This window comes from Ursus americanus, chromosome 1 (genome assembly GCF_024610735.1).
Source record: "Ursus americanus isolate L20-20 chromosome 1, mUrsAme1.1.p, whole genome shotgun sequence".
Lineage (NCBI taxonomy): Eukaryota > Metazoa > Chordata > Mammalia > Carnivora > Ursidae > Ursus > Ursus americanus.
The window spans coordinates 40570821-40714999 of record NC_142127.1 but is presented as its reverse complement, the minus strand read 5'-3'; the positions used below and the strand labels follow the sequence as shown (position 1 = coordinate 40714999).

The 144179-nt window shown below is 36.7% G+C and overlaps 2 protein-coding genes across 2 annotated transcripts; both read right to left on the bottom strand.

Moving 5' to 3' along the window:
* Window positions 1-30391: 30391 nt before the first annotated feature.
* Window positions 30392-38373, bottom strand: TBR1 (T-box brain transcription factor 1). The gene is made up of 6 exons (XM_045783498.2): window positions 37682-38373; window positions 36941-37095; window positions 36453-36574; window positions 35734-35892; window positions 34532-34593; window positions 30392-31250 (listed from the first exon to the last, which is right to left on the bottom strand). The coding sequence occupies exons 1-6, from the start codon at window positions 38371-38373 to the stop codon at window positions 30392-30394; spliced, it is 2049 nt and encodes a 682-aa protein (XP_045639454.1).
* Window positions 38374-43545: 5172 nt separating this feature from the next.
* Window positions 43546-142564, bottom strand: PSMD14 (proteasome 26S subunit, non-ATPase 14). The gene is made up of 12 exons (XM_045780828.2): window positions 142428-142564; window positions 135918-136046; window positions 133583-133634; window positions 85439-85510; window positions 85099-85218; window positions 82127-82197; window positions 81000-81150; window positions 67489-67596; window positions 60147-60221; window positions 56946-57071; window positions 46137-46199; window positions 43546-43670 (listed from the first exon to the last, which is right to left on the bottom strand). Exons 3-12 carry the CDS (start codon window positions 133628-133630, stop codon window positions 43572-43574), a joined length of 933 nt encoding a protein of 310 aa, XP_045636784.1. The 5' UTR covers window positions 133631-133634; window positions 135918-136046; window positions 142428-142564; the 3' UTR covers window positions 43546-43571.
* Window positions 142565-144179: the final 1615 nt, after the last annotated feature.

Sequence of the window (144179 nt, the reverse complement as noted above, 5' to 3'; positions counted from 1 at the left end):
TTTCTATTATTTGTAATGCTAATATTCATGGTTGTGACTGTTTCTTCCTGTATCCCATATGTTGGAACAGAGAAGACAGGTTCTTGGATTGTTCCTGATTTGAAGCCGTGAAGATTGGATACAGTGGAATGACAAATGGTAGGAAAGCTGAGAGTACTGACAAGAGAGTGGTTGAATTTATATACCCTGATGTCTGGGCTGGACAATAATACAACCAGAAGGGTGTTGATACTTTGAAAGAAGAAAGAGTTTCAGGGACTCTTAAGTGTCCATGAGCACCAGGGGAAAAAAAAAAATAATAATATGTAGAGATATGTTAAGAACTAGTAAGGTAGAAAAGTATTATAAAAGAATAATAAGATTGGAAGTTTAAGATGTCATCTAGGCAGTTCAAGTTTCACATAAGACCACAGGAAATGTTTTTTGATCTGGAGGGCAGATGAACATCACTGAAGTTAAGAATATCTGGATGGGTCTTTGGCACTGAAGTTTCTAGAATGATGACAAGACGTGGAATGCAGAGAAAACTCTGAGTCTGGTATCAAAATCATGAGTTGTATGTGAGGTGGGGAACTAGAACTGTAGGAAGAACCATGTCTTTCTCTTCCACATTCCTGCCTTGACCCATGAAGTGTAACTTCTGGCCTCTCAGAAGTATTGGGCAAAAAGCTTCTGCCCTTTCTCTAGTTCCCATTAGCACTTATTTGGAAATATAAGATACTTATATTCCAGGGTCTGTATTTCTCTTTGGGGCACAATCTACAATGCACATAGGTAGCACAGACACTATTTGGCTATCTACTTCAGAATTACTGCCCAAAGGGTGTTCTCTCTAATCCTGCCTCACCAATGTGATCAGCCCATTAGGGCAATGCCCAACTCCCCTTGAGGTAAAAGGCCTACTCAGCTGAATCTCAAAGTATGAATAAGAAAGAATATACTGGGAATATAAAAGTATACGAGGTATGAGAGATAGTAGTTACAAAAGCTCAAATGCTTAAGAAAATGGGTTGTATGTAAAATCCCAAGTAGAACGTCTTGAACAAAGGATGCATTTGGAAGATGACAAGAGGAGTCAGTGAAATGACAGGGACATTAAATGCTATGCTAAAAATGTATCTTGGCAGAACAAAAGTCTGGCAGATTATCAGTTGATACATCAATAACCGACAAGAGGAAACACTGTTGTCCCAGCTTCTACACATGAGTTTGCTACTACTAGTCAAGGTACCCCAAAAGCTGTGAGTCCTGACAGTGGACCGCAGTAAATTTTTTTAAATGTATTTCAGGGAACTCAAACACCTCATGAAAACTCACAAAAAATTTAAGAAAAAGAAGCTGCTACTGAAATAGAAATACTGAAGAAGATAAATAACAACTTTAACACAAAAATAAAAAGAATACATGAGATTCAATTACAGCATAAAGAGAACTTTGTAGAATTAAGCATGATTTTCTGATTCTAAAATTCAGTAGCTGAATTGAAAAGGATGATCACTACTGCAAATCAAATGAGAAGCCCAAGAAGAAATACCTCAAAGCACAGAGCAAAGCGTAAAGAGATGGACTTCTGCTTCCATCCACAAAAGAGTAACTGCTCGAGGACTTACCCTCCTTCTATAAAGAAGTAGAAGAAAGGACAAAATATATACAAGAATGAATTTCAGGCATCAGTCAATAGGCAGTGTAAGACTATAACCCCCCAGAGAAGAGCAACAACTGAAGAGACCCCTGGGGGCCATTTCTGTGATTCAGGGAGGCAGAACCAAAACTGGCCCAGCATTGCCACTGAGTGAAGGACGCAGAGACCGCAGTTAGGGAGAGATGAATGTAAACTGTGGGATTATACCACAGAGGAGGAAGCTACACAAGAAAGAGCTCCAGAAACCTTTCCAGAGTCCCTTTGAGTTTCTGGCTGAATATGAATTTGTGTGCCCCAAGGGTGGAACTCCACAATATCAGGGAAAGAACAACTGCCCAAAAGAGAACAATTCCCAGATAACTGTGATTCAGAGTTCACCCAGGGCTGGAAACATTTCAAGTTCCCATCAACCAGAGAGGAGAGAGGGTGCTGAAAACAGGGCACTCAGTAAAAATGCTGAGAAGGTTATGCCTTAGTATGGGGCTACCCAAGACCAACCCCAAAAAGACTTAAAAACAAACCCTCCAAATTCAAGATGATCCCTAAATAATTTAATGGCCTTCCCAAACAAGGTCCAACACTTTTTCAATATAAAATCCGCCACTCAAACATGAAATTCACAATTGAAAATTGTTAGTTGTGGTTCTGCTTATCTCTCTCACTGATTACAACTAAAAAAAAACTAGACAGGGATGTCTGAGTGGCTCAGTGGGTTAAGCTTCTGCCTTTGGCTCAGGTCATGATCCCAGGGTCCTGGGATCAAGTCCCACATTGGGCTCCTTTCTCAGCGGGGAGCCTGTTTCTCCCTCTGCCTGCTGCTCCCTCTGCTTGTGCTCTCTCTGACAAATAAATAAAATCTTTTTAAAAATTAAATAATAAAAAAATTTAAAAACTAGACAAAATAATAATAATAATCTGTCAACTATGCAAAGTGAACAAAATTAGGCATACTGTCATTAGGGAAATGCAAAACCAAAACTACAATGAGATATCACCTCACACACATTAGGATGGCTACTATCTAAAAACATAACAAATATTGGTGAGGACATAGAAAAATTGGAATACTTGTACACTGTTAATAGGAATATAAAATGGTGTAGTCACTATGAAAAATAGTATGGTGGTTTCTCAAAAAATAAAAATAAAAATAGAATTACCATCTGATCCAGCAATTCCACTTCTGTGTATGTGTGTACATATATACATATAAAATATTTAACATGTATATGTTCAAAACAATTAAAAGCATGATCTCAAAGAGACATTTGCACACTTACATTTATAGCAGCACTCACTATTCACAACAGCCAAGAGACAGAAGCAACCCCAGTATCCATCAGTGGGCAAATGGATAAACAAAACATTGTATATACATACAAGGGAATTATTCAGCCTTAGAAAGGAAGGAAATCATGATACATGTTACAACATGGATGAAACAGGGCATTATGCTAAGTGAAATAAGCCATGACACTGAATGATTCCACTGAGATGAAGTACCTAAAGTAGTCACATTCATAGAAACAAAAAGTGGAATGGTAGCTGACAGGGGATGGGGCGATGGCAATATGGAGAGTTGTTTCCTGGGTATAGAGCTTCAGTTTTCCAACTGAAAAAGTTCTAGAGCTTGGTTACACAGCAATGTGAATATATTTAACATTACTAAACTGTACATTTAGAAATAGTTAAGATGGTAAATTTGTGTTAAGCATTTTTTTAACACAGCAAAAATTGTTTTTAATTTTTAAAAAGTAGGAAGATTGTAAAAAGTGATGAAAACTGGGACAAGCAACCTGCAAGAAGGTGAGCTTCCTGACCACAGCTCCAAAATAAATTCCATCTTCTGACCAGAATTACAAGGAGCAGGGACTCCTCTGGAGCAGAGAGAGTGAGGAGACTCCCAGAGAAGATAGAGCTAAAGAAGGTGATCCTCAAATACAGGAACCCACAAAATCATAGGTTTACCTTTAAGGTGTACATGTTTGGGAGAGAACCAAAGGCAGCCTAGCAAAGGCTTTGAGAACTAACTATGACTTAAACCACCACGCAAATCTCCGATGAATCCACAGAGGATGCATATGAAAGATAAATCAGCATATGAAAATCTTTGAAAACTGAACCTAAATTGGAAAATATACCTTGCTCAGTAAAAGAAGCCAGACACTGTCATTTTATTAACAGGAAGTTCTAGTGTATGCAAAACTAATCTAAGGGAAGGAAATCAGAAGACTGCTTGCCTGGTCAGAGGCTTGGAAATATCTAGGATATTTCTGGAATGGTAAAGAAATTCTGTATCTTGATAAGGTATGGGTTATGTGGGCGTATACATTTGTCAAAACTTACAAATCTGTACACTTAAAATCTGTACATTTCACTGTATATAAATTATGTCTCAACTTATTTTAAAAAATTATTCAAGAGTTTATTGTTTGGCTGGGGGGTGGGAGGGAGAATACAAAAAGGCAGAAATCATGAGGGAAAAGTTTAGAAACTTGGAGAACAGATCCAAGAGACCTAAAGTATAAATAATAGAAACTCCAGAAGAAGAAATTGGAGCATGTAGGAGGGGTAATAACTCAAGAAAAAAAAAGAAGGAACATTCCCTGGAATTAGGAAAGATTCAAACCTACAATTAAAAGAGTTCACTGATTAAGGAAGGAGAAGAGGGAGTGAGGGAATATACCAAGGTAAATCCTAGTAAAAATCTCAAGCTTCAAGGATAAAAAGAACTATATAACAAGCTTCAGAGCTAAAGAAGTTATTTATAAAGGAAAAAATCCAGATTGGCATCAGCAACATTGGGAAATAGAAAGAATACAACATTGACAGAATACTGAGAGAGAATGCAATTCAAAAATCCTATACCTAGCCAAGATATCATTCAAAAACAAGTTATTTACAATGGAAAAAAATTATATCATTCACTTGCCAAGCATAATAAAGATGCTTGCAGATATATAAGAATACAGAGAATATATCATCAACATAAGCCATCCAAGGAAAAATTATATGCAAGATAAGTACTCTAACAAAACAACACATGCATCAGAATAACGACCTTAAGATATGAGAAAACGAAGAGGAGAGGAACAGAGGTAAGCAATGAATCTTGTCATATGTACAGCTCAGGGTTTCTCAACTTTGGCATACAGACCAGATCGTTATTTGTTCAGCAGGCAAGAATGACCTGCCCGTTGTGGAATGTTTAACATAACTCTGGCTTCTACCCACTAGACGTCAGTAGCATTTCCTCTCCCTAGTCCTGAAAAATCAAAAATGTCTCCAGCCATTACCAATGTTCCCTAGGGGGGCAAAACTGGTCCCAAGTTGAGAACCACCAATATAGTTTATAATTATTCCTTTAGATAACAAATTGACACAAATTTATAATATATGTGTAAAATAAAGAGTTTTTGAAATAGAGGAGACAAATAACTAAAATCTTTGAATGAATGAATGAATGAATGAATGAATGAATGAATAATATTTTTTTAAAAAGAAAGAAATGGAAATGGAAAAAAAGCTACGTATAATTATAACAATAAAACATAAGATATTTAAAAGCACATTTAGGGGCACCTGGGTGGCGCAGTCGTTAAGTGTCTGCCTTCGGCTCGGGGCGTTATCCCAGCATTCTGGGATCGAGCCCCGCATCAGGCTCCTCGGCTGGGAGCCTGCTTCTTCCTCTCCCACTCCCCCTGCTTGTGTTCCCTCTCTCACTGGCTATCTCTCTCTCTGTCAAATAAATAAATAAAATCTTAAAAAAATAAAAATAAAAATAAAAGCACATTTAACAAGGACCATGTAAGACCTACATAAAGAAAACTTTAGTCTTGCTAAAGGACAAAAGCAGATTTATCATGAAACTAAACTATGCAGCCACCTGTGGTAGGCTGAATAATGCCCCCCCCAAAGATGTCCACTGTCCTAATCCCCAGAACCTATGACTATGTTATTTTACATAGTAAAAGGGACTTTGCAGCTGTGATTAAATTAAGGGTCTTGAGATGGTGGGTTATCTTGGGGCCTGATGTAATTACAAGGACCCTTTTATAAAAGGGAGGCAGGAGGATGTGTGTCAGAAAGACTTGAAGATGCTATCTTGATTGCTTTGAAGATGGAAGAACGGGACCAGGAGTCAAGAATGTAGACAGCCTCTAGAAGCTGAAAAAGGAAAAGAAATAGATTCTCCCATAAAGCCTCCAAAAGAAATGGAATCCCATTGACACCTTGGTTCTAGACCATGAAACCCATTTCGACTTCTTTTTTGTTTGTTTTGCCATTCTGGACCTCTGACCTCCAGAACTGTTAAGATAATAAAGTTGTGCTGGTTTAAGCAACCAAGTTTGCGGTAATTTGTTACTATAAGGAAATTAATACAAATCCCTTCCAAATTCCTGGAAGAGGTTTTAGCAATGCATTCACATGGTAATACGATTTTGTAAAAATTGCAAAAGTAGTATGTTTTAACCACAATCAGTTACGACCTCTGTCTCTTTCCATTCCAACTTTTCCACCACTCTCCTCACATTGGGTAGTGTTGGAGTGGTTATAGGAATATTGAGGACTGGGATCCTGCTAAGGGTAAGTTGTGTTGAGGACACATTTACTATTGGTTTAGTGGGATATGTATGTGGTCATATTCATGGCTATTGCTAGCCACCTCCACTCTAGGAATGACTTTCAAAAATACTTCTACCCTGCACTATTCTGACTCACCCAATGAAGGCACAGAGGCAGAGGTCATACTGCATGATGAATATGGCCCAAAGCAGCCACATGGAAATATTTGGGGGACTAGAGTAAGAAAATTTTAAAGCTATATATAAAGATATAGATATAGATATCTATATCTATATATATCTGAAGCTAATCCAATGGAAAATCCCTCTCATTGTCAAATATATAAGACTTCAAGAGAAGAAATCAGTACCCATTGATTACCAGTCAACACTATCAATTTTTTTAAATGTCCAATTAACCATGGTAAAAGTGAAGGGTCAAGTGCCTTCTTCTGAACCATTTCACCTTGTACCAAATCCTGGAATTATAAATATGATCAAGTAAAAAAATTGCAAATGGATCATTACATTGTCTAACAAGCCTCAGAGTCTGAGGAGTTTGAGCCCCACATTTGGTGTAAATATTACTAAAACAAAAAAACAAAAACAACAACAAAAAATATATATATACATATATGTATTTATATATAAATATATATAAAGCTTTTTAAAATTTTTTAATACTTTTTTTAAAAAAAGAAGAAGAGGGCAAAAGTAAAACATTTCATGATCAAATAATATGTAATTCTTTCCTTTTTAAACCTTTGGGACAGTTTAAAATATTTATTTATTTATTTATTTATTTATTTATTTATTTATTTATTTATACCATATGAGAAGAGTTCCCATAAAGTCTCCAACATAAGCACTGCCACACAGAATCAAAACAGTATAGCCATACCAGATGGAGTACTGGAGCAGCTTCCCTGTCTGCCAGAAAATCACATGAGTTGAAAGCAGGACCTTTGTTTTCAGCTCACCATTATGATTCTCATACTATATCTATCTTCAGGATCAGAAAAGAACACTGTGTATTTCAGGAGGTAAACAAGGAAATGGAGCTGATTATAGTTAAAGAAGTCACGGAGTAGACATGGGAGAATACTTAAAACTTTCTTTCTAGTTTCTAGCCCTTTCCTATAACAACTCAAATAAATGAGAACTAGGGTATCTAGCTCTTCGGATACAATGTCTGGACAAAAGTCGTCCTCCATCCTTAGGTTTCTGCAGTGCTGCTTTAATTTTACAAAAAGGATAAGATGGTATAACAGAAAAGGAATGAAATAATGATGAACTCTCTAGAGTTTCTTAAATACATAAGAGGTAAGCAGCTAAGATGCAATGAAAGGATATGAGTGGGAAGTTTGTGACCCATGAAGTTGATACTGCTGGAAGCTTGAATGAAAAGTTGAAAGGCTTTATGATTAGGCCAGACTAGATAGATAGTGAGGCAATTAGAATCATTCATTGCTGCCAAGGCATCAGGCCAACGTGAATTACAACCCAAACTGAATGAAGCAGAATAGAAAATAGAAAAGCCTTTAATGAAAATGTTGGAGAACTCACAAGGGATGGGGAAAGTGCCAAATAACTGGAAGATGGCTAAGTAAACTAAAAGGTCTATTCTCCCATCAATGCATAAGGGATTTACAAGTTTAACTCTCATTGCTGTTAATAGGAATTCTATGTGTGATCCAAGGGTGTACTCATGGAGAAAATGCATCTATTAGTGTCTCGATTGGCCTCTCTTGAGCCAACACTGGCAAATGCTCCATATTGTGTGGTAGTTTGGTGACAGGGACTAACAGAGGCTAGAATGAAAACCACCAGCTTAGCTTCACCTTGTAATCCTCTGATAGTACAAGATCCCTTAGGAGCAAAGAATAAAATATATCCTATGCAATCTTTCATAATGTTTAATTTGGAAATTAACTTGCAGCAACTTAAAGTAAAGGAAAAAGTAAAAAGGCAGAAATTTCTATTCAATTGAAAAGTCTATCTTTGAAAAAGAAAAGCACATTTTTAAATAATTTTCTACCTGAAAAGAATCCTTTTGCTAATTTACCTAAAAATATCAGCTATCACAGCCCCTAATATGTCCAGACATTGTATCAGATGCTTTACTAAAGATTCTACTTAATCTTTACAACTAGTCTATGAAATAAGTACTATTATCCCTATTTCACAGATAAGGAAATTGAAACTGAGACATTAAGGAATTTCCCCAAGTCACCCATCTTGAAAGCAGCAGATTCAAATTCAGGTCAGTTTAGCTACAAAGCCCATGATCCTTCCTCCACACCTCACTGCTTACCCCTTATAAAACAGCAAATGCAGTGCCCTGCTATATCACTCTAGCTTAATATAATTCACTTTCCAATCCAATTCTAATTCTCGAAAGCACTAAATCTCCCCTTAAACATATTTTGCATACTTTCAGAGACAGTAAAATTATCTTGCCTAATAGTATTCCAAAAAAAAAAGAAAAAAAGTGAAATATTGATTTTAAAGTAAGTAACATTTTCATCCCAGATACATTTAAAAAAAATCTCTTTGAGCAAACATGTATTGACTGTTATACGCCAAGGTCTATATTCGACTAAATACAAAGATATACAGTCCCTTGCTCTCAAGACCAGTTAAACCTAAAAGGAGAAATAGACATTCTCAACTCATTACAATATAATCTGACACATGATACAGAAAAGGTAAGTACATACTCCTGTGGGAACACATTATGCCATTTGTAACTGTTGATTTGTTAATAATATTAGCAATTGTATTGACCTAATTCACTGTTTAATAAAACATTTTATTCAAAGATTCCAACAAAGCTTTACTAAAGGCTCGACAGTAAATCTTCCTGCTCCAAATCCCTCTGAAGTATGCACAGGGCAATCATTATTATATCCAAATTGTTGGTAGAGAAATAGTGGCTCAACAAAATTAAGTGGCTGACAGAATTCAGAAGTAACGCCCAGTGACACACTCTACTCCTCCCAATATAAAATTCATTTCTCTACAAAAATCTTAACTCAAAATAATACTGACTTTAAAGACTCCTCAAATGAGCCAATTCCTCAAGAACCAGTTTGAACAAATTCCATCAAATAGTCTGAACAATCTTAGTTCAACCAAACAGCAAAACCACTTCCAAAACCATAGGTAGGTGCTGGATACTGCTTTCATTTGAGTTAATTAAAAGTATTTGATCCACTATGGTGCATCTCAGTGTAAGCTCTTTAAAGAAAAGAATCAATTAATCTATACAAGTTTCAGATAACACCCAATCTAAATGCCAGAGCTTGTGACCGATTTAATCAAGCTCTGGACATTATTTATTGACTTATCCAAAATAAGGTTGTGGGGTTTTTTTTTATTTTATTTTCTTCTATGAAGGTACTTGAATAATAAATAAGCTACCAAAACCACCAGCAATTCCCATTACTGATGTACTGAAATTCTTGTGAATACTAGGTAAAAACAATCTAAGTCAGAATAATTTATTATTCAAAATGCCAAACATTAAGAGAATTAGCAATTCAGGTTCTTTGGGGAGGGGATGAATAAATTTTACCTCTTGCTTTCTTTTTTTTTTTTTAATTTATTTACTTATTTTAGAGAGAGTTTGTGGGGCAGGGAGCTCCATGCCCAGCACAGAGTCCCATGTGGGGCTCAATCATCATGACCCTGAGATCATGACCTGAACCAATAATCAAGAGGTCGCTTAACCAACTGAGCTGCCCAGGAGCCCCTACCTTTTGTTTTCTTAATGCCGACTACTTGGAGATGATAAACAACAATAAAGCAAATTCTACAGGCTTTTAATAGATACACCCACCTACTCAAGCTCTCCTCTCTGGTTTACCAGCAATACCAGGCTAGCCTTATGAATAAGCTAAGGAGGCATTATCTATGTAATGTGAGCTTAAGGATACCAGAAAGGCTCGAGGCCCAAACTATCTTCTTCTTACCCTGTCTGCTGATTCTGGAAGCAAGCATTTCATTCTTTAACTCAGTGGTTTACAGCACTGGCTAATCACTAGAATTATCTGGGGCACTTCTTTAAAACATTGATGCCAAAGCTTCAGCCACAGAGATTCTTATTTTAGCCTGTGCATCTGTATTTTTTTTCTTTTTTTTTTCTTTTTTTTTTTAAGAATGACAGGTGAGGGGCTCCTGGATGGCTCAGTCAGGTAAGGGGCCAACTCTTGATTTCAGCTCAGGTCATGATCACAGGGTCATGAGATCAAGCCCCGTGCGGGGCTCCCTGCTGGGCGTGGAGCCTGCTTAAGATTCTCTCTCTTCTCTCTCTCCCCAACACGATCGTGCTCTCTCTCTAAAAAATAAAATAAATAAAATAAAAAGGAATGACAAGGGATTCTAATGGGTAGCCGTGACTGAAAGCCACTGGTAGGATATTTGAGCAAATCTGAATAGATACAGAAGAAAGCAAGAGGATGTGAGGTAACTCAGAAAGGAGAGAAGCAATATATAAAATAGAGACACAGTATGGGGAGAGTAAGGCAGTCAAAAACAAAGGTTCCAATTTTGCCTTTGACCAACCATGTAAACCTAGGACCCATTCAGAGGGACACTGTTGGAACAGGAGGAGGAGGAGCAATGCTGCTGGGAAAAAAATGCATGAAGATCTAGTTTCAGATCATTTTACCACTATGGACGTAGAAACGAGTTCAGCTTAATTTAGACCACAAAATAAATGCCATTCATAAAAATACACAAGTAAACATTTTTAATGTATGGGAAAAAGAAAATTTCTCAATTTTCACATAGATATATTTAATTGAAACTCAAAATAAGCCACATAAGTAAAAAAGAAATACTACCATTATGATTTTTCTTTATACATGTCCTGTTTCTTTTTTTGTAGAAACTGCTCCATTTTAAGAAAAAGACAAGTAGATTAACATTTTGAAGTTAATAATAATAGAAAGCATTTAAAATAGAGACTTTCCAACTTTAGAACAAAAATTTTTACAAAAAAGAAAAAAATTATCTCTAAGTTTAAATACTCAATGTGTTTAGTGGGTCCTGTGCAAGATTTTAGTAGGTCTTGTGTTTCAGTAAAACATCTAAGTAGTATTGAAACTTTTCATTTTAGTAATCTCATTCAAAATTCTGACCTTTACTTTACTATTGGCCAAATGAGGGACTGATGAGTCTGCATGAATTTAACAAACTTTTGATTAATTCTACAAATACTGTCTTATCTTTAAAAATGTGCAATTTTAGGGGCACCTGGGTGGCTCAGTCAGTTAAGTGTCTGCCTTCGGCTCAGGTCATTATCCCAGGGTCCTGGGATCAAGCCCCATGTAGGGATCCCTGCTCAATGGGAAGCCTGCTTCTCCCTCTACCTCTGCCCCTCCTCCCTGCTTGTGCTTGCTCTCATGCTCTCTGTCTCTCTCACAAATAAATAAATAAAATCTTTAAAATTAAATAAATAAATAAAAATTAAAATGTGCAATTATATTAGTGAAAATGCGTTTTGCTAATTCAAAATAATAACTTTATTTTACCACATACATGTTTATTCTGTTGTACAAAGGAAGTTATATAACAAAAATATCACTGATACTTTTGAACAAAGTTGAAACACGTTCAGTTCATGATATATAAAACAAGTTCACATAGCTTAAACTGTTTTTAATTCTACGTACTAGAAACTGTAGGGGCACCTGGCTGGCTCAGTTGGTAGAGCATGGGATTCTTGATCTCTGGGTCATGAGTTCGAGTCCCATGTTAGGTGTAGAGATTACTTAAAAATAAAATCTTAAAAAAATAAGTAAACTATAAAGAATCATTAGAGATCAATAGAGAGGAAAATTTTGGCAGACTCACAACCAACACACTCTCCTATTATTCCATTTGGAAGAAATAATGACTATTATATTCATTAATGAAATAAAACCCTAACTCTTTTTTGAAAAATGCAAACAATCCATTTGTTTGCTCATATTTATACCCTTAAATAAACTAAAGTACCAAAGGATCCATTGCAGATTTATTTCTTTCTTGACTTAACTCCTATTTGAGTCAATGTTTTTCTTCATACTGCTTTCTGTAGTAATAGTCTATAAAGAGATCAGTTAACATTTCATTTATCTTAATACCTTTGCTACTAATAGTCATTACTCTGAAATCAGGTTGCCTGAGTTCAAATCCTGATTCCACTACTATTTACTGTGTTCTTACACAAGTTACTTAACATCTCTATCCTTCATCTTTAAAATGGAAATAATAGTATCTATCTCACAGGATTGTTATGAGAATTAAATTAGTTAATATACATTTAAAAATGTCTTAGAAAATTGTCATAAAGCATTCAATAAATATTTGTAATCATTATTATCAGTTCAACACTTGTGGTATTTCCAAAAAAAATCAGCTTTCTTCCGGAGTTGCCATGGTGTCTGAGATACTATTTTTGCTTGTTTAAAAAAAAAAAAAAGCAACGGAATATTAGTTGATTCTTAAATACTTGATTTGAATTTCTAAGCCACTTTACAACAAACTAAATCCAAGTACATTAGTTTGAGGTAAGGGGTGGAGGCATATAACAATAATTTGAAAAGAAACAGACTTTAAAGAAACAGACTTTAGAACGATAAATTCAAAGCGCTGAGTGGATACTAGAAGGTCATCTCCACTTCTTCCCTCTCTTCCCCATCTCCACACCTACCATCTCACACCTGTATCAAGAAGCTTCATCCTTCCAAGACTAAACGACACTGTGGCTGACTTTCAATTACTTCAATAAAAGTGGATTCCATGTCCTCCTGATTAAAACTTGAGGCAATAATGTATTAAAGAGAGCATGGGTCTCAGGCAAAGCAGATCTGGGGTTAAATTCTTTCTCTAACATTTACTAATTATACACCCATTGGAAAGATAACTTAAAACATTTTGTGCAATTTCTTTCTCTATAAAAGGAAGCCAGTGTTTACACTGCAGGGTTGTTGTAGAGAATAGGTTATAAGACTTATAAAGCATCAGGAACATCACAGCTGTAGATAAAGATATACACAGACAATATTTCTCAGAATTATGTTATATAATCATAACAGTGAGATATGCATTTTGTGAGGAAACAAATGATAAGGACAACTAATTTAAATTTAAAATGCTATTTAGAATAAATTAGAAAGTAATTGGTGATATGATACATTTACAAAAATATTTTTTAAGATACACCTGTACTTTGATTTCTAAATCTAATAGAAAAAAATATATGGCTTTGAGGTTTATTTTGACTTCAAATTAAAGATTTTGTGATGAGGAATATATTTGTTAAAGCCAATATTTGCAATTTGTTTATCAAACCTCTTCATTATAGATGGGCAGATGGCAATTAATATGTAGAGGTAGTCCATGAAATTCTACAAAGATTCTAAGGTTATTACCAGCTAAGAAAGAGTGCATTAAAACAAAACTAAATAGGGAATTATCTATTTGCTTGTTTTGTGTTAAGTCCCTGAGATTTATTCCAGTGAGAACAATAAGCAGAGAGAATGAAATAAAAAAGGCAGAAGGCCAAAGTGTCATAAATGCTGTTAAAGTATTCGATAAAAGCTATCCACTTGAGGTTCATTGCAACACATTGGGAAAAAAAATGATCTTCCCATATTTAGACACATGCGAGAGCAAGCCAAACACTCTGAGAAGATGTGATACTGTTATACAACACACAGAACCATATTTATCTTATTACCGCTACCTATGTGGCCCATAGTGTTCGTAGGAAACCTGATTTGATGTACATGATATAATGTTTGGAAGCCGCTCTGATTATTCTACCCTAATTAGCAGGATGTCTGGTAAAAGTCAGCAAACAACGCAATGCCTGAGTTTGGTACTAAAAACTAAGTCTTAAATCTCCATAATATTTTTAAAACAAACAAACTAGGACATGAATGGTGTTTTTTTTTCCTGGATTCATCTTTTTAAAAATTTTCCAAGATCCTTCCAGTCGATACATAAGATAGGGCACATATTGTCAAGGATAAGTTGTTAAAGTGAATATGAAATGTGCTTCTCAAAATATCGTTTACACATTTACCAGATGGTAAAATAAACATGTAAATTGTTATCAAGTATACACTAAGTTTGTATTAAAATTTTACGCTCTGTGGAAAGAGTGTAAAAATTATCACATATTGTATTACTTGTTCACTTAATAGTTTATTAGCATTCTATAAATATTTTCTTTTTAGAAAAATGATATTTAAATGGTCAGAGGACTCACGTGATGCTAATCAGAACTAAAGAAGTCAGGAACATCATTACAAAAGGCAGAATAATCCATTTTCCCTTATCCATTCATTAGTCAAAGGTGAAAAGAATGTTTCCTTAAAACTCCAATTAAATCCATAAGTTAATACAGTTAACTTAATACCTTTGCAAGATATGACATTAAGTAAGAAAGCTGATTTCATGGACATGTCCACTATTATACTGAGGATTATCCAGAACATTCCGCTTGTACAGCCCTCTGTTCATCATTGTTAACTACTACAATAATTTAAAGCATTTACTAAAAAGCACTGACGAAAAAGAAAATTAAATATCTATGAAGTTACTATCTTTTCAATTCAATCTAGGTTCATACTTCATGAATAAAATTTCTGCATGTCCACAGGAGCATTTTATGGCACCTCCAATCTCCTTTCGGATTTAATCACAAATTTTAATCCACAGCACTGACATTAGTGACTTCAGTTATTTGCCACATGTCATCGATCTCCCGCTCTGTGGCCAGTTTATATGCAGCATGTTGATAAAAGTGTGGTATTATTATTATAGTGCAATCTTTAAGGCAGAATTTCTAGAGGAAATCTACCTTTAGACTGAATCAAGAAGCCAATCATCAAAGCTTACTTAACATACCTCAGAAACACATAATTATTATAAAGGAAATGTTATCACAAAATTTAATGGTAACATTAACTTTTCCACCAGAGTAACTATCTTGGTTTTAGGAGATCCTGGAAGTCAGGAGCAGACCCCAAAGCATCTAGCCCAAGTACAAACTTTGCCTGAAGACTCGTGTTTTAAAAGAAATCCAGAGAGAATCAATGAATCACAATGGGGAAGTTCTTTGTGATCACAGAAGTAGCCTGATTTATTATTAAACTTGCCCGCTCATGGTAATCAATAAACAACAAGAAAAACTGAAGTTCAAAGACCTGTCTTCTTCAGCCAAGAAACCTGGAACCTAAATCTTCAGGCCATAAGAATTTCATATATCAAATTCTGGACGTCATGTCTTCAAAGAACAAAGCAGAATATGGAAGAACTTGCACAATCTGGGATTTTCACCTGCTGTTTCCTAAAAAGCTGGGGACCAAAATCGCTGAGGAGAGTATTGTTCCTGCACTGGGTTCACAACAACCTAGATATTGCTGGAGGCCCCTCAGGAGTCACTGGGCGGGCTAAGGGAGAGGGGCTTGGTGACCAGAAGTCCAGAGGCCTCACTCTGCTTCCACAGAGCACCTCTACTTTTACATGTTTTCTATTCTGCATATCAATACGTTTTGAAAAACAATTACTAAAAATTTTTGAAGTATGAAGACCACTGCCCTTCTTGGGAAACAGAGAGACTAAAAAGTAATGATTTTTTTGTTAATGCTTCTTTCTATTGAAAGTGTTATCTTAAATATGAATTAGCCTCTGTTCCCTTCAGTTCATCTACCAGTCAAGAAAGTAGTAATAGATTATGTGGACTATAAAAATTTAAAAAAAAAATTGTAAGTTTAAAAAAGTGACTTTTTAATTAAAAGCAAAATGTATAAGAAACAAGTTAAAGTTGTTTAAGGCAATGTAATAGTTTGCTTACAACCTGAAAGGGAAAAAGAAAGAGAAGTGGGTATTAACTAAATTCTACTTTACAATGCTTTTGGATTTGCGTATGTGACAACTCTATCAGAACATTTGAATAAATCAGTAATTTGCCATTCCTTTTTCTCATATGTTGATAGTTTTGTTAAGCAATGAAGAGAGATTTTATGTCTCATAATAGGTTGTTGGCTACACAGTAATAAAACTTGTACAGCACTTCCCAATATGCAAAGTGCTATCATAAACATTATTTAATAATGAAACAATAAATGTTCATTTTTCTTAATAAAAAAGAAATCATATAAATTCTACATTCTACCTTCAAATTTTCCAGCTTATTTTAAAATGAAAATAACATTCCTCCCAAATCTTTAAAACTTAACAATCTAGAAAGGCATGTCACATTATTCCTATAAGTTTTCTTATACTGTCACACGATCCCATACCCCAGGATAACATACTCTCCAAAGTTATATGTTTTCTAGTTAGTGGATACCTTCCTATTTTAGATGCCAATTTCTAATTTCATCAATACGATCAAATTTTTAATCATGTCAAGACTGACATAGTTGGAACTGGTAAGAGGGTGAGGAAACAAATTCTCATATACTTATGGAGTAACTGTAAATTGATACAGCCTTTAGCCCAGAAATTCCACTTTTAGGAACTTATCCAATAGACATCTAACACAAGTATACAGAGAGAAATGTACAATATAGCATTTTTTTTACAATAGCGAGAACCTAGAAACAACTACATGTACGTTTGTAGGACTAGTTAAAATAGGAATAGTTTATCCATACAACACTAATAGTAAAGATGTTAAGAAGAATAAGATCAATAGGTACCGGGTTGCAAATATAGCTTAAATAAATTGTTAAATAAAAAATATAAGTTGCACAACAGTACATATGGTTTCTTCTGATGGAATTCATAGTAAAAGTCCGTTACATTTAATCAGATTGGGTTATTTCCATTTAATCAGAGGCCGTTTGTATAAACCCTCCACTCAAGTGTGCTATTACTTGGCACCCACCTTCCTCTACACTATTTCTCAAACATAAAATATTACCTCTTTCCCAACAGACCTCTGCTTCTCTACCTCCCAGACTTGGCTTATGGCTTCCTTCCCCCCCACCCCCCCACCCCCGTTCAGAACCCCTCTGCAAGTCCAGGCTCAACAAGTATCACATTCATAAAGCCTTCCATGATTCCCTCAGCTAGGTGTAATCACACCTCCCCTATCATCCCAGAGGATTTTTACCCGTGCTTCTCTTCTAGAACTCATACTCACCACTTTTTATCTTGTAATACAGTCTTCTCACAAATCACAAAGAATCCATATTTAGTTCATCCTATAATCTCCATGGTGCCTTATATAAACCTTAATCATAGTCTCAGCAATCTCAACAAAGCCTTGTTAAACTAAAATAATCAGATCAATATAGAGAGTTCTTGTTATATCAGTTTAACTTAGATAAACAATCCCCAACCTTTCTGCTAAGAGGCGCTACTTTCCATTTCTCAAAGTTGTGAGCGGAACAGAGTAGTAGAAAGAGAGAAAAGAAATTCATCTCAACGACAATAACCCTAAACGGAGACATGAAATGAAGGTATACTACTGTCCATCACTACCCTACTCTCAACTGGCAATCCACAGGAAAAAAGAGAAGGATCAAACAATCACTTTTGAGATTATCAGGGAGGATTTCAAAATAATGGCAGGGAAATCCCAAGGTTTGGTTCAGGAATTCCTATTTTAGAGAATTCACCTTGCTAAGTCCATACTCACTAAGATCTCTATGAAATGAACTATTACAATGTTGCTTTCAGTTTGCAATAAAAATAAACTAAAACCTCTCAATTAATGGTAGTTTAAGACTGCAAAAAGAGCAAGAATAAATAAAATTCATTAGTCTAAAGATATCATTCTAGAAATATTTGTATCCTCCTTCTTGCCAAATTGCATTCACTGATAAACAGATTTCATTTTTACCATAAACTTCCCCTTTTTATTATCTAGTAAAAATAAGGAGTAAACGTAATCAAAAGATTGGCAGATGGAAGCAAGTGAGAAGCAATTCACACAGATAATTTGGAAATAGGAAACGTCTGATTTTTTAAAAATTGACTATCATTCTAGAGAGTATATTAATTGGACAAACAAAAGAGGTATAATTTATACAAATAAAACTTGGAGACCTCAGAGAATTCTAACACAATCCTACTTTACTCTCTTAAAAGGCTAAATACAGTATGATTAGGATAATGAAATCTAGTTTCAAAAAATATATAAAATTTAAAACAAGTAGTAAACCAAAAACTGTGCATTTGTTCTCTATTCCCTTTACCATTTTTCAATCTGGGAACACTTCTAAATTTAGGAGTGAGCTATATTAAGCCATGGTCAGATGACTGCCTAGTTTCTTGAACATTAATAAATACTTAATTCCAGCACAGATGAAATATTGCATTTGGAGAGGTGGGTAGTAGGCAGTGTAAAAATAAGGAGAATCAATAACTTTAATTTTTCTTCTTCTTGATTCTCTTTCATTTTTAAATCCCAGGACTTGGGGATTTCTAAAGACTGGACAAACTGAACTGTTTCTATGTGACAAATACTCTATGACTTTTCTAATATTTTAAGCTCAGCAAATCCCCAAATACATTTAACCAAGGTTTTTCCTTTTAACCTTTCACGCTTTAACCATTTTGATTCCTAGGGCTGGTGAATTTTTGTATTCTAAGTGATATTTCTCAACAAATAAACAGATCTCATTTCATCTTATCCTCTAGTTATGGTAGAACACTTCTATATGTAAATATTATGTAAAACACAAGCCCAGATCAATTTATACTGACTTATTATTCCTAGGGATAATAATAGCAAATAATAACTCTCCACACTTTACTGAATTCTGAATCTAAATGAAACAAAATATAAAGTTTCTATGGTATTTCTATTGCAATATGCTGAATACAACAAATTCTCAAATACATAAATTAACCTGTGACTCAGTTTGATGGGTGATGTTCATATCATGACTCAAATGGATGCAACCACTTAAAAATGAATGACTTGGGAGATTGCCATGGACTCTCTGAGTAAGTAAGCTGCTTATATCTGGCCTATATTAAGGGGAAGAAATCTTTCCATCTGATACATTTTGGAGGTAATCCCTCCATAACTGAACTGAAATATGATATATGGCTGGCATTGCTATACTGAATTCCCACCCTATAATTCTGTATTTGTTCCGTGGATTAGGACTATTCTGAACACTCTGGCATTTATTGTTTCGAGAATGATATCAGATGTCAAACATGCAATACTTCCGGATGATCTTCCAATTTCAGTCTTTCTAGATAAAGGCTACCTTATGGATGACTATAGAGTTTCCAGAGACAGTACTAATCACCATGTTTTAATCATGATAAAGCTGGAGGAGGAATACAAATTCTGCTTCTATACAGAAAGTAGGAAGACAGAGCTCTTCAGGCCACTTTTCTCTTATAGTTAAGGGCATAAACTGCCTGTTCTAAAACATGGCCATACTGTCACAGTGTTTAAAAAAAAGAAAATAGAAAGCTATTTGAAAATAGTTATTTTTAAATCTATGTGCTTATTTTTATTTTTAAGAAAGTTGCCATTACCCAAATCCTTAGGCATGAAATTACAATGAATAGGTAGTTTGCCACCATGGTTAACAGCTGTAAAATTGAAAAAACAAACAAACTCTCTACCTTTTCTTTCATTACAAAAACATCAACAAAAAAACCTCAAGCAAACAAAAAACCTAGGGGAGCGGTTCCCAGATTTTGCTGCACGTTGCAATCACCTAGAAATCTTTAAAAAGTACTTGATGCCTGGCTCTCACTACTAAACACTCACATTCTGATTCATCTGGGATGGAGTGTGAATCTGAGCATTAAAAACTTTTAATTTTTAAAAGCTCCCTTGCTGATTCTAACATGAAGTCACTGACCTAAAGGATGTAAGAGCTGCTGCTATCCTCTTGCCCTCTTCCAGCTGTGCCTTAGTGTCAAGAAAGGGAAAGAGGCAATTCATGCAAAGAACCACACCAACAAGTATGGGCCTGCTTATCCCCAAGACTAGAAGTGACCCCAATTTCAATAAATCAGTATGCTCGGAGTTAGTATGTGCGTGTGCATGAAAGAGAAAAGAATGAGGGGTGCATGAGTGGCTTAGTTGGTAGGGCCTGAGACTCTTGATTTTGGGGTTATAAGTTTGAGCCCCACGTTGGGTGTAGAGATTACTTAAAAATAAAATCTTTTAAAAACTTTTTAAAAAGAGAGAAGAATGTGAAATGCCTAAGGACAAATAAGTTAGGTTAAATCTTAAATAAAATCTAGCAATCTCAAACAGACAGCATTTAAAGTTATTTTTTTTAACGTGCGTTTCATAATGGAAAGAACATTGTAAAGGACAGTCTCTCAAGCCTTCACCCAAGCATCCTTTATGCAATACATTCAAGTAGGTTATCAAACAAGAAGCAAGTCACTCTATTTTGCTAATACTTGTAGTCCGCCATTCTAGAAAAGAAAGATTAGAATACAAAGATACAACAGGACACTGAGGACATTCTATGCTAGTCTAATTAACATCACCACTGTGACAACGTTTCTCACTTTGAGGCACTGTCCATCAGAGAATCATGAAATAAATTTACTAGGTCATAACCAGAATGAAATTAAACATAAAATAAAAAATATCAGAGTGTATCAAACGCGGTAAAGGTAAGTATTTTGTGAAACCTGTGTGTGTGTGTGTGTGTGTGTGTGTGTGTGTGTGTGTGTGTGTTTCACTGTGAGTCTCTGTTAAAAACTTTGAAAGCCCCTGCTCTCGAGGTTGTTCTACTCTAACTCAGACCATTGGAATTCAAGGTGCAGAGAAACTCAGAGGTCCACAAAAAGCAAAGTTCTTTAAAGCTGAAAAATACCTGAAACATTTGATTTATAATTTCGTTTTACAAATGATTGTATTGAAAATCATAGAAATAAACTGTCTTATTTGTGTTCGGTGTTTTCTGCTGTACCTTAGGAATCAGGTTCCTTTAAGACTATATTTTCAAAATAAATTGAATGCAGGTACCTCACGTACTAAATTGCCGTGGCACCAACCACAAGTTTTCAGTCATATTATGTGAACATTTCTTTGACATGGTGGCATTTTCACCAATTTCTTACTCAGGTGGAAATTATACCATGTGCAAATTAAGTGATAAATGTAAAAGCTCTTGATTCTAGTGCTCAGAAGTAGAGAATTATTTTCATAGATAAGAGATTGCCAAAAGGGTATTTCTTCAGGCTCCGATAGGAGGTCCTCAAAAAGCACACGATCATGACAGTACCTAGGGCAGCACTGTGCAAGAAGTGTGAGAAATTCTCCGCTTGCTTTGCTTGAGTTCATGTTCTTATTCTCCCATCGCATCACGGTGTTGTGTACACACACCACACACACACGCACATGAATGTATTATACATTTGCTGTAGAGCAGAAAGAATTAAAAATGAAATTAAAAATCGGTGTAACTTTAATCTCAGGAACAAAGAGTTTCCTAAAGAAATGGTACTGCAAGTAAAACTGTTTCTCATGATCCATAAGGCCTGAATCTCGTAGGTTTGGAACTTTATTTTTTGAAGCTATGTAGAGAAAGGGCTGATGATGATGTCACTAATAAAGTATAGTACACACACTTGTATAGCCATTCAAAAAAAAACCCTTCCTTTTTCATGTTGCTGGCATACACACTTCATACTGCAATCTCCTTAAGGGGTTAAATTAATTAATATTAACTAAGAAAAATTCACTTTTTAAAAATTCATTTTAGTCTTCATCATGCTAAACTTAAGGGCAAGGAGAACATGGGTTGGTATCAGAAAGTTCAAGGAAGGATAATAGAAAAATTCGGAATGTCAATTAAAATGTACCAGGCTACAAAAAATAAGAAACCATCAAACAGGTAAAGGCTCCTAGGCAATGGGTGGAAGGTATATATCAAGAAAACTGGTACCAGGCCTTCCTTCTCCCACCCCATTCTTCCCTAATACATGTATAGCAAGTTTTCTTAGGAGAAGTGTATGAGGACACACCCTGGGCAAAGAAATCCTATAGAAACCTATAAACGCATAAATAAATAAGCCAGCAAACGGAGAGACCCATGAAAAGCTGCAAGAAGGAAGGGAAAGTGAAGGAGTTGCAGAATCAGTGATTCTGAATCACCCCAAGGGCTAATTATGATTTTAAATAGCTAAGAGAATGAAGATTAGTCTGTAATAAGGCCATTACACTCAGTCAGGAGCACACTGACAAATGTAATAAGAAAGATTTTAATGTCTGTGCAAATGAGGAAGCTGAACTGAAAAGGATCAAAGAAAGCATTGAAAGATGGGTCCTCAGTACAAAAGAGAGCAGGGGTAAACGGAGTGAGTGTCTCCCAGAGCTAAAAATGTTAGGGGTAAAGAAGAACACAGAAACACCAGTAAGAGACAAAAAATACTAATGTGTCCTTTCACAAATACAAAAAAAATAAAAAAGATAATAGAAAAGTGAATATTGAGAGATGAAGTGATTATAGAAGTATATGGGTGGGGGGAAGCACAAAACAATGTGGGAGAAGCTAAATAAGAAGACATACTGTCTGATGTTTGTCCTGAAAATTGTACAATTGCTTTTGGGAAAAGCATAAAAATTCTGACCTAAAATAAACAAACTGATGAATCAGGCATAGATTTTATAAAGATTCAGGTTCAGTGTGGTAGCGTGAGAAAAAAAAGAGGAGGTTAAAAAAAAGTTGTTGGCAAGAGAGTCAACAAGGGCAAAATGAGTGTCAGAAAGACAGCAGAGTTGGAGGAGGAAAGAACAAATTTGTTGAGGAGGAAGTCAGTATGTTTCTTTGACTTTCTCCACAGGAACAAAGCAGAATGTGAGCATAAATTAAGAGAGTGAATCCCAAAGGTGAGTGAGCTCTAAGGATTATTTAGAACGCAGTCAATTTAAAAATATATATATAGCAAATTAAGACAGAGGTAGAAAAAAAAGATTTTATTTGAACAAAATATATAGCATTCAATGGTAAGTAAACTGTGGAAGGAATAAGTCCTCATCATAGCCTTTCAAAGGAAGGTGCTGAGCAGTAAACATTGCTATTATTTGGTAAAATCATAAATTTTTAATTAAAAAACACATCAGGTTATAAAAGTACTAACCACCTTTGAAACACTTGTAATTGGAAATAATGGTTTGGCCTTTAGTAAATTTCCACTTGAGCAAGCCATTCAAAATAGAAATCACTGTGATATCTGAAAAGTTCTCATAAAATGTCATTGTTGACTGCAGATGGCCTGAACTGAATCTACATGACATGTATGCATATTTTATTAACTGAAGTTCAAGGAGGTTGAAGTTTAAAAATATAAATGTGATCGCTTAATATTGTAAATACAAAGATGAAACTATTAAGAAAGTTATAATTCCACGCAGTAGTCTATAATTTGACTATATTACAAACGGGGAGAGATGACTTTGCTATTTCATGTTTTAGATACAATCAAGAAGCTATCTCCTCAGGCAGAGGGAGAGAAACACCTCTGGGACTAAACAAAATAACCTTTCGTTCATAGAAGAGAGCAAATGTTTGAGAGTTCCCAGGTATGCATATCACTATTCAAAGAGGACATTTCAAACACACACACAGTTTAAGCACACGTATCTGAAATGGTCGTGCCTTCTATCAATTTTCAAAGGCAGCCTTACTTGTGCCCACAAATGGCAGCCCAGCAGGCAGTGACATCAGACCTAGAAATGATATGGCCTGTGTAGTATGCAGTGAAGTGCAGTGCTCTACTTGTTTGCAATGGTTTTATTTTTCGACTAGTTTTTATCACACTTGGCATGAACAAGGGAACATGTGCTTTGCTAAATTTGAACTTTTAAGATGAAACTGAATTAACTGAGAACCAAAAAATTGCTTCTGAATTATCCTAAGATTGAAAAATGCCTTCCCTTTCATACTAGGAATGACAAAATAAAAGACAAATACATCTTGAAAGTTGAAATGTGAGCTAGGAAGATCCTGTGGTTTGAGAACAACATTGTTGACTTTTTCTTTTTTAGGAACCTGAAATAAGATCGTAATGAAAAGGCTTTTTCCCATACAGTACACTTTTGCTAACGTGAAGATATGTACTAAACTGAAACCTAAATAAATCTAATATAAGCACTAAACCTCATATAAGCAAGATTTGTTTTGTTATATTTTTCAACCAGAAAGTTTAATTAATTTGCCATTTCTTAAAACTTAGTATGATCATATATATATGATAAAACATATGTACTACCAATATACGAAATCAGTATAATCCTTGCCCCCAAACTTAATCTTATATTCTTTTTTTTTTCTTGCTAGTATTGGAACAAAATAACTGTATTGGCTAAAATGACAAGAGGCAAACCTCTAGAGATGCTCTCCCCTCCTAAATTCCCTCTTCCTCCTCATAAAAGATACGCCAAGATACCCAAGTATAAAATGCTTTGTATATAAAATGAGTGCCATCATGCAGATATTTTTAAAGAGTTGAAATCCAAAATAATTTTAATATAAAATTCCAGTTATAAATCACAGGACATGTTTTAAGGAATCTAGTGATAAGTAATAGGTCAAACAACCTGAAAGAATCAGCTTGTGGTACAAGCTTCATTGCATTAATAATGTCACAGTTAGTATGTTTATTAAATTAAATATTACCAGCAAGGGTCTTCTAAATGCCATGTTCCTAACACTAGATTACATATTTATTTCAGAGTTAGCATAGTAAGAGGGGGAGCTATCACTAGAAGGTCTATTAAGCCATGTTTTTTTTTCATTGCTTTAATGGAACTATTCAAATCAAATTTTTCACGCCATGCCTTGAACACTGCTGCAAACCATACTGTGGGTGTAAAATACATGCGAGGCAGATATAATCAGCTCAGATGAGACCAGTGACTTGTACACCATCAAGTTTACTTTATTGTGAAAGCAGTGGGGTTTTCTTTCAAATGAATGTATTTTTAAATATGTTGCAACCTAACTTACAAGCTGAAGACAGGAACCAGGAAGGCCCACAAATCTCAAGGCAACTGAATTAAACCAAGTCTAACGCAATGCCTGAAATCTTGCCTAGTCTGTCTTATCTTGTTGTTTTGGCAAAAGAAAATCTGATTGTCCAAATGTAAATCTTGCACTCAGATTGTAACTTCAATAAATCATATAGACTCAACTTGCTTAAAGAGTCTCAGCTGACCTTCTAAAAACCTGATTTGACTGCTACTTCATGAAAAATTTATTCTTTCAAATATTAAAATTAGCCAAGGAATTGCCCACATACAGAGTAAATTATTGTTTAAATCGAATGCTTATCACTGGTCTTTAAAGATGCTGACTTCTGTGGCCACTGGCTTGCTCAGTCCGTGGAGCATGTGACTCTTAATCTCTGGGTTGTAAGTTCGAGCCCCACGATGGATGTAGAGACTACTTAAAAATAAAATCTTAAAAAGAAAAGAAAAGAAAAAGATGCTGCCTTCTTCCTAAGTTTGTGTAAATAACAGTTGCTTTTTCTTTGGGGAATCTAGATTGGTTTGTTTTCACACAGGATCATAAGTTCTACTTTTTTCCTATCCCCACGGGTAAAAAGCCTACATGATAAAATAACTAATACACAAAAAAGGTGCCGCACCTGAGTACAGGCCAAACATTTTATAGAATCACTTACGAACACAAACACGCTGCCCAAATATTGCTATAGAGAGTTTGAAGTTCTGGAGGAATATAGATGGTCTCTATGCAACAAGGCTTTTGTTCCTAGCCTGCACCCTCAAGAGAAAGTAGAACATCCCTGAAAGCTTCAGTGCCAAGAAGATAAAACGGTGGGTCGAAGATTCTAGCAGTAGGATTTACAAGAAAATACAACTGCAGGAGGTCAGAGGGTTCAGAAAGTTCTCTACATACCCTAAATTACTACATTTTAAGAGCTCGGGTTATGTCGTCAGTCCTAAAGAGGCAGAAACAACCTGGCTTTGGAAGCAAACTCATCAGTAAGCTTCTGCAGGGCCTAAAAAGGCCGTCAGATCCTAAATCCTAGTGGGTCTCTCGAGAAACTACAGGCTGGAAAGGGCGCCCTCGGGCACAGCCAAGGTCGCGGCCCCGCCGGACCGGACTCCGAAGACGCAGAGAGAGTCTCTTGGACTCCGGGCCTGGACCTGGGTCCGGGTTGCCAGTCTAGACCCGCGCGCACCCAGAATCGCTGTCTGGACTGGGCCAAGACAGCCAGAGCACCGCCGCCCGCCCACCGGCGAAGCAGGGGAGCCTCGGCCCAGGCTCCACGTCGGGGAGCAGGCCTTCCGCACGGCCTCACTCCCGGCCGAGCTCCGGCAGGCGCCCGCCCCCGCCGGCCTGGGCTCGAGGACGCCCGGCCGCACCGCGCTAGGCCCAGGCCGAGGGCAGCCTCGCCCCGCGGAGCCGCAGGGCCCTGCAGCCCGCCGCCGCAGCGCGCTCTGGCTCCGCCTCGCGTCTACACTGACCCACGGCGTCTGCCCCGAAGGTTAGGAACCGAGGGCACGGCACCTCTGGCTGGAGCAGCGCCGGCCGGCGGCCGCACTCAGCCCCGAACGGGTTGTTGCAAGTGAGTTAAGATGGCGCGGAGTGCGAGTGGCGGGAAGGCGTGAGCCAGAATGCAGAGCTCGCCGCACGCTCGCCTTTTTTCTTCCCGTCTCTTTGAGAAAAGACACTGTTGCAAACACACTTTTGAAAACTGCGGGTATCAGCAGGTTGCGGGGAGGATTCCGTCCTCGCCTGACCCCTACCCTCACGGAGGCAAGAAGGCAAATCTAAGCCGGGACGCGAACTTTGGTTCCCACAGGCCCTCCCAAACCCAAACCCTGATTTCCTTGGAACAGCCGCAGCTTCTCAGACACAGCGACAGTGTCACTTCACGAGACACCCAAGACATGGAAAGCGAGCAGAAATGATCATGCTTGAAAGGGACAGGAAAGCACACTGCCTCCGAGAGGAGCGCGGAGCTGCAAATTTACCTCACGCTGACTCAGTCCACACAGCAGATGGTGGAGATGGTGGCAGAGCTGCAAGGGAAACGACCTCCCCAATTTTTTAAAGTACTTCCTAATAGCAGCTAAAGTGCGTCTTTCGGTACAAGGCACTACGTTCCTGTGAAATCTATCCTCGGCTGCTGAGAGCTTGGTTTCCGCACACGACAGCAGCTCGTTGGCTCGCCGTGCCTGGGGCCCGAGGGCTGCGGGCCGAGCGCGGCCCCCGCACCCCGCGCCCTCGGGCCTCGGCGCCCTCGGGGCCGCACGTGCGCCTCCTCCCCCGCCGCCCTGCGCGGCCCGCTCGCAGGAGCGCAGACCCGGAGGGGGGGGATGCAGGAAAACACTGCTCAACTTCTCTGGCTACACAAGGCACCGTGTTTTGTACTTTCCGTCCCCTCGTTCGGGTCTTAGGTGTGGGAAGGGTGAAAGAAACACAAAGGAAAATCAGCCATCGCCTTTCTGTGTGGCAGACAAAACTCCGCGGAACGCCGTCTAGTGGTGAAATTGTCCAGGGACAACAAATAGGTTTTGTTCCCCCCACTCTGAATTCTCATTTTAATTGAAACTTTGAAGCCTCTTTGCATCTCTCAAATTGCCAAGAGGTTACGAGCCAATCTCTACGTGGTGGCACATTTAGTCCCATAACCTGAAACTGACCCAGACTAAGCAAGAACGTTGAACCATTTTCCACCTCTTTCCTGGATCTCCTTTCTCTGGAGACAAAAGTACAAAAATCGCTTCTCCACGAGGTAAAGTCTGAGCTCTGCGGGCTCCTCGACTAAGACGCAGCGACGACGCCCGCCTCTCCCCCCGCCCCAGCTGGGGTATCCACATTTCTGCATTTGTTCTCAAGGGATGGGAATCTGGCCTGGGCAGGACTGGCACAGGAATTCCACGGTAGAAGAGATGGAGTGGTACCCCCCAGATACCTCCCAAAGCAAGTTTTAAGCTCAGAGCTTAAATACCGACCGTTCCGAGTTTGTTCTATGAGGCCTTACCCCACTCCAACCCCGACCAATCCCCCTGAAACATCCCGCTCAAGAAATGTAGGCCGGTCTGTGTTTGCATTTACAGATTGGCCACTCATCTCCAAGGCCTCGTATTTAAAGACCGGGATTTTCGACATCTGCCTAAAGCTGTGGTCAACAGCCTATTCTGACACGCATTTCAATTACATCCTACTCTTGCCCAAAGCCTCCCGCCTGTGAAATTTAAAGAAAATCTTAATTCCTTATTTAACACCCTCCTTTTCCTGCTCGCATTATTTCCTACTTCAGAGAAAATCAGATAGCTATGATGAGGAAGTGCCTACGTTTTCCTGGGAGAAAAAAAGTGCAACAGTGAAACTTGTCTCATAGGGAACTAAGTTACTTGTAAATAGGAAGGAAAAAGTAATTACTGGTAGTGCTATAAGGCAAATTTAAGTGGGAAATGGGAGGTGATTCCCATTACACAGACTGCCCCATATTCCAGTGGGGATGGGCCATTCTTCCTTAACCCTTAAAAGTAATCACCTATAATAAATTATTTTCAAACTGTAAACTGCTTTCAAACACCATAGTGTTTTACCAGATTTATTTACTTGTTATACACAGACGATACAAACGAGCAAAAAACAAAACGTTTCTCAATGGAGTGTGTACTTGTATAAATTATTCAGTTCACAGACAAAACGAAACAAATATAAAAATCACAACATTAGATTTACAGAAGAGCCAAAATATACACACGTTTAGACCCTGAATTCCTATTAGGAAAAATCCCCCCATGGACTGGAATCTAGATTGAATATTGTGTATGATGCATATTTCACATTAATTTTAAAATACAAAAAAAGTATAGGTTTGCTACACAACATTAGAAATCCTACTAATCTATTTCCAGGGGGATTAATGCTCCTTATCAAATATAACAAGACTTAGAGGGGGGAAAAACCAGTCTTACTTGCATTAATGCTAGTGTTTTCCCAAGGAAGTCAAATTTCAGCTGTTTCTAGGTGGCAGGGAAATCATTTTCAAAACTAAAATGCAGTAAAATATACAACTCACACAATTGATCTTCACTAGACTACACTATAGTTACCAACAATTCAGTCATCTATATCATTAGTAGAATATTCATTACAAAGATTTACAGCATATAAAGGTGGAGGGGGGACTGAAAAGATATTCAGAAACAGTTTGTCAGCATATTTGGCACCTGCACAGACCAGTAATGGATTTGGCACTTTGGGGAAAAACAAATAAGGCAAAATAATATTGCTGATGTCGAGCTATTCTATTGGGGGGAGGGGGGTGTTGGGGTGGGACATACAACTCCAGTTAACTTTGCTTTGCAGGCATCATGCCACTTAATGGACTTGCCTATGAACAGACACCTATCCTTTACAGGTGTTTGGTCGGATTCTCCTTAGCTATTTGTGTGCATTAGGGCACAGAGTAATTATTTCATGCAACGGATTGAGGAGAAGTGAGAAACCCATCATTATCTATCAAGTAATTCATGTTTCCAGAGCCTCTAAGAATATTGTTAGTTATCTCACAAGGCAATTTTTTAAAGTGGAGGGGGTGGAGAAAATGGCAAAGAAAGGAAAAGAATGGAAAGATTAAGCGTGAACTGGTTTTGTGCCTTGACGATGAAAATAAAAACTAGCCATTCGTTACAATAAATTAACACTATATACAGTCATTTCACAGGCTTTGTTCCACTAAAATTATTAACATCCCTACCATCCATCCATCCATCCACTCGGGGATAAGAAAGGACGCGCTGGGTGGGTCCAGGTTCTAGAGTCAACATCCTACGGTTAATGGGGAGGCCGAGACTTGGAGGGTCGGAATCGCTGCTGCCTGACAGGACTGCCCAGGTCTCCTAAAGGTGAAGAGTTTCATTACAAGAAAGAGAAGGAGAGGGTGAGAAAAAGACGAGAGGGAGGAGGCTTGTTAGGAGTATAACTTCATAGAAGGAGAGTAAGGAGGAAAACCAAAAGGTTTACAGCAAAGTTGAAGGTCGGTGTGCTAACTGCAGAAACTGCTGTGCAAAAAAAGGTTAAAATCGCACTCGGAGACCTGTGCTTATTCGTTGCAGACGGTATTCGAGGGCCAGATAACATGAGCGGGTGCGCGAGGTGGGCCGTGGGGAGGAAGAGCTGGGGAGAGCTGCGAGGGGCTGGCTGGGGGGCCGGGCGGCGGCGGGGCGCGGGGCCGGGCGGGCAGGGCCGGCCTAGCTGTGCGAGTAGAAGCCGTAGTAGCCGCCTATGTCCTTGGCGCAGTTCTTCTCGCAGTCCCGCTGGGCCAGCACCTCGCTCTTGAGCGGCGACGAGCTCTCGGACACCGGCGTGTCGGCGGGTGAGATCCGCCTCCGCTTGGCCTGCTCGTAAATCCCCGAGTCGCTCGAGTCGATGGACTTGATGGAGGAGGGTGTCTCGATCCAGCTGGAGTCGGACAGGTCCTTGGGCTTGGCGTCCTCGGCGGCGCCGGGCGGGAGCGGCGAGCGCTCGGCGGCCAGGCCCTCGGCCTCCTCGCCCAAATAGGGGTTGGCGCCGGCCATGCGCGCGGCGGCCGCGGCGCTGTTGGGCCAGCAGGGCAGCACCGAGCCCGACTTGGCGCCGCAGTACTGCGGGGGGCTGCGCGCGCCCCAGCCCGACGGGTCGGCGTAGTAGCCGAGCGGGCGGCCGGTGCAGCCCGCCGCCTGCAGCGGCAGCGCCTTCACGCCCGCCGCCGCGTAGGAGAGCAGCGTGGCCGCGTTGCCCGCGAAGTCCGTGGCCGTGTCGTAGGCCGAGGCGGCGAAGTCCAGCCGGTTGTTGGCGGGTGTGACAAACCAGCGCTGCGGCGACGGCGCGCCCGGGTCCTCGGCCTGCTGCGGCGACAGCAGCCCGTTGGTGTGGGGCACACTGCGGTCCGTGCCCGGCCCGGGGCCCGCGCCCGCACCCGGGTGGAAGCGGGCCTTGGCGTAGTTGCTCACGAACTGGTCCTGCAGGAAAGAGCCGGCCATAGCGTAACGGGCCCCGGGCACGATCTGCGAGCGCGGGGAATCGTTGGGCGAGGGGGTCAGGCGGTCCATGTCGCAGCCAGTGTAGATCCTGCGAGGGAAGGAGAGAGAGAGAGAACCGAGGGGTGGCAGAGAGGTCCCCTCGGGAGGCAGAAGGGAAGGCCACCTCCACTTTTCGCCCACCCCCACACTCTCCGTCTGTAACTTGAGGTCCAGGGTGGAGACGGACGAAAGGTCACAGACCTGCGTCCTCCCCAAAATAAAATAAATCGTGAAATAGTAAAGAGGTCGATTTGTCTATTCAGGGACCTAGGCAAAGAGGAAGGTTTCTCTGTTCCCTCGCGCTCTCTCGCCAACTGTACAGGGGATCAGAGAGGGGAGCACAGCAGGGGATTCTCATCCCACTTCTCCAGTGTCTGTATAAACATTCGGGCAGATTTGCCCAGGGACTAAAGCTTTACTTGTCCAGTGGGCCTTTCCTGTGCAGTGAGAGTTTCTGAGCAAAATTTCTATACAAGATACCCATTTCTTCACTCTTTGAAGAACACTTTCTTCCATTTGATACACACGCAGGCTATCCAGGTATGAATCACCAAAGACTGGCCTTCACCAGTCTTCCGAGCCTTGAGGACTGCTGCTGGAAGCCTCCACAGTGCTTACTGTCCACTGTTTCCCCCGTGTGATCCTTTAACCCCCGCCTCTACCAGTACTAACAAGATTTACTACTTGGAAACGAAGTCGTGGATCAATAGAATTCTTTTACAAAAAAAAGGTATACTTTTTCTTTCCTTCTTTCTTTTTCTTTCTTTTCTTTTTTTGTTTTTTTGTTTTTTTGTAAAGTAAGCTCTATGCCCAATGTGGGGCTTGAACTGACCACATGAGATCAAGAGTCACCCCCAGGATCAAGAGTTGCCTGCTCTACTGACTGAGCCAGCCAGGTGCTCCAAGAAAAAGTGTTCTTTACTCTGACCTTTTCCTAGCTTTTGAACCGTTACTAGTAAAAAAAATAATAATAACTTAAAAAATAAGTAAATAAAAATTAAAATTTTAAAAAAGACAAAAAAACAAAACAACAAAACACCAAAAACCACCTTTGGGGCTAACTCTTAGAGTGATTATCAACCTCCTCCAAGCAGTCTCCCACCGGTAATAGCTAATCCTTATACAATTTGACCATGTGCCAGGCACAGTTGTCTAGGACTGTACAGACAGTAATTTAGTTAACCATCACAACGATCCTCCCAGTTATGTAGCATTATTATCCCACCTTACAGATGAGAAAACTGAGGCAAAGAGAAGTTAAATAACTTGCCCACAGGTAGTAATTGTGTTACTGGGAATCACCTTAGGTGAAATAAAAATTAACTCTAGGCCCTGGGCCTAGAAAAATCCCGTTAGAATTGAGAGAGAACCGGAGACTGGATCAAGATTGGTAGAAGTGTTTTCTCCTACACATAGACACATGCCTCCCTTTTTATTTAGCTCACACATAAATGTTTTAATCTTTAATCAACACACTGTTTTGAGAGAGAGCCTCAGTCTTGTCAGAGCTTAATCCTTTGGGGAGGAGATTCCCTGGTGAGTGGCCAAGCAACCTTCTAGTCCCCCTGAACTTTTATTGCTCACCCTGTTTCTCCAAAAGTGAGCCATGCCCAAGATATCAACATAAAAGGGGAAAGGGTGGGTGGCATAAGCCATTCTGCTTTCCCCCATCCCCTAAAAACTAAGGTCTCCATTTGTATAGATAAAGAAGCTTTTATGGAAAATATACAGTTTAAGAATCAAAAGGAAGTGGCTTTTCCTGCAGAAGTCAGCCAGAGGAGGGCAGGTGAGGGTGATGCTGCTGCCCAGGTCCATTCTGCTTACCACACAAAATTTCCCTCCTGAAATTTAATGCCCGTTTCAAATAAGGAGAGGGAGGCAGGAAGGGAACATAACCAGCAAGGTGCAAATATCTTCTCTGTTTACCACCACAATATTTTAAAAAGAAAAAAGCAGCCTGCAAAAGATACAGTTTAGATGCCCATCCAGGTCCCAATCCACCTGGGATTACCGAACTGATTTGTGCAAAATAAAATGCTTTGGAACAGATGTTCACAACAGAATTAAAAGCTCAGAACCTACAAGACCCCCTAGTACAGAGACCAGTATGTCTGGTCTCCTGGGCCACACACTTTCCACAGTGCCGGCCCACGTTTTTACATCGTGAGGACTAGAATAGCTGAGTTTTTATTCTGGGAAATCATTTTGATGAGCCTCGCTTCCTCAAAACTACTCTTAAGGGACGCACATGACAGTCATAGGCGGAAATATCAATGACTCTCTTTTCAATTTGTAATAAAAAATATCAGGAGGGAAGTTTGGTATCTACCTGGAGATGGACTAGAAGCAGCCACTTGTCTATTTCTCCACAAAATTAATCTATTTCTGGTCAAAGACAACTTCAACTTTGTAGCTCTATCCCAGGCACTCGATGCAAGCCATGAAATTACAATGTATGTCGACTTCCCTTTTATGGTCGGAATAAAAGTGGGGGGATTCTGACAACCCAGATTTCGATTTTGCTATATCACGCTATGTGAACTCTTGGGCACTATGTCTGAACTCCGAGCAGGAATGCTAGAACAAGCTCAGAAAGCACTAAGTTTATATCTCCTATTACCCCCAGAGAATATCATTTTGATAGAAAAGATGAGTAAGGCAGGCCTGGAGAACAGGGTACCAACACATTTAATTAAAACACGCCTAGATGCAAAAGATAAAAGGAAATATTTTTCTTTTGAAGCTTATAAATAATACACAGCAGCAGCACCTGGGTCCTTCCCAAAGCCTGAAATAACTGTAACAGCGGCTCTGCTCGTGACCTTGCCTATGGTGGGTTCACATTTTTATTCAGTCCATAGTAAACTCGCACAGGAAAAGCTATTACACAAAACTTGGAAATGGGTAAATAAAAGTCACATATGCCAAGGAGAATGTAACAACTGCCAGAGCCACATGCACTTTCCGGCAGAATCGGGCGGTTTCAGACACAGACAATCTGAGCGGAGCATCTGCAGCGCCACATACAGCTCCCGCACCCAGGAACCAGGGCAGCTTCCCCAGCCAGCCAGCCCCAGAGGCCCGCCAACAACTTTGAAATTCATAAGAAAGATAAAAATAAGTGGAGGAAATCTTTGACCAAAATCACAAAAGCACCAAGCCAGAAAGTCACCAGAAAGAAGGGGAGCCCATAAAAAGGCAAAGGAAAACCTTGGAAACAACCTTGTCTTCACACACTCGAGCTTCCAAAAGCCTTGTACACAACAATCCACCTTTGACCTAAAGCCCAATTCCACAACTACTTGAGAAGGAAAGTGCAAAATTACTTACGTGTCATAATTATCCCGAAATCCTTTTGCAAAGGGGTTGTGATCTATTTTCAATTGTGTAATCTAAAAAAGATTTTTAAAAAAGATTAATACGATCTCACCTTCTATGGAGGTGGGTTAGGTGTTTACGAATGTATCACCACTCTTTACAGGGGCTTAAGGCCCACAAGTTCATTAAGTAGCAAGGTTTCCCTACCTGAAAAATTTGAGGGAATGAATAGAACGGGAAAAGAGAGAAAGTGTCATGAAGTTATGAGGAACACGTTTAAATTAATGATGCCTAACACTGAAGGATTGCTTTCAATTAGTTCTCCCACATGTTCCAAGTCAGTTCAAATGCACATTTTTTACAAAAAGACAGAAATCTTTAAGGGGCACTTGAATTCATCCCCAAATATTGTCTATTTTAAGTGTTTCACCACATTTTTAAAAGTTAGTCACTTCTGATTCACAACCTCAAGAACCCATAACTGCATCTTAAAATCAGCTTTAATTTAAAATAAATGCATATTTTCATTTTTGATAATTTCATTTAAGTTTTTTAAAAAAAACCACCGTCACTCCTAGTAGTCAAATCAACAGAAGTAAAATAAGTTTTGGCAAACTTGCAAATGTTGAAGAGGTTCAAGTGCTTAAAAGAAAAAAAAACCTCGTTCCACAGCTTCCAGTAATTTGATTTATTGTACTTTTTAGATATGTGAATGTGTCTGTTCTTTTGATCACCCAAAAAGTGATGTTTATTTCAGCCATCAGTTCTGAGACTTTAATTTTTTATTTATTTATTTATTTATTTTTAGATAAAGCCAAAGCTTGCCAATAATAAAATGCAGGGGGAAATCTGCTTGTTTTCTAAATGGAAGAAGAACTCAAAAAAAAAAAATTGAAAGCGAGAGAGAGGAGATTTAAATCTATTCTAGTTTGAGAACTAAATTAAAATTCCCGAAAGAAGAGGCCCTAGAAATCCTGGGCCCCTCAAAGGTGGCCCGTGTGACCCGCGATGGGGACGACTAGGAAGCGTTTTCCCACCGGCAAGGTATTCAGGGAAGGTGCCCAGCAGGCCCCTAGCCCTCCGCCTAAAAGGCGCAGCAGAGCCAGCTGTTGCTGCTGTTTGTTAGTGCCCGAGCCCGGAAAGGCCGGGGCTGCGGGCTGGGCCGGGAAGAGCCGGAGCCGCCCGCCGCGCGCCCAGCCCCCAGGCCTCCTTACATCGGTGTTCTGGTAGGCGGTGACGGCGATGAACTGTGTCTCGGGGAAAGTGAATGTCTGCACGCGGCCAGGCTGGCTGGTGTCCTCCGTGCCGTCCTCGTTCACTTCCACCACATGCAGGCGGGGCTGGTACTTGTGCAAGGATTGTAAAACCACCATCTGTCCCGCGGAGAGAAAGGGGAGCGCGGGGCGGCGCGTTAGCGCGGTCAGTGTGTTCTGGGCTGGGGCCGCGGGCGGTGCCGGGGCTGGCTGGTGCCCACCGCCCCGGCTAACTGACCGCGGGACTCGCCGGGCTGGTGACTGGCTAGCTGGGGCCAGACCAGCCCTGGTTCCCCCGGGAGCAAAGATCACCCGAGCACCGGAGGAAAACCGAACCCGACTGCCTGTCGTCAGGGCCTCCCGATCCGCCTAGCCCTCCTTTTAGGAGGAACAAAGATTTTTTACAACCCCAGATCCTGTGGGTTTCCTTCTCGAAATCAACCAAGTATTTGTACAGTACTTGGGAAGGTCGGGAACTCGGGGGATTGGGCGGGGGCAAGAACAACTTTATCGGAGGGTGGAAATAGAATTTTTAAAAGGTCTTTTTAATGAACCAAAGAAACATATGTCCAGTTTCTCATGCTGATTTAAACTAATGGACTGCATGTTAGCGAGGGACATGTGTGTGTGTGTGTGAGAGAAGAGAGAGAGTTGGGGGGAGGAGCGCTTGAGCCACTGACCTGCCCATTGTTGTTTGAAGCTCCTTTGTTGTTTGTAAGTTTTAATTTTCCAAAAGAGATTTCTTGGCGCATCCAGTGAGCCCCCGTGTTGGGGGAATCCGGATGCATATAGACCCGATTTCCTAGAGAAAGAAATACGTTGTTTACATATGCCCGGGGCACTGCCCAGTCCCAACTCCTCACCGCGTAGGACACACACACACACACACACACACACACACACACACACACCTTATTGCACAGTGAGGCCCATTAGCTGGGGGTTTTTTAGGCCTCGCTTTCTTCCTATTAACTGGAGATGATTAAAATAGCTTTTGCATAATCCTCCCCCTTCTCGCTGCTCAGTCTGTCCCCCTATCCCCCTCGTTTCCTTTTAGAAGTCATTGGCCGATCGTTTTAAAAGTCTCTCGAGCCAGTCCACAAAGGCTTTAATTAATCATTCTCACCTAAATAAGTGTCAGGAAAATGTGTTAATTGGAAGGACTTGCCTTGCACATTGGTGTCCGCTTTGCCGCAAGGAACCCATTTGCCTCCTTGAAACCTCCAGTGATTGGGATCCGCCAAAATCACATCCACAAAAATATTGTAATGAGCCGTGGGATCGAGACCAGAAATGTTAAAACTTAAAAAAGGAAACATGCGCCTATTTAAATTAAGGGGGGGGGGGGAGAAAACAAGAGAAAAAACACATAAATGTTAAAGATTAAATGGAAGAAGCGCGGCGCCAGATAGCAAAGCAAAACTTGTTCTTCCAGCGTCGATGAGCAATGTTTGCTGGGTTAGAGAAGGGGTGGTGGGGGAGGAAAAGAAGTGAGGCTGAAGTCGGGGAGATCGGCGGGTGAGCTGGAGTGCGGAGTCGGCAGGTGTCACTGCCCAGGTGGAGAGTGAGGTTGGCGACCCGCACCTCCACCTGCCCTTGGTTCCGGGCGTTGATGGCGTCCCTACAATTTCCCAGCCGCAGGCCGGGACTCTCCCTCTCTTTCGCCTTTCTCCGGCCCCCTGCCTGGCTCTCTGACCACATTTCTAGAGCGGGAACCCCCTTACCAACATCACCACGGCGCTTACACCTTCCACTTTCCCTTTTTCCAAAACCAGCCAACTCCAGGGCGCACCAGAGCGCCTTCCACTCCGCTCCCGACCCCAAAAGATCGCTACCGGGGTTAGTCACACCCGGCGCACTTGCCCCCGGGCCGTGCCTGGAGCAGCGACTGCCGAGAATGCAGCGTTACCTTCCCTGCTTGGTGATGATCATCTCCGTTTGGTGGCGGTGAAATTTCAGCCAGAGGGGCCTGTTGCACAGGTACACCTGCGCTTTGCCGGGTACCAGTCCGGGCTGCGTGGAAGAGAACTGGTAGAACGGGGCTCCTTGGTAGGAGTGGCTGTACTGCTGTGGGTAGGGGTAGCCGGCCGCGGGGTAGCCCTGCGGTGAGGAGTTGGACAGGAGGCTGTTGTAGGCTCCGTTGGTGATGACCGGGTGGTGGGCCATGTAGCGGCTGGGACTGCCGATGGAGAAGGCGGGGTGCGCCGGTCCGTGCTGGCCGGGGTACGGGAACATGGCACTGGGAGCAGTGGCCGCAGACTGTGGCTGGCTGGACTGAGAGAGGAGGTAGCGATCTGCAGCAGAGCCATCGAAACTGTGACGAAGCTCAGAGACCCCGTCCAAGACAGGAGAGAGTTTACTTCTCTGGACGTCCCCTGGTGAGTCCTTGGAGTCAGGAAAATTGTCTGTATCTGACTGATTCGTCATCCCCCTGGTAATTTTTTTCAAAGGTGAACTTCTCTCCAGGTTGTCAGTGGTCGAGATAATGGGATGATCGTGCAAGACAAGCTCAGATCCGCCTGAATGTGGGTAGCTGCTGCTCACATTGAGAAATTTCTTGGAGAGCATGATAGAAGGAGAAAGGCAGTGCTCCAGCTGCATAGCTCTAGAACCTGAACACTCGCCCTCCTGTCCCTGGTTTTTAAAGTCCTATTTATCATAAACTAGAAATCCACAGACCCCCTCACTAGACAGAAAGCACTTCAACCAGCAAATGCTTCTCAAAGGTTTGATTTACTTTTTTTTTTTCCCTGGGAGAAGAGATTGGCCAATTGACACTATGCAGCAATCAGAAAAGGCTCACTTTTGATCTTGCTGCTTGTGCAGCCGATGAAACGGCTCCTGCCATTGGTTAACTGCTGACAGTAATTTAATTAGATAGACATTAATTAGGATAATCACCTGGCTCCTGGTCGCGACGATCATGGCAAATTGAAGGGGATGATTTTATTGTTGGCTTGGGGGGTGGGGAATGTGTGTTGGCTTTACGTGAGCACTGTTGTGTCACCTTTAAGCTTTGTGACCACTGCTTTAGGAAGATTCAAAGATGTGCAATTTACTAAACATTTTCCTACCTTCCCCCCACCTCCCTCCTCTCGAGCCGAGGGGCGGAGGAGGGAATTCGATGATGCTAGGAGACTTTTCGGATCTGAATGAGCCAAATATTCAGTTGAATGTAACGATTTCAAGTGCAAAGTATACAAAGCGCGAGCCGGTGGCCTCTTCTCGCCCTGTAAAAGTTCCAGAGTCTGTCTTTTCCAGTTAATACGGAAGCACATAACACCTGAGCCAGTCCTTTGTGAGCAGGTCCTGCGTGTCCTCGGCGAACCGCCCCCCCCCCACGCACACCTTTTTAACTACATACATAAATAAATAAATCACTGCTGCTGAGAGCCACAGCGATGAAAGTGAGCGGGAGGGGGGAGAAGTGGGGGCGAAAAGCTGCAACTCACCCACCCATCCGCCCACCTCGGGAAGGTTCGGTTTCTTGCTCGAGCACTGAAACAGTGACAATCCATGATCACCTTTTTAAGTTTTGAAATAATCATAAGCTGTCGGGCTGAAGTGCCTTAATGTATTTGCAGTGATGTTTACGAGGTCTTTACTAAATATTTTATCAGCGAGCTTGGTTGCAGATTATCTGAAGAGCATCTAACTGGGGGCAGGCGCCATGCATGCCGCGCGTCCCACTGCACTTCCTTCTCTCTGAGGTACTGGCTTGGCGACAAGGTTCAAAAGCCTCGCCAGGAAAAGAAAGGGCCGAGTCCTCGTGCAAATGGGTTCGCTGGAAGCGCTGATCTGGGGAGACAGAGTGGAAGTGGTGTCAACGCAGTGATCGATACCGAAGACGTGTGCGTGTGTGTGTGCGTGTGTGTGTGTGTGTGCAACGTTTATATAATCTGGAGGGGAGGGGAAAAAAAAAAACAAACCCGTGCCAGTAAGTTTAAAATGAGGAAGAATCAACGGAGGAATAGAGAAAATAACCAATTTAAAAAGATGTTGGCACAAATAAATAGCACGAGGCCCAAAGCGACCCTGCGATGTCGGCAGAAATCTCCCAGTACTGGGTCTAGAGAGGAGCCCAGCCCTGCGCCTGGACCTGAGGGCCAAGAGCACAGAGGCTTCATCCGCCCCAAGTTGCTTCCGGTGGCGGCACCCGCCAATCTGCCCTCCTGCGGCTTTCCCCGGGACGCCGAGCCGCGCGGGAAGGAGGAGGAGGCGCGCGGCGGGAGCTCAGTTGGGCCCCGCAGGCTGGCCGACAGGCGGGCGGGCTCCGCGCCGAGCACTGCTAGGACTGGCAGCCTGAATGGCCCTCCCCGCGCCCGGCCATCCGCCCGGCCATCCGCCCGGCTCTGGTGCATTGTCTAACGTCCCCGAGCGGCCTGAGCTTAGGCTGCCCAGCTCCCCGGCGGTCCCCAGAGGCAGCCGCCGCCCGGGAGACTCAGGGAGCCTGGGCAGAGCCGCGCTGGCGCAGACACCAGGGGCACACACTCTTCCAGGGGCAGAGGCACGGCCCGGGAACCTCCGGCCGGTGCAGCCGAAGCCTTCGAGAGCACGCGTCAGCCCTCCTCGGGCCTCGGCACCTCCCTGACGGAAAGCGGCGCTGGGGACATAGGGTGGGTCCTGGACTTGGGCAGAGAGGGGTTAACCAGACTCTACTTCCGCCTAGGCGGGCGCCTTTTTAAAGAGCGCTGCCTCAGTGGGCCGAACGGTCAGCGCGGAGCCCAGCCTGAGTCCCCGAGGCGGGCTGGGCGCCTTGGCTGCAGAGGGCACCAGCTGTGGCCTCCAGCGGGGCGCCGCGAGCCAGGCCCAGCGCGGACCGCCCTGGGCTGGACAAGTGGGTGACCAGATGTCCGAATGAAGCCGAGACGGTTTTCTGAGAGAAAAATACAGCCAGACCCATTTTTCCTTTCGGCAGCAAATCTCAGCTCCTGGCCATGAAGCGTCATCGACAAGCTGGGCCTTGGCTGTTGAGGCGTCGGGGTGCGGGGGAGGGGGCGGTAGCTATGCCACTATTTGACACTTGTTTTTTATGCCCTTTGCCTTCCACCACCATTTCTCCTGAGAGGTTTTTGCCCAATTTTAGCTATTCGAGTTTTCTCCTTTCTTAGATCATTAACTTCTTTGTCTCTGAGCGCCTCTCTGTCCCCTGCTTCCAAGGTTACCCTCCGCCCCTTTCTCATTGGGACAAGAGCCTTTAAGTAGGTAGCCAAAAAGGCGAGACTGCACCTGGGCTCTTGAGGCTTTCTCATTCGTGGCATCCTGAATTAACTTTTTAAAGAATGTAGAATGCAAAAATGAAATGTTAAAGTATAGAAAAGGAATAGAGGGCACCTTCCTCAGTTTTTAAGGAATTGGAATAGGAGATAAATGTGCATTCTGATTTAAGATTACCAGTACTAAATTCAGTATTCCTCATTACAGGCTATGTCTTGAACTTACATATGCTCAAAAGGGAAAACTCACTTTCCTCAAGATCGGCACACCTGCTCTTGAGCCATACTTGTGTGCAGCAGGGATTCTCAGACTTTAAAGTGCATATGAACCATGCCAGAATTCTTGATTCTTGATTCAGGTCCTGAAGTGGGGGGTCTGGATTCTGTATATATAATGAGCTCCCAGAAGAGCCAGGTGCTCGTGGTCCAGGCAGATCACACTGTATAGTGAGGTTGGAGCTTCCAATGGCCCCATGTTAGTCAAAGAGGAAAGCAGGGACATCTCTATACTAGAGGCAAGCAGGAGCTTTGGTTCTTGTGCTGCTTTAATGCTGGATAGTAGATGGGTAAAGATGCTCACGTAAGCACATACACACCTTATTGAGCTTGTGATTAAGTAAGTCGTTTCAATGCCTAACTGGACCTGAGCCATCAGGCCGCTGCTAAAATAGCTGGACATTCCAGGACAAAATGTTCATTGAGACTCAGGGCATCCTAATTTTGATCCATTCCAAATCTCGAAAGAAAATGCAGGTTTTTGCCAGGAGGGATCCTGGTAAGGTTTTGAAATTGGGAGTTTTTCCAACATGGACCAAGTAGTAGAAAGTGGTACTGGTTGTGGGGAATCCACGGCAATGAGGTGATCAAATAAGAGCAAAAGGCAGGCATTGGGTAAGCCTTCTCAGGAGATGTTTTCAGGAGACTAAAATGAAAAACCAAGCATTTCAAATGGAATGTTGAGAACGGCCTCTGGATTATTGAGGCCTTCTTCTAAGGGCATACTGTATGAAAAAAATATTGACTAGCTCTAATGAGTGTCCATGAAATAAATCATAGAACCCTATTTATGTAAGGGGAAAAACCATGTATCCAAAAAAGTCTGCACAAGATTAAATTAGGCAAAAGGAAAACTTCTGCTAACTTCCACTTATATTTTAATTGTAAATGGTTAGCTGTTGTAATCTCAACAATTAAATTAATACATATTACATGTCCTACATAAAACATACTATGACTATATATGAGAAAAAGCCACAAGATAAGCAAACGCTCGGAATACCTCTTATTCCACCAAAAAAGAGACTGTGAAACACAGTGGGAATTTAAGCCATTTCTACTTTTAGCTTCTGGTAACTGTTCATTAGGCAACCAATAAGAGCCTAGAATTGTTCAAATAGGACAGTAATTTGGTCCACCACATTCCCATCACCTCTAGTAGGGGTTAAGCCTAAATTCCAAGTCCCCAAGTAAAACCCTCTTTTAATGAAGCCTTAGAAACAAACATTTTTACCATATTTTCACAAAGGGTACAGACAAGAATTAAATCTGTCTCCGTATGTTTTCCCATACTCCTTGGTGTACCCAGAATGGTGCTATGCCATGAGTATTAATGGGGGCAGTTATTTATGTATATTGGGTTAGAAACATGTTGAGGGATAAGATCATCTATAAAACCTGCCATTAGTCAAATTTTTGTCTTTATCAGAAAACGGAGTACTTTTAATTTGGGAAAGGTGAGAGAAAACAATAACAAAATTATTTCTTATGTGCTTATGATATTAAACTCACATATGGGGACTTTTCTCAATTTGCTTTGAAGAGATTATATACCTTCTATGGCTGTCTTAACAAAAAGTCTAGTGGAGTTTGCAGCAGGCAACTCCCAGATAATCTCAACGTTGGTAGAATGTACTCCTTAAAAAAATAATAATGCCTAAATTAACATTGTCCCCTTTTTCTTCTTAAATGTATTCCTCTGAAATCCTGGAAAGTATATGTTAAGATATTGACTATACAATGTTAATTTGTGACAGATACTTTTAATAAAATATGTCAACATTTTTTTTTCTGGGTTACGCACTAATGGGGTAGCAACTCCTTAATGGCAATCATTCTACATTTGTGAAGTTTTGTTATCACGTCGATGTTTTATGTGTTATAAGATCTTAAATTGCAAAGAGAAACATAGCTTTGTGTGAGATTTCGAGAGCACTGTCAAATGTTATTCTGTCAATTCCACCCAGTGCCAAAAAACCTCAGGAGACATAGATTGTAAATGTATTTTATTTTGTAAGCAACAATCAAAATATATTTGTGTTACTGATTTCTTCAAATATTAAATGGGATCTTAACAAAATTTGTCCACTTTGATGTATTCTTATACAACTTTGGAATCTGCAAAGACCCTGACTAAAGAAACAGAAGTAATTGCACAACTGAGACTGAAGGTGTTACAGTGCTGCAAATGATGCCAGATGTCTTACATTTAACCAAACACACCTTCAGAGGTCCCTTGATTTTGAGCATTAGGAACAATAGAGGAATATACGCTGAAAAGTATCACCAATAGCTTTTTGCATTGTTTTATTTAAATACGACAGTATCCAACATAGCTGCTAAACACTGGACAATATTTGAAGTCATAAGTACATCCACATGTTCCTCCAAATGACGTTTGGGGTCCTAAATAAAAAAATAAGGAAAGAAAAAAAAGGAACCACATTATTACTTAGTTTAAGTAGTTCATGAAACTGGTAAAGAAAGCCAAACCTAAATTTATATATATTTTATAATTTAATTTTCCTAATATGTTGTTATATTCTAGGATTACTAAATGTATTAAACAATTAAGTACCTGATAAAATAATAGTTTGCCCAATGAAAAACTGCTTTACACAATCAGTGCCATGACTCTGTATCAGAAATTACAAAGAGTAACAAGGAATTCTATATAGCCGCCGCATCTGATTTTTTAAAAACAAAGTATAAGCATTTGTAAGTGTGCAGAAGCCCCAGTATGGGTGCACATTTTCTGCCATTCATATTTATTGATTGTCTGAGTGGGTTCTTTACTCACAGATGTACCAATAGGTAAGAGTTCAATGTGAATTCTCTCTCATCATTTCCTCTGTAATTTTAATTTAGATTTAATTCCTGTATAATTTTAATGTTTAATATTTCAGGAAAAAGTGCTTTAAATGATTCAGGAAATATTCTTGGATCAAAAGCCACTGTTGTTTAAAAATTTAAATACAATGTTAAGATACACATATTTTACATGTATATAATATGTATAAAATAATGGTAAGAATAAATATTTTCTGCAGCTATTTTGAAAAAATAAAGTATCACAGAAAGTACCTAGATACAATCTTTTAACTGAAACCTGATCAAATCTACATTGGAAACATCGGACTTAAAAATGAGGCTTAAAATAACACTGTAATAAATGAAGTTAAATTAAAATGCTTAATTGATATTTATGTTTAAGGCTGAGCTGAATGAAGTATTTCAGCTAAACGTGAAAGCTTTAAAATATATATATTGCACACAATAAAAACCTCTCAATTAAAGCATTCTTTTTGTATGGGTATTGCTAAAATACCCAAGACTCCTAACTTTAAACAAATGCTCATCACTGGAATTATTTCTTGGCTGTTCTTTTCTAAATTACAATTTTAATATATGCTTGAGTTCCTTAAACAACACAGAAATATTACATGCTACAAATAATTTCAAGTAATTAGACCACATATTAAATTTTCCTTATTTCAGAAATCAGCCTTAGGACATTTTAGGTGAAAGTGTCTGAGAAAGACTGGCAGGAGAAAAAGATAGTGATCTGATTCCATTACAGACAGTTTTGCTTTTGCCACGCAATAGGCTAAACCAGTGAAGTGCTAGATTAAAAAAAATGATTCTGGTGATTATTCAACTTTGCCCATGACATATTTTTCAGCCTTATTTTAATTTAGACCTTTTAGTTGTTGCTAACTGTGAAAATAAAATCTACATCATACCCTCAGAGTCATTTATTCAAAAAGCAGTTAGTGGTTCTATAAAGTGCAAGACTCCAAGTTGGTGATCTAATAATATATATTAGACTCCAATAAGTAGTGGGAAAAGACAAGGTAACTAACTAGATCACACAGGATGAGAGAAGAAGATGAACTGTATTTCATTTTGTTTGGGGAGGGTTCTAGCTGTTTTTAAATTATAATATTCAGAATGTAGTGAGATTTAATTTCACTAATTATGACATTTAAGTCAGACCTTTGCCCCTACTGCTCTATTGGAGTAACTGGTTTTGTAGTGAATTGGTAACACACTTCCCTCAGTTATCTACATTACTTCTTGTGGCAGCTGGGTGATTCTTAGAGATTTCCCATCCAAGAATGGTCCTGGCCCAAACCTACATAGCTTGTGAGATGTGATGGGATCAGAGCATATGGTAGGATGGCTGAAAGCAAAGACAGCTTAGTGTCTTGCATCTGAAATATCAAGATTCTGCCAACATCAGCAATATGATAACCATGTTCCATGAAATGAAAAAAAATGTAATCAACATTCTTTAAAAAACAGTCTAATTAATCTGTAGATTCTTTTAATTGGTTGGTGTGTTCCCCCAACCCTCAGAAAATAGGAACTAAAATATATATTTCGTCTTGGAAATGTGAAAGAGCAAATACTTAAAACCTTTTCTCCTCACTCACTATAATCCAATGGGGCTCTCAGCCTTCTCAGGAACATTACCTATATACCGAAGCCTACATATTGACAAACTGTATCATTTAAAAAACTGTTACATATGAAATAAACCATTCTATTATCCTCGATGATAATATTATTTCAAGTAAAAATAATACTTGAAAAATTAACTCAGGATGTAAGTTTCCTCATTTATTTCTAGTGAGTTATTTTCACTATAGTATCTCACAGATATATTTGTGACTTCACTATACGTGGCAAAGAGAATCTGACATCAAATAATTCAGTGACCTTTAAAAATTAGCATATTTACATGACAAAAGAAAAATGTAGAGTGAACAAACAAGGGAAAAAAAATCATACACAGGCCCTAAAACAGTTTGAACTCTACAAGAGCGCGTTATCGCGCGACTGCATAACCTACTACGGTGTATACCTCACCTGCTTGCCAACATTCTTTATTGCCAGCTGTTCAGGTGTCATCTTATCTTCTTCTTCTACAGCCTGTGAATGAAACACAAAGGACAGAGTTTCAAATTCTAAATTTACTTTTCCCACTGCAGAATACTCACTGAAGACAATGGTGATCATAATTTTCATTCACAGAACCTTTTATTCAAGTGACTTACTAAACAAAAAAGCAAGTTTGCTAATCTTCAGAATAACCTTCAGTGTAATAATAACTATTACCACCATCATTTATTTTTACTTTTTAAAAAAAATTTATTTATTTAATCTGAGAGCGAGTGAGCGAGAGAGAGCACGAGCAGGGGGAGTGGCAAAGGGAGAGGCAGGCTCCCCACTGAGCAGGGAGCCCAACTCCATGCGGAGCTCCATCCCAGGACCCCAGGATCACGAACCAAGCCAAAGGCAGACACTTAACTGACTGAGCCACCGAGGCACCCCACCACCATCATTTTGAAAACAGACTTAAGAAATACATAAAAGACACTGAATATGTCAAACTTGACCTCCACATGGTAGTGTTCACCATCTGGACATTACAGCATTCTTGAGGGATGGCTAAAGTGGAGGAGACAAGTACCTGAGGCAGTTGCTTATGGCATCATGGTGCTAACTAGTCCTAGTCTATCTTCTTTTCCTTGTCCTACTTTCATTACGCCTCTGCCCCAACTTCCCATTTCTTTGTCTCCTTTTTCTTGTCAACTGAACACATGCACACCCAGGATCTATTTAACTATCGGCAGCTCTTAGGATCAAAGGAGCTGCTGCCTTTTGATCCACTTAACAAATCATATAGTTTTCTCCCTTCATAACTCTACATATTTAAATCTCTAAAAGTAGTACATGTATTCAGAAAAAACATCTCACTTTTCCACGACTGATCTTTAGTAATCATGAAGAAACAGAGTAATCTGAAGTTTTTAACAGGAAAAGCTTACTAGAATTAAAAGCCAAATCAAGTAAAAATTAAATCAACCAAAACAATATACACAAACCATTTTCTATTATTTTCAGTTAGTTACAAACTCATGTGTATGACCATAAATTTTCTAGCAAGTAATAACGAAATAATTACAGCATGTAGATTAGCTACCATCACTGTCCCTCTCTCAACAATGGCACCACCATAAAAACTCTTTACTGAGAAGGAGCCTCCTTAAGAGTTGGGGGATGTTTCTGTGTGAAGCCAGGACTCTGTATCAGGTGAGCTCCTGGTCTATGATTTATTCATAGCGTCTGATAAATGGCAAACAAAGAAAACTGAAGGATCGTCAACCTTAAGAAATAATACCATAGCACTTACCACAAATATGATTACAAAAGGGGTGAGATGGTGGGGGTGGAAAGCAGGAAACCAAAATCCCAGTGAGGGTTAGATTTGGATACTCTAAACTTAATAATCTCGCAGCTGCCAAATTTCTTCATGTGTGAACAATGAACATGTAGGAAATGCAATCATCAGACATTTCCCATAAACTGGGAAGTTTGGCTGCATTTCACACCTTCTTAATAGTTTTGTAAACAGAGAACTTGAAAATGAGCAAAGATGGCAAGTGTCTAATTTTATAAATGGACAAACTATCTAGAGAATTTTCCCCAGTAGAACCTGCCTAAAGAGAAAAGATGGTGAGTAAGTACTGTATCTACTGATTATTAGGGGATACTTATTTACAACACATCATTAAGAAAATACATCTCATAAAACTGGAAGAAGAAAAACTAAAACCTAATAACACTCCAAATCTAGAATTCCCTAGATAGAGAATATGTTCATTTTCAGAGTCAGATGTCACTCCTATTATGCTCAGCTAGTTAAAAAAGTATTACCTAAGCAGGAAATTGCTTCTCCCACTATCTCCATGTTTTACATATATAGAAACATGAGCAACACATAAAAAGTTTGTTTTTCTCAATTACTTTTACAAATCATGAAACTACACCTTACCGACTTGAAAACATTATTGGATGAATGGAACAATTCACATAAGTTTGTACTCTGCATTCATTCAGTGTTAGTTGCTCTATGCACATGTCAAAAACAGTACAGTACTGGAAGGAGGTACGAGTTTTGGAATTTGGCTCAAAATACCAGTCAATGTACAAATAGTTATTACAAAGTATTTTGGAGTACTGCAAATATCAAAGATGGCAGGTATGCAAAGATGAAAGTCAAAAAGCATTTAAAGCACTGATCTTATTTAAAAGGTTAAACAGAATGTGAAAAGCTCCAACTTTATCTTTTACATCATTTAACCACTTTACCAATTAGTTTTTCCATTTCCAATAATTAAAAGAGAGAGTTCACAAACTCTTTGAGAAGTGCAGATGGTAAAAAGTACTCCCAGCCATAGATGCCATCTGGAAAATGAGGAGCAGCTGTAGATTTAGGCATATACTAAGGTTGCAAACCCCCATGACAAAGAATAAGCACATCTTTTTCATTCTAAGACAGACCAGATCAGACCAGATCATCACATCAAACCCATAAATATTTTCTCCACTTACCTAAGTCACCTATATCTCATCTACCATCTGGGCAAGACCAGTTAGTCTTCATTCATAGTTCTAATCTGGCTAGTCACCAGGAAAAATTAAGAAATGGTAGCAGCAGAAACAAATGAAATTCAGGCACAGGCAGTGTCCTCACTAGGGGAACTTCTGTGTTTATGGCAACTTCTGTGATTTGGCATCAAATTTTGCTTTTGCATTCATGCTCTTCGGTTTACTCAACCAACAAAAAAGCACTGAAAATGTTTGTGGCTATTCACACTAGAAACGTTTTTAACAGTTTATCAACAAAGACCCCCAGATGGCTATCCCATCATGCACGGTCTGCAGAGTTCTAAGAAATTCCTAGAATTTGGTCTGTTATGTTATCATAATCCCCTCAGATGTACCCCCATCTTAAAGAGGCTTTTATGAACCCATTAACTTCATTCTCTTTTTTCTGATAATGGTCAAATTTCTTAAATGGAAAACCTGTATCTTAGATTCTACCATTTAATTTACCCTTTAATAAATATGGACTGGATTCTTTGCACTTCATTAACACTCTTTTAAGGATCTCCACCAGGTAAATTCCAACGAACTCAGTTTTCTTGAACTTTCTAAACACCTTTAAGAGCTTCTCCAATACCTGTTTTCCCTTCTAGTCTTTTAACCTCTCTGCTTTTATGACACCGTGTCTCTTATTTTACTTCATACTTCTCTAGTCCTTGGGCTTCTTCTTTTCCCTTTGAAATGTTAACCTTCTTCACTCTACAACATGCCATACTCCCATTTAAGCACATGCTTTCTAAAATCACATACATGGCAATTTTTTCTCACCATTGAACAAGCTCTGAGTAACTGCTAGTGAATTTTAAAATAATGTATTTTACTTCTTTCTTGATTTTATGTGAGGTCAATGTATTGACTGTGTAACTGAAAATCACATTACTGGATTAAGGCAGTAGAGAATGAGTTTAAAGAAGTGGCTTTTATAAAACATACTTGGGAAAGCAAAATCAACAAAGATGAAACAATTAGAAATCTAAGACAGGATAAGAGGCGTGAGTTTGGAGAGCATAAAATTGGTTTTCCTACCACTATCAGTAATTAAATATTACCATATATATGCTTTTACAAATATTAATTTACCGAATCCTTAAAACATCCCAGTGAAGTAGTTAATCTACATTTTACATATGAAGAAATTAGGCACCACCTCCTTTGAGAAACTATATGCTAATCCGAGCAATGCTCTATTATAAAAAACATACTTCTAACTCTCCTTTTGGAATAGCTTATAACACTCCAGTACATTCTATACATGTCCTCAACAGAATTTTCATCTTACATATTCAATAAGCACTCATTCTGAATAAGATAGTTCTTGCTCTTCAAGGAGCTCCCATTTGGGCTTTACTTGCCTATAAATCTCAAGTTGCAATGCAGTATGAAATATACAAAAATGGAGTGTGCATGGAGAACAACAGGGACACACAGAGCCATACAGCCAATAAGCAATGCAATTGTGACTTCAACAGTACTATCTATCTCCAAAGACCTTGAAGCGACATTCATGACAATTCAGGAAATGATTAGTTTTTAATGACACATCCTGAATAATAACAAAGCCAAGTTCATGATTTAATAAGTGGCTGTTGAACAGCATAAATTCTTTCTAAAAATATTACAGGGAATCCAATTTTGAAGTGTAATTACACAAAATAGAGATATACAATAAAGATCATGTGTGTATGTGTGTGCATACATAATAGAAATTGTAGTTCAGCTTGTTGAAAAAATTCCTATGGCAGAATCTATTTGATGCCTACCCAACATATATTTTCCCCTTCGTTTGTAATATAACCCTGATTTTAGTAAAGACAGTGATGGTCCCAGGTAAAAGACCAGGTAAAAGACAAAGCAAGGTGTGTCCACTTGAGTTCTGCTAATGAAATATAATCAGAAGTGCTGCTGGGTAGGACTTAAGAAAAGGATTGTGACAGGGAACTGATTTAGCTGGGAAGTCACCCCCCCTTTGCCCTTCCTTTTTTACCTGTTGCTGGTAACTCTGATGGGATGGCTAAAGCTCTAGCAATCACCATGAATCAGGAGGATATCTACAGGTTGGAAGCCAATATAAGGGAAGTGGAGCAAAAGACAGAAGGAATCTGGGTTTGGGGCCCCTGCATGGCTTGGTTGGTTGAACATCCCAACTCTTGGTTTCGCTCAGGTCATGATCTCAGGGTTGTGAGACTGAGCCCTAAGTCAGGCTCCACGATGAGTGGGGAGTCTGCTTGAGATTCTCTCTCCCTCTGCCCCACCACCCCCGCAAACACACACTCTCTCTCTCTCAAATAAATAAGTAAATCTTAACCCCCCCCCCCCGACACAGAAGGAATCTGGGTTCATGATGACTTCAAAGTTTCCTACTGGCCTTGAGTTGCCAGAAACCTGCATTTCTTTTTTTTGAGACCTACATTTCTTTCTTTTTTTTTTTTTTTATTTATTTGACAGAGATAGAGACAGCCAGCGAGAGAGGGAACACAAGCAGGGGGAGTGGGAGAGGAAGAGCAGGCTCACAGCGGAGGAGCCTGATGTGGGGCTCGATCCCATAACGCCGGGATCACGCCCTGAGCCGAAGGCAGACGCTTAACCACTGTGCCACCCAGGCACCCCTGAGACCTACATTTCTATCTTGTTGAAGCCATTGCCACTTTGAGCTAACACAATCTTAGATATAAGTAACATTTGGTTAATGTAAAAACTGAAAATAAGGCAGGATTTACATAAAGTATATCATTTCCCTGCTTTCCACCTTTGAAGTGACAGCGTTAACAACATAATATGTTGAGATAAATGGGAGATAGGTACTTTTTTTTTTTTTTAAGCTTTTTATTCATTTGTTTGAGAGAGAGAGCACAGGCGGAGGGCAGAGGCAGAGGGAGAAGCAGACTCCCCACTGAGCAGGGAGCCTAATGCAGTGCTCAATCCCAGGACCCCAGGATCATGACCTGAGCAGAAGGCAGACACAAGGCAGATGCTTAACTGACTGAGCCACCCAGGTGCCCCAAGACAGGTATCTTTGAAAAGAAAAGGGAAGGTAACATAGTAGAAACTTTTCATATTGTTCTGTAATTTAATTTTTTAGATAATAGCAGGTTGTAAATACTTCTCTAAGTCAGTACTTACAGAATTTTACTCTTCATAATAAACCCTTAAAAGAGAACACATTAATTTTAAGAGTTATATGCATTTAAAATTGAAAGATGGCCTCCAAAAATGTTATGTGACTTTACTAACCCACTAGTGATGCATTTTCCCAAATTGTTTTTTATATTTGAAAAGAAAAAAATTCTATTTATAATTTTAATTTTTTTCTTTGACCACTTAATAAGGTTGAACTTGTCTTTTCATGTTTATATGCCATTTGTCTTCAGTGAGTTTTCTAGCTCTTTTGTCTAAATGATTGTTTTTTAAAACTATTTTATAGGGATTCTTTGGATATTATATGCATTTTTTGGATACTAGCCCTTTCTGTATTACCAGTACAAATATTTTCTCCCAGTCTGACTCCTAACAAGCATTCAATAAATGTTAGTTATTTTTATTGCAGATAAACTTTACTGTCAAGTTATTAAAACTTTAAAACCTCATTGATATTCTTACTGGCATTAAAGTAATCTTTGGGAAGCTTGACAGCAGCTTTACAATACTGAATCTTCCTATTTGGAAACCAGGGAATCTATCTGAAAATGTTTTTAGTATTATTCAAATATGTCATATACATTTATTTCTTATGGTAATTATTTCTAAGTATTTTGTAATTTTGGATGCTATGAACTGATCTGCTGCCTATTATATTTTTCAACTGGTTTCAGCCTCTGTAACTGCTTGGTTACCATCTACGTAATTCTCTATTGTAAGAGTTTTAACAATTTGCTAGTTTAGTCTCTTAGATTTCTGTTTGATTGCAAACATATCCTATCATACTTAAATAATGATAATCTGGCCTGGTTTTCCCACTATTTACATATTATTTTGTTTTTCTTATCTTATTACACTAGCAAAAAACCATTTTCCTACTTAAAATAGCTACTGTAGTAAGCCAAATGTAGTCATATAATTATGTTTTATATGTAAAAAATATATATATTCATATATAAAAAATATACATGAATTTTCTAAGTTTTTTTTAAATTTAATTATTAGAGAGAGAGAGAGTGCGCACACAAGCAGGGGGAGCAGCAGAGGAAGAGGGAGAAGCAGGGAGCCCGATGTGGGGCTCAATCCCAGGACCCCGAGATCATGACTTGAGCCAAAGGCAGACACTTAACCAACTGAACCACCCAGGCACTCCATAACTGAATTTTCTTTCAGGTTACAGAACAAGTACTATTTCTACCTGAAAGGTAAACTGTCAGATCTCAGATTTATAGGGGCTACGCATTTGAAAACAAGGCAAATTTTTATGTCTCTGTTATTCTTAAAATACTCTTCTACAATTCATTTTTCACTTGCACATTCACTTACAAATAACCAATCAAATATTATCAATATTTTATATTTTGATGCATCTTAGCATGAATAAATTAGGAGATCTGGAATAAGAGAACGTAGGTGTTGTAGTTCAGAAATCAGAGAAATCAATGACTAGTAATCAAGCAGAATCTTTGTGTGGAATTCGGACTTGAAATAGAAAAGTTGGGACAAAGGAATTTAATTATTTTCTAATCTTTCTTCACTTTAGGAGCTAACTGGCACCTAACGGTAATTACCTTAGTTTAAGACACCAACCAATTAAAAAGAATACTATGAAGAATTGGTAGCATGGGCCTTTCTTTTTATATTTTAAGTGTTACTAAAAACTCCACCACATTCTCTTTCAATCACAGAGGGAATTACATTCTCAAATTTGGACTCCTTCATATCACAGCTTACACATTGTTTTCATTTTATAACCAAACCTTACAAGTTTTTGAGTACTACAGAGATTTTTTAAAACTGTAAAATAGGAAAAACTTCTGTGGATGGGCAGCAGTAACCATAAATAGGTTATTTCCTGGCAGTGGTACCAATATGAATTTACTTAAACTTGCAATGTTACAGAGAAATGAAAACCATTCCTACAGTCTGCTGAATAATATTACTTAAGTCACTAATGTATAAAAGGTTAATAGCTATTTTAAGTATGACAAACTACTTCTTTCTCTTTAATATCACAACATGAAAACATATACTAGAAAGAAAAAATTTTTTTTTTCGCTGTATCTAGAATCAATGGAGATTTCCAGCTGGAACACTATATATAAATCAGGGCATGATCTCAAAGTCAGACCGAATTCTGCTGGAATTTAGTTTGTATGGGCCCATCAACTTTTTCTCAAAGCTAAACTCTCTCCAAAGACGTCTTGCTATACGTGGCAAATTTTATATACTGTCTCTTGGCTAATATTTATTTTGGTAAGATGTGGTTAATGTAAAAAGAGAAATATTACTTTTTGGTGCAACAACCAGTATCAATTTTAATTGTCTCCAAAATTTTAAGCTCTAGCTCTTACCATTAAATTTTAGTCCTATATTTCCACTGCTTGTTTAAAATAGAACTCTATCTCCTTTCTCAATCCTTCTACTTCTAAATTGGAAAATTTTAATAGTACTAACATACTTCAAGTCACCTAGGCAGGAAACCCTGAATTCATCCTTGACTCCCCCTTCTTCTTTCACTTCATCCATCCAACGGGTGCCATGTTTTATTTGTCCACTGATGTCTCTGTTCCCAATGTCACTGCAGTAAAGCTGATACTTAGTACCTTTTGTTTAGATAATAGCAAGCTCCTCCTAAACAGAGCGTCCATTCCAAATCTCCTCTTACAGCACACTCCTTTTATACTCTTGTCAAATTACATTTTTAGAGTCAGGTTCTGGGTATATCATGCTCCTGGTCAAAAATAACTCTATCCTGATATTCCAAGCTCTGTTATTTGACTTCTAAAAAAACTACCCTCCCCTATTCACCCTCATATATTATACACTCGAGCCAAACTCGACACTCCTAAAGGTGTCTTTGCCTTTTCTCTTAGCCTTTGCCCATAATGTTTATTTTGCCTAGTGTAACATTTCTCTGTATGTCCAATCTTATTCAAGCTTTAAGGTCTAGTTCAAATACTGTTATTCTCTAAGACAGCATCCTGGGTCTCCCACAACTGAAAGCAAAAGGCTCTGAATCTCTACGGGACTTCACTATGGACTTCTCTAGGGCAGTTCTAACTTCTAACTTGTATACAAATGAGTTTACAAATCTCTGAAAATCTTGATCAAATGTAGATTCTCATTCAGTAGGCCTGAGAGTCTGCATTTCTAACAAGATCCTAGGTGATACTGATAGCTGGTCTGTGGACAAACTGAATACTAAGGTGTTAAGAAACACACCAATTTTGGCCTACTATTCTGATCATTGGTGAATTTTTTTTACTGCCTCTGTTTTCCTATAAATGAAGGAAGGATCCCTATTTTCCACTGCAACTTGTACAGGAGATATTCAATAAATACTGTAGACAAAACACTGTATAATTTGTATGTTTTACAAATTGCAGGTTTTCAATACATTAATGGGTTGCAAGCTATATGTATATGTATATAATATGTATATATATATAATTGAAACAATAAAATTGAGTAAAATAACAAAAAACAATATATCACATGTAATAAGGGTAAATATTATTTTGCAAAACTTTTGTTGGAACTTTATATACACACATATATATTTGCATATTCTGGGTCAAAATGTAAAAACTACTCTATGTGGGTTTTTGGTCAAGAAAGCAGGAAAATACATGTTAGGCTGAATCTGTCCCACCTCTCCACCAAATATGTTGAAATCCTAACTCTGGTTAGAGATTGGAGTTGTCACAAGCTAAAGAAAGCCTTGGACTAAAGGATCTGGAAAAGGAAAGGAAATATCTTTCCCTGGAGGCTGCCAATACCTTGATTTTAGACTTTTAGCCTCCATAATCATGAGGGAATATATTTGTTTTAAAATACTCAGTTTATTGTAGTTTGTTAAGGCAGCCCTTGGAAACTAATACAACACAGAAGATACTTTTTTTTTTAAAGATTTTATTTTATTTATTTGACAGAGAGAGACAGGCAGCGAGAGAGGGAACACAAGCAGGGGGAGTGGGAGAGGAAGAAGCAGGCTTCCAGCAGAGGAGCCTGATGTGGGGCTTGATCCCAGAACGCTGGGATCACGCCCTGAGCCAAAGGCAGACGCTTAACGACTGAGCCACCCAGGCGCCCCAAGAAGATACATTTTAAGTCATAGTTCAAGTATTTTTTTAATTTCAGGATTGTAAAATAATATAAATTTATGAATGAAAATATTATGGCCACATGTATTTTAGCACACAATAAATATTTTCAGGGGATTCCAAAAAATATAACTTTTTAAACATCTTCATATCACCAATCACAATATATCATTATGTCGTTTCTCTGTTTACTTTGTTTCCCCTACCAGAAAATAAGCACTGTGAGGACAAGTCTTGCTTCTTACAATATCCCCAGTGCCTGGCACACAGCAGGTTTTCAACAGACACTTATTAGATGAAAAAAAGAAAAGTTCATAAACTAAACTATGTGCAGAAGTATTAAATGCTGTTGTTATTATCCTACATCTCCTTGTTTCCCCTTTCCTTCCAAGAAAAAGCCCTCTGGATAATCGAGAAATCTCAAATGTAAAACTATTTTATATGGTCTAAAATAGGGTTGGCAAACTATAGCCCATGGGCCAAGATCTAGCCAGCTGCCTGTTTTATTAAATAAAGTTGTACTGGCGTGCCTGGGTGGCTCAGTCAGTTAAACGACTGCCTTTGGCTCAGGTCATGATCCCTGGATCCTGGGATCAAACCCCACATTGGGCTCCCTGCTCAGTGGAGAGACTGCTTCTCCCTCTCCCTCTGCCGGCTTCCCCTGCTTGTGCTCTCTTGTTCTCTGTCAGATAAATAAATAAAATGTTTAAAAAATAAAATAAAATAAAATAAAATAAAGCTGTACTGAAACACGGCCTCACTCACTCCTTTATGTATTGTCTGTGGCTACGTTTATACTACGACAGCAGAGTTGAGTAGCTGCCAACAGACTGGATGGCCTGCAAAGTCCCAAATATTCACTGTCTGATCTAGAAAACAGGCCACTCTATTTTTAACTATGTATATATTTATACCATGTTTGCCATCTAATCATACATATTTCAAAGATTATAAGAAAGAAATAATCGTTAGAAGTAACTTTCACCTTATTATAATTCTTGGCTAATTCCAACATCTCTTTTACCACTGATTCATTGTGTTTACAGTGTTCACTGTAGTCCTGAAGTGTCAAACCTTCCATCCAACTCTTCTTATGCAAATTTAGCAACATCTAAAAAATATAAAGAAAAAGTAATTATTTTCCTATACCGAGGGTATTTCCTTCACTTGAATTGAGAAACAATTTCACAAAAAAACTTCGGAATTAATGAATGAATTTAAAACTTAATTTTATTAACTTAAACTTGAATAAAAATTCTCCTAAATTTATATTAATATAACCTCAGGAGTATTCCAATGCCACGGCCTTTGTACTTGCTGTCCTTCTGCCTCAAAGGCTATTTTCCTTATCTTTGCATGGCTTACATTTCTCATTTCCTTAGAGATCGACGCCTCACCTCACTACACTATATAAAAAAGTCACCTCACACACTCTTAAACATCTGTCTTCCCTTATCTTGCCTTATTATTGATCTGCTGATTTCAAGATCACCAAGATCTAGATTCTAGAACAATATCTAATCTAATCATAGCAGACATTCAATAAACATTTGCTGAATGCATAAACAAATGAATGAATCAGTAAAACTACTAACATTACACACAAGGTCTCTAATAGTTCATATAGCCCAACTTTCAAAGGCCACGGTAAGCAAGTAAATGTCCCATTCACTGAATGACTTCATGTAAATCTTTCTGAGCCTCAGTTTATATATCTATGAGCTAAGGTCTCATAACTCTCTAAGTTTCTTTTTAATTCTAATATTCCATTCATAATTTTTAAAATGGAAACTTCCTATCAGAATGAAAAGTCATGAAACTGGCCAGGAAACCACAGATTTGTCCAGTCTACAATCAAAGCAGCAAACTAGGATCAGACCCTATTAGTGATCATGAACTAAACACCTTAGTTCCTTGTTTCTCAAGCTAGACTCCTCGTTCTGAGTACATATTCTTCAAACTTCCTAAGTTTTCAAGGTTAGAGTCCTAAGACAGTTTTTCTTAGTCTTATTACTCTATAAATGTTCTTTAGTTGAACTTACAATTAACTTTTTAAAATGACTAATAAAATCTTTGTGGGAAAAAAAAATGGTTGTTGTTCTTTTACCATTAGGACCAGTCTATCTTGTGAGATCCATGAGCCATGATCTGGAGATATACCTCAAGTGTTGGGTTTAGTTTAGAAAACTATTCTACTTGCTTAGAGTTTTGCAGTTATATGTGGTACAAAGATTTTTGTTTTTTTTTTAATGCTGGAGAATAAGCTGCATGTCAAAAATCACCTATGAGACTTTGCAAGACACAAAGCTCCAAATTCCTCCATTCCCATTCAAGGGCCCATGGAGGTAAGAGCAGTGTGCAAAAAAACCGAGAAAATTCTGCACAAGTAACTCCAATTTCTTTGACTGCTTCTCATCTTCTCCACTGAAAAGTGTTCTAGAAAATACAACTTCAGAAAATTTTGGTGCAGCTGCAACTATATATGTTACAAAGCTACCTATAGTTAAGTGTTGAGAACTGGATTTTTCCTACCACTTCAAAAGCAAAGTTCCCACAGAGCATGAGGATATCCCTACCGTGCCTAAACAGGGATTCCACTGTGACCCTTGAATATGTTTGAAGGTAAACATACAGGTTGGTGGGATAAGAGTAAAGGCAGGGCTTCTAGTACTATAAAAGCTCCTAAACTGAGCGACTAGGAGCATAAACATAACATTAATTAACTTATGTAGGTATTTATGTGTGTCATCTTTTATGCCAAGAATAGTGGTAAGTTCTGAGGCATCAAAAAAGGGGAAAAGTCGATGTAATTAGCTGGATATTTCCAAACAGTTGGGTGTCAGATATCAGACTGATAAAATATTTACATATGTGAATAAATCTTTCAGTTTGTACCTGACTGGTGCTCTTTTTCATAGTCTGTACCTATTCTATAAAAATTAAAAATTAAGTGTTGAAAATATCCTTCAAGCTATCAACTAAATCTAGCACATAAAAACTTTGGAACATAGGCAAACAGCTGCAAGAAAGATGTATGGCTCCGTGTCTTCTGTTGGGCCAGAGAAGAACTGGCCCCTGCAGCCCCTCACTCATCGTCATGCTCAAGCACACAGGACCTTTGGGTGAGTTTACTGGTAGCTTTGACCTTTGAAAACAGTGGTTTATAAAACTTAACAAAACAGAATTCTTCTTTTAATTAAAATCTTAAACAGCACATCTTCCCCCACAATATATAAATGACATTAAAAATGGAGGTCATTTGGTAGTAAGAAGAGGCAATATGGACAGCCCAACTTATCCCACTTCCCATTCACCTCATGCACTAGAATTACCTTCTACGGTACCTTTGTGAGGAATAGTTTCGATCAGTTAAGTAAGGTCTTATTTACTCCTGATTACTTACCATGTTTGGACTTGAAAGTCACATAGAGCCAAAATTTATGGCTACCAATAGTACTCGGGGTTCTTAAAAATTATTTTAAGTCTTTCTCAGGGAGATATACAAGAAGCTAATTTGGAAGATGACTAATTGTAATAGTAAAAAAAAAAAATAGAAAAGCAGTTCAGACTGTAATTTCAATAAGTAATAGGCAGACTTATATATTTGGTATTATTTGAAATAATCCTAAAATAGTAGAAACAAAAGAACGCTAACCCACCAAGATGTTAGGTCCTTTTTACGGTAACCAAATTTAAAAAATTGCCTCGTATAAAAAAGGGTAAGAATCTAGCTTTAAATATCTGAAAACCCTACTGCATTTCCCTTTTGACTCACCTTTCATTTACCCTATGTGAATAGAGTATTTTTTTAAGTACTACACAGTTATAATCTAATTTATTCCTTTTAAACGTGGAAAAAGTTTCAAAAGGTCATTTTATTGGAAAAAGATAAATTAATCAGAAAAATCACAGAACAAGGAGAAAGATTTTTCTAATTAATCATAAAATCAAACAGAAATGTTTGTTTCCTACTTATTCTCTTGTTTTAGCATCTACCAAAAAGGTAAAACATCTTTCAATATGTCCAATAAAATATTCCTTTATTTTATGTTCCTGTAATTCATCAGGAATGAAAAAATCTTTGAACACATCAATGAACAAGGTCAACAATTCAGATTCAAATATATTAGGTAATAATTTAAACGGTCTGAAAAAGACTTTTTTCCCCTCTCTAAGATTAACTTACCTTCTGTTCCAGTTCATTTTTCCGGTAGTTAATAGTAATGGAGTAATAGTGTCTGTTTAGTCCATGAATTAACGCCTATATAGATAAAAGATTAGATAAAAGACAAATTAATGTTTTGCATGTAAAAAATTAGTTTGAAACCACTGACATATGCTGTAGACAACACCTTTACTCTCTTCTAAAATAAGGCTGTAACCTAAATAAAAATTAAAAGAAAATATACTTTTCCTCAGCTACAAGTTTAGAAGTGAGGTTTAGGGGTATGGGTCACACATTCTTTAAAATATCATACACAGCAGCACAAATTCAAAAGTTTCAGTAGCCTCGCTCAGAGTCAGAGATAGGGTCTGACTCCATCATAATCTAAGTTATAAATTAATTATTCATAATTTATAAATAATACATAATTTATAAAAATACATAATCTGATTTTATGATATCTAGGGGTCTTTTTGTTATTTCAAAAGAAAAGTCTAACATTCAATCATAATAATACACCTATTTTTCCACCCATGACATTAATCTGGGGTTTCTCTTTTTCTTAAGTCAGCTCTAACAGATTCAAATAATGGGTGTCCACACATGTTTCCAAATTAACAAAGTGGAGTTTGTTCTTTACTGGGTCTACTTATATTTGCCTCATGATCTTATCCAGTGACAGGCAATTTCACTAACCAGAATTTTTTCCACTGCACTTGACTTCTCTAAGACAAACAGGCAGATCATAATAAAAATTTAAGCTAATGACATGCCTTTATTAAGAAATGATAACCCTGCCTGTGATGTAATCCATTCACAACTGCTCAAATATTGAACTCTAACAACAGATGTTCAAATGGGGTTCAGAATGGTATTCTGGGGGATCCTCTATCAGCCTAGTAAGACATGCAAGTACAGAAATACACCTTGGACTTATTTTCAACAAGTATAAAAACAAAAGGGGCTTTAGGGTTAGCTCAGATATAAAGATAAAGCTAACCCAAACCACCAATGCACTCTCTAATTACTGAATTTTTACAGTGAAGGCATTAAAGTGTTGAGGTAGAAGGGCTAGAAATAACACGTTTAGTGAGTACCCAGCATCTGCTTTGTACACGAGGTCTTCTAATCTTCGTAACAACCCAGTAAGGTTGGTTCTATTTGTATTTTGACAGACGAAGAGAATATGACACAAATCTTAATCTGTCCCAGTTTTACAGCAAGGCAAAGGTGAGATCTGAACCCAAGTATTTCTGACTCCAAAGCCCATGTTTGTTTTACCATAGTGTGCCACAATGTGTCTTAGGAAATTCTTGGATTAAGTATTTATACTTTAAAGGATCAGGATAAAAACAAAGCATGGCCAGCTTATTTTAAAACAATGCCAGCAAAAGATCACTCCACCAAGTACTAAAACATTTTACATATGTACTATAACAATCCATTCTTATCCTAACATCTGCTATAATAAAATGGTTGATGTACAAAACTAAAGTACTAAGGTGTATCTATTAAATCCTTATCCATTTTAATCATCATCAAGAGTAGCGAATTAAATTTCAGTGCTCAGAAACTCTGTGCAGATCAACAAGTAGAATTAATCAGGGCCTTCTTTAATATGTACTCATATTTATGTAAATTAGGAAGTGTATCCCTTGGGTGGAAGAATTAGAAAAAGGTACCTAGTCTTCCCAGTGGATAAAGGCTGACTGGAGAGCGGAACTTACACTAGATTTCAGTTGCCAATTGCCCCCTCATCGAACCACCTTTGTGCAATGCCCTGACTACATAATTCTACACAGGAGCCATAAAGCTAGTAACAGCTATGGCCAATAAAGAAAGAAATAGGCCAGTGGGCCTACAGTCCCACTTTTGGAGATTAACTATACTGCTTAAATATACAGTTTGGTATTTGAAGGTACTACGTACTTGATTTTTAATGACATTAATAAAAGCAGTAAAACTAACACAGGCAGCATGAAAGATTAGCAGGTATTATGATTAAAAAATACGTAAGTTTAAATAAAATGATATCCTCAAGGAGTCTTCCAATTTCACTTACTCACCAGCTGTGTACCCCCAGTACACGCCAAATCACAAGTAAACTGGCGATGTACAGTATGCCTTCCACATGAGTCCCAAAAACACAGCCTCAGTGAATAATAAATTCTCTCAAATTAATCAATTTAGTCAACAAGTTGAGACAGCATATGCCAAACAGAAGATTAGTTTTATCAAGAGGGAGAACTGACCCCTCAGAGGGGTTAAATTGCAAATTAAACAGAATATACTAGCAAATGCCATAGTATGTCAGGCAGATAAAGGAGAAAGTTTTATAGCTAGGAAATTTCTTAAAACATCATTACTTTACTTTTTAATTTACACTTAACAACCATATGATGGACTTAAGAAAATTTAGGCAATTCTTCATTAAAACAGGTATGTTCCCCAAACTCATTCATTAATTAGCTAAAATCCACAAGAGTTTCTCATAGAAGCATTCTTATAGTTTGATTCTCTATACTGTGGGCTATTTTAACCTTTTAGTGGCTGATCTGGGAAATCAGTCACCTTTTATTTTATTTATTTTTTATTTTATTTTAATTTTTAAGATTTTAATTTATTTGACACAGAGACACAGCAAGAGAGGGAACACAAGCAAGGGGAGTGGGAGAGGGAGAAGCAGGCTTCCTGCTGAGCAGGGAGCTCAATGCGGGGCTCGATCCTGGGACCCTGGGATCATGACTTGAACCGAAGGCAGACGCTTAACGACTGAGCAACCCAGGCGCCCCAATCAGTCACCTTTTAAAGCACTGTTTCTAGGAGAAAACGTTTTGAATTTACTAACAGTGGTGAGCTTATTTAATTGCTTCTTGTATATCCTGACCCTTGTTTTCTTTGCTCAAACCTTGCCAACTTTTCAAGAAGCAAGTTCTGCCTAGGTTCGTACTCTAACCAGTCTAAGGGGCTACCTATTTTAGATAAAGAATTGTTCGAAGGACCATAGACAAAGGGGAGTTTTGAGATCCCACTGATTAACTTCCTGGTTATTTCTATGCTGCTTTAGCTAATCTTTATTTTTTTTTATTTAAAGGATTTTTTTAAAAAATATTTTATTTATTTATTTGACAGAGAGAGGCAGCAAGAGAGGGAACACAAGCAGGGGGAGTGGGAGAGGGAGAAGCAGGCTTCCTGCTGAGCAGGAAGCCCGATGTGGGGCTCGATCCCAGAATGCTGGGATCATGACCTGAACTGAAGGCAAACGCTTAATGACTGAGCCACCCAGGTGCCCCTTAATCTTTAGAGTAGAGATTCATAACTTTGTTAATATGACAAATATACAAAACAAATACACAATCATTACAGTGAAATCAACTTCAAAATCAATCACCTTTTGAATTATTTATATTTCTGTATTTGTTCATTCATGTGATTTATTAAACTTAAGTATTACAAATATCTTTGGGAGACTAGATACCTAATCCCAAAGAATGTTCAAGGCTGTCTAAACCACTACAGCATAAATAATAGTGAGAAGGAAAAGTAATAAACTTAGAACTGTAGTGATATATGATCAAAGGTGGCAGAAACTATGGAATAAAAATATAAGCAGTTTATGAGAGGAAGTCAACTATCAGGTTGGAATGAACTGTGTAAGATGGTATTTTATGTAAAGGGATTGTTGACACAGATCTTAAAATAAGATCCTTTACTTAAATGGCTTCCTATATAATGCCTGTGTCAAATAACTACAAACAACTAAAACCAACCCTTATCATACCTCACTGACACTGCCCAGACTATTGAGAAAAGGTTAAAGTTATCTCTCCATATACTCACTGCTATGGAAAAGCAGGCATATTATAAAATACACAGCTTACGAACCATATAATAATAATAACAACCTTTTTAGAGGTTCTTGGTAAGTCAAAAAAGTTCCATGCTCTTAAAAAAGTAAGCCGTATTCATTCAGATCCAAAGATAAGTTTGTTTGCCTTAAATTATTTTACACTGATAAAGTGAAAATGTGGAGCTAAATAATATCAATTAGATCATATTTTTAAATGAATGAAGCTTTCTTCATATAAATATAACTCTGAAAAGAAACAAAATGTGTTTTTTGTTCCCTCGAGAGTGGAGAACTGGGTTGCAAAAGGCAAACGTAGAAGAAAGTTTCTGTTAAATACCTTTTTGTACCTTTTGAATTTTTAACTGTATAAATATATTATCTATGCTAAAATTAATTATTTAATTAATTAAGTTCCAAGTATAGTATAAAGAACCAGGAGCCCAGGTTATGAATACCAGTTCCTATGTTAATTCACTACAACAAAGCCTGTGCAAATTATGAACTTTCTGGGCCTCAGTTCCCTCCCCTACAAAATGACCACAATGGTTCTTTCCAGGGCAACTGTTTTATAACTTTAACAAGTACTGAAAACAGGGTTTTTCAAATAGCTTAACTCTGTTAGACAACGCAATCGTACCCAGGGCTACACTTAAAGGCTCACAGTCCTTGCACAATGTATCCATGCATCAATAGTTACTAAATTTCTAAGCAGTTGACAACCCAATCTTCACATATACTATGGCTCTTAAGGATCTAAAATGCTTTGAACAGTTTTTAAGTGGAATAGTTTAAAATGTTTAGTTACTAAAATAAATGCTTGTTAACCCTCAATCCTATACATTTGACAATAATGGTAAATATTCCAAGTACAAAATAATACAAAGTCTCGTATATCAAAACAGAAGTCTAGAATGTAAGCATTATACTTCTGCCTCCCTATCAGGATTATTAATGGCTTCCCTTATTTAAAACATGAAAGTTAACATAAACTTCATCTATTAGTTTTGTCTTGTAGATATTTCCAACATTGTTTTAGTGTTTTAAAAATAACATCTTCTGTAAGTAATACATGTTTCACTGTAGAAGGTTTAAGAAATATGGAAAAGAGGGGCGCCTGGGTAGCACAGTCATTAAGCATCTGCCTTCGGCTCAGGGCGTGATCCCAGCGTTCTGGGTTCGAGCCCCACATCAGGCTTCTCTGCTGGGAGCCTGCTTCTTCCTCTCCCACTCCCCCTGCTTGTGTTTCCTCTCTCGCCGGCTGTCTGTCAAATAAATAAATAAAATCTTAAAAAAAATATATGGAAAAGAAAAACAAGAAAAAAAAATTCCATAATCCACCAAAGGTAAAAATTACTAACATCTTTGTACAAATAGATAGGCACAGTTTATAACATATGTATTTGCAAAGAGGAGAACTTGTAAATCCTATTTTATAATCTTTTTCTTAACACATTCTAAACCTTCCTCAAATTATTAAACAGTAGTCTGTAATATAATCATAATTTCCCCCACTACTATAAGTATAATAGTAAAAAGTCAGTGTTAGAAAAGCATTAGTCACCACCAGCGTAAATGCTGATGGTTGCTGTCAGGATTCTACCCCTACTACTAGAAAGCTGGTTTAGGTGCAAGGCTCCTCTTAATACAAACTAATTTTCCTCCAAAATAAAACCCCTTCAGAGAGGCTCCTTATCCCTGAGTCAAAGATTTTACTAACATATATTAAAATTCCATCATAAATATTACCATTCACTTCAGGTTCTTCCGGGTTGCTTTCTTTCTAGCTTGTCTTAGAAAACTAAGAAATAGTTTTAAGGTGTGGCTTTGTTCTGTTACTTGTTGGCTTGGTCCTATTTGAGTGTTTCAGTATTCAAATTGTCTTAAAACTGTAAAGCACCCAGATAGATGTCATTCTAACGGGCACTATGTAAACTGTGAAATAAATATATTTACGGATTTTAATTAGAAAGCAAAACAAACTAAAATGAAAGGAAAAACAATGATGCTGTAGCTATTACACACACAGGTCCTTTTAACTTGGGTTTGGAACTTGCTTTATAAGTTCCACCTTAAGTGACAGACTATAAATTAGGGCTAAAAAATACAAACTGGACTACTGTAGGGAAAAAAAAACCACCAGATTTTAATATTGATTTTACTCAATTTATAAAGGTAAAAAGCAGGGTTTACACTTAAAAGATGAAATTGGCAACAGGTGGCTGTTGACTTGCAATTAGTAAAAACTTCTGGCAGAAATATACCATGTAGTAATCACAATGATCTTGGATTATGAGATGCTACTTAATCTTTGGCAAAAAAAAAAAAAAAAATAATGAAGCAGTATGATACTATGGGGGTTTATAAGAAAGGTCATTATCACAGACTAAACAGGTCCAATAATATATTCTCCTGGAACATACAAGCATGGGCTTGTCTGTACCCAATCAAAAACACTGGTAGCTTATTTCATACTCATTAAACTTTGCAGTTTTCCCTGACTTGTAAAACAATTTTATTTAAAAGCAACACACCTCAATCCTTTGAAACAAAACGTTTCACTTTGACGAAGATTTCAGATGAGTGACTGCTGCAAAAGTAAGTGTCTAAAGGTGTAAAGTTATCAGAGTGTAACTCAGGCTTAACCATGGTTAACTGTCAAAGCCACAACTCCCCAAAGACAATCATATGACAGAGCCAGGTTTCAGAAGGCGAGAAGCAATAGCTACTATAATGTCTTTGTCCTATGTGTTCTATTTAACCAAACATGGTATTTCTGTCTATTTAATTAATCTTCAGAGAAGCAATTAACTATATAGACACAGGTTGTGGTGCATTTAAAAACACATTTAAAATAATCTTTGCAGACAATAAAGATTTGTGTAAAAACAATGAGACATGTGAATGATACAAAAAAAACACATTAATCACTCGGGAGGATATTAAATGCCTGCATAACTGTAATAATGGTGGCTGACATTATTAGAACAAAATATAAATGAATCAAAAGTAATAATATAGATCTGTTTTGTAGGATTTGTTTTAAATGTGGAGAGTAAACAAAAAAAGGCAGAAAGTTTTAAGTACCATTTAAAAGGAACAGTTTCTGTCTCTTAAAGTATATCAATTTTCCCATTATTAATACTATGAGAAATGTCTACTAACCAATCAATAATGATACCCCTAGTGCACTCTACCCAAAACTTGTATCAGTCCTTTACTACAATGTTAACCATGCAAAGCCATAAGGTACTCTCAAGATACAAATTCTACTATGCTTCCAAAAAGAGTATCCTCAAACTATGTCAGGTAAGTTTAAAGACTCCACTAAAAACGGACTCATAGATGAGTAAACCTAATTTTTGCAAGTGTTTTCATAATCTTCTTCTCAAGCACAAGAAATATTAATTGCAAACAAATTAAAATGCTAAGGTATTAGATCTTAAAATGGCCATCTGTAATAGGATTTTAAAATATAAAACAGAGTTTTAACACATTATCAAATACAGACATTACCTGGATAGATGGCTTGTTTAAATGACCCAGATTGGAGGTTGTTTGTCTTGGTTCATGTCCTAAGACCATCATATTAGCATTGATCAATCTGAAGGCATCAATAACAACCTGTAAAAATAAGGTGTCAGGTCAATTCTTTTTAAAAAGCAAGTGATGATGCCAAGCAACAGTGGACAGGCATGATCAACTTGCATCTGTTTCTGGCCTATTTCCAGAAAATCATTTAATTATAATATTAATAAAAAAGAACCTCCTGCTGACTGTGCCATCAGCACACCACCCTCTATCTTGTAATGTAAGGTGACACCAATTATTGCAATTTTCATGAAGCAGTAAAGAAAAATATTAACTTTGCATCTTTATTATTGAAACACATCATTACTAAACTTACACACCAAACAGCCTCCACTGGTGTGCATATGTTTGTCACCTAAATTTTACCTAATCAAAATGCATGACAAAGAGAAACTACAACTGAAAGTGAGCACAAGCTAAGGGACCACATGTAAAGCCCAGCCCTGTCACATCAATTATACTACCACAGTACTTGAAATGACAACAAAATTACAGCCAGCAAGGCACTTGCTCCACGTATTCTCTTCTAGTCAGATACCTTTTACTTCTTGTGACTATAAAAGACTTTATACCTTGTCTGATGGCCTTAAATATCCAAGCCACTGTCAAGCATAGGAGGCAAATACAAGAAAACCAAGGTCACCTGTGCTTTAAAGCCAGGAACATAGTACAGACTGAGATGGCCGTAAGTTCATAGTAAAGAAGTAACGATAGGTATCATCTTTTTCTAAGTGTATTCAATATTTCTGTATAAAAAGAGTTCAAATTCTTACATGATATTGTATCATGTTAGCTCTTATATATTAAGAGATTTAACAAGAACCACATATTATCTGAACACTTTTTTCTGTTCATTATCATGGTTTTGAAAGAACTCGTTAAAGCTTTTAAATGTTGTGAAGTTTTATGTAAAGCGCTCGGACTTTAAGACCGATGCTTCTTTCTGGGAATTTAAATCAATTACCTAGAGTATAAACTCAATACTTCTGTCACATAAAAAAAATCTTAAAACAGGATAATACCTTTTTCTAGATTTGTCTTAAAAGTGCTTTACCTGAGATTTATTAACATTATAAGAGCTATCATCAATTAGACTGTTTCCCATTTCTACATAGTTTTAGTATAGCTGAGTAAGTATAGTTGAGTAAGAGGTAGAAAATCAAATTTACTTTTAAGATAAGCCAAATGAAATCTAATCAAGTCTGAAAAGTCTGTTTGTAGTAAGTATGTATACATGCTGTATACTAAAGAACAAGATCTAAAGAAAGAAGTCACCCTTTCTAAAAGGCTACCACAAAGGGTCAACAAACAGTACAAAGGATACAAACTTAGACCAAAGCATTACAAGTGTCCACGCTGGCAGGCCACAAAAAAAAAAAAAAAAAAATCAACTTTGAAATTTTGCTTTTATTTCTAACAGTTTGAATTTCCCCAGAGTCCTCTTGCCTCAAAATAAAACCAAGTATCCCCAGAACATACATGATTTAATAGTCTGTGAAAACTCCTTTTTCTTTTTATACAATAACTATAATTCAGACTTAACTTTCACATTTACATATAAATAAATATGGCCTGGGCTTATAATTCTTGCTTATACTTACATATTTTATCATTTATTTTCATAAAACAATAATAAAAATAGGTACTAATATCAGACATGCTTTAATCAAATATTATAAATAATTTCAAACACTTGTTTAAAAAATACAGAAGTAAAATTGTCTACTAAAAATCACATAAGATAAAATTAAAATGTAAGCAAAAGGAGAAGTGACCATTTTAATAGATGTACTTAAATAAATGCAGGATTAAAAACTGTCACCATTTAAGAGCAAAGCATCATTTTGGCCCAATTGTTCTTAAAATACTTTGATTCCATTTTAAGATTTCAGTAAAATCATTTGTAGGAAAAAACTAATCCTACAAAACTATGAAAATTCCATCATATATCACAACAAAATGCCTCTATGTTGTTTTATACTGAACACTTTCAAACTAAAACAGCAGGCAGCTATTTTACATGCAAAAATCTCTGTAATATTTCTCTGAAATATTATAAGCAGGTGTGAAACTTCATAAAAAGGGAATGAAAATACCAGCTAAGTAGGTATTACGATCAGTTAGAAACAAACCTAAAACAAAAAAATTAAATTCTATTAAAAAATGAGAAAAAAATTAAAAAGTAATATACTTTTCAACTAATGAATGATGGCCTATGTGAAATGACATGCTTAGATTGACAAATCCTGAGCAGCAATAGGAGAGCCAATAGAAAAGAATACTTTAAGTACACCAAGATTAAAGGAATTTGCTACCATTGCTATAGCAACTGTCTTAAGGAAACTAACATGTTCAACAACCTGCAGACCAAAATTAGATTTAGTACGCAATAAAAATATAAATATGGCAATATAGTCTACATTTTAATTTCTGTACAATTTTATAATTGCCTTTTGCACTGTGAGAATAAGTGGGCTCCTCCTTTAGAGCAACCTATCAAAATAGACTCATTAATGTCCAGTGCACTAATGAGCAATGGGTGAAGAAGGTGTTAATTATGCCACAGTAAGATTCAAAAAAAAGCCCTGGTGAGCACTTGGAGGTGTGTATAAGCTGAAGGCGTTTCTCCATGTTTATGTATTTACAGCATGATGCAACAGAATGATAGCAAAGTGGTCACTCCATGGATAAGAAAGGAAATCTTAGATACAATACACTACACAAAGAACCCCCAAAGATTAATTAAGTATAGGGAAGGGGACAGTGGAAAGAATCCATTTTTGGAGCTATATGAATTTTCTAAACAGTCTGTTTTAAAGTATACATACATTAATCCAGTCCAGTTTATAGCTTATAAATACAAAGAGTAATTTAGCCAAAAACTTCGCACAAAAATTACCTCATTAATATGTAATAACAAAAACTTCCAAATAAAAGTATAAAGAATATTTTCAGGAATGTGATGCTAGACTTTTAAAATTCCTTTCCATGCTGAAGTCCTATATACCACACTGAATCTCTATTCACCAGCCTGACCATTTAATTTTTTTCTGGTACAAGTGCCTTGAGACTTTTCAGAGGTCACTGCAACAGTAGACAGCTTATAACAAAACCATTAGCAGTTTGGCTAGCTTAGGGAAACCTCTTACTTTCCTTTTTTGTTTATTATCACTGCATGAATCTGCAGCATATGATAGTTTATAATTTCTCAGGCTTGTTAAATTCATGTTAAAGGTCTGTTTTCTTGTTGAATAAATTTTGTTCATATAATGCTGCCTATTTCATACACTCAGTCTTTAATAGCACCTTTGGTCTATGCGCAACTCACAGATCAAAACAGAGGACTAAAATAGGGGTTGATGATGCTATTTACATGTGTGATTCCTGCTGTCTTCTTGTTAGTAGCTTTAATATAATAGAAGACCTTGTCTGTTTTGTAATTAACACATCTTTACTGGAGAGATATTTGGAAGTGATTGCTGTGAATATACTGGTTAGTAAAATAAACACAATCACACACCACTTTCTGTTATCAGACAAATTTGTGAATTGTACACATTATACTCCAGATCAACAAACTGTGATATAACAGCCAAGTAGAAGACACATATTTATATAACCCTTTATTTTTCTGAAAATATGTATTCACTCTGACCTTGCAAATATAATTAGCTTGTGGGATGTGCAGATTTCAGTACCATGGTTGCTTTACTAATTGCAACTCTTGGAAATAGATACTAAATATTTGGAAGCTGCCAATACAAAATAAAAACTGCATCTTTTTTGTACATCTGTCTTAGCTTATAAAAGCAAAATAGTTTTAAAAACAATACTGTGTTCCATATTTATTCCAAGCACACCCAAGGGTCAAGAACCTATCATTTCATTTTAATAATGAATCTGGTTTAGGACTCAAAACTGTAATTATTTTCAAATTCAGTTTAATCCATAATTTTTTGGCTTCTTTCATGAGTATAGTACAGTTTACCCAATATGCTATTTATTTTCAAATTCATATTTTCATATCAACTGCTAGGTCACTGAGAGACTAGACTAAATTTCTAAAGCATCAATCCATGCTTCCCAATTTTTACATTCAAAGGAGGCTATATTGTAAAGCTCCTAAAATTACTTTAATACAAAGGTGTCTGAAAGAAAAATGCATAAATACTTTTGGCAGTAGTTACTATAATTATAATCTCTCCATCTCTGTCTCTTAACAGTAGCTGCCTTTGGCATTTCCAATTCCACTTATATTGAAGTCAACGACTATGGAAAGTGCTTAGAAATAAAATGAACTGAAGTAATTTTTTAACAAAGCTTGAAAGAAAAATTTTAAGACCTCAAAATCAATGTCAAATATCAAAAAAAAAAAAAAGAAAAGAAAAGAAAAAAGTTGTAATTCAGTTACCAGTTGTTACATACTTAAAAACATAAAGTCTCTAAATGACTATAAAAAATGCTAGGTGTAGAAAGAAAAGCAGCACTCCATATCAAATACCCTTTATCACCTAGAAATGACCTATTATCAACTGCTTAGGTTGTTTCCAGATTCTTTAAAAATTAAGGGTGCATGTGACCTGGGAAGTACTGCTGGGGTTTGTGACCCTTTTGTTACTTCTGCTGCCATGCACTGCCAAGCATCTATAAGAGAAAAACATCTTCTGTCTCTTGTAAGCCCACAGCATAAAAAATTCAAAGAAATCTTACTTTCTATGCCATTTCCAATGAAAAGCACTAAGAACTAAAACTGACTCATGCCAAATGCATATCACTGAATTGCTGTGATTTCTTAGTCTCAAGTTTGCAACACGGAAATTATTTATAAAATGTCAATTTTAGCTCTGGAAAAGAAATTCCTATGTGTATGTACATTTTCTTTCTCCATCCTTGGAGAACTGCTTACTGTAGCTAGAGATCTGTAGTACAACTTCAATATACTGGGAGAGATGGGGGATGGGGTGTAACTAGCATAATGTACTTTTTTTGACAAGTGAAGACATGCATCAAAATTCAAACGGTAAAGCCACAAGTTCTGAACATGTATGCCTTAATGAAAACAAATGGATCTTTAGAAACTAGAAACAGCAAAAGGTAATTAGACATTTTTAGATTCATAAAACTTTATAAAAAGAACATAGTTAAATCATAAAGTTCAGCAGAATTTTTTAGGGTATGCATGTAGTCAGTCTTGTATAGGTACTTAAATGCTTGAGAAACTGGAGGCAGAATCCTGCCTAAGTTACAATTCTGGTTCTACCACTGGCTAGCTCAGCAATCCAGGATAAGTTATTTACGCTCTCAATGTCTCCATTTGCTCATGAATGACACCTCACAGAGTTGGTGATTAGATTAAATAAAATAAATGTATATCTGCCACTGTAGTTCTTAGTGTTATTAACTGTGGCAGTCACAGAGTTGCCCAGCTCAGACCTCCGTTCAACAGAAGCTGCTGCAGAGAGCACAGCTAACTCACCACCGCCACATGCTATACACCTCTGGATCTTCTGGGAGTTCACCCCAGGTCATGTTTCCCTCGGGCTACGCCCAGCCAATGACTGAGCAATGTGGGGGTACTAGAAACCAGCCATTCCTGCCAAATAAAGAGAACGGATTCCTCTAACGGGCAACTTTGTCTCAAGGACTCCCCATCAGTCTGGTTGAAACTTTCTTAGAAACATGCCATATAGTCTGATGCTGTTCCTACCTTCCCAATTCTACCCAATTCCCAACTCTACCTTCCCTTTCTCCTTACACAGGGTCACACCTGTACTGCTGTCCCCTTTATCCATCACAGGTATTTACCCTAATAAATCTCTTGCATAGCTAATTCCCCTTTTGGAACGTGCTTCTTGGAGCACCCCAAATGACCTGGTAAACAGAGCAGAGTACTGTTATTGCAACAGAGTGTTAAAGTTAGAAAAAAGCTACTCCCAAAACCACATCAGAATTATAAATTTGGCATCCACAGACACTTGACATATGAAAACACCAGTAGAAAAGTAGAGAGGGGGCACCTGGCTGGCTCAGTCAAAGACCATGCGACTCTTAATCTTGGGGTCGTGAGTTCAAGCCCCACACTGCAGGTAGAGATTACTTAAATAAATATTTTAAAAAGAAAAGAAAATTAGGAAGAAACATTTAAAGACATCTATTTCCTTAGAAAAATTCCTAATTAAAGTTTTTTTTTGAAGTATAGTTATGCCAAATATTATCTCTTTTTAAAAGTAACAATATCCCTAGAATCTTGACACTCCTGTATAACAGATATTTCTAGGCTATGACAAATAAACACTAAACTTAAAAACTGAACTAGACTATTTATGAGCTATAAGAGACTATCACTTCTGGGTCACTGGCCTGATACCAACTTAGAATACCAATTCTATCTGGTGGCTACTCACCCAGCCTACATAAAATGGAAAAGTGACTTCAGATTCCTTTCTGGTACACAAACTAAAGCAATACAGTTGGTATGCTTATTGATAGTTCCCCAAAAAGGAAAGAAATAAGAAGTTTTAGAGACTAGAAGTTAGAGCTCAACCATGTTAATTAACAAGGTGGTAAGGCAGGTGGATAAGGGGAATAAAGGACTCACACACATTGCTTGTGCTTCAACATCATCTTCAAAGAAGCAGTGCAAATATAACCCTCAAACTACCATCTCTCACTAGGCAAGGTCATTTTTGCAAGAAAAATACGTAAAAGTTAATACCTGGATGTGTACACTTTTATATATTTTTATTGAGCTTATTAATTAAATATCACACAGAAATTATCTTGGGTAAGCCTCTGAACAACCAAGAGGTAGGCATTAATATTCACAATTTATGGATGAGAAAATGGAGGCTCAGAGAACTTGGATAAATTAAATGAGATGACACAACCAGCAAAGTGCTACCACCATGATTTGTACCTATACAGCATGCCAAAGCTAGTACTCTTCATCACCAAGCTATTTGATGTAACACTTTCTCCTAACACAAAAGCAAGAAAAGACTACTATTAGATTCAGTTACTTGACAGCAAGGTTTGTGTCTTATTCGCCATCAAATACCCATTCCCCAGCAGAGTACCTTGCACACACAATACGCTATAGAATAAATATCTATTGAAATCAAGAGCTCCAAAGAAAGCATTTTACATAGTTTTACCATTCATGTTTATTTCTCCTTCAAAAAAAAGGGGGCATTTGTTTTCTATAAAAATCTAATTACTAGCTTTACAAAATATATACTTCCCGTTTCCTTATCAATGATCAGTTTTGAATTCATAAAATACTCTCCCATGGCATAGTGAACTGAAAAATCCAAACATCAAAGCACTGACCTGTGTTTAATTTGGAATAAAAACTGCACCCAGTAAAGCAATTTGGAATGTAAAAAAGTGGCAGTGAGTATCTATTAATCAGCTTACTAGTTGTCTAAGAATAATCACTGAGGAATCAACTATGACCTACAAGACTATCTAGCACCATAATCAATCCTAAATTCTTTAGGAAATTACAATGATTAGAACATATTAAGCTTATTAAAATATATGCGCTATGGAAAGGCTTCTTATACAAAGTCATAGTTTGCATTTGCTGGTACAATACTGGCATTAACAACAGAGAGTAGATCTTGTTCTTTATGTCCCAGTGTATGCCTGTGACACAGTAGTGATCAGTAAGTATCTGGTGAATGACCAAGCATCCTCAGATTGGGAAAAGGAAAGTATTTCAGAATCAAAAGTCAATAAATAATATTCTTACACGTAATGGAAAGAGTTTTAAAGGTTTTCCTTTATCTTTACTGAAACAGCTTAATTTGAACTAATTTGAAACAGATTTATACCACTCAAAATACATAGTAAGTACTAAACAATAATAAAGTAGCGCAAAGACTATATTATTAACACAGAAACTATAAATTAAAAGAACTATACTAAGAAGTATTAGTTCCATATAAGATTTATGTTTCTTAGAACTTTAAACATAAAATTGCTTTAACATTCCTAGCTGACAATTTCTGATAATAAGAGTGTAAAACAGGAAGCAAACAAAAGATAATATAGTAACTAAACTTGTTCCAAGAGTTGGATGGGTATGCTCACAGAGCTATATTAGGAGTGGAAATAGAATTTTTATGTGTCCTATTTTCTATTTTTCTCTTGCAATCTGGAAAACTAGATGAAGAAAAGGTGTGTATATGTGTATACAATTCGAGAGTAGGACTATCCAGCCCTAACTGACCCTTATGGGATACTGACCAAAAGAAATCTTATGAATAACACGTATTCTAAATATCTTTCACTACCTTTAGTCTATGGCCATTCCACCCTGAACACACCCGATCTCATTGATCTCGGAAGCTAAGGAGGGTCAGGCCTGGTTAGTATTTGGATGGGAGAAATTAATCACTTCAAAGGCTAGAATTTTAATATATTTATTTTTCTTTCCATCTGCATGTCCTAGAGAAATATGTCAGAAAAATAGTAAGTGCTCAATAAAAAAATCAGCTGATTCAGATTTTCTTAAATTAGGAGGTACAAAATACAAGGGAAAGTTTTCATTTCTTTTGTAGTCATTACCCTTACCTTCTTAAAGTGAGCAACATAGTTAAAGACTTGTTCTTAAAAAAATTCTCAGAAATATTCATATTCTATATTTTAAAATATGCTACTTGTTAATCTATTTAAGTAGCAATTAATTTAATCTCTACTCAAGACATATGGCTTCATAATACTAGGAGATAGGTATTAAAATCCCTGTTTTATAGACACGAAAACTGAAGCTCAAGATAGATAACTTGCTCAAAGTCATACCATAAAGAGATAGAGATAAAAATGGAATTTGACTGCAGCCCTGATCCCAAAGCCTGTGCTCTTCATTACTCTATGCCCTGCCTTTATGATAAGTATTTCTGAACAATAATAAGAAAAAGCTAAAACAAACTATTGTTTTATAGTTTAAAATTCTCCACCACCTTAAAGCTTCTAATACAAAACTTTTGGATAAGTAAAATGCTTGCCCCATCCTTACCGTGAAAAAGATAAAACCTTATAAATCTCTGAAAATAAAAGGTAAACTCTCATAATATTCATTCCCTAATTCTTTCTTCCTATATTTGCATTTACTTTTCAAAGCCCCATCTTTTTTTATAAAATGCTGAATAAAGACAACAATAACAACATCAAAAACTATTCATTTTACATTCTAATATATCTGTGAAAAAAGCGTGAACAAAGAGGTAAGTATACCACCTGGAATAGAATTATTTCTACATTCTTCTCCAGAAGGACAAACTTCTCTTTTCTGAGTGATGTCCTGCCCGCCTATCAAAGCTCAGTCCAAGCTTCACTTACTTTGTGCAGCCATACCAATTTCTTTTTTCTTCTAATTTGTATTTACTATGTTTGCTATACAAGTACTACTTTATTCCATTTTGGCACATACAAGGTTCTGAATAAGTATTCATTGAATTATTTCTCTCTCTAGCAACCAATTTAATACTTAGTTATAGAACAAAGCAGTATCAGTGTAATTTGTATTCTATCAGTATGCAATGTAGGATTATCAGCACATAAATGGCAGAATACTATTTGGCTCACTGGATGTATGTTATCTGGCATACACTAAATGTGTATGACTTACCTTCTCAAAATGACAAAGACTGGTTTTTTATCTATTTTATATACCAGAATCATTAGCACACAGGCACATCAGATGCACTTAAGAAATACCTGCTGATAAGTTAGTTATTTCTGATCAGTTGGAATAAAAATTTCTCAAGAAAATTCAGCCAGTATGAAGATTTATAGGGACTAAAGGGTTATTAGTGTTTTTTTTCTTTTAATGTTTTCAAAATAGAGAACATGAAGATTGTTATCAGTTACCAGGTAACATATGAACATTTTGCTGACAGGAATTGTGATAAGAAAATAGGTTCTCAAAAGTAGTAATAGTTGTATGGTAGTTTTATGACTTTGCACAAAGTCATCATTCTTTTTGCCCTAAAGAAGTATAATCATATTATAAGCTAAATTAACTTCTAAATCTGCTGCTGGATCAAGTCCAGCTGTGGGCTGAACATAGAAGATAACAAAACTTTAAGCAAGAGGCTGCCACTTTACTACTTGAGAACTGAAGCTTAAAATATTTGAATATGTGTATTTTACAAATAAACTAAAACAAAATTTTAAAAACTATTTCACTGTTAAGTTTAGGGTCAAGCTCATCAGTAATTTCTATAGCTTACTCTCCATTTAAATTATACATGTTATCATTTTCCACCTTTTAAACATTTTTTACATTTACAGGACATTTTTAAACATTTTAAAATATTTACAGGATTACATAATATACAGAGTGCTACGGATTCTTTATCATATAGTATATTTTATTATTTATGTAGGTCTCAATGTTTGGTCCTAGGGACGTTGCAAAAGCTGACAGGAATGAGTCTGTCTAAATTGTTTTTTAAAATTAATACAACAAATACTATATGAGGAAAATCAATTAATACATAGTAACTACTATAAATAGTACAGTGAACTACTGAGAAATGTGTAGCCCCTTACCCTGACTTACACTGAAGGGAGTGGTATCTATCCATATAAGTTAAGAAAAAGTCTTGCAATAACCTCTGGTACTTTCTCACTTTCCAATCCTGAGTTACTCTAATTACATAGTTCATAATTGTCTAATATTAAAGACCCAGTAAAACAGCTTGAGCTCTGAAGTTTTATAGACCTGATTGGTATCCTTGTTCTGCTGCTTAATAATGCTATAATTTTGGGCAAAGTAATCTCTTTGACCTTAATTTTTTTACCCTTTCATTGATAAAATGGAGTAATAATGGTATCTCCAGAATTACTAAAGAATATATGAGACAAGTTGAAATATTTATCATACCTGGCACCCAGCAATAATTCCATAAAGATACAATCAAGTCACTATAAAAGGAAATCAAACATCATGAATTAATGAGATTACAAAGATTCAGTGCTTACCTAATTGCTCAAAAATAGGTAATACTGGGATTTATAAAAATGAAAATATAAAATTTACAGGAAAGAGGTATTAAGTGAACAGAGTCTCAACTTGAATAATTTACATATAGATTGTCATTTTAACTCTTGATCTAATCATTGTCTTACTAAATATCTTGACAGCTTTGATAAATCACATGCAGGGAAGGGGAAGGAGAATACTATGCTATTCTTCAGTTTTTGTAAGCTTATATTCTTGGGTTTAATATTTTACCTGGAACACTCTGGCCATGGATTTACTAGCATTTAATTTGGCTCATAGTTTTGAGAGGTCTTGACACTAAAAGAACCACAAATTACAACCAAACTCAGACATCCTATAGATGAAGTTACATTATTGAGAAAGACTGGATCCTTATTTTAGGTCGTGAAATTGTATGAGTCTACATGTTAGGTACAAGAAGTGATGTGAATCATCACTGATAGATATTTATACTAAATTTTTTAAAAAATATTTTTTCACAACATATAAACCTAGACAGTGCTACCTATGATTTTATAAAGTAATTTTAGATATATTATTTTGAAAAAATTACTACATTTTACCATATGACAACAGTTATGTCAAAGTATATTTTTAAATGAAATTCATTCTTTTAACATGAATTATGATTAATTAGAAATTAATGCAAATTCCAGTTATAAAACTGCCATTTAAGATATATAAACAAGATAACTAAAAATACATATTTATATTGTTTTCCGAATGTCTTCCTTCATCGTATTTAAGTTTATATTTTCCTTTTCAAAGTGGCCACCAACTCATGAATCAAGTATAAAAAGTCAGATACACTAATACTACAAAATAGAACTCTAATTATATTTAACATTAAGCTTCAGTGATTTTTTGTAAATATTGTGGTGGAGAGACTTAATCAGATAATTCTGTTATATTTCTAAAATGATAATTATTACTTAAATGAGTTAATCTGAATTATTAAAAAGATACCTTAATGAGGAATTAAACTTAAGAAGTACTATACTATACTTTAATTCATAAAACTAACAAATGTCAAGGATTTTCAACTCTTTTTATCTGTACAGTTAAGTAACAATATACTTAGTTAAAAAAGTAAATTGAAATATAGGTACACAGCAAGCATCAGAAGTAATCCATTCTGAATTGTCTAGTGTATCGGTTTCTATTATTATTGTTTTTGTGGCTAGATTCCACCTCTGAAAAGCTAAATCACATCTAATAGGATCATGATTTAGAGAAGGCCTCAATTTTTATTCATCATAATAATATGATGTCAGAAAGTGTACAACTTCAAATCATGACAGATAAAAACTCCATGTTTAACAGCCTCATTTAGTTTGTTTGAGCTGGTGAGCAGATGTAAATGTAATCTGCAATACTAGCAAACTCCAGGTCTGATAGATAGCAAGCTAATATTTATTTTTAAGTGCTCTAAAAATTATTTGTAAAAGCTGCATAAAAAGGATTCCATAAATGTATTGTGATTTTATTTTAACAATTATTCTCCACTACAATGGAAGTACATGCTCAAACAAGACACCTCAGCAGTATTTTAAAGCAGTAACCACCTAGCCAATTTCTGTATGTTCTGTAGTTTTTCTAATCCACTCTCCCTGTGGTTGAGCAAAATCGAATTGCCTCTCACATTTGCAGACAGCTCTGTGAAGGTGATAATAGAGCTGCTCCCTGCTGTCATGAGGCAGGAAATAGGAAAATGGCATATGGGGCTAGAAAGAAAGAAATAAAAAAAAGAAAGAAAGAGAGAGAGAACGAAGGGGAAAAAAAGAACTAAACAAGAACAAAAGATTTCAACAAAGAACAACTATAACCCAATATGCTTTGCAAGTTAATCTCTTTTCCTAATCATTTAGCATATTTAAATCATTCATCTGTGTCCTCACTCCAAAAATGCGAATGGCTGATTCTAAGTCTTGGGTCAAGTTTTCATCGTCTAAAATATTTGGAACATCCAACTCCAGAATATGTCCTGCACATTGCCTGCAAAACAGAGTGTCTTTAACTAGATACATAAAATGTTGTGCCAATCCCAAATTTGCTATTTTAAAATAAAGGAAGGTAGAACAATGTTTATTAATAACCTGTGTATATTAATAAAATGTATACAGCAGGCTTTTAGTATGGTCTAACATTCCTAAATCTATGAAATACAAACAATTTTAAAAATAAACATTTACGATTAGACAATAGCTGATTAAAGTAGAAACAAATCTCTAAGTAGTTATATTGCTAATAATACCAAGACGACACATTTTTCAACTTGTACAGATTTTTTTGTTTGTTTTTTTAAGTACACAGACAGGGTTTTTTTTGTGTAAGAATCCTGCTTTAAACAAAAGAAATTTTAATTTAATGTATCTGGAAGCAATGTGGCAGCAGATGCTAATAAAGATAGAATCTACTCTACCTTTCCTTTTACACTCTGAATGGGATCCACAACCACTGCCACAGCTCTCTCCGACAAGGCTTCAAAGCTCTGCTGAGTGTTGATATCCACACCAGAAAGCCAACAACCAAAGCCAGGGTGACTGTGATACCAACCAACAACCATCTCAGGCCTGAAACAAAGAGGGCATTCAGCGGTTCAGAACAGAACAAGTAATACACATTTATGATATGAAAAGAAACAACACACTAACAGGGTATAAATTAAGAAGAGATGAAAAACGCACAGGTGTGAAAAAAGCACCATTAGAAACACTGAAATCATACACCGTATTATCCAGAAAACATGGAAATGAATAAGCATGACAAAGGAGTGCTATCATTAAGAGATGCACATTAGCAGTGGTAGATAAGGCTTTCAGTTTTTCACCTTGTTACCACACTTTCTCTGAGCCAGTTTTACCCTTTCAGCATTCAAGTAAATATCTACTCTTTAACTCCTTAGGTTGGGAGTTGGATTTTCCAGGCAGAGTACATTTTTAACAATGGACACCAGGATCCACTGTTGTGAAAGGATTAAATATCAATTAAACCAGCAGTAGAACTAGGAACTCAGTCAAAAACCAATTTGCACTGTTCTGCTCAGCTGCTGAGCCTTTTGCTAACATTAATTTTGAAGTTTCTTCCACAGTAGAAGAATTTGAGCAAGAGAATGACAACTATTGAGATTTAATCTGGGGGGGGGAACTTGAAGAATATTTGCATTCTACTTTCTCTCTCTTTAAAAAGCATATGCTTAATATAATTAAAAATCAGAGTCATTCAGTTTCAATACATGGAACATACAAGCTCTTTCAATTATAAGTTACTAGGCAGTAACTCCATATGCTGTTAAACAGGGAAGCTACAGCCCAAGCTTACTATGTGATGGTTGCGAAATTTAACATGAGGCAGTTTTCTCATTGGCAAATTTCTTTGACTCTAGAAGAAGAGATACTAGGTAGGTGATACATAGCATTGAGAGTAATACCTTTACATGAACTACATGGCTTTTTTCCCCTAGGTATATTCATAAACATCCAGATTTTCGAAATACATCTCTAAAAATATTTCCCATTATTCCTTTATATAATCAGTTAAAATACTTACCTTCCTGTCTGCTTCAACATATCTAACATTTTGGCTTGGAACACTGGATCAACTGCTTCCACGCTGACACCCTGGTTAAGATAGAAAGAAACATCATTAGTTTTAGAACTATGAAAAAAGAGCCACAAACATTTATTCACTCTAACTGAACAAAAAGCTACCCCCAAACCTCAGGGTTGATCTCAGGGTTTTAAGACTGAGCCCCCACTGGGCTCCGCACTGGGTGTGGAGCCTGCTTAAGATTCTCTCTCAACCGGGCTCAGTTGGTTAAGTGTCTACCTTCGGCTCAGGTCATGATCCTGGAGTTCCAGGATCGAGCCCTACATCAGGCTCCCTGATCAGCGTGAAGTCTGCTTCTCTCTTTCCCTCGGCTCCTCCCCCTGCTCATGCTCTATCTCTCACTCACTCTCTCTCAAATAAATAAATAAAATAAATAAATAAATAAATAAAATCTTTAAAAAAAAGATTCTCTATCCCCCTCTCCCTCCCCCACAATTCCCCATTCGAGACAATCTATAACCAAGTCTTTTAAATGCTATGTTATCTTGCTAGGTCAACCAAAAAATTTTAGAACATGGAAGAATTAAAGGCATTCATGTCATCTTTCCAGTGATAGCTCACTGCCGTTTTAACTCCTACAAGGCTTTCTTCTAACATTAGGAATTTAATTCTAATCTATCCCAATAAATCGTTAACAACGTAAGCACTTCCTTCCTACCAAAACAAACAATATTTGAATTCCAATTGAGGAAGCATCCTCAAGAATAGGGGTATACAATCTGTTGCCTATAGGTTTTTTACATTTTTTTAAAAGGGTATTTGAAAAAAACAAAAACCACAAGAATATGCGACAGGAACTTACATCTTTACAGAAAGTTAGCTAACTCTTGGGCCAGAAGAAAACCTTTCTAATCTACTACACAGAATGAACACAAAGATCAAAATCTTCTATTTCATATTGTCAAACAAGCATTTACGAGGAAATAATGATACTAAAGCTTAAGAACTTTTTATTATAATTGATAAGGACCACATGTAACAGAAATACTAGTTAACTTTATTAGTTTTTTCATATTCTGAAATGAAAAGGTAAATATAGATAAAAATAGCCTAAGATATAAAAATAGCCTAAGATATAAATCTAAATCTTTAGTTAATACATAGCATATTTCCCTATACCCAGGTGGACAAAATTAGTAGATCTAAATTAGTTTACCTCAACAAACTAGTCCATTTGGAGAAAAATTTGTGTATTTTTCTATATTTTGCATTATTTACAAATACACTGCAATCTGTAGTAACTACTCTGTTTAAAATGCTGGGACCTCTCTCTAAAATAAGTAACAACAAATACATAAATCTTTAAAAAAATGGGGTGCTTGGGTAGCTTAGTCAGTTAAGCATCTGACTGGTGATTTAGGCTCAAGTCATGATCTCATGGGTCTTGGGATCGAGCCCACAATGGGCTCCACACTTATCAGGGAGTCTGCTTGAGATTCTCCCTCTCCCTCTCCTTCTGCCCCCGCCCCAACTCACACACACTCTCACTCACTCAAATAAACAATAATAAATAAATCTTTAAAATGCTTGGGCATCTGAGTGGCTAAGTTGGTTAAGCGGCCGACTCTAGATTTCAGTGTAGGTCATGGTCTCAGGGTCATGAGATTAAGCCCCACGCAGGGCTCCGCCAAGTATGGAGTCTGCTTAGGATTCTTTCCCTCTCCCTCTGCACTCCACCCCTCAGTGTGTGATCTCTCTCTATAAATAAATAAATAAATAAATAATAAAAATATAACTTGTTTTATTCTATTATCTACTTTATCAAGGTATACTTACAGTTAAGAGCCTCAAACAAAGCAAACAGCTTTATGACAATTTCTTTAATCCAGTTATTTTATAAGGCTCAGTAAGAGAAATGTTGCATAGTAGGGAAAGAACAACCATCAGAAAAATATACATGTTACGTTTTTCTAGGCAAACAGATGAGAAGGATATGTGTGTAGTTTTTTTTTTTTTTTTAAGATTTTATTTATTCATTCGACAGAGAGAGAGACAGCCAGCGAGAGAGGGAACGCAAGCAGGGGGAGCAGGAGAGGAAGAAGCAGGCTCATAGCGGAGGAGCCTGACGTGGGACTCGATCCCAGAACGCCAGGATCACGCCCTGAGCCAAAGGCAGACGCTTAACGACTAAGCCACCCAGGCGCCCCTGTGTGTAGTTTTTTATAAGAAAGGCAGAATGGTTGTTATTTTTTGGCCATTTTCTTTAGATCTAAATGCATACCTTTTTATACAAGTCCAATGCATTAAACAAAAGAGCAAAACAAAAACCTTCTAAAGAATAATGCATTCTAAATAAGTAAAGTAGATGACTTCCAAATTTGTACGTAGAATACTTCCTCTCTAGAGAAATTAACACGCCTGGGCAAAAGAACTAAAGTTTGCCATAGTTTTTTGGTTTCTTTAAACTTAACATTTTGAATACTTTAAACTTAAGAGTCATTTATCACCATCTATAAAAAAACGGGGGGGGGGAGACTAGATTTCAAATCAAAAGGAATAAAATGTGAGGACTAGATAACGTATGTGAATTAGAAGTCTAATTAAAAGAGTCTCTAAAATCTTCTGAATGGAGTGTTCAAATTAAAAGCCTACTATTTTAGGGTAACTAACTTATAAATCTAGTATGCTACACTAGTTAGAGCTGAAAGTATGAGTTAAGGGATTTAATGCTAACATCATTCAATTTGTGGACCTATAGGGAATTCTTGATGCATTTAAAAGATGAATGATTTAAAAAAAAAAAGATGAATGATTTAATTCCATACAGGGTAGAAATTTCTATCATTAATCTTACAATGGATTTTTCCTATCAGGAAGAGAAAATATAATGTGATCAAAATTATTTTGCATAGGAAAAGGAAAGAGAAAAGAAACACATTTACTTACAGCAGGCAACCATAAAAAGTACTCACTGTTCCTGACTGTGGCATAGCAAACACATCAATCACTCTGACGGTGTAATCATCAACAAATTCTCCGAGCATCAGACCCATAACTTCCATGGGAACTCCAGCCCGACCATGCTTTAACATCTGTAAAGAGGAAGATACATGCATATAAAGCTTTAATATCTTTGGTATTTTTTTTTTTAAATAACCTAAGTTTGTTTCAGTGGAAATAAAACACTCTTATTTTACAGATGCACCTAGAGCAATGGCTTAAGTTTGAGGGTTAACATGACAAATACTCCCAAGTAAAAGAAAGTGAAAGCAACAGAGTTCTCTAAAGCAAGTAACTCTATTCAATACTTACTTTTAACAGTGCAAGGGAAGAAATATAGACTTGTTCTGCTGTGTCCACCGCAGGAGCATCTGTCGGTGGCCCCTAGAAATAAGCACATCAATTATTATAAACACACAGTTTATGAGTTTAAAATTAAAGGTATATGTTATATAAACTTGATTGTTTTTAAGAGTTTTGGGAAAACCCATCAATTGTCCTTTTATTCTCAAGTATCCCTTTATTCAGGCACAATACAAATAATCAAAACAACTTTGTAAATATCAAACCTGTGGAAAACAAATCAAATTTAGTGCTCAGGCAAGTGTCCAGCGGACATAAAGCTTACATCTTTCAGCACTGCTAATCTACCTCTGCTACAAAATAACTACAATGCACCAATTAGTCATGGTTCTTCTTCTCAATCTGGGATGGATTTTCAGCTACAGTTTGTACACTAGGGCTATGGGATCTCTGCAGGTGCACAGATATAGCTGGGGGGAGGGGACAGAAGATTTCTAATCCCTAAGTAAAAGAGCTGTGAACAACATACTATGCACTCACCTGATAAAGTTGTTCCCCTCCCCAATACAACAAATTTAACACAAGTGCACCAGATGTGAACAAACTGGCGTAGCCAACATGAAAATACTTTCAAATTCTCTTTTTTTTTTTTTTTTTTTTTTTTTACTTTCAAATTCTGACTAGCACCTTTAAAACAAACGTTACTATTTATCTTACTACAGGTTAAGGCAGACACTGTATTCCCCCTAAGGACTGTGTCTTCTTCATCAAAAGCAACAAGCCTCTTTTGACTATAACATTCAGAGGCACAAGGTAATTTACATAGGGTCCTTACCCTCCAGGTGACTACAATCTTATACATGTAATTCTGCACACATGAAAGCTTTCTTGTTTTTCAATATTCAACAGTCTGGGAAATTAAAATAAGATGTGTCCTATAATTGCCAGGTTCTGTTTTGCTCGAAGTTCCCTTTCCTTGACAATAACTCTATTACAAATTACAAAAGAAATGTTAGTTATCCAAATTATAAAGCAATATTCTATCATGCTTTATAGGTTTACTTACTAAAATTAATCAATCGCTTTACTCATTACATTTCAGATGTGTAGGTCTATGTGTATTTTGTGCTTCTTCTTGTCTATTTAAATGCTAAATTCTGTGATTTTTTTAATTTAATTTTTTGTTTAAAAATTCTTAATATTTGCTGGCAGCATTAAATATAAAAAGTTCTACAGTAAGTTTTTTCTAAATACAAGAATACAAAATTCTTTTTTTTCTAATAGAAATTATTTGTTTCCTTATGTACAAAGGGGTAAGAAAAATCAAATGCCTAATTTTATTTTTAATAATAAATGTCAGATAATAAATTAAAAAACCAACAGTAATTCTCCATTTATTAGTGCCTAATGCAGCTTTACTGCTTACCTTTCAAATAGAGATGAGTCTCTTTCAAAGGTTTATTTATTTATTTACTTGAGAGAGGGGGAGAGACAGAGAGGGAATGCATGGTGCAATCAAGCTGGGGTAGAGGGGAGAGGAAGAAGGAGAGAATCCTCAAGCAGACCCCCACTGAGCACAGAGCCCCATGGGGGGTTTGATCACAGGACCCTGAGATCATGACCTGAGCTGAAATCACGAGTTGCACACTTAATTTCCTGAGCCACCCAAGTGCCCCAGTATAAGTCGCTTTCAGAATGAAAACTCTAAGGTAAGCTAAAGTGCTATCATGCCAAAACATTTGTTGGGATCATCATATAAAACATAATACTTTTTAGGGGCACCTGGGTGGCGCAGTCGTTAAGTGTCTACCTTCTGCTCAGGGCGTGATCCCAACGTTCTGGGATCGAGCCCCACATTAGGCTTCTCCGCTAGGAGCCTGCTTCTTCCTCTCCCACTCCCCCTGCTTGTGTTCCCTCTCTCACTGGCTGTCTCTCTCTGTCAAATAAATAAATAAAATCTGTAAAAAACAACAACAACAACAAAATACTTTTTAAAGATTTTATTTTAGAGAGAGTGTGGGAGTGCAGACAGGGAGAGGGACAGAGAGGGACTAGCAGACTCTATACTGAGCACGGAGCCCAACGTGGGGCTCAATCTCATGACCCTGAGATCATGACCTGAGACAAAGTCAAGAGTGGCTGCTCAACCAACTGAGCCACCCAGGTGCCCCTAAAACACAGTAATTTTGTTGCTATGATCATTTTATTCATCTAACTAAGAAAGTAAAGAAAGTTTAAGAAAAAAGGTGAGGACAGTAGTAAGTTAGCTGTGATGAGAGGTCTTAGGGAAGTACTACTTTAAATCAGGATAATGAACACTGTATTTATTCATAGAGATTATTTCCTGAATCCAGAGCAACTTAAAAATTCCATATGGAGAAAGAATTTAAACTGGTATCTAGACTGTAGTTATTAATACAGCCTTTCTTTCTTTCTTTTTTTTTTTAAATACTGCCCTTCTTAACTTGCCAGAAAATACTAAAAAAAGGAACAGGGAAATAAAACATCATACCATCAGGAAAATGTATTACTGACAAAGTCAAGAAACTACCCCTGTCACCAATTAAAGAAGAAACAGTCTGTTTTGTTCAACATTATATATAACTAGTACCTAGCAAAGTGCCTGGCACATAGCAAGAACTTAGTAAGTACTGGCTGAAAAAAAATGAAATGAATAAATTGAGGTACTATAAGCCAATGGAACAGAAATGAAAAATACCCACCAGTTACTCTGTGAGAGAGAACAAGCCATATGTAAGTAGATATAAAGATCACTACCTCCTCTTTCACTATTTTCTTCTAGTTCAGAAACATACTAAGAGAAAGCCATGCAGCTGTTTCTCTACTAGATGGGTGCTGTTTTTTGAGAGAGCAGCCAGTGATATTTCCTGTTGCTCCTCTCACTCCATGACTATTTTGTTTCTTGATCTAGTCAGAGACTACATTCCTCAGGAAAAAAACTTGGCAAGAAGTTCAGAAGAGTTTGTAGTGGTGAAGTGCATTTTTTAAAAAGTAATCTCTACACCCAATATGGGGTTCAAACTCACGACCCTGAGATCAAGAGTAGAGATCAAGAATCACATGCTCTTCTGACTGAGCCAGCCAGGTGCCCCTGAAATGTATTCTTAAAAGAAATAAAAATAAAAAGAGTAATCCACGTAAAATACTGTCTATAGGAGAGATGTTAAGGACCTCGGGTAGTTGTAAATATTTGAGACTATCATTTTTCAAATGCTCACCTGTCCAGAATATCATACAATCAGGCAAAGAAGAAAAAGAAAACTCCATTAAAGACCCTGGAAACTGAGCTTAATTTAAGCCAAGTTAAGAAAAATGTGGGGCTATGGACAATGTACCTACATTGTCTTTTGGCAAATGCTCCTGAGCAATAGCATCCTGATGATTCAAAGAGAGGAAAGAAATCTAAAATAGGACTCATAAACAAAATTTTAGAAAACGATATGGCATCAGTACAATATACGCTTTCCCAAGTTTGAAATAGAAAGTTCAAGGACGGACCAAGATGAAAAGATGAAAAATAATTAAGAACTAAAATCACACGGGAGGAAACAAAGGTAAAAATAAGATTATGACAAGTTTAATTCACTGATACAGAACACAAAGAAGATGTCTCAGAATGTAGACTTAAAGTCAGAGATGAAAACTACTAAAATATAATGATACTAGAGGACAAAGGAGCTATAAGCTAAGAAACAGTTGTTCCTAAGGACAAAATAAGAAATAGAATCAATGAGTAAAGATAAAGCTGAAGAAAACTTTCGTGAATGAAAAAAAATTTCCCCCCAACTTTCGGATCACTAAATGTCAGGCAATAATCAGTAAAGAAAGTATTATACCTTGAAAAATCTTGGGCAATTTTTTTTTTTTTTTTTTTAAGAAGGGGAGCGAAGGAGGTGAGGGGCAGATGCAGAGGAAGAGAGAGAACCTTAAGCAGGCTCCATGCCCAGCCTGGAGCCTGATGCAGGGCTTGATCTCACATCCCTGAGATCATGACCTGAGCCAAAATCTAGAGTTGGACGCTTAACTTAGACACCCAAGCACCCCAGGTAAATCTTAATTACACAGATAAAGCAAAATCTCTAAAAACATGAAAGCAGAAAAACTAACCTGATGAAAAAAAATGCAACTCAGGTGGACTTTGGACTTCTTTGCAACATTAAATGGCAGAAAACAATGAAAGAAAGTTTCCAAGTTTTAAGAGAGAAACCCTGTGAGTCAGAAATTTTATACTCAATTTAAAAAATGTCTGAAGGCCCATAAACATGTTACTAACAAGGACTCAGAAAATATGATTCCATGTGTCCTCCTTCAAAGAACTTCTTGAGGGGCGCCTGGGTGGCGCAATCGTTAAGCGTCTGCCTTCGGCTCAGGACGTGATCCCAGCGTTCTGGGATCAAGTCCCACATCAGGCTCCTCTGCTAGGAGCCTGCTTCTTCCTCTCCCACTCCCCCTGCTCGTGTTCCCTCTCTTGCTGGCTGTCTCTCTGTCAAATAAATAAATAAAATCTTAAAAAAAAAAAAAAAACTTCTTGAATAACTCAAACCAGTTGTGCCCCCACAAATCAAAATTAAAACCTGAAAAATGGAAAAGCCATCTGATTATTGAAAGCAGTTAAAAACAGATATAGATCTAAATAATACAAATAAACAGGGTTCAAAACCACAGATATTGTCCAAGTAATACAAGGCAGTGGAAAGAAATGAAGTAAACAAAATTTTATTTTACATACAGTAGGGGGGAAAAAAAAGAACTCTAATTTAACTACTACAGAAATATGGATTAAAAGGTCTTCTTAAACAACTTAAAATAACCACAATAAACATTAAAACTGAATGTACACCTTACAAAATCACTGGAGAAAGAAAAGCAAACACAACACTGATAATTAAAAAAAAAAATCCAAACACCAGTAGAGAACCGTGAAGGGATCAAAACAGAAACAGCAAATACAAGGTAAGATCAAATATCCTAGTAATGGAGAAATATAAACGAATTAAAGTCCCTTGTTAAAAGCCTATCATAATAGATTTAAAATGGAAATTCATGCATATACTGCTTACAAAAAAAAAATTAAAACAAAATAAAAGGATTGGTGAGATTTGTCACTCAGTGACATATTTACATTTCTTTTTGTAAACACAGCCATGATGGCTACTACATTTTACTCACCTTGCCTTTGTCCAGTGATACGTTACAGTAATAGTTTTCCCAGTATTAAACCACCTTTTTACTCTTGGGATGAACTGCTGACATGATTTACTTTTTTTTTTTCTCTTTAGGGTTTTGTTTCCCTGTTACAAGTGAGACTGGTCTGGCATATTTGGTGTGTGTGTGTTAAATTTGTCAGGTTTTTATATCATTACGCTAGATTTAAAAATTATTGTGAAATTTTACACTTTACCATTTTCTGCGTTCTACTAATATTAATACAGTTAACCCTTGAACAACATAGGGGTTAAGGGCACCTACCCCCCACCCAGTCAAAATCCACATATAACTTTTTTTTTAAAGATTTTCTTTATTTATTAGACAGAGAGAGACAGCCAGCGAGAGAGGGAACACAAGCAGGGGGAGTGGGAGAGGAAGAAGCAGACTTCCAGCGGAAGAGCCTGATGTGGGGCTTAATCCCAGAACGCTGGGATCACGCCCTGAGCCGAAGGCAGACGCTTAACAGACTGAGCCACCCAGGCACCCCTCCACATATAACTTTTGACTCCCTCAAAACTTAACTACTAATTGTTGACCAGAAGCTTTATTGATAACATAAATAATTTAAATAATTAACATTTTGTATCTTACATGTATTATATACTGTATTCTTATAATAAAGACAAAGAAAAGGTTATTAAGAAACACAGAAGAGAAAATACATTAATAGTACCAAAATGTATTTATTGAAAAAAATTGCATATAAATAATGACCAATGTAGTTCAAACCTGTGCTGTTCAATAATTAACTGTATATACTAAATTATCTATGTCTTAAAAATTTGGAAGAGTTCAATATTAAATATTTGGCTCTAAAGCTGATTTTGGAGTTGATTATTGTAACTTTTTCAGTGTTATTAATAAATTCAGGTTATTTATGTCTTCATACTATTATATTGTCCCAGAAAGTTTCGTTTTAGTAGATTACAAAGTTATGATCATAGAATTGAACATATTTTAATTTTTAATTGTTTAATACTGAAAACATTTAAAACTAAATATGTTTCTCTATATCACATTATATCACCGTCCAGATAGATTAATAATTTACATTTACAAAAAATCAAATTATAACAAAACTTGACTAAAAATATTAGTGAAACTTCTAATTTATTCTACGAGGCCAATATTACCCTGATGTCAAAGCCAGACAAAGACACTAAAGAAAACTACAGACCAATATCTCTTACAAACACTGGTGTAAAAATCCTCCGCAAAATAGCAAAACAAAACTCAACAGCAAGGATGGCTCAACATATGAAAACTGACCAATGTAATACACCTCATGAACAGCATGAAGGGAAAAAACCCCACATGATCATTTCAACTGATGAAGAAAAAGCATCTAACCAAATTCAACACCCTTTCATAATAAAAACACTGAACAAAGTAGGGGTAGAAGGAAACTACCTCAACATAATAAAGCCATATCTGGCCACACATGGGTGGCTCAGTCAGTTAATGTCAAATCTTGATTTTGGTTCAGGTCATGTCTCAGGGTCGTGAAATCAAGCCCCACTGCAGGCTCTATGCTCAGAAGGGAGTCTACTTGAGATTCTCTCTCTCCCTCTATCCTTTCCCCAGCTCACATTCTCTCCCTCCCACTAAAATAAATAAATAAATCTTAAAAAAAAAATAAAATAAAAACCATATCTGAAAACCCACAATGAAGACAAAAAGTGCTTCCTCTAAAATCAGGAACTAGGCAAGTATGCCTGTTTTTACTACTTCTATTCAACACAGTACTAGAAGTTCTAGCCAAAGCAATTAGACAAGAAAAAGAAGTAAAATGCATCCAAACTGGAAAGGAAGAAGTAAAATTGTCTCTGTTTGCAGACAATATGCTCTTACATGTAGAAAACTCTAAAGATTACACACAAACTATTAGAATTAATAAACAAATTTAGCAAAATAGCAGGTTACAAAGTCAACAGAAAAATCAGTTGCATTTCTATTGTGAACAATGAACAATCTGAAAAAGAAATCACAAAAGCAGGGTGCCTGTCTGGCTCAGTCAGCAGAGCGTGGGACTCTTGATCTCAGGTTGTGAGTTCAAGCCCCACACTGGATGTGGAGCCTACTTAAGGAAAAAAAAATAAAAAGTAATTACAAAAGCAATTCCATTTACAGTAACATTAAACAGAATAAAATACTTAAGAATTAACTTAACCAAGGAGGTAAAAGAGTTGTACAAAGAAAACTATAAAACACTGTTGTAAGAAATTAAAGAACATAAATAAATAACATGAAAGGGCAAACACATCCCATGTTCATGGATCACAAAGCTTCATATTAAAAAGTCAAGACTACCCAAAATGACCTACAAATTCAATGTAATCTCTATCAAAATTCTAACGCTGCTTTCTGCATAAACAAAAAACCCATCCTTAAATTCATATGGAATCTCAATGGACCCTAAATAGCCAAGACAATCTGGAAAAAGAACAAAACCAGAGGCCTCAAACTTGCTGATCTCAAAACTAACTACAAAGCTACAGTAGTCAAAACAGTGTGGTATTGGCATAAAACCAGACATACAGACCAATGAAGAGCACAGACTGCCCAGAAATAAACCCTTGCATATATGGTCAAATAATTTTTAACAAGGTTGTCAAGACAATTCAATGGGAAAGGACAACCTTTTCAACAAATGGTGCTAGAAAAACTGGATATCGACATGCAAATGAATGAAGTTGGAACCTTACCGCACACCTTAAAAATTTAACTCAAAATGGATCAAGGACCTAAATTTAAGACCTAATCAATAAGAGAAGAAAACAAAGGACAAAAGCTTCATAATGTTGATTTGGCAATGATTTCTTGGATATGACATCAAAGGCACAGGTAACAAAAGAAAAAACAGATACAGTGGACTTCATGAAAATTTTAGAAATCTGTGCATCAAAAGATACTATCAACAGTGTTAAAAGAAACCCACAGAATGGGAGAAAACATCTGCAAATTATATATCTGACAAGGGATTAATATCCAGAATATATAGAGAACTAAAACGCAGCAACTAAAAAACATGATTCAAAAATGGACAAAGAACTTGACAGACATTTATCCAAAGATATACAAATGGCCAATAAGCACATGAATAGATGCTCAACATCACTAATCATAAGGGAAATGTAAATCAAAACAACAATGATATACCATCTTATACCCATGGCTAGGTTGGCTACTATAAAACAACAACAACAACAGAATCAACATGGACGTGGAGAAATTGGAATGCTTGTGTACTGCTGACAGGAATGTAAAACAGTAAAGCCACTGTAGAAAATAGTTACGGCAGTTCCTCAAATAATTAAAAATAGAATACCGTAAGATCTAGCAATTCTACTTTTAGGTATACACCCAAAAGAATTGAAAGCAGGCTCTCAAAGAAATATTTGTACACCAATGTTCACAGCAATGTTATTTACAATAGCTAAATTGTAAAAACAACCCAAATATACATCAAGAAATTAAAAGATAAGCAAAATGTGGTATATACATACAGCGGAATATTATTCAGCCTTTAAAAAGAAGGAAATCCTGCAATATAGTGCAACATGGATGAACTAAATATCATGCTAAGTGAAATAAGCCCATCACAAAAAGACAAATACTGTATTATTCCCCTTATATGATAAGGAACTTAGAGTAGTCAAAATCAAAGAGAAACAAAGTATAATGGTGATTGTCAGAGGCTGGGGAGAGGAGTGGGGAGAGTTATTGCACATATATAAATATAATATATATAATATGTATATTTACATATATGAATATATATCTGATCTGGATGAGGAAACACATTCTAATTTGCACATATAAAATATAAAACTGACAATTAAAAATTTCTGAATATTAAAAAATTTTTTTTAAAAACCCTGAAAAAAAAGAGTTGCCCCATTTATGACAAAAAGTCAATATATAAATTAACAAAACACTAAAACTGTAATGGAAACATGGGCAAAGAATATAAAGCAAGTAATTACATAAATACATGATGAAATAAATATGAAAATGTTCAACCTCACTAGTTGACCTTCTTTAATTAAGAAATGCCAATTAACACATTAAGACGTTGTTGTTGTTTTCTATCACACGAGCTTTACAATGCCTAATTTTGGAAAGGGTATTATAAAAGAAACACTCTGAGCCCTGTTAGTGAGAATATGAACTGGTATAATCTACCAGAAAAGCAACTGAGCAATATCAAGAGCCTTACAATTGCACAAACTTTCTGACCCTACTTTTGCACTCCTAGAAATTATTTAAGTAAATAAGCAGAGATGTTTGCATGAACCAGAATGTTCATGATGCTTCTTTTAATAACGCAAATAAATCAAGGAATAAAATAACAACCAATAATTAAAGAATACTGTTAAATGTTCCTTTCTCTGAAAGACAAATACCATATGACTTCACTAATATGTGGAATTTAAGAAACAAAACATGAACAAAGAAAAAAAAAGAGACAAAACAGTCTCTTAAATAGAACAAACTGGTGATTGCCAGAGAGGAGGTGGGTCGGGGGATGGGTGAAATAGATAAAGGGGATGAAGAGAATACTTATTCTGATGACCAGTGAAAAATGTAAAGAATTGTCGAATCATTGTATTGTCCACCTGAAACTAATATAACACTGTATGTTCATTATACTTCAATACAAATTTTTAAAAAAGAAAAGTTCCTTATGCTGAGATCTCAAGATACTTCAGGTGCTAGATGGCTATATCGTAGGCAAAGATAACGAGGTATAGCTCTATTTCAAATAACTTAAGAAAAAGAAGTATGAGTCAGAAAATTCGAGAAGGGGAGAGCAGCAGTGGTCAGGGTAATGAGGTAGTAACGAGAATCCCAGGGCTGTGAGGCACTACCCAGCAAAGCAGACATGATGGTTTTTATTCCTCACCCACTGAAAGTTTCCAAGTGCTTTTAACTAGCCCTGCCCTCATGTCTCATATATGCAATCCTATGACTTTAATAAGAAACAAACGATTTCACAAATAGATACTGATACAAACGGTTTTAAGTTAGACTTAAGGTAACCATTGTTAGGCTAGGTTTACATTCAACTAAAATGGACCTGTGGTGATCACAAATAACAGCAAATTATACGTGTCCCATTTGTACAATGAAAAACATCTGAATAAATGCACAGAATTTGAATTACTTCAATCATCTTTCACTTTTTGAGAACTTATTATGTTTAAGAAACTAAGCTAAATGCTGGGTAAACGAAAGTGAAAAACTACACAATGATTAAATCAAATGAAAACCTGGACCCAAATATTTTTGAATTTTTACACTTGGCTATTACTACTATAAAAAATAAGTAATGGAGGGGCGCCTGGGTGGCTCAGTTGGTTAAGTGGCTGCCTTCAGCTTAGGTCATGATCCCAGCGTCCTGGGATCAAGCACCACTTTGGGCTCCCTGATCAGCGGGAAGCCTGCTTCTCCCTCTCCCTCTGCCGCTCCCCCTCCTTGTGCTCTCCTGCTGTCAAATAAATAAGTAAAATCTTTAAAAAACAGTAGGTAATGGAGAAAATGGTTATTTCTGGTGCTTAATCAAACAGCATAGTTCTAAAGTTACCAGCTTATACAGTGTGTGAACTATTCAAGCTCTCTGCTGACCTTGTAACAATTCTACCACCACCATAATAAACAAGTATAGAAAGTCATTTTTTTGGAAATTGAACATGATGTAAATTAAATTTCAAGGTCCTTTAAAAACAACTGTTAGAGGGCGCCTGGGTGGCTCAGTTGGTTGAGCGGCTGCCTTTGGCTCAGGTCATGATTCCAGAGTCCAGGGATCAATCCCTGTGGTCAGTCTCCCTGCTCAGTGAGGAGTCTACTTCTCCTTACCACCCCTCGTGCTCTCTCTGGCTCTCCCTCTCTTTCATATAAGTGAATAAAATCTTAAAAACAACAACAACCATTAATTGTACCTGAAAGCACTGGTATAACTAATATGGTATTAAGCAAAACTAAAATAAAAAACTAAAGAAAACTGGCCTGTATTTCACACAATGCCACTATAAAACAGAAACACACATATCACTGATAACAGATAAGTAAAATAAGAAACATCTACAGGTGGGGGCGCCTGGGTGGCACAGCGGTTAAAGCGTCTGCCTTCTGCTCAGGGCGTGATCCTGGTGTTATGGGATCGAGCCCCACATCAGGCTCCTCCGCTGTGAGCCTGCTTCTTCCTCTCCCACTCACCCTGCTTGTGTTCCCTCTCTCGCTGGCTGTCTCTATCTCTGTAGAATAAATAAATAAAATCTTCAAAAAAAAAAAAAAGAAAGAAAGAAAGAAACATCTATAGGGCGCCTGGCTGGCTCAGTTGGTAGAGCATGAGACTCTTGATCTTGGGGTCATGAGTCTGAGCCCCATATTGGTGGTAGCATTCTTTAAAAAAAAAAAAAACTGTTTTAAACTAAATGTTCTTAAACTTTTTAGTCTATTGTTAAAAATTTAAATTAATGTTACAATTTAAAAATTGGAATGATTTAGTTATATACTGCTGTAAAAAACATGTAACTAAAATATTTACATATAATCCTCTTATAAAAAAGAAACTAAAATACACTAATCACATTTGCTACATAACTCCTCAATATTCAACAGGCAACTTTAAAATCACTTAGCTAAGTCTGATTCTTCAAAAATAAGTTTATTTTAAAAGGGGAGAAAAATCCACACTTTTAAACTAAGAGTATAAAATCAGCCACTTAATAGAACTGTAAGGTACACTGGCGAGCCAAGGCATGAGCAGTGCAAGCAACCTTTATGCATACCATGAAAAGCTACCCAACTGGTGTTGTAATACCTATTATGACTCCATGAAGGCATTAAACTTATCTCTGTACAATGAGTTTTGATCTGCCATGTTTGGTAAAACAGAAATTAACATCCAGATCCACAAATTTTAAGTGTGGTTAACTTAAATGAGACATGGTTCCCCGCACCCCACCCCCATTTAGAAGGTTAAAATCTTATCCAGCATAAAAAGCTGTGACTTTTACTTGGGCAGCCCTTGTTGACTAAGTGTTATAAAAAAAAAAAAAGGCATTTGCCATTATAACAGGATAAAACTAACGCCTCTAAGTGTTACCTACTCAGGCCTTTTAACAAATTTGTTAACACTATTAGTTATATTACTCCACCTTTCTCTTAGTGTGAACTGGTATCAATTATTTAGCCAATTTTATTATGTTATTAAAATACCTGCTGATTAAACATGAACCAAAGTGTCACTTAAAAGAAATGTAAAATAAAGAGTATCACTGAACTGCAACACTCTAAAACTACCTAAAAACAACATAAAACATTTCAAAATTTGTTAAAAGTTGTTCTAGGATTAAAATACTACACAGGCTTTATTTTTATAATAGCTTTTTAAAGGTATATATTCGGTCCTGCATGACAGTATTATTTTTAAAGGTCTTTAAAATACGTATTTTTCAACAAAGAGAAAGTAAATTTTATTAACAAATGAAGGTGACTATATTTTTAAAAAACAAAATAAAACCTAAACATGTACTGAATAGTTGACAAAATTTTTAATTTATGGTATCCAATATCACCAAATTTGACAAATTCTGTAAAAAAATTTAAAAATTTAAAAAATACCACCTTCAGTTTCTGCAATTAAAATAACCCTGAAAAAAACCAAATGAACACAAAATAGGTGAATCCAAACATATACAAATAACTAACATGGTATTGTTTATCTCCTATCCAGCAAGGTAAGAAACCACCTTTTAATACTTTAATTTTGTGAGTATTAAACAACTAGTGTGAAAAACAAGCTGCATGTAAACTATTTCTACTGCCTGAGCTTCAATGACTAGCTGAGGCAACCTGTTATAGGAGGTGTTAATTGGCAATAGGAGTACAAGTCAGAAGCATGCTCCCCATCGTCCTAACCCAGCAAGGCTAGGTCATTAAAGTGGAAATGAATTCTTTCATGTCGACTTAACCCCTTCAATGCATGATTTCAGCTGTTTTCTCTCAATTAATTTAAAAAACTTGTTACTTTTTAGAGTTAAAAAAAAAAATGTTCCCAAAAAAAGGTCCTCTGGCTGACAGTTCCAATGACTATATTATTCAGAAGAGAAGAATAGAGCGAGTTAATTGCAATGTAATATTGTAACTCTCCCTTCTGAAAAACATAGAAACTAGTTATATTTGCTTGTTTTAACACTGTAAAGAAGATATAGGATATAGTGTTTAGAAATAGCTTGGAACCATTTAGTCATATAGGGTTTTGAATTTCCTTTCTGTTTAAGGATCCAACTATCCTATGATAACTTAATCATCTTAACCCTGGGACAGGGCAATATTAATTTTTTTATTCCCATAATGTCCATACAAGAATCTTCAATTTAAAAACGTTTTGAAATATATGTGAGCTAAACACCTTTCTAATTATGTTTTATTATTCTGATAAGGTGCATAGTCACAGCATATCCTAATGACTGGTTGCCAAAAAGCCTAAATTCCTTTTATGGCATGATCTCAGAGGTTTCCAGATGGCACATTAATTCTTAAGAAAAAAAAATACAAAAAGAAGGAAAGAAAAATAAGAATGAAAATGTCAAAATAATGATGCACTGCTTTCAAAATGCCATATTTATAAATACTAATATTCTTATATATTTTAAGCATTACAGGCATTTTAAATAAAATTCAATTATATAAATTATAAATATTACAATTAAAAAATTAACATACTTATGCTACATCTTTCATCTCTGTGTAACCCTGAAAATATTTCCTTTAATGAAAATAGTATCAGAGTGAGAACTAAACATTAGAAAATGTGTAATAGCTTACACTATGTACTTTGTGATAAATCAATAAAAAATTACTAACATGAAAATATAGACATAATCTCATCCACTGTTGTAACACAGGTGGGCTCTTGAGTAATAAAACTAAAAATATGCTTATTAGAAACTTGGTCAGCAAGATCTTAGACAATAATGGGCAATATAATGGTTCGAGGATATCAAAAAACAGAAATTATACTAAACCCAATTCTATATTCCTTTCCTACCTCACCCACTCTTCTTCCAAGTCTTACAATTATTTGACAAACTCGGTTCTTGCTTCTATGAAAACGGACTTTCTTTCCCTAGGCCTACTGACCTCCTCCAATACAACAAACCTAAGTAGCTGCCCTGGAATCAGTACTTATTTTTTTTATTATAATAATTTTTTATTATGTTATGTTAGTCACCATACAGTACATCCCAAGTTTTTGATGTAAAGTTCCATGATTCACTACTTGCGTATAACACCCAGTGCACCATGCAATACGTGCCCTCCTTAATACCCATCACCGGCCTATCCCAATCCCCCACCCCTCTCCCCTCTAAAGCCCTCAGTTTGTTTCCCAGAGTCCATAGTCTCTCTGGAACCAGTATTTAAATTTATAAATTTATAAATTAAAATTTATAAACCAATATAAAAATTTCGGTGGGAGAAAAGGCAGTGGGGTGAGACTACATAATAGTAAGGGAGAGGGTAAGATGACATTTACAACATCATCTGGTTATGAAGACAACTGATCAAAGTAATATAGGATTTGGAAGCCTAATGCATATTGCCCAGTGTGACATTTCTTTCTCTTTAAGATACTCATTTTAAAATAATTCTTACCTACTTAAAAGTGCGTGTGTGCCATATGCTGTAAGCACCAATCACTTTAGACATCTATGAAACCCGTCTCATAGGAATAGGGATCTACTGTCTCCCACTCTGGGTGACTTTCACTCTGCTCTGTAGCAATGAGGAAGGAGCAAGTACAATGCTTGACTTCCTTTGTTATACAGAAAAATCATTCACAGATCAGTTAGTCAAACTTCAGAAACCAGAAGATAACTACAAATGTTTATGGGGCGCCTGGGTGGCTCAGTCAGTTAAGCATCTGCCTTCAGTTCAGGTCATGATCCCAGGATCCTGGAATCGAGCCCACATCAGGCTCCCTGCTCAGCCGGGAGCCTGCTTCTCCCTCTCCCTCTGGTTGCCGCTCCCCTTGCTTGTGCTTGTTCTCTCTCTCTGTGTCAAATAAATAAATAAAATCTTAAAACAATAACAACAACAACAACAACAAATGTTTAGGAGTGGCTAAAAACATGCTGTCTTTTATAACTGGAAATTAATTCCCAGAATCAAGCAGAACTTCGGATGTCCTACAACAGACCATTAAGTTTTATCAAAACTGTTGCACAATAGACAACACAACAAGCTTTGACTTTAAAGTGTTTATAGTCATGGGTGCCCCTTTCTTCTTTTACAATATTCAACTACAGTACCATTTATTTATGAATTTAAATTACAAAACATGCAAAATATAAATCAGCTACAATCTGGTTATTTTGGGAAGAATTCATAATCCATTAGCCCACCTTCTGAATTATATGCTACATAATGCCAAGTATGAAATGTTACACACACACACACACACACACACACACACACACACACACAGAATGTATGTTTTTATTTATTCACTCAACAACCACAGAGCCCACTTGCTAGCTAAACAAAGGCAGATAGGCCCTTGCCCTTAAAGGTTTATAAACTAGAAAGTAAGCAAGAAAGAGAAAAAAACCATAAATGCAATATGGTAGATTAAGTACAAAAATAGACACATGTATAAGGGGCACAATGTATAAGGAGCACAGAAGTCAGAGCAATCTATTTGAGAAAATCTTTCCATAGGCTAAGAATTAAAGAATATGCAGAATTTTTCCAAGCAAAAGAAGGGAGAGGGGAGTGTTGGGAAAAGGCATTCCAAGAAAAAAAAAAATGATTTATTTTTAAATGACACATTTAAAGGCACAGAGACACAAAACAGAAATCATCCTGCACATTACTGTTCCAAGCTTTTAAACAATAAAATGTGTTGACTAAAACATGGGTTCTTAAAATTAAATATAAGTTAATATTGCTCTATTTCAATGGGTGTTTTTCTGAGAACATGACTTTTTTAAAAAGGCCATCTTTAAAAGAAGTGCTTTTTCTTATCCACACTTTTCCCTTTACAAAAAATATTTAGCACTTTAGAATATATATCAGTCTGGAATTCTGACATGCTTTAAAAAATATATACAGTTATAAGACAGTAAAGGAAAACACGTTTTTTTCCATGCAAAATGTTATCTTAGGGACACCTAAGTGGCTCAGTGGGTTAAGCACCCAACTTTTGATTTTGGTTCAGGTCATGATCTCAGGGTCAAGAGATCAAGCCCGCTCAAGATTCTCTGTCCCTCTCCCTCAACCCCTCCACCCCCCCCACTCGCACACACACACTCTCTCTAAAATAAAACAAAACAAAACAAAACAAAATGTTATCTTATAGTAATAAGCAGTGTCTTTTTGGTTTACAGATTTTGTACAAATATTATATTTGAGGCCAAGGACTATTTCTCTTTAACATATAGTTCTCAAAATAAAATATTCTTTTAATAAACAGTATTTAAAAAAGCTGATTACCTGACATTCAAGCAATGGATACCAACGGAAAAGAAGACACAGAGTTCAAGGCTAGGATTAGCTGGATCACTAATCAAAGAAGTGGAAGAATAAGTGGATGCTACTATGATCAGCTGTTACAGCCACTGAACAGCCATAAAAACCAGGCCCTAGAGGTGTTAACACAGAATACTAATAACCTTGCCCGTCTGGGTGTATCTTGCTTTACAGTTTTCAAATATGTTACATTTGCATCTTACTTTGTGTTTTTCAAGTATGTTATTTATATCACCTAATGAAAGAAGAGAAAAACCAGGAACAATATATGAAAGAATCCTACACAGGAGAGGGAATCCAAAAAAAAATGGGTGAATGTAGGCATGGTTAGGAGAAAATAAAAAGACAGGAAAGCTCTGTCTGCAACACACAATGACATGCCCTAGGTATATGATGAATGAATTAGATGTGGTGCTAGTCCTTAAGATGTATGTTGGAGACAGATAATACACAAGTAAATATAAAAATGAGTGTGTAATTGTAACTTGAGTTTGGTCAAAATAATAGGAAAGAGAACAAGCTTTGGAGATGCAATAAAAACAAGGCCTATTTTCAAAGAGCCTTCCCCAGAAAGCAAATAAGCAATGAACATGTAAGCCAGTGATTCCTAACCTTGCTTATTCCTCAGAATCCCCTGGAGGGCTTAAAAAATTCTGATGCCTGGGCCCACCCTCAGAGATTCAGATTTAAATTGCTCTGGGGTAAGGCTGAGGAATCTCTTCCTTTTTAACACTCCAAGTGATTCTAACATACAGCCAAGGTAGAAAACCATGGATATAAAGGATTTCATTATTTTGAGGTTAATGAAATTATTGGGGTAAGTTTGCCTTACCCAATAATTAACTGGCTAGGAATTTGAGAGATCTAGAGCCAATCGCCAAACAAATCGCATTCAACATAACAACAAGGTTTTATTACAATCTCAATTCAATGAAATGCAAAGGTTTTACAAAGTATGGCAGAAGTATGAAGAAGAGATTAATCAGGTTTGAAGATACCATGTTTGGTAATTACTGTTATCCACCAAATATTTCTGGTCCTTCTCTCCAGCACATAACAGGAGTGCACCTCCTTGACCTCTTAAAGTTAGACATGAGCATATGACTTGCTTTGGTAGCCAATGAAATATAGAGGTGACCTGTCATTTCCAGTCACGGCTTTTTAAGAATCAGAATTCAATGATAACATTTTGTCAGCCTGAGTCCCAGAGTAAGGATGACATACAGAATGGCGCCCAGCTATATAGCAGCAGTAAAAAAGAAAGCTTTGTAGTTTTAAGCCACTGAGATTTAGGGGTTGTTCTTGAAGCATGACCCACCCTTCCTGACTGACACACCATAGACTTCCAGAGGAAGAAGATTAAACAGTCCAGAAGGAAAGTTAAGAAGTACAATTCAGGGGCACCTGACTGGCTCAGTGAGAAGAGCATGCGACTCTTGATCTCAGGGTCATGAGTTTGAGCCCCACAGTCGGTATAGAAATTACTTAAAAAAATAGGGGCGCCTGGGTGGCACAGCGGTTAAGCGTCTGCCTTCGGCTCAGGGCGTGATCCCGGCGTTATGGGATCGAGCCCCATATCAGGCTCTCCTGCTATGAGCCTGCTTCTTTCTCTCCCACTCCCCCTGCTTGTGTTCCCTCTCTCACTGGCTGTCTCTATCTCTGTCCAATAAATAAATAAAATCTTAAAAAAAAAAAAAAGAAATTACTTAAAAAAATAAAGAAAAAAATAAGTACAATTCATTAGACAAACAACGGGGGCAAAGAGCATTTGTTTTCAGAGACTACCTTATACAAAATCATGAATGAATAAGCAGAATGACATGGGACACTTGAAGAATTATAAAATAGTATAATATGGCTAGTTTAGGATAGGAGAAGGTTGGAGCAAGAGATAAAGCTGGAAAAAGACAAACTCATGAAGGACTAAAGATCTAGACAAGAGATGAACTGACAAAAAGGTCAAAGCAGTCATTCCACAAAACAGTTCACAAACTAGTCCTCAATATTCTTTTGCCGTCTTACACCTAAGTGAGAAGACCCATTTTCACCAGTAACGATGGCATACTATTATACATATCATTTTAGAAAGCTCCAGTTGATTCTGATCCACTTTTAGGAGAGATGGCCCTCTCCCTTCCCTGTCCCCTCAAGAAACACTACAATTTGGCTTGAGGACTATATTTATCCTACAGTGAAAATGACTGAGACCTTATTAAAGATGTTTAACAAATGAATAAAATAATTAGTTCTGCATTTTAAAAAGGACTTGCATTTCTGGTGGTAGAAAGATCTACTAAGTGATACTGTGACAAGAAGGGCACAGATAAAGATTATGTAAAGGCGTGAATTTAGCAGAGGCAATGATAGAAGAAATACATTCAAGAAACTTAGAAAACAGACCCCATACTACAGTTCTTGAGGACTAACTATATAAAGGAAATGGAACAGCACACTGGGATTGCATGTTTTTCCTGGGGAAGCTGGGTAAATATTAATACCATTAATCAAGATAGGAAATAGCTTCAAGCCATACCCCAAATCTCCAGAATCTGTTTCTTACCACCAGAATCTTACTGCTTACCACCACAGCTCTCTGATGATAACCATAATTGTTACAGGGACATGAAATCCATCTTTATCTCATTTTACCTGATTTTGTTTTTCCTCTTATTAGAAATGATCTGTGATCTCCTTTCTTTCCTATTACCTTGATTAAGCAGGACCTGACATTATAAAGTTCAAATTTAATCTCATGCAACTTTAATAATATTATATCTAGTATATATCTGCAAATAGTGGTTTAGGCCTGCCTAAAGAGGAACAATTTAAGACTATCAAAAACCATGATAGCAATCAGTTATTCATTCAAAATTAAACACAGTAACATCTGTTCTTAGTAGGACTAGTATTATTCCTTCTCAATATAAACCACTGAAGTTCTTTATCCCTAAGCAGAGTTGATGAATAAAAAAATACATAATTCTCAGTTGAATTTGAATTTCAAATAAACGAATATTTTTAATATGTACATTCCATGCAATATTGTTCATATGGAATTCAAATTTAATTGGACATCCCATATTTTATTTTGCTAAATACAGCAACCCTATTCCCAAGTAACTATTAAGTACTTTTTAAAAAAAGACTGATTGATTGCTTGATTCGAAAGAGCACGCAGGCGTGCACATGCGAGTGGGAACAGGGGTAGAGAGGCACAGAGAGAGGGAGAGAGAGAATCTCAAGCAGACTTCCCACTCAGTGCAGAGCCCAACACAAGGCTTGATCTAAGCCAAAAACCAAGAGTCGTTTCTCAAACAACTGAACCACCCAGGCGCTCTATTAAGTACTTTCTAATCTAAGTCCATATTGTAAGTCTCTTTGCCATTTTATTTGTCCGTATTGTAAGTCTCTTTCCCATTATTTATTTATTTGTATTCTGCCAAGCTTAAGCCAGAGGCAACTTTATATTACTATACATACCAGTAACTTTTTCAAAACCTAATGCTACTTCTTGGGGCACCTGGGTGGCTCAGTCGGTTAAGCAGCTGACTCTTCATTTTGGCTCAGGTCAGGATCTTGGGGTCCTGAGATTGAACCCAGCTTTGGGCTCCCCGCTCAGCCAGGAGTCTGCTTGAGGATTCTCTCTCCCCCTCTCTTCCTGCCCTCCCCCAGGCTCCGGAGTGCACTATCCTCCCCCCACCCAATAAATAAATAAATCTTAAAAAAAAAAAAAAAAAAACTTAATGCTACTTCTTTATCTTTAAATAAGTAATAATTTTAAGACTAATGCACCCTGACCAAAAGGTCACTCAGTTCCCTCTAATAAAAAGAATACAAATGAAATTATCATCTTACTGATACACACATATTCCTATTCTTGTTAGAAATCAGCATCTACTTTGAAATGTCTTCTCCTACCAAATCCTAAAATAATCATTCATTAATCAACAAATGTGTCTTTTACTTTAGGCAACAAAACATTCATAGTTCAGGTTATACTACGTCCTGCTTGTCTCTCCAACCTCTGTTCCAAGTCTAGCTGCCAGTAGATTCTCCATGCAGGCCCTGAGCAGTGCTCCTTAGGTCCCCTAGATTTTCTCTGCTACAAACTCTTCTCCTTATTATGTCATTAAGTCTCCACTTAGTAAAATACTCTGTAAGTATTCACTTGTTTGTAATTCACCACAGTGTCTGAGGAGTGCTCTGCATTTTACTACAGCTTTCTGTTAGAATGTCTTAATAGAAAAGTCAAAAAGTTAAGAGAAGGCTATGGACATAACTGAAAGAATTCCACACTAGATAAAGATTACCCAACACCCAAACAAAAGATGCTCAATAAATAACTCTTCAATCTCTTTATAAATAAATGCAGTTTTAGCTTTTATTTTTGATCACTATCTCACCCACAAACATGCCAGCAGCAGGCATTCTGATGCCTCTGTGAGCCAAGCATACATGAAAATGCCAAAGGCAATCCTTTGCTTGTGTGGTCTCCATTAAGAACTTTAGATCCCTTCTCCCAGAAGGATAAATATATTCAAAAGGCAGAATAAATGAGAGGCTACAGAAAAGGAAATTAATATGCTTGAAGCATATTAGAAAGAGAACAAGAAACTAAGACAGTAAACCAAGTAGGTAGCAGACTGGGCACAAGGGTAATTCATTTAGAGAACTGATCTGTCTCAGGCCTAAGTGTAGGAAGTTGCTTTCCAGAGGCCAATGAGGCATCTACGTCTGCAGTTGAGAGGAAGAGAGGGAGGGCCAAGTGACAACTACCCACAGCATGAACTGATGTTTTTTCTAGTCACTGTTAGTTTGTACTTTCAAACTTTGTTTCTTTTAAAACATAATATATTTAAGAGGTACAAAAAGATCTAATATTAATGCAATATACTCATTACCCAGCTTACAAAACAGAACATTATTAAAACAGTTGGGCTGAAGTTCCTTTGTCATCCTCTCTGACTGACTGCATCCACTCCTAGTTGTAGCCACTATTCTAATTTTGGTGATTATCATACATTTCTTTAATACTTTTACTATAAAAATATACACAGATAAAGTATTATAGTATTTGCATGTTTTAAATTCTATATAAAAATTTCATATATAATATACTATTCCTCCATTGCTTTATTCATTATATTAGTGTGGATTAATCATGTTGGCATGTGAAGATCACCTACTTTATAAAATTCCACTGTTAAGCAAAATTACATACACATTCTCCTACTGATGGACAATTACGTTGTTTTCAATTTCTTGATATTACAAAATAGAGATCAGCAAACTGCAGCCTGTGGGTGAGCCAGCTGACTGTTTTTGAAAATGAAGTTTTATTGGAACGCAGCCAGGCCCATTCTTTTTTTTTTTTTTTTTTTTTTTTTTTTAACAACGTATGGTTGCTTTAACACTACAGTGGCAGAGCTGAACGGCGTAATTGCAACAGAGACCATTTGGTCCACAAACCTAAAATATTTATTATCTGGCCCTTTAAGGAAAGGATACCAACCCCTGTTAGTAACAATGCTGTTATGAATGTTCCCTTATCCGTGTGGGAGACTTTCGCTAGGGAACATAATTAGGAAAAGATGTGCTAGGTTGGCCAATCTTTATCATTACTAGATATTACCAAACTATTTTTCCAAGGTGGTTGGTTATATACTTTTATAGACCATTCTTGGTTCTTCTAATGTTTCTCTTTTGCCCATTTAAAAATGGACAGCTTTCTTTCTGATTTGTAGAAGCTAGCTAGCTAGCTAGATAACCACTGCTTTGTTCACTATGTTAGATATCTCCTTCCCAATCTGTGGCTCACCATTTTGCTTTTTACCTTCATGTGTCAGCTGCATCTGAAAAATGAAGATTATAATGCAACTTCATTCAGTTGTTGTAAAGAGTACATGAGTTAATATATTCAAAGTACTTAGAACAGTGTCTTGCACAGGTAAGTGCTCCACAAATGCTAACTATTTATTCTACAGTGGTGTTTTTTGCAGGAAAATGAATTTTAAATTTCAATGTAAATTAACTTATCAATCTATCCCATTAGTATTTGTGTTATCTTGCTTAAGAAATCCAACTCTACACATTCAATTTTATGTGTCCATTAAGCAATACACAGCTCAATCTATCTTGTTTATTTACTACTTCTGAATGCTAAGAAAGAACACTTTCAATTAACATGGTTTCAATTAACTATTCAGTTTCAGCACATTTTCTTCAGTACAATTTTAAGTTCAAGTAGAAAATAGAAACTCATCTAGAATATCTAGTCCAACACTAGTTCTTCCCATTAAAAGTAAATAAAAGAGAGATCTGCTGATGTCCAAGATAGAGTAACAGAGACTAAATTTACAGTCCCACAAAAAGAAATAAAAAATGGATAAAACTAAATAAAACAACAGTTTGTAGGACAGGGCTGATCAGGCCACAAAGAACAGTGATATCTGAGGACTATGAAACACAGAGGTAAGCCCTACTACCACCCAAGCTTATTGCCTTAAGTTTCCAGACCACAGTGCAGGAGGAAGGAAATGAGGCAGTCTAGTGGACTCCTTGAATTGAGGTGATGGAGCTGAGATTACTGGGAAACTAAAGCAGCTAGAGCTATCAGGATGGAGTACTGATAATAGCTAAGAAAATAGCTGTTAAGAGAGAAAACACTGGAGATCTTGAGGGTCCTCCTTGAGTATTCAGCTGAGTACTAGTAAGTGCATGTGTGTAAAGAAACTACCAAAGGCTGGGGAAAGGATTAGAGAGAAGAATACCTACCTCTCACACAGCACTGAAAATAGTGTCTGTTCCACCAACCAAACTGAAAAACCTCCAAATGCAAAGGCATCGATTAGACAGAAGGGTCTAAGCACTACTCCAGATTCACCTAATAATTTTTAAAAGCAAAACTAGAAAGAATCAAACAGATTCCAAGTAACTTACTGTATCTCATAACAAATATCAAAAATCTTTATAAGAGTAAAAAACAGCAGGCATAAGGCAAAATTCAGTCAGGCACTAGTGAAAAAATTACCAGGCATGCAAGAAGAAAATATGACCCACAATGAAGAGATCAATCAATCAACTGAAACCAATCCAAGACTTTTGAAAAAGATGTTAAAATTAGCAGACAAGACACTAAAATGTTATTATAATTGCTAAAAAGTGGAGACATGGAAGACAAAAAATGACCCAAATCAAAGTTCTTGAGGTGAAAAGTGCAATGAGTCAGTGGCAATGGGATGAAGTGGGGGTAAATTTAGAGAGGCCTGGTAGAGCTTTAACTCTACCGTGTTCACGGGTGGCGAAAGGTGAAAAATATTGTAAGATGAAAAATATACTGGATGGGATTAATGGAAGATTAAATCTTGCATGAGAAAAAATGAGTTAACCTGAAAACACAGGAATAGAAAATGAAACACAGAGGCCAAAATGATAGGAAAAAAATTAACAGAGCCATAAATGAACTATGGGACAACTACAATGAGAAAAAAGTATGTATCTTTGGGATACTTGAAAGGGTGGATGGGTGATAGGAGAATAGAAAAATATTTAAAGAATATAAAAATTTGCTGAAACTTGATGAAAATAATAAACCTACAGATATAGGAATCTCAAAGAACCACAAGCACAAGAAACACAAAGAAAACCACATCATTGCACATTGTAACTAAATACAGACCTACACAAAGGAAAGAACACAGAAAATAATAACTACATAGGTAAATACTATTTTTTATTATATAAATTTCTTTAAAAGACAATAGACTGCTGTGTAAAAGAGTATGGTAGTTCCTCAAAAACTTAAAAACAGAATTAACATATGACCCAGTATTCTACCTCTGGGCATATACCCAAAAGAACTGAACACTGAGATTAGAGCAGATATTTATACAACAATGTTCACAGCAGCATTATTTATAATAGCTAAATGTGGAACATCACAAATGTCCATCAACAGATGAATAAACAAAATGTAATTTATCATACAAGGTGAAATATTATTCACCTTAAGAAGGAAGGAAATTCTGACACATGCTACAACATGGATAAGAAGATACTGAAGATATAATGCTAAGTGAAATAAGTCAGTCACAAAAGGACAAATATGATTCCACTCATATGAGGTACCTAAAGTAGTCAGTTCATACAGATAAAAAATAGAATGGTGATTGCCTAGGGCTGGGAGGAGAAGGGAATGAAGAATTATTGTTTCACAGGTACAGAATTTCTGTCTGGGAAGATGAAGAAGTTCCGGAGATGGATGGTTACATAACAGTGAGAATATACTTAATGCCACTGAGCTATACCCTTAAGAACAGCTAAAGTGGTAAATTTTATGTTAGATATATTTTATAACAATAAAAAAATAGACTACTTAGGCAAAAATAATAAAAACATACCATGAAGTTTATAACATGGGTAAAACTAAAATGTGTAACAACAATGATACAAATGTTAAGAGGAAAGATACAAAGTATACTATTTTAACATTCATATAAGTAGTGTACAATACTAGAAGGCAAATTGATAAGTTAAAGATATATACTATAGGGATGCCTGGGTGATTCAGTCAGGTGAGTGTCCAACTCTTGATTTCAGCTCAGGTCGTGATCTCACGGGTTGAGGGATCAAGCCTCACACTGGGCTCTGTGCTTGGTGGGGAGTCTGCTTGAAGATTCTTTCCCTCTGCCCCTCCCCCAACTTGTGAACAGAAACACTCTCTCTCAAATAAATAAATAAATCTTAAAAAAAAAAGATCTATACTATAAATCCTAAAACAAATACTAAACTAACAAGAAAGTTATAGCTAGAAATCCAACAAAGGTGATGTAATAGATTTAAAAACTCAACCTAAAAAGAGCCAGAAAAGGAAAAAAACCCACAAAAGAACAAGTGAGAAAAATAGGTAAACAGTAATATGACAGATTTAAATGTAATCAAATCAATAATTGCAATAAATGCAAATGACCTAAATATCACAATTAAAAAGCCATGATTATCCAAATGAATTAAAGACAAACAAGACCTACCTATATGCTACCTACAAGAAAGGTACTACAAGTAGGTTAAATAAAGACCCAAATAAGTTCACTGGAAAATATATATCACATTAACACTAGTCAAAAAGAAAGCTGGAGTGTCTATATCAGTATCAAACAATTTCAGAGCAAAGAGTATTACAAGTGTTAAAGAAGCTCATTATATTCAATATGATCATCTCAACAAAAGCAAAAAAAAAAAAAAAAAAAGAATGACGAAGTCTAATATCCACTCCAGATGAAAACTATAGTAAAAAAAAAAAAAAAAGTAAAAAAAAACTTCTGTAACCTGATAAAGGCCATCTATTTAAAAACACATAACTAATATGCTTGATGATGAAGGAATGAATGCTTTCCCCCTAAGATCAGGAACAAGACAGAAAAGTCCACTTTACCATCTATTCAACATTTTACTGAAGGTTCCAATAAATTCAGCAAAAAAAGAAATAAAAGGCATCCAGATCAGAAAAAAAGAAGTAAAACTGTCTCTTTCACAGACAACATAATCACTGAAATAAAATACTGCTATAATAGCATCAAAAATATGAAACAGACATAAATATGACAGAACGTAAAAATTCCATAATGAACAACTACAAAAAATCATTGAGAACAAGTTAAAACCTTAATAAAGAGATATATGCTGTATTCGTGGGTTGGAAGACTCAATACTGTTAAGGTATCAGTTCTCCCCAAACTGATGTATAGATCTTATACCAGCAATTAAAATACCAACAGGTTTTTATTTCTATAAATCAACATACTTGATTTTAAAATCTGTATGAAGATGCAAAAGACCCAGACTGGCCAAAACAATGTTGTTAAAAAGAACAACTGGAGGACTAACACAACCTTAATTTCAACACATTATGGAGCTACACTATTCAAGACAACATATTGGCTTTGAAAGATAGACAAATAGATGATGAAACAGAATAGATTCTGGAAATACAGTCATATATATAAGGACAATGGATTTTCAATAAAGGTGCAAATGCAAAGGTAGAGAATAAATAATCTTTTCAACACATGTTGCTGCAAGAGTTGGATATCCACATGGAAAGAATGTTTTAAAATCTGAACAGGATTCACACCTTACATCATATATAAAAAATTCAAAATGGTTCACAGACATAAATGTAAAACTTAAAACTATAAAACTTCAAGAAGAAAATCTAGAGGAAAACATAAGAGAATATCTTTGTGATCTTGGGTTGGCAGAGATTTCTTAGATATCACACCAAAGTATAATTTATAACAAAAATTTTGTAAATTAGACTTCAAAATTTAAAACTCTGCTTTTCAAAAAACACTAACAGTAAAAAAAATTAATATCTGCAAATTACATACTTGATAAAGGAGTTGCACCTAGATGATATAAAGAACTCTTAAATAAAACAGCCCAGTAAAAAACTGGACAACAGATGTGAATAAAGACCTCACTAAAAGAGATATATGGATGGCAAATACGCACATGAAATGATGTTTAACATCGTTAGTCACTAAGGAAGTGTGTGAACTAGAACCACAATCAGATACTACTACCTATTAAAATGGCTAAAATTAAAAAGATTAACCATACCAAGTGTTGGCAGGGATGTGGAGGAACTTGAACTCTCATACACTGGTAGGAGTGTAAAATGGTACAACCACTTTGGAAAACAGTTTGACAGTTTTTTTTAGAAAGTTAAACATATATCTACTCTATGATCCAGCCATTCCACTCTTAGGTGTTTTCCCAAAAGAAATGAAACATGTACATAATGTTCACTGCTGCTTTATTTATAATAGCCCCAAACTAGAAAACACCAAAATAGCTGTAAACAGGCAAATAGATAAATGAAGTGTGGTATATCGATCCAATGAAATACTACTGAGCAATAAAAGGGAATGAACTATTGATACACACTTAGAAGAATCTCAAAATACTTACAGTATTAAAGCCAGACAAAAAAGACTAGGACTGTATGATTCCATTCATTAAACATTCTAGAAAATAAAAACTAATGTATAATGGCAGCACACCAGTGGTTGCTTGGAGAATGGGGAAGAATAAAAAAAAGAGGGACTACCAAGGGGCCTAAATAAACTTGGGAAGTGATGGATGTTCACCATCATGATTGTAGTGCTAGTTCTGCAAGCGTATACATGTCAAAACTTATCAAATTACGTATTTTATGTATGTATAGTTTAATGCATGCCACTTACATCTCAATAAAGCTAATAAAAGCAAAAGAAAAAGCTTATAAATATTCCTATTCTAAATTCTTATAACTCAAAGAATATTGTAAAGTTACTTGATGCCTTCTGTGACCATGTACTGTCTCTTGTGATAATTTTCAAATACAGTGACTACAAAATAAAACTCTATTGTAAGCATAAAATAGAAAAAGGCTTACAAATAGTATAGATAATATGATTTGGTGTAGCAGCTCAGCAAACTCATGTATCAGAATCAAAAACAGCATTCATTCAGAAACGTTTTAAATTAAATTTTTAACGTTAATTAAAATGTTTTAAGAGCAGCTTTCCTGTCTTTCAAAAAAAAAAATCTGACTCCACCTACAATGTGATTGCATTATAGCACCTGTGTTTACACACACACACACACACACACTGCAGTTTGCAAACTTCATATTTCATAATTTGCAGTTTCAAAGATAATTAATTCTAAAAGTTGTTAGAGAAATATTCTGGTCAAAGGACACAAATCTAGCTTAGGGATGCTTCATCAAGACTCAAAAACTCACCGTAACTTTATGAATTTAGAGACTAAGTTTTAATCTTTCAGATTAAAATACTTAAGTGCTATATGATTTTACAAAACACTTTTAAATCCTCTCATTTTTTATTGAACCTTAAAACAATGAAGTAGTTAGAGAGGTATAATCGTATTTCTACTGAACAGATAGGCAAATAAACACAGATCATTTAAATAATTGTGCAAGCTACAAGTCAGGAGGCACATTCAGGTCCAATCCACTTTCTGCTATAGTGCATCTTTTCAATTATCACAAATGCTACCTGCCTACGCAGTGAAAATTATTATGACTTACTGCTCAAAGTCATCTGCACAGGCAGCCCTGAGCCCACCACCATGAACAAAAATTGACCATCTGTACTGGTCATTCCTATAAATTCAGTATATAAAAAAAATGACAATGCCTATCAACAATCTGATAAAAACCCCTCCCCTAAATTAAAATACTGGTAAGGGCAATAGATATTCTGGAATCAGAAGAATAAATATGAGGTTATATCACTGCCTTACTGCACAAAGCTAAGACTCTTGTGAATTGGGGCTTCTTATATCCATGGTACTGATTACTGTGAGTATTTAAATGACAGAACATCAGATACTGCACTTAGTACGGTGCCTGGCACACAGCTGCTACTACTCTTCCTACTACTTTTAACAATACACTTTTTACATTTAAGTTTTTGATGTCTGTCAAAAAAACAGTAATTCTAACATCACTAATATATACATATATATATATATACATATATATATATATATGCTTTAGAAAGAAACACTAAATTTAGATATAAAAAGGATAATACTTTGTCTTTCCTTGAGTTTCACTCATAAGCATGCCTGTTAGGTATGCAGTTTAAAAAACAACAACAACAAAGTCAGCACATTTTCTTCACAGTATATACAGACATACAGCATGCCTGAAACTGGTTCTGAATCTGTACACTTGCAAAAATTCTGGCTACTGGTTTTTAAAAACTAATCTAATTTTCTTTAAATAACTTTGAATAAGTAAATCATTCATATGACAGTACACAGTGTTGGTAACAGATCTTAATGTTTATAAAAAATTAAGTCAAGATAAACTTAAAATGAGCTTATTGTTTCCATCGTACTAAATATGTAAAAATCACCTGTGATCACGAAATAAAGTTTCAAAGAAGTTTACTTCTTCACTATAATTCTAAGGGCTTTATTTCAAATAAGCAATGTCACTGAAAATACTAAAGAAAAAAAATTACACCTAAACTTGTAATATGCTTCCATAATCCATATAATTTTAGGACCTACAGCTGCTTCTAAATAGTATCACAGCCTTTTTACATTCCTGTTTTTCATCAATATTCCAATATTCCATAAAATATTCAAATACAATGTTATATTAACAACAGTGACCTGCTTTAATTCAACATAGTATTTATTATAAGTCCTAGCTGCAGCAATCAGACAAGAAAAATAAAAGGCACCCAAATTGGAAAAGAAGTAAAGCTGTCACTATTTGCAGATGACATGATACTATATATGTAAAAACTTAAAGACTCCATCAAAAAATTACAATAAATAAATTCAATAAAGCTGCAAGATACAAAATTAACCTGTTCCATTTCTATATAGCGTTAATGATCTGTCAGAAAGAGAAATTAAGAATCCCACTTACAATTGCACCAAAAGAATAAAATGCCTAAAAATAAATTTAACCAAGGAAATGAAAAACCAGTACTCTAAAAACTATAAGACACTGATAAAAAAAACTGAAGATGACACATGGAAATGGGAAGATATTCCATGTTTATGGACTGGAAGAATTAATACTGTTAAAAAGTCCATAGTATCCAAAGCAATCTACAGATTCAATGCAATCCCTATCAAAATGCCAATGGTATTTTTCATAGAACTGGAACAAATAATCCTGAAATTTGTAGGGAACCACACAAACTCTGAATAGCCACAGCAATCTTGAGAAAGAACAAAAAAGATGGAGGGATCAGGCAACCTGAGTGCAAACAATACTACAAAGCAATAATAGTCAAAAGAGTATGGTACTGGCACTAAAAGAGACACAAAGATCAATGGAATAGAACAAAGAGCCCAGAAATAAACCCACAGTTATACAATCAATTAATCTACAACAAAGAAGGCAAGAATATACAATGGAAAAAGTTCAGTCTCTTCAATAAATGGTACTGGGGAAAGTGGACAACTACATACAGAAGAATGAAACAAGACTACTTTTTTTTACACCATATGCAAAAATAAACTCAAAATAGATTAAAGATCACAAACCGTAAAGCTCCTATAAGAAAACACAGGCGGTAAGCTTTTGAACATCCATATAAGCAGTATTTTTTTTTGGATGTCTCCTCAGGCAAGGGCAACAAAAGCAAAAATAAACAAATGGGATTACATCAAAATAAAAAGCTTTTGCACCGCAAAGGAAACCATCAAAAACAAAAAGGCAACCTACTGTTTGGGAGAAGATATTTACAAATGATATAAATGAAAAGGGGTTAATATCCAAAATATATAAAGAATGCACACAACTCAATATCAAAAAACAATCTAATTTAAAAAATGGGCAGGGGCACTTGGGTGGCTCAGTTGGTTAAAAGTCTGCCTTTGGCTCAGGTCATGATCCTGGGGTTCTGGGATCAAACCCCACATAGGGCTCCCTGCTCAGCATGGAGTCTGCTTCTCCTTCTCCCTCTGCCCCTCCTTGCTGCTTGTGCATTCTCTCTCTCTCAAATAAACAAATATGTTTTAAAAAATGGGCAGAGGTCATGAATAGACATTTTTCCAAAGAAAACATACAGATGGCCAATAGACACATGAAAAGATGCTCAACATCACTAATCATTAAGGAAATGTAAATCAAAACCATCTCACACGTGTCAGAATGGCTATGATGAAAAAGACAATAAATAACACATTGGCAAGGATGTGGAGGAAAGAGTACCCTTATGTATTGTTGGTGGGAATGTAAACTGGTACGGCTAGTATGAAAAACAGTATGGAGTTCCTCAAAAAATTAAAAATACAATTACCATATGATCCAGCCATTCCACTTTTGAGTATGTATCCGAAGAAAACAAAAACACTAATTAAAAACGATATATGCATCCTAATGTTCACTGCAGCATTATTTACAATAGCCAAGATACGGATATCAAGCTAAGCATCCACTGACAGATGAATGGATAAAGATGTGGTATAAATACGATGGAATATTACTCAACCATAAAAAAAAGAATCAAATCTTGCCATTTGCAACAACATGGATGGAGCTAGAGGGTATTATGCTAAGTGAAATAAGTCAGAGAAAGACAAATACCACACATCTCACTTACATGTGGAATCTAAAAACAAAACAAATAAAACAAAACAGAAACAGACTCCTAGAGAACAATCTGGTGGTTTCTAGGGAAGAGAGGTAGAGGGAGAATGGGCAAAATAGTTGAACGAGATTAAAAGGTACAAACTTCCAGTTATAAAATAAGATGTAGGGATGCAATGTACAGCACAGTGAATACAGCTAATAACAGCATGACAACTTTGGTGACAGATGGTAACTAGATCATGTCATAACGTAAAGAAATGTTAAATCGCTATGTTGTACATCTGAAATTAATATAATGTATGTTGACTACCAAAAAAAAAAAAAAAAAGCCATGACCCTGCTTAAATTTAACCATTGTCTGACAAGGAAGGCACTATGGAAGAACTTAAAACGTACAATTTTGCCAGCTGATATAAAAAAGTCCTAAATTAGGGGCGCTTGGGTGGCACAGCGGTTAGGCGTCTGCCTTCGGCTCAGGGCGTGATCCCGGCGTTATGGGATCGAGCCCCACATCAGGCTCTTCTGCTGTGAGCCTGCTTCTTCCTCTCCCACTCCCCCTGCTTGTGTTCTCTCTCTCTCTCTCTCTCTCGCTCGCTCGCTCGCTGGCTGTCTCTATCTCTGTCGAATAAATAAATAAAAAATCTTAAAAAAAAAAAAAGTCCTAAATTAGCATATGAAAAGTAATCTACAGGGGCGCCTGGGTGGCACAGCGGTTAAGCGTCTGCCTTCGGCTCAGGGCGTGATCCCGGCGTTCCGGGATCGAGCCCCACATCAGGCTCCTCCACTATGAGCCTGCTTCTTCCTCTCCCATTCCCCCTGCTTGTGTTCCCTCTCTCGCTGGCTGTCTCTATCTCTGTCAAATAAATAAATAAAATCTTTAAAAAAAAAAAAAAGAAAAGTAATCTACAGATGGCTATGTACAATTCAGAGAAGTCAAGTGAATAAAAGGTGAAAACTATCTGTACTTACAAACCTAAATTGAGCTAAGAACAGCCTTTTGAATGTTCTACCATAATTCAACATTAAAATAGGCCTCTGGGCTTGTTTTGGTCTCATATAATAAGTTCACAATAAGGCTGTCATTATCTACTACTCCTAACACCATTTTGGAGGTCTGTTACCTAACATTACTTCAAATAATCACATAATCCTCCAAAGAAAGTACTACTGTGCCTACAGTGTAAGTGAGGAAGCTGAGGCTCAAAGAAGTTAACCATTGTGCCCACGGCAATCAAGGTAATTGGTGAAGCCTAAATTTAAAGTTGCCAATTTGTAGTAAATATCTTTTTGAAAACATTAATAAAGGAAATGACCTAAGTGTATATCAATAGAGGACTGGTTAAGTAAGTCATGGTTCATCCGTAAAAGGGAATAGCAAACAATCCTTAAAGAAAAATGAGGTAGCTTTTTATGTACTAAATATGGGATGGGACGATATCCAGGAAATACTATTAAGTATGTACATTCCACTGTCCAATATGGTAGCCATTGGCTACATGCAGCTGTTTAAACTAAAATTATTAAAATTAAATTAAAAATTTAGTTCTTACGTCATACCACCCATATTTCAAGGGCTCAACAGCCATATGTGGCTAGTGGCTACCATAGTGGGCAGCTGAATACAACATATTTCTTTGTTCACAGAAAGTTCTACTGGACAGCACCAATACAGAATATCTCTGGAAGGACAGAAACTGGTAACAGTGGTTGTTTCCAGAGAAGGAGACAGAAATGGTAAGGACACTTATTCAACATATATACACAGTTCTGTTAACATGTCATACTATACCTATTTAAAAATAACTACCTATTTAAAAATACCTTGTTTTGTTCTCAAACTCCTTGATTTATGCTAGTTAGAAGCATAAAAGGCTCAGAAGTTCTGAGGCATAACCTATAGAGATTAAGGGACAGAAAACATCTCTCCAAGATTTCCTAGAAATACTCCTGACCACTACCTTAACTTCATTAAGCATTTGTCTTTTCATAATACTATTTGGGATACCACCCAAAAAACTGCAGAGTTCCTATTTCAGAGGAATTAAAGAAACAGGGACAGAAAAAAAATCAGAAAGAAAAGTATTACAGAACATTAAAGAGAGGCTGTGGTCAAAAGGCCCAGGGGAAAACTCTATTCTTTTGGGAAGGAAGGTACAGGTCACACTGTCACATCTATTTCTCGTCTCCCTTTTTCACACTGCTGTTTAATGCTCTACAGAGGATCACTTGAAAGCGAGTCTTTCAGTTCTACTCTGAAATCGTATTTTTTTCCTTCAAAAGCTGTAAGTTAATTACTATATGCCTCAATCTTTTCACCTGTGAGATGGAAACCTGTTGCTTAATCCATGTTATTTACTAACTACTACTACTACTATTACTAACTACTGGACATTTTTGCCTAGGAGAGGAATAACAGTCAAACCTGAGAATAAAAAAGGCAATCATCAGGTAATCCTAAATAACAAACAACAAAACACTTGAATTGATACTTTTTTCTCATTGGGAGATAGCTCAGGAAGGTTGAAGGGCCTCGGGATAATGCTAATGTATGAAAATATACCCTGGAAGAAAAATAGAACAGGAACAAGATCCCAAACATCCACTTTCTTACACATTGACACTGCATTGTCATTCTCTTTTCCTCTTCCATGGATCTCAGCCACCATTCAGATCTAGTCTAGTCCCAGAATGCGGCCTGTCATCGTTGCCCTATATATACCACGTTTCTTCAATGAGTTTGGATTAGATATCTGTACCAAGGGCAGTGGGAAAGCCATGCCGGTGTCCACAAAGCGACAAAGGCATGAATTTGTCCCCACACAAATTGGGGACCAGAGAGGGACTCCATAATCTAATCATATCCACAAGCATTCAAAGAAGTCAACTTTTTTTTTAAAGATTTTATTTATTTGAGAGAGAGAGAGAGAGAAAGAGAGCATGAGCAGGGGGAGTGGCAGGCTCCCCACTGAGCAAGGAGCCCGAGGCAGGACTCGATTCCAGGACCCTGGGATCATGACCTGAACTGAAGGCAGACGCTTAACTGACTGAGTCACCGAGGCGCCACTCAAAGAAGTAAACTTAGTAAAGAAAATATCCTGCAAAACATAAGACCAAGCAAGGAAGATGTGGCATAGTGAGGCGAAACGTATGACATTTCTTTCCAGAAATGTGTATCTCCAAATTACTAAACAAATTTTAGAATGCAAGAATTACCAATAAGTAATTTAAATCCTAAAAAAATTATAGGGCAGATGTTAAAATCATTTCATACAATTGCTACATGTAGAAATCTATGTGACCTTAGACTACCATGCATTTATTTAAGGGAGGGAGACAATGAGTTTATATTAATGGGAAATAAGTTTATTATTAATGGGAAAGTGCAAAGAAACTTGCCAGTGTATGCCAGCTCCACAGCCCATGGGCAATGAGTATCGCCTGTCTGTGCCAGTCAGATCACCAACCAACGATACCGTGCAGGCCATTAAAGAAGCCGTTAATACTCTGGTTTAAAACCAATCTCAGCACAGGCCAGAGCAGCAGATTAAGCAGAACTTTACATCAGTGGTAGGTCTTCCAAGTTCTCTTGATGCCACAGAATTCATAAGTGGGATCAGTATGTTCTAAAAAAACATGGTACTGCAAAAGGAAAAAAAGGTTCCACAGCATCAAGCCGTGTAATACTTGAAACCTCATCATCAAAGTGACAGTTTTCAAGTGCCATTTATGATGCCCTAGTCTGGAAACATCCCAGCTAACCCATCTGATCAACAATTTCACAGATGGAAGCACTTGATGGCTAATTGGCAAGTCTATTATTCAAATAGAACAGCTCTCTGTACCACTTCCTTCATTATTACAAGTCAAGGTACAACAAGACTGGTCATTCAAATTAGAATAAGAGAAGCCTCTTTCCAAAAATAATTTTTTAAATGAAACAATTTATTTTGGCAGTTAGTTTAGAGTACTAATCAATTTCTGAATAGTAAGGAAAATATTTTATAAACTGAAGGACTAAGGTACATAAACCTTCTTTAAAAAGTTGTACTATTTCTATCCTCTACTTTTATCAATATATCAAGGTATATATTACATGTTATCATAGAGAATAAAATGAAATATTCACTCATTCGTTAAATATTCTTAAAACATGAAACTAGAATGATATATCACAACAAAGAAAAACCCTCTCAAATATTTTTATGTTTCTTAAAAATTTAAAAAGCAAGCATCTGGGGTGGCTGGGTGGCTCAGTCAGTTAAGCATCCGACTGTTGATTTCAGCTCAGGTCATGATCTCAGGATGGTGGGATGGAGCCCCGTGTGGGCTCTGCGCTCAGCGGGGAGTCTGCTTGAGATTCTCTCTCTCCCTCTCCCTCCATCCCTTCCCACCACCACATGCAAGAACACGGATGCATTCTCTCTCGCTCAAAAATTAATAAATAATTTTTAAAAATAAAAAGCAAGCTTCTTACTCTTTACCTACATTTTGCGATAAAAATTTCCAGACTATTTAAGGTTTTTTAATTTATGAAGTAGCCAGTGACAACACTGTAAGATCATCTACCTGAGAAAATGTTGATGTAGAATAGCCCTTGGCATCAGAAAAACTCTGTTCCAACTATAGCTTCACTTTTTAGTTCTGTGACTCAAGCCTACAATACAGGAGTAATTATCCCTACTCACATAGGATTGTTGTGAGGATTAAATGAGATTAAGTTCATAGAACACCTCAAAACATGGGAGGCACTCAGCATTAGTCCATTGGGCTCTCATCCTCTCCCCCACCCAACTCCTATGAATTCTAGGGGAATCCTGGTACAACTGTCAAAATATGTGGGTTCTCTTTATGGACCCAGGCATTTGCCCCAGATTCCACTAACAAATTATACTCCCTATTCAGACTATCTCCCTATACTGCTACAAAAATGCTACAATACTCCTACAATGTTCACAGCCCTCCAGGAAACCCCTAAGGAAGAGTCTTCTTGAAAGACTGAACTATAAAATACTCAAAGATCTCATCTAGGCTCTAAAACAGAAATTAGGGGGGGAAATGGGAAGGAAATAGTAGCCAGAAACTGTGGAACCAGGTTCAAACTAAAGTAAAATCAAAATTATCTCCCTATAGTGATATGGCTATTTAATGGTAACAAAAATGTATTCTACTAGATAATAAAATAAGCCATTCCCATTTAGTAAAAGAAGACCTTTTCTATAAAACAGAAAGGGGTGCTTTTCCAAAATCAGGTTTTGTTGTTTCATCTACTTCTGATAAGCATTTTGCTTTCGATTACTTAGGCTCTGGTGTTTAGAACACTAAGAGAATAAAGAACTAATCAACAGAGAGCTACCACAGGCAGGTAAGAATGTACACGGGTAAAAAGAAGGAAAATATACATAGGAATAAGAGAAAAGTAGAACTACCAAAATCATTAATTTATTCTTTATTGTCCCTAAGCCTTCCCATGGTGCTCCATACAGGCACGCAGTGTCCTGGCAGGAAGAGCCTGAGAAATCACCAGCAACAGTTTGAAAAGCAGCACTGGGAGGCTGCTCAGGGGAGACCGTTGCCCTGTTCTGGTGGCAAGCTTCCGGGGCACTCAACCCAGATAATATCCCACAAAGAACCACCTTGACTATGTGTTGTGGGAGAGAACACTGACCACGTCTGCTCAGATTTTAGATAAGTATGATATCTAGAGTACTGTCCAAATGATAATATGATATGAAAAATTATAAGTTACGTTACAAAAGTTTAAGACAGGAAACCCAAAGATCAATGTACCAAATAAGCAATGTAGCCAGTAAACCAAATTCGTAATACAATGTAGAAGGTAAGGAAGGAAAGACACAGACTGGATTTTCAAGATTGTAATATCCCACACATTTGGCATATTGAGATTATATTACAATACCTCAGTTTCTTTACTAGATAGAGGTATCTTCTTTCTTATCCCATATATCTTTTCTACCAAAACCAGTATCAAATGTCATAGATCCATCATACACTTGACTTCAAATTTAAAATCTTAATGTTTCATTTTTCCTCATAATTTTGATCTTCTATTTCATCAGAATGTGATTAATTCTGGAAGATAATCTCACTGTAATTGAAAATAACTGCTCCCCTTATATTCTAAAGAATTCAAACAAAACCATTTATGGTAATTTCATATCAAAATAGAAATTTAACATTCACAAGTGTCAAAGATCTTTCCCCTTGAAAGACCACTCACTAGAATGTTCAAACAAAATGACAGAGAGTAACTATATGCATCCACCAGGAATTTGTTTTCCTTTCACTTGAGAACTCTCAAGAGTAGATTTCAGACCTCTCCAGAGCACCACGTTTTTCATGGAGTTTAATATCTATTCAGAAGAATTACATTACAATGACAACTAGAAAGAGTGTGCTCTAATTAGCTTGCTATTGACCTGACCTTTCTTAATTTTCTACAGTAGAAACATCAGCTCAAGTACATGAATAGAATAATTAGGAACTATACTTTTAAAAATAATAAAATTATTACATGACAAGTGTAGCAAATGAAAAAAATTAAAGGCATCTTGTATTTTTGCTTTGTTTCTAAAGCAAAATCACTATTTATTTGTAGTTAAGCAAAGAAATAAAACAATTACAATTTCTTGACCCTTCCCTACTCTTAATAGGCAGAAAAAGGGCCAAATTAATCTACCAATGTTTAGAAAGGCTCTTTGTAAATGTTCAGAGGATCACATAAGGATAGATAACTCAAAGAATCAAAGAGAAAAAAGGTAACCAGAAGCATTCATCGGTATATAAAAATTGTCAATACAAACACATTAAAGTGCTCAAGGAACATAATCATAAAAAGCCTTTTGTAAATGCCTGCTCATTTTCATGCTACTGCACCTTTTAGTAAATAAAGGTCGTATTTCAAATGTGACAGGTGTAAAGATTAATTGTACACATTAACCTGTGTTGGCTCAAGCTACACCAGAATCTCTCTGGCAGATAAATATACAGTAAAAAGAAAACATTATAATCTGTAACTTGTCTTAAAACAGTATTGTAGTAGCTTCTTGTCTCTGCTTCCATTCTTTCCATCTTACGTCTCATCTCCAGAGTACGAAATTCTTTAGAAATGTTTGCTAAGCACAACTCCTTTGCTCAAAAATCTATAATGATTCCCAACTCACTTGGAAGAGAATCTTCTATAAGGCCCTACATAGTTTAGCCTCTGGCAACCTCTCTAGAGTTTTATGAAATACCTAACTAAAGCATGAAAAAAAAGTACTGAAAAATAAATTAAAATGCATTTCTGATTTTGTTTTACTTGGTGACTTTTTTAAAAAGTACTAAAGGAAAATGTTATTTAATGGTACTCACGGACTTGTTCTTTTGCTTAGTTGTTTGTCCATTTGTTTATTAAAAAGAGAGAACATTATATGTGAAGTAAAAGTTCCTTTTGCCTCCCTCCCTTCTCATGAATTTGTGTGTGTTTATCTAGGCCTATGGTAGTCACTAGCTACATATAACAATAAATTTAAATAAAATTAAAAATTCAGTTCCTCAGTCACACAAGGTAGACACAATCCATGGACTCAACAGCTACATGTGGCTTTTAAATTTAAATTAATAGAAGTTAAAATTAAATAAAATTTAAAATTCAATTCTTCAGTTGTTCTACTCACATTTCAAGTGCTTACTAGCCAACCACATACGGCTAGCGGCTACTGTGTTGGAATCAATATAGAGTATTTCCATCACTGCAGAAAGTTCTATTGGACAGTGCTGCTGCAGAACTTGTTAATACTTTTACTCAAGAGTTATATACCCTTTAAAAAGTGTCATGTTTTTAGAATTAACATTAATGCTTTCATATTGTATATCTCTCTACAACCTGAATTTTTCTCTTAATATGTTTAAAAGCCTAAGAATCTGGTCCATTTTAACTGCAGTATAATATTCCATCATTACACATTTTCGCCACAGATAGACATTTAAGTATTCCACAATTTTTCGATCGTGTAAATAATGTCATAATAAGTATCCTTAAACATGTGTCCTGATACACATGTGTAAGAATTTCTCTAAAGTGAATAAATGGAATTGTTGAGTCACAGAAGTTAGGGCATTTTCAACTTTACTAGATATTGTCAAATTCATTTCCAAAGTGACTACAATCATTTCTATTCCATACACAGTGTGTTCATTCAACATATATTTATGGTCTTCTATTTGCCAGGTAATGTTCTAAGCACCGAGATATAATCCTTAACCAATTCCCACACCCATTTTCCACACCCACACCCAGCCTACAGAAAAAAAGCTTATGTGAAAATTTTTGCTTTCCAAAATCTTCATTAACACTTAAAAAAACAGGCTTTTGTTTTAGAAAAAAAATCTAATACTTGTTTTAATTTTCCTTCTCTGACAGATATCGAGGTTGAGTATCTCTTCCTACACTTGCTGGCAGTTTTTCTACGAACTGCCATTTCATGTTCTTTCTTCTATGTGGTTGTCTTTTTTTGTCTGATTGATTTGTGGTTCTGCTAAATGTGTTGCAGATGACTGTGTTACAAACATCTTCTCTCCTTCTATTGCTTGTCTGTCAAATTTGTTTCTACTGTCTTTGTTGGGACAAGAGTTAGTAATATACTGAAGCCGTCAAATTAGCAATTTTTTTAGTTTTGCTTTCCTATTTTGAGGTCATACAGACAAAATTAAAAAAAAAAAATCTGGGGGGCAATCTTCTGTGTGCCTGATACATTCACAGGTTAGTTTATTTAATCCTTTTAAGAAACATCTAAGGTAAGTATTAATCTCATTTTAAAGATACGGTAATTGAAATTTTTATTGTAGTAAAATATACACAACGTAAAATTTATCATTGAACCATTTTTAAGTATACAGTTCTGTGGCATTAAGTACATTTACGCATTCACATTGTTGTGCAACAAATACCATTATCCATTTCCAGAATTTTTTGTCTTCCTAAATTGAAACCCTGTAACCATTAAACACTAACCCACTCCACTACTTCCTCCAACCCGTGGCAACAACCATTCTACTTTCTGTCTCTATGAATCTGACTACTCTAGTACTTCATATAAGCGCAATCATTCAATATTTGTCCTTTTGTGACTGGCTCATTTCACTTAGCATCAAGTCTTCAAGGTTCATCCATGTTGTATCAGATGTCAGGTTTTTCCTTCTATTTTAAGGTTAAATAATATTCCATAGCATGTACATATCACATTGTTTATCCATTCATCTATCAGTATAACACAAGTTGCTTCTACTTTTTGGCTATTGTGAATAATGCTGCTATGAACATTGGTGTACAAATATCTATTTCAGTCCCAGCTTTCAATTTTGGGGGATATATACAATGAGAAATAGAATTACTACATCATGTGGTACTTTTATGCTTAATTTTTTGAGGAACCACCATACTGTTTTCCACAGAGGTTACATAATTTTACATTCCTACCAGCAATGCACAGGGTTCTAATTTCTCTATATCCTAATCAACTGTGATTTCCTAGTTTTTTTTTGAATAGTCATCCTAATTGGTGTGCTTTCCAAAATTATAAAGTTTGATTTTCACAGTCACACCTTCAATCCATGTGCTATGTATTTTTGTATATAAAATAAGGCAGGAATCTAGTATTAGTTTTCCCTTCATATAGAAAGCCACTTGTTCCAGCATCATCTAATGAACAGCTCAGCTCTCTCCTTCCTCGCTAATTTCTAATACAATCTCACAAATCAAGTTCCCATATATGCATGAGTCTATTTCTGGGCTTCCTACTTGATTACACTGATCTATCTATATACCAATATTACACTACTTGAGTCATATGACATTAAAATTTATTTTGATAATTGGTAGAGCAAGTTTCTTTTTCCTTTCTAAGAATTTCTTTGCTATTCTTGGATTATTTTTTCTTACATGAATTTTAGAATCAATTTTCTAATTCCGTGAAAATTCCAGTTGATGTTTTTACTGGAACTCCACTGAATTTATGATTAAATTGGAGAACTGGCATTTGATATTAAGACTCCTCATCTCTGAAAATGGTATTATTTCCTCATTTACTCCAGGCGTTTTTTTTCCATTCCTATGTTAAGTGAATCCTTTCTATAAAACATCAGACCAAAACCCAAAAGACAAATAACTGAGAGAACATTTCTACTCAAAGACCCAGGGAAACAGAAAAATGATTATTAGTTATGTATACAAAATCCACATACTGTAGGGATTTGGGAGTTATAACAATAAAACAGAACACATCCAATTCAGGAAGTTATTATTATTATTTTTTAATCAAGCCACCTGAAATACTCCCTCAAAATGTAGCTTACATCTCACCACTTTCAGAAAGCCTCCTCTGATCATTCATCTATAGTATTTTCCCCTTTTTTTGCACCTGGAAATTACTATGTTTGTATCAGAAAGATACAAACTGATAACTTATATGCAACACAGATCTGCATATGTGCTTAGTTTGGTTTACATCATGTTTATTAAAACAAAAACCAGAGACAAAAACAATTAGGACATTTCACACAAAAATCACAGAATCTCTGACTTGAAGCTATGTCATTCTCTCTCAGGGACCCAGCTAACAAAAATTCTATCTCCACGCTTTCTTGATTATCAGGGCAGGCATATCATACCGATTTTTAAAGCTTTCACATAAAAATGACCTATTAATTTCCAACTCACATTCCACTGGTCAAAGTAAAATCATGGTCAAGCTAACTTAAAAAATGATAGAGAAATAAAATCCTACTATGTGCCTGAAAGGTTGTAAATCAGAAGTTATTTCATATAATTGATGACTCTGCCTTCAATCTTTTTCCTTCTATCTATTCTGCAAACTACCACTAGAATTAGTTTACAAAAATACGGATTGAATCAGGGCGCCTGGGTGGCTCAGTCAGTTAAGGGTATCTTGGTTTCGGCTCAAGTCATGATCTCAAGATTATGAGATCAAGCCCACGTTGGGTTCTGTGCTCAGTACAGAATCTGCTCAAGATTCTCTCTCCCTCCCCCTCTGCCACCCTCCCTGCACACGCATGCATTCTCTCTCTCTCAAATATTTTTTTTTAAAGGCACACAGATTGAATTATCTCATAACTGTTAAAAAAAAAAACTTCATGAAACTATAATGCCTATGGGGGAAAAAAAGTAAAAATCACTAGGAATGGCATTCAGTCCTTTGACAATCTACTCCAAATTCATCCACCAGCTTCTTTCTTTGTTATTTTCCCTTACATCACCTATTCTCCAACCTTTTGAAAATGTCTTACCACATATTCCAAAATTTAGCTCAAACATCATCTCCTCAATCCAGTCTTATTTACTTTTATTGTGGAAAAAGAAACCCTACATCCACTATACTTTCAAATCACACTATTTATAATGAACATTAGTATCCACTCAAAATTGGTGTGTTTCTACTAGAATATAACATACTGTGCTCCCTTGCAGCACATATACTAAAATCGGAACAATACAGAGTAGAATGTAACATACCTAGGTTAAGTAACAATGTTCTTAGAAAATCAAAATACTGGCCTACCAAATTCAAATACAATACAAGCCAACAGATGCTACTGACATTTCATTTAAGAATTCATTTACTTTTCTTCTTCTTCTTCTTCTCCTTTTTTTAAGACTTATTTATTCCGGAAAGAAAGAGCACATGCACAGGGAAGGGCAGAGGGAGAGAATCTCAAGCCGACTCCTCACTGAGCATGGAGCAGGAGGCAGGGCTCCACCTCTTGACCCATGAGATCTCCACCAATGAGATCACGATCTGAGCGGAAACCAAGAGTCAGACGCTTAGAAGATTGAGCCACTCAGGCACTGTGAGAATTCATTTATTTTTTAAGCTTACCTTAAAAGCTTACCTTGGCTGTTTCTAAAGCTAAAATGCACCCAGAGACTTAAACTAAAACTTCTAGAGGCTGGACATTATGTCTTGGCTATGCCCATCTCTTGGGTTTTATCTTCACAGATTTTGGAAAGTTTAGTTGCCAAGACCTAAGTTGGGATAGTTATAAAAATAATCAAGTAGCCAAACCACAGCAGTAAATGCTTTTAATATATCATCTCATGTCTTATAGTAATTTCAAGTTCACAAACACTTTAGCAAATAAAAAAATAATTTGAAATTTAAAGCTACTAGTTAACAAATTTTAATACTCGTAATAAAACATCTGTTTGTGGGGCTCCTGGGTGGCTCAGTCTGTTAAGCATCTGCCTTCAGCTCAGGTCATGATCTCAGGATCCTGGGATTGAGCCCCATATCAGGCTTCCTGCTCAGCGGGGAGTCTGTTTTTCCCTCTCCCTGTGTGTGCACACCTGTGCGCTCTCTCTCTCTCAGAAAAATAAATAAATAAATAAATCTTTTTAAAAAATCTGTTTGTTTCTACTTCAAACTACTAATAAGTTTATAGTGGGGATGCCCGGGTGGCTCAGTCAGTTAAGCATCTGCCTTTGGCTCAGGTCAGGATCCCAGGACCCTGGGATTGAGTCCCACATCGGGCTCCTTGATCAGAGGAGAGCCTGCTTCTTCCTCTGCTGGCTGCTCCCCCTGCTTGTGGTGTCTCTCTCTCTCTGATGAATGAATAAATACATAAAATCTTAAAAAAAGAGTTTATAATGAAGCATGGGATTGTGGATAGATTTAATGATGTTAGCCTATCCTGTTCAAGAATTAACATTTAAAAATGTAATGTTTAAAAAAATAAATCTTCAAATTATTTTTGTAGGTATAGACACAATAATGAAGAACTAGGAAAAAAGTACCACGGTAAAGCTAATGGAAGAGAAAAGTTTTAATCATGACATTGTGAACAGTATTAAAATATCAAAGTCCAGGATACTTGGGTGGTTTAGTTGGTTAAGCATCTGCCTTCGGCTCAAGTCATGATCTCAGGGTCCTGGGATCGAGTCCTGCATTGGGCCACCTGCTCAGCAGAGAGTCTGCTTCTCCCTCTGCCTGCTGCTTCCCCTGCTTGTGCTCGCTCTCTATCTCTGACAAATAAATAAAATCTTCAAAGAAATATATTAAAGTCCAGTGAAAAGGGAACCATAGGTAAGCCAATAGATTTGGCAATTTGAGCAAAAGTTATGGAAGAGGAGGCCAGTATATAACCTCACAAGAGTCAAAGATAAGGAAGTGTAATCCGTGAGTATAAGCTATTATTTCAAGAATTCTAGAAATAAATAGAAGAAAGGCTTAGTGGCAGGGTACAGTGAAGTTTTGTTGTTTTTTGGATACAGACAAACATTTTTGTATGCAGAGAAAGGGGTCAGTGCAGATGAGCAAGGTTTCAAGAGAGGATGGGATCAGAGAATAAGTGGAAGGATTAGCCATGGAGAAGAAAGAAATCACTTTATTTCAGAGGAAGTTCAGAGTTATTAGAATAAAGACCCCTGTTCTGTTTGTATCCTCATGCTTTCAAAGGACCATGTGCAAACTTACCAGCAAGTATCCTAACCCCTATATATAAGGACATTCTAACTTTTCCATTAAATGGTAAGATAGTAACATTATCCATTTATTTTTGGAGGGATAAAATAGCTTGTGTCTCCTTTTCCACTTTTACTGGCTGCTATGCATTAGTGAATGGAAAGAGTAGCTATTAACTCAAATATTTTTTACTTTATTAAAAATAAACAATACACAACACTTTATTCCTGTATATTAAAAAATACATTTAACATTTGTTGCAAAAGTAGCATCTTAAATCTAGAACAAAAGAAAAATAAAAATTTTTTAAAAGATTTTCATTTATTTATTTTTGGAGAGACAGAGCACGAGTGTGAGTTGGGGGAAGAGCAGAGGGAAAAGGACAAGCAGACTCTGCACTGAGCGCAGAGCCCAATGCAGGGCTTGATCCCATGACCATGAGATCATGACCTGAGCCAAAACCAAGAGTCAGATGCTTAACAGACTGAGCCACCCAGGCACCCCAATAGTAAAATAAAATTTTAAGAAAAAAAATTAATCACTGAACACTAGTATTTGACAAAGGAGATACGACAGAAATAAGCACCCCACAAATTATCACATTGAGTCTGCCATCTAATTGGGAAGATGAAACACATACTTGAAATAACAGATTCTCAAACAACATATTTTTAACTTCAAATAAGAATACAGAGGATACATGAGGTGATTAAACTACCAGAAGCCAAGAAGAGGTTACTGAACCAAACTTAAGTTTTTCACTTACTACAAAGGTTTGCTGTGGTCACTGAGATATGATGTAGCTCAATTTACGGTCAGTAAAACTATATTTCACATCCAGCAATTTCCCAGCATGGATTTCTAGCATGGTTATATAATTTATTGCATCTAATGCTTAAGAAAAGGTACTCTGGTTTTTAAATTTGATGCAATTTTCTTTAAGAATTCCAATAAGACAATACCACTGCCTATATTTTGCAGGTAAATTTGCAGCACCTACATACCACCTCAGCTCACTTCTAACGTTTTGATATGCCTTAACATTGTTATTGCTAACTTCAAAATAAATGAGGGAATTCTAGAACCTATCTAGAAGCCTTACGAAAGTATGGAAACAGCTTTGGAAAGGTCAAGTTCTGAGAGGCTTAAGCCCCTTTTTTTTTTTTTTAAGATTTTTTTTATAGAGAGAGCAAGCAAGAGCGAGAGAGCATGCGCACATGTGGGGCAAGGGCAGAGGGAGAGAGAAAATCTCAAGCAAACTCCGCACACAGCTCAGAGCCCGATGCACAGCTCAGTCTCAAGCCCCTGAGATCATGATCTCATCCAAAATTAAAAGCTGGACACTTAACCGACTGAGCCACCCAGGCGCCCCAAGGCTAATTAGGTTTCTTAAGAGAATGGATTACACAGATCTTACAAAAAAAAAGAATCATAAAGAAATAGGCTGATAGTAAAGGAACATGAGAAATAGTCAACACTAACAAAAGTAAAAATAACTGAAAAAAAAGGAAAAATAACTGAAGTCTATACAAGGATGCAACACAGAATCACGAAATGATTCCAACTTTCTAAAAGGAAAAGGTTTATTAGTAGAAGCCATGAGACAGACCTACTTAAGAAATCCTTATGAAAGTGCCTCCACATTGAAAATACCATAAAATCACCAACAAAACCGTCTCTTTCACAAAATATACACTAATTTAAATGAAGGAAAACAAACTGACCACGATATGAAAATGAGGGAAAACTGGTAGCTAAAAGGGTTATAAAAGTAGGTTATAAAAATATTCCCAAATTTGGTCATAAAACATTGTTAAATAAAAGTCTCAGGAAAGGAACAACACATAGATATCACTTTCGTAAATGGAGGACCGGAAAGATAATCAGTGTAGAACTCAAAAAAGGCAAAAATTTCTGCTTCACCTAAAGCAGAATAAATACTCTGAGATCAAAAAAATCTATCTATAAGCCATCTGCCCAACAGCAAAAAATAAGATAGATGATAATATTAAAACTGAAAACAAATTTAATCTTAATAAGAATGTAAAAGAAACCATACAAACCAAATTTAAAGAAAAAAAGAGATATTACATATCATTTCAGCCATGTATCATAACTACCAGAAGGAATTCATCAGTATTAAAACTGTACATACAAACATTCTGTGGGTCAGTTTTCTGGATCTTGCCAAGAATATGCCATGTTTACTTTTTCATGTGTTACTTCTTTTTTTTTTTTTTTTTTAAAGATTTTATTTATTTATTTGACAGAGATAGAGACAGCCAGCGAGAGAGGGAACACAAGCAGGGGGAGTGGGAGAGGAAGAAGCAGGCTCATAGCGGAGGAGCCTGATGTGGGGCTCGATCCCAGAACGCCGGGATCACGCCCTGAGCCGAAGGCAGGTGCTTAACCGCTGTGCTACCCAGGTGCCCCTCATGTGTTACTTCTAAGATCTATATTGTAAACCCAGAAATAAGATATTTTGAGTCCTTTTTTTTTAAATTAAAAGGCAAGTTTGAGAATCTTACGTATCCCCAAATTTTAAATAAAAAAAAATAGAGAAAATTCTTATTCCTAGGAGAAAGTGAAATAAAATAATAGAAAATGTTCCCCACATGTTATTTAGTGTTGCAATACAACAACCAGCAATAAGGTAAGCTTCTTACCATAAGATTATTATCTGTGAGATGATTTTCTTGGGAGTGATTTCTTTCTCTTTGGATAACTAGAGAAAGACATGTAGTTTACAAACAAAGAAATACTGAAAGTCTATATACTAACCTGGCCCAGTCCAGGCATACCTCCTCCAAGTCTAAGAAGTCTGTCCATATTTCTAGAAAACAGAAACAAAGGAAAACGTTCCTAAGCACAAAAGTGTTTACTCAATTGCTATCTATATAATTCACCTTCAGTCACTCAGTATGTCAAAAATATTGGTGGTAATTACAACACAACATCAGACTTCCTGTTAATTAACACCACATATTAATTCAAGAAGCTGTCTTCCATGCTAATTAACAGACCTTACTTTACTGCTTTGGTTTTGGGTTATCCCCGGTTTTAAAGACAAGCAATCTCAGCATACTTTCAAAACTTTGCTATCATTAAGTTAATTATATTTTCTCATTGTTATCTAATAAAGTACCTGAATGAGGAAAAAGTGCCTGAAATGCTTATCATATGTATGATTGAATTTCCTTCAATTTGTTCAGAGTGTACAAATAAAAATCCTCACTTTTAAATTAAATTTTAACATCCTCATTAGTAAGTTCTGCGCTAATTAACTTACAGCTTGTCAGTTATCATCAAAACTACATGTGAAAGACATTGTGAGCAGATTATGGATCTCTGAATTAGCATCAAAGGCTTTTTTAAAATGAACTCATTATACTAAAAGAAATATTATAAAGTAAACATTAAATGCATTAAGATAGTGTTCTAGAACCTACACAGATATTTTGCCTTATTTCAGATGTTATGGAGATATACACCTTTTTCATTAAGGAAATTCAGCTGTTCTTCTCAATGATAATTTTAGAGTTAATCAATACAAAGAAGATTAACTTTAAAGTATCAATCTGATTTGGTTTTTATGTCTAGAATAACTATAGAAGACATTCTATAAGCTTGAAAAACTCAGAAGAAATCAAAGGAAAGAAATAGCAAGGATATCAATATGACCTCAACTACACAAAAAAGTGTAATCAAATTCTAAAAAATTACTATCAGTACAACTAAATAAGAGTGACAATGAAGCATTTCTTCTACTTGAAAATTGCTACTGTGCCTTAAAATTCCTTTTCTACGTGTATGCTTTAGAAAATGGTATTACTACAATTTATAAATTCTAAATTAAATGCTAATGAATTAGTCATTTGTTCATACTGTTTTACTAGTTAGAACTGCTACACAAACTAAAAATAATGTACTCATGATCATTACATTACAGCCTAATCATGTTTGTTGGATCCTGCTAACAATTTACTCTTATATTTAACACTGTTAATATCGCAACCTTTGTCCAAGTCCACAAATAGAAAAATGCACAAATGACACAGCCATGGAATCTTCAAAAAGTGAACACACTCCCATAACCACGACCTAGATGAAACAACACTATGGGCACCGAAGAACACTTCTCATGCCCCCTTTCCGGTCCCTACCACCGTGCAAAGATAGAATTTCAACTTTTAATGGCATAGATTAGTTCTGCTATTTTTGAATTTTATATAAACTACAATTTATAAACAACTTTATATCAACAAGTCCGTGAGATTCACAATGGATAAATTCATTTTAAAATGTGAAAGGTACATAAGAAAACTTGCTAGTCCAGAAAAAGTTTCTACTTTATAACCTTCACACACGCTAATAGCAGCATTTACAAACATAATCTCCATCAAATTCTCATTAAAATTCCTCAACTCAAATATACCATTCAATACATGGCACTTTTTAATGGCTAGAAGCAGAGGGGCAAAACCTGAATAGTTTAAAATATTGAAGACATTTCTCTAGAATGTATTACCAAAGGAAAAAAAATTCTTTTGGACCATTTCAAGCTTATAAACTTAAAGAACGAATAGAAAAAAACTAAAAACATACAGTATACTTTAGAAATTATATATATATTCCAGGCCAAAGTCGATTCCCAGCTGTGTTCAGTTCATCTATTCCCTCAGTGTTGTTTCTTATGATTTTACACAGACTCCAGATGCTGTGAATATACATGAGCAATGTGGGGAGCAGAGGGAAAGAAAATCTGGCAGGTCAAATTTGTGTTTTTAGTAAAATTAGATATCTCAGCAAACAGGAAAAAATATTTAACAAACTAAAACATTTTAGATAACATAATGAGATTTAATAAAAATACTAACATTTGGAAATGAAATATATCAATAAATGTTCTATATCACACTACTTTTTTTAAAAGTTTACAGAAAGCAAATAAGAACAAAAGTGCTAGTTATCTAAATGACTTTCATGAGCTCTTAAATCTGGATATCTATCACATATTTATAATTTGTATGTGTTTAAAAAATGATACATTTTCATAACATCTTTATATCATATCCTGAAAGAATAGGTGAAAGTTATGTACATTCTTAATTCTCACCTGGTCAGTAACTACAACTCTTGAGGTGTTAAGCTTCAATTCGTTGAGTTTGACAAATTTCTTCTCAACTCAAGCTCTTGCTAATACTGGCAGGTATAACTTTTCCCAAGTATTTTTTTTCTCTCTCTCCTAAAAAAAAGTAAATAAAATAAGATACAGTTACTTTGAGAACTATGGAGGAAGATTTACCACAAGCTTTAAATGAAGCAAAATTCCTAAAAGCGGAATAGAAATCAAAACTGATTTTAATCACCATTTCCAGAAGAATATGGAAAGAAATAGCATCCCAGGGAGCTATAGAACAGAGGATTACCCCATATACAAATTTTGTTTTTAAGTTTCTTTTTTGAGCAATTCTAATTATATGTAAGAATTGACATTTTATGACTTTTAGTCTTTCTAGAGGTGTTTCCAAGAACAAAGAGAAAATTTACTCATATTTTTAAACAGAACATTCTATTTTGCAATTACAGTTCCATTTATTACAAATCCATGATATATTGGAACCTTAGTGATGTTATTTTTCCTGTATTTGAAAGTTTGCTATTTCATTATCATAGGAATTAGTTCATCATTTCTTAATCAATTATTCCCAACTATGCCAAAAAGACTAAAATAACAAGAAAATGGAAGAATAAGAATTACTCGAAATGATGCAATAGTGAAATACATTATTGCTATTGCTTCATCCTTCAGTTTTTATTGTGCTGCCCAAAGCGTTTCACCATCTTTCAAAAAGATATAAAAGATTGGAGACACAATCTTTGTAGTCTTTTTTTTTTTAGCTTTCATTTAAACACAGTTGAAAAATCAGAATTTTTCATATTATATCCAAATATCAAACAGAGAACTGACAGAGAAAAAGAGTTTCACAATGATTAGAGAATTATAAGGGGAATGTAAAGAAACAGGTAACAGCACTCTTGTCTCTAACGGTAATAATAAAATTGATGGTATAAGCCAGGGTTTCTTCAGCACTGTTGACATTCAGAACCAAATTTTTTGTTGTAGGGAACTGTCTTGTGCATTCTGGGATGTTTGGCAGAAGCCCTGGTCTTTACTCATTAGATGCTGGTAGCACCTACCCAGTCGTGATAATCAAAAATGTCCCCAGACATTGCCAAATGTCCCCGGAAGGGCAAAACCACTCCCAGTTCAGAACCACCGGTATAAACACAATTTCAGACTACACATTTTCAGATGACAATACCCTAAACTAATTTTTCTCAAACTTAAGAACCAAGGAGTGCTGGAAAGAGTTTGGAAGCTCTTCAAAAAATTCAACAAAGAATTACCATATGACCCAACAATTCCATTCCTAGGTATATATCCAAAAGAATTAAAAATAGATATTCAAAACAAACACAGGTACATGCATGTTTAGAGCATCATTATTCACAACAGCCCAAAGGTGGAAACAGCCCAAATGTCCACCAGAAGGTGAAAGGATAAACAAATTCTAGTATGAATATACATACAATGGAACATGTGGAATATCATTCAGCTATAAAAAGGAATGTAGTACTGACACACGCGATAATGTGGATGAACCTCAAAACATTATGCTATGTAAAAGAAGACATGCACAAAAGGTCACAAACTACATGATTCCATTTATATTAAGTATCCCAAATGCCTGAATCCACAGAAAAAAACGCAGATTAGTAATTGCCAGAAGTTACCAGGAAGGAGTAATATGAAGAAACTACTTAATGGGAAAGGGATTTTACTTCAGAATAATGGAAATGTTTTGGAACTAGGTGGTTGCAAAACACTGTGAATGTACGAAATGACAATAAAGTGTTCATTTTTTTAAAAAAATTATTTGAGAGAAAGAGAGAGAAAGCACACACACGCTTGTGTGAGAGAGGAGAGGAGCAGAGGAGGAGAGACAGAATCTCAAGCAGACTTAAGCTGAGCATAGAGATTGACTCTCAGCTTGATCTCACGGCCCTGAGATCATGACCTGAGCTGAAACCAAGAGTGGGATGCTTAACCAACTGAGCCACCCAGGCACCCCTGAACTATTACTTTAAAATGGTTAATTCTGTTACCTGAATTTCACCACAAAAATTGTTTGTTAAGTGGATCAGTGAGTGAATAATATATTTCTAAGACTAAAAAAGAAATATGTTCTCATCCAGTTAGGTATTCAACAAGAAGGATTTCATTACACACTATTTTACAACAAAAACTTGTTTTGCTAAAGAGATACGTGACATATTCTTTTAACTTTTATGTTGATAAAGTTCATATGTGGACAAATGCTAAAGTGTCCACAAAGATGAGCAAAAAGAAATAGATAATGTAGAAGTGAAAAAAATCAGTGGACTAACTTTAACTGGTGTTTATAAATCTAAAAGAAAAAAAATCTTTTGCAAGTAGAGATGATAGCCATCATCTCTTCAAGAAAATTATGAGCTATCTATGTTTTCAAAAGTATTGCAACTGGGAAATGAAAAAGTTCCAGAGATGGATGGTGGTAATGGTTGCACAATATGAGTGTACTTAAAGCCACTGAACTGTACGTCTAAAAATGGTTAAAATGGTAAATTTTGTTATGCACATTTTATGTGCGGATTAAGAGCTGTAACTCTGCAGTATAAGTGCCAGGATACAAATCCTATCTCTAATACTTATTAACTATGTGTCCTTGGGTCAGTTACCTCCCTGAGCCTGTTTCCTCCTCTGCAAAATGGGGATAATGACAGCATCCGCCTTATATGGTTATTTAGAAAATTAAAGAAGACAACAGACATAAACAACATTTAACATACTGTTTGTATAGTAAGCAAACAATGAGTGCTATCTGCTATCAGCACCGCCTCCTTAGAAGGGCTACAGCTCATACAACACAGATTTGTCTTCCTACACAGTTTGCCACTTAGTGAATTTCAAAACTATAGGCACATTTTGCAGGACTAAATGAAATATATTGAAGAGGAGGGACTTGGATTTTGCAGAATTCAGCAAAAGGGGTCATAAAATTAAAGTGTTACACTCTAATATGAAAGACAATACTTTCAATTCTTAGAAATAAAAGCCATACATAACACCTGTAGATCTAAAGCAAGTTTTTACACCTATCAAAAAACAGAGGACTCAAGAGCTTATCATATCATTAACTTTACTTAAAACATTATCAGATAGAGGCACCTGGGTGGCTCAGTCCATTAAGCGTCTGCCTTTGGCTCAGGTCTCAGATCAGGCTCCCTGCTCAGCGGGGAGTATGCCTCTCCCTCTGCCCTTCCCCGTTTGTGCGCGCACACGCGCGTGCTCTCTCTCTCAGAGGCACACATTCTCTCTCTCAAGAAAATAAAATCTTAAAAAAAAATTATCAGATAATATGAATGAAGTGTTTAGCTGTAACTAATATGTCATACATATCATAATCTTTAGAATCCTAACTGGTAAAAAACAGTACGAAACAAGCATTGGTACTTTCAAAAGGTTGTACATCAAAAAGTTGATGATTTTCCACTTTTTCATCTCCCTACTTAGTTATTATCTGATTAGAATCTGATACACTTAGATTGTGTTCGTGCCGGAACTAAAATAAATCAATTCTCAAACATTTACAGAAAATGTATGGAACTGTAACTTAAAAAAATAGATCCTTTAAAAATTAACTTAATCTGGATTTGGAATGTGGCAATTTTTTTTTTTTTAACTTTTCAACCTTTTTACAAGGGACACTGTTATACCAGTAATTCATAAAATTCAAACAAGATCATGAAGCTCTTAGCTGTTTGAGTTTATCATTGTTTTTCTTAGTTCATTTTGTACTCCCCAACCCATGCTGCAGTTACATATTACTTCTCAGACTGATGCTAAATCCTTTCTTTCCTCCAGATCTTACTGTATTTCTAATTCCTCTGCTTTCCAATTTATGGAAAGTAATTAGGAACTTCTTTGACTTTCTTAAGGTCATTCTTCAATGGAAGAAATAGAAAGAGTCGATATTACCTTAATTATATAAATAGGATTTTGAAAGCAAGATTTTTCCAGTTTAGAATAGTGAATATGGAACTACCACAATATCTTTTCTTGTGCTGTTTCCTAATTACAACATTCAATTAAACATTCATTAAATACAATTTCCCCCCTCTATCCAAAAGCAGTGTTCCTATTAAAACTTTCCTAAGTTGAAATGGCATAAATCAAAGAAACAATTTACATTTTGCAAAAGCGAAAATCCTCTTCGGATTTCTTTCTGTTAGCAAAAAACGGGTATAATGTAGGCCTTCTGTAAAAGTGGGGTAAAGCTAACTTTCAGACAGTAGGAGAAACCTGTACTACGTTGTACATAAGGTGATACAGAAATAGAGCCACTAAGAAACTCACTGACTTCCACTGAAAGAATTTATCATCTGTTTGGAGAGGCATGATATAAACCCATGAAAAATACATGAAGCGAAAGGAAGCAAGGTAGAGCCAGAAAGGCTGTGAAGGCAATCAGACCTCGACTGGAATCCGAGCTTCAAAATGTGCTCTCCAGGGGCGCCTGGGTCGCTCAGTCAGTTAAGCGTCTGACTTCAGCTCAGGTCATGATCTTAGGATCCTGGGATCAAGCCCTCCACTGGGCTCCTCCTCAGTAGGGAGTTTGCTTCTCCCTCTCCCTCTACACCCCCCTACCCTGTTCGAGCTCTCTCAAATAAATAACAATCTTTAAAAAACAGGCAAACCTACTCTCTGTATGATCTGGAAAAAGTGACCTTCTTCTAGAATCTAGATTTCATCTATAAAATGGGAATAATACCTACCTTGCAAGTCAGTGGTAAGATAAAATACAAAGCACCTAATACAGTGCCTGGAACATTTATAAGGTACTCAATAACTGTTGTTACTGTTATTGTTATCATCATCTTAGAACCAGAATCTATTATTTAATCTCATTCTCATTTTATAGATGGAGATGCCAAAATATCACAAAGCAGGATACGAATGCCGAATGAGTGCAACAAACTGGGTATATGACAAGTTCATGAGTAATAAATCTCATGAATATTCACGTAAGACTTTCAGAAGTGGGCACTGAATTATGAAATGAACAGCTATAAAATGAAAAACAAAAACACAACTGCCTCTCTTTCCTGATATTCAAACATGTGTTCTAAATGTACATACTAAACACAAGGTTTACATGACAAGCATAACAATAAAACCCATGACAGGTTAAATACAGCTTTACAATTAGAACAGCAAAATATCATTTATTTACCAAACACCATGGGGGGGAAGAATAATATCCCAAAGTCAACAGGTGAGGCTTCACTGAAAGATGATTTCAAAACTTTCTTCTGTGGGCCAGAAGTAATTTTGTTCTGGGACAAATTCAAGACAATATTCAGGCCTTTCACTAAACACCATTTCACTAAACACAACTGTAGTTAATTCTGAACTACTGTATCTTAATCTCTCCAAATGCACAGTAACTCGTTAAATTTAAATTTGTTTAAAACATATAAACTTTAAATGAGCCACTTGCTAGCTTTACCTGACAAAACAAGAAAACCACCACTGTGTTAATCATCAGCACTAAAACTGTACTCAGTTCTTTTTCGTTCTTTCAACATTATCAGTGACTGTCTTCTGGCTTTACATATAGTGAACAACTTAGCAGCACCAAAAACATACTTTTGTGAGCAATAAAAAAAATTTTTTTCACCGTAGAACTGCATTTCTATTCTGATTTTTAAGGCTTCTTCCCGGCCTTTCCCATGAATCTTTATCAACTTTGAGTTACCATTTTTAATTTCAAGAATTTTTCATTCGGTCACTAGATTTATATTCAAACTCTCCGGAAAAGTTTACATTTTTTCCTTCTTTTGACAGACACAAAGTAAGTCCCCAGGAAAACTAAGTTCCAAGAGGTAACACAGAGTAGCAGATTACTACTTTATTGAAAACAGGAAATGTTATCTATTCACAACAACTGCTCAATTAAAACAAACTGAAAGTAAGTTAAAAGGCACAGCAGAAAAACCACACTTTGTTTTGAAGAGTTTCTAGGTTAAAACCAGTGCATCTCTGGGATTTTTGTTTGGTTTTTAAAGGGAACTGAAATCCTAACACTAAGAGAAAAAGGGTCAAGGCCCATAGGAAGGACAAGTGATAAAACAAGCATGCCTTCAATGGGAAAGTTAATTTTATTCTCTCTCCCTTGTCTCCTCTGCCTGCTTTGAAGTTTTTCAACACGGGAGTAACTATCAATAAACAGACACAAACAGAGGCCACACACAAGGGTTTTCCCGGTATAGGGAGAAGACGGCTCCCAAGATGTGTTTAATTCAGCGAAGCAGAAACGCCTGGAAGAGACCACATCCAGACCTAACTTACAAGAGACCCGAGTAACCCGCGAGGAGGACGCGGGAGCCTGAGCTCCTCCCTCAGGGCCCAGGCCTCCAGTGGCAACTCGGCTGGGCAACGTGACTCAGGAAAGCACGGGGCTGGCGGCGGCCTAGCGCGGCTGCCTCCGCGGACCTCCGGGGCCTGCCTTCCCTGTCCTACCTGAAGGTCGGCGGGGTCGGGAAGCCGCGGTCTGGGCTCTCGTCTCCCACCTGCGGTGACGCGAAGGCGGCGGAGGCGGCAGCAGCGGCGGCGGCGGCTCAGACTCCACGGGGCTCTGGCTCCGCGAACCGGCGATGAATCAGCCCGATTCCATTCAAAAGAGTCGCCCGGGCCTCCGCCGCGAAGCACTTCCGGGTTCACTGCTCTGCCTCGGCTTCCGTTCCCCCGACGGCCAATTGGAGACGGCTCGGGAGTCCGGCGGGCGTCCCGGGAGGAGTGTGCCAGACGGTCGGCACGGGCCGCCCCGCTTCTCCAGTCAAGGCTGGGAGGGCGGGACGGAAGTTAGCGCCGGGGCCGCTCCCGCCCCTCCAACATCCTCCCTTTTCTACCCCCACCTTTTTCTCCCCTCCTCTGCGAATCCGGGCCGCAGTCGAGATCTGGGACGCCGGCCTGCTGGGCCCTAGAGGTGACGGGCTAGGAGATGGAACTGCGGGCTTGCAGAAACCAGAAGCGCGTTCGTTTGGGTGTTCACCACGGTCCTACTCAAAAACTGCAAGGTTCGGATGAACTCAACTTGGTCGTCTGAGAAGCAGAGAAGAGGAAGAGGTGTAAAAAGAGGGGAAATAGGTCAGAGGTTCTCTTCCACAGCGCAGTCTACCCACCTCCTTGTCTTCTCCGCTTTCCAGGAATTGGATTTCAAGGAAAATCAACCTTTCCCAAATGTTAAAACCACCCATTTTTTAAGCCCAATTTAATTTACAGGGCTTAAAAAGATCATTACTCACGTTTCTCCAAATAATTAGCATCAACAACATTTTACCCATTATCTGTTTTTTGCTAGGTTTTCAGAGAGCAAAACCACCCAAGAAATACCTGATTATCAACAAATTTATATCATATTTAGACACAGGCTCTGTTTAGGGCCTGTTAGGGCCTGTTCAACAAGTCCCTCTCACTTTGTCAAATATGTTCCAAATAATAAGCATCTTTAAAGCATTCCTAAATCAAGAATGGTGATGAGGGGCGCCTCGGTGGCACAGCGGTTAAGCGTCTGCCTTCGGCTCAGGGCGTGATCCCGGGGTTATGGAATCGAGCCCCACATCAGGCTCCTCCGCTATGAGCCTGCTTCTTCCTCTCCCACCCCCCTGCTTGTGTTCCCTTTCTCGCTGGCTGTCTCTATCTCTGCCGAATAAGAATAAAGAAAATCTTAAAAAAAAAAAAAAAAAAAGAATGGTGATGAATCTTCTGGATGGAGGGGAAGGAAGGATTAAGGATTACAGCATCTGAATCCAAAGCTATTTGAGTGGGCATAATTACACAGAATTTCCCTCTAAAAGATACTCCATTTCTGTCTTTAAAAAATACATGGATTATTTTAACCATAGGTAATACTATATTTGGATCAGCATCTTTATGTGTCCACCCAAACCTGTGCCTCTTCTATTTGCTTTTTTCGGTGAATGACCCCATCCTACAGCTAGTGTCCCTAATCAGTCCTGAGAATAGACATATCCTCTCCTATTCACCTATTCCTACTGACCTCCCAATTAATCACCCTATAAATCATGAATTGTCTAATCTGTAAAAGAGCTTTTCCAACCCATTACTCCCCTTTCTCCATTCCCTCTACTCCAACCTTAACTCAAGCCTTCCTCACTTCTTTTCCTAGAATGCTGCAATAATCTTAATCTCCCTGCCTCCAGTTTGTCCCCCATTCCATTCTCCTTTATTAGCAAAGATTTTTTTTCAGCT

Excerpts from the sequence above, each read along its gene's own strand:
- TBR1 (XM_045783498.2), bottom strand. The coding sequence starts at position 38,373 with ATGCAGCTGGAGCACTGCCTTTCTCCTTCTATCATGCTCTCCAAGAAA. Across the intron at positions 35,893-36,452 it reads CTTCAAACAACAATGGGCAG|ATGGTGGTTTTACAATCCTT; the intron begins GTCAGTGGCTCA and ends TCCGCGGGACAG. Across the intron at positions 34,594-35,733 it reads CCGCCTACCAGAACACCGAT|ATTACACAATTGAAAATAGA; the intron begins GTAAGGAGGCCT and ends AATCTTTTTTAG.
- PSMD14 (XM_045780828.2), bottom strand. The coding sequence starts at position 133,630 with ATGGACAGACTTCTTAGACTTGGAGGAGGTATGCCTGGACTGGGCCAG. Across the intron at positions 85,511-133,582 it reads GTATGCCTGGACTGGGCCAG|GGGCCACCGACAGATGCTCC; the intron begins GTTAGTATATAG and ends GCTTATTTCTAG. Across the intron at positions 81,151-82,126 it reads ATGTTGAAGCAGACAGGAAG|GCCTGAGATGGTTGTTGGTT; the intron begins GTAAGTATTTTA and ends TCTTTGTTTCAG.